The 113,592-nt window shown below is 32.2% G+C and overlaps 1 protein-coding gene and 1 long non-coding RNA gene across 3 annotated transcripts; both read right to left on the bottom strand.

Annotated features, from left to right (window-relative positions):
• Positions 1-22,477: 22,477 nt before the first annotated feature.
• On the bottom strand, positions 22,478-32,965 carry LOC126733648 (uncharacterized). The gene is made up of 2 exons (XR_007659804.1): positions 32,854-32,965; positions 22,478-22,822 (listed from the first exon to the last, which is right to left on the bottom strand). It is a non-coding gene; the product is annotated as an uncharacterized LOC126733648 (long non-coding RNA).
• Positions 32,966-54,680: 21,715 nt separating this feature from the next.
• Positions 54,681-112,670, bottom strand: LOC126750402 (kinesin-like protein Klp61F). 2 transcript variants are annotated; one of them, XR_007665716.1, is made up of 10 exons: positions 112,386-112,670; positions 111,990-112,272; positions 96,181-96,341; positions 95,755-96,107; positions 94,967-95,409; positions 88,091-88,666; positions 81,747-82,034; positions 67,453-67,894; positions 67,310-67,375; positions 54,681-55,257 (listed from the first exon to the last, which is right to left on the bottom strand). XR_007665716.1 is itself a non-coding variant. In XM_050460024.1 (10 exons), exons 1-10 carry the CDS (start codon positions 112,457-112,459, stop codon positions 55,195-55,197), a joined length of 2,745 nt encoding a protein of 914 aa, XP_050315981.1. In that variant the 5' UTR covers positions 112,460-112,670; the 3' UTR covers positions 54,681-55,194. The 2 variants fall into 2 exon arrangements, 1 of the variants encoding a protein (XP_050315981.1); XM_050460024.1 differs by having other exon boundaries at positions 67,457-67,894.
• Positions 112,671-113,592: the final 922 nt, after the last annotated feature.

Here is a 113,592-nt window from a genome sequence, read left to right as displayed (position 1 = left end):
TATTTGAACCTGGCGCGCGTGAGTGCTGGGCACTCCCCGACTACATGGTCAACGGTTTCATCCTCCTCACAGCACCATCAGTATGGAGATGGCTTCTTAAGTGCCAGTGACCGATTAAAAGACCTGTGACTAGCCGAATTTCGCGTCTTTTTAGGCGTAGTAGGTTTTTGGTGAGACAGGCAGAGGGCCCACTTATGTGCGCTTTGGCCTGTCTCATACCAGAGGACTCAGTCCATCTTCGGTGGATCCACTTATCCAGCAGACCCTTCATTGACGCGACCGCAACGCATTTGGCGATACCAACTATGGGTTCCGGCCCCATCGGCACATTCGCGGATCCCAGTCTGGCAAGAGAATCCGCTTCCTCATTGCCTGCATGGCCTGCGTGGCCAGGTATCCAGACGAGCTGGACCCTGCAGCCAACCTGCACCAGTTTTTTCAGGACTTTTATGCACTCTAGTACAAGCTTGGAGCTTACCTTTGCGGCCGTGATAGCCTTAATAGCAGCTCTGCTATCCGAGCATATTGATACGACTATATTGCGGTGTCCGCAGCTTAGGATTTTCTGTCCGCATTTTAATACAGCGAATACTTCGGCCTGGAAGTACAGTGGCGTGCTCCCCCAGCGAGTATGCCCTACTGGTATGTGGGATCCCACCACAAAGCCCTGATCCAGCTGTGTTATTTATTCTGGAGTCATCTGTGTACCAGATAGTCCCCCTATTTAGCAATGCAGGTCTGTTGGAATACTGCCACTCCTCTCTACCTGCAATGTGCGTCACGAATCCCTCGCAATCCACAGTCACTGAAGCCATGCAGTCACTGCCCATCAGAAGGAGGCGACATTCCTGTATGGCCCGTGACCAAATTTTTGCGTGAGCGGTCTCGCCAGCACGTAGTTCGCGGAGGACGTATAGCCTGTACGCAGTCCTCATTGCCTCGAATTGCACAACGAGGTCCAGAGGCGGAAAACTGGGATGCTTATATGTATATCGTGACTTTTACCCAGATAACACAGGACATACTAGAAACATACCGATCCAATATTTTGAATATTTATCGTACATTCTAGCTATGATTTTTGAAAACATTTCTGGTATGATTCTCATACGATGTTCTAGATATATTTTACTACGTCATTTTTGCAGGCATGTAAAAGTTTTAGCTGTCATAAAATAAAAATCCTAAATGTTTGACATTAACGGTTTTTGAGGCATATTTAAAAAACCGGAAAAATCTGCGAGCAGGAACAATAATTATATACCTAAATATTAAAATATTAAGTTAAAATTATTAAGTAGCGTCTACAAATTATAATTAAAAATATATTACTACCACTACACCACACACTACCAAGTATACTACCACACACAAACACTTTCGTTTAAATTTCTACAGAAATTTTGCCCTAAACTATCCCAAAATTATCTATTTAAATTAACCACCATAAAAGTGACATAGTTATGTTTTAATTATGGGTTAGAAACTAAAAAATACCAAGGTTTACGTTAGCAGCACTAGCTGCAGGGACCATTTTCACCGGCTTAATGACCACTTTTGGGCATGGCCTTGAGAGATGGGGTGATTTACGGAATACTAAAAAGCTTCTATTCCTCGAAATTTAGATGGCGCTAAGAATGCAAAATTATTTAAACTACCGCTTTTACCGACGATGCATGGACTGTCAAGCATCAAATTATATCACATAAATTGCGGCCATTTTTCATAGATTTTTTACTTGCACAGGCTTCTTTCTACTTCTGCCGGAAAACTAACATTCAATAATCAAATTTTGCGAAAAATCTTAACACATTTGATCTGCTCTCATATTTCGCACAAAACACATCACCTTCTAGTTGTAAATACACAAATTTCCAGTTGTTTAGTTCAGTGTGTTATGTGTCAGCCGTTTTCATTTGGGTCTGCTGACACGTGGGATACAGGAAAATTTCTATTAGTTATTTAGACATCGGCGACATTGCATTTGCAGAAATAGTTATTGCAATAAACTATTTTTATGAAAATGAAAAGTGCAAATGTAAACAAGAAATATGAGAAATCGATTCCAAGAAGAATTATGGAATTAGGAAGAACAAGCATGTATAACTGTTGTGAATTTTTTATCTTTTGTTTCTGTTGCTATATTGTTTACTTGTTCCTCTTTCATTGCTAATTTGGCGATAGTTATTTAATTTATAATATTTACTAAGGAATATTACAGGTGAATTGAATATGCAGTAATTTTTTTGGGATTTTATTAAATTTTCATTGACCTTTTTACATTTACTATAACCTTTTGTAACACCCTGAATAAACCCCAACTTATAAGGTTTGGTCTTCATACAAAAAGTTCAGTACATTAAAGCTTAAAGTTTATACAGAGAAAGAAATTTGGAAGAATTTTTATATTTTATTTATTATCTATTTATTAATGTGTTACATTAAAGGGCGTACAACTGTTAATTTTTATTATATAACTTGTGAATTTTTTGCTATAATCTCTTCTTATTATACTTATAGTACTACAGTTTGTAAATATTTTTTATTTAATTTCTGAAAACCAGACCTATGTATCTAGTGGGTCTTTCAGAAATTATAGTAAGCAAATAGAAAAAGGAACCAATCCAGGAATTTATTTAATATGGAGACAAAAAAAGTCTCAATTTAACACTATTTCAATCTGCCTAAAGAAGTGTTAAATTGGGACTTTTTTGTCCCCATATTAAATAATGTCCTCGATTTGTCACTTTTTCTCTTTTCATACTGATATATTTCTGAAAGGATCTCGCATTTCCCACTAATTTTAAGAGCACGGTATAGTAGAGCGGAATTCAAATTTGGCGCCATAGTCAAATTTTAAATTATCCGTTATTATGACGTCACAAACCCATTTCCACTTCCGGTTAGAACTACTCCTCGAAATTCGGAGAGCGCAACAATCATGTGTTATGTATTATAAAACTATATATAAAATACATTTAATGCTATTAACTAAATATTGATTTTGATTTTAATAAGATCTAAATCAAAAATATTGCTATAAATGTTTTAAATGAAACATTTGTGGTATATTTCCAATGAAAACCTAATTTTTTATTAAACACGGCCGAACGTATTTATAAAACCAACTTTAAAAAGATACTCTTGTTTTAGTTTTCTTATCCCTTTTATTTTTCTTAATCTATCTCTATTTTATTTTTTATTTCAATAAAAATATTCATCCTAATTAGTAATAAAACACTAACAAAATTTTAAACTAAAAATGCTATTTATTAAGATTTTTTTTTATAAATTTTATAGATCTATTTATAAACTCATCCCTATAAATATAAAATTTCACTCTTATAAAACTAAAAATTGAATTTTATAATAAAATATAAATAAAATTGTCTAAATCTTTTTTCTTTAAAAGCTAGATATACTAAAAATCGAATAACGTCTCATTTCTATTTTAATCAAGCAGTAGAAATCTATGTATAGGCTCCGGACTAAATATTATGCAAATCAAGACATTTCAAACGACCGGACGCAATCTGTTTTAGATCTCTTTTTAGCGAACCTATAAAACGGAAATTAAGAAAATCTATGAGCGACCACGATTTTTATCTTTTTTCTAATAAGCTTTGTCTCAAGTCATACTCGAGGTCATAATAAGACATGTAGTGTTATCTAATACTATATTTTTTAAAATGTTGATTAAACTCCTTTGTATAAGTAAATTATTAAATCTTATGCAAATTTATTGAATAACAAAAAGGATTAAAAAAAGGACAAAACCATTTAAAAAAGCGTCTTGTAAATAAATTTTAAACAAAATACAGGATGTTAAAAAAGTTCTGGCCGCTACTTCAGGGGATTAACATACACAGCTTTTTTGTTGTCTAAAAATTTGAGGACGATAAGTCCTGCAAAAGAGTGGCATAAACTTACCGTTTTTGAGCAACGACCATTTAAATAAAATTTTTCGAGCGTATCTAATAGTCGATAAAAAAAAATAAGTTAACCAACTGAACTGTTGGAAACTTAATTTAAATTTAAATGTATATAAGAGCCGGCGAAATTTGTTATTTGACATGTGTTGCGTTGTTAGAAGTAAAGTGTTTCGTAAGTTTTAAACAGCAATAATTAATTATTCAAATCTTAAAATGGCTGATGCATTTAATGTCCAGGCTAATAAACTGTAATCACACCGAAGCAAGACGCCGTTGGGCCGATCAACCCAACAGACGCAGACGTCTGGCGGGAAAAAATTGTTTCAAAAAACTTATTCTTGATTGTGTTAAACAGGATATTTGAACGTGCTTTAGTGGATGAAACAAATCACATAAAAATCTGGTAATTTTTAAATGTGTATCAATTTTATCCCTATTATTACTAAAGAGTTCAAGGGTTGCTTCATATAAATTATGCTCCAAGAAAAGCTCTTTGCAATTTTTTATTGACACAGAAGTGGGTAGAAAATCTGAACGTTCCATTATTTATACTATTTAGTTAATCAAATTTGACTCGAACTGATCTAATTAACTTCCACAACCTACTTCAGTGGCAATTTGAAAATCCTCATGCCATTATTCAATCAAGATATCAAAACGATTTTCTTTTAATGTTTCGGGGGGATAATTGAAGACTTTGTAAGTGGTTCGTTTTATCATCATTCTCAGCCAATTGCATCCGTTGCTAGATATAAGCCTCTCTCGTAATCGTAATCCAATCGTCAACTCATAGCTACAATTGCAAAGTCTGATGCGTTTTACATCATCGGTCCATCTTGTTGGCGGGCATCCTCTACGTTGGTAGGACTCAATTCTCGGTCTCCATTAAAAGATATGTCCTGTCCAGTTCCATTTGAATGTAGTGATAATTTTTTTTTGGAATCTGTAACACCGTACCTTACTTCCTTGTTTGGGATTCGATCCGTAAAACTGATGCCCAACATTGACCTGGTTTGATTGTCTCGGTCTTTTTTTATGGTACTGGTTTTTAACCAACTGGTCAATTTAACCAAATCTGACATTTACAAAATAACCAAATCTGACATTTACAAACGACCATGCCCAGTCTGGAACTTGAACCCAGGGCCACACGTCTGCTAGACCGGTATATACCCATCACGTTGCCGGGGGCGTCCTATACGGAGTTCATGATTAAAATATTTATATGAAGTGATTTGATCAAATTTCACAATCGGAATATTTCCACCTGCCACCAGATTCATCACAAATTGGATCTTTGAAATATTGAACTTCAATCCAGTCATTTTTAAGGTTTGTTGAAGGTTTTCCAACATTTTCATGCTTTGGCAGTGCTGTCTGACATTAAAAAACATCGTCGATAAACTTTAAATTGTTCAGATCTTCTCTTTTGGCGATATGTCACTCCGCCGGACGAGAAGGTCGAATAAGGACAAGTGAATACTTCTTATAGACTAGCAAACAATTTCAAGCAAATCAAGCAGGGTAGAGTTAAGATATTTTATGAGATAATAATTGGTTTGTAAGACTGCTTATAAGAAATATTTAACATGGTCTATGTTAAATATTAGAGCTCGTTTCTGTATCATAAATATTGAAGAAAAACTGGTGGTACTAAAACAATCCTAGAATGCTTTTAGTCATCAGAAAGCACTCTCAAGACATAACAACTAGAAGACAACTATACCGAAAGAGCTCTGATGTGTTTCTCAAATTTCAAATTATCATCAATTGTGAGAGACGGGAATTTAGCTCTTACAGCTGGAAGTATTTGATTATGGTTTAAAGAGATGCTTACTAGAGAAAATCTGGAGTTAAACATATTAGTTTTTTGTAACTTAAAGGATATCTTAATCATTTGTTCTAGTACCCCAATATTACTTCTATGTCAATTGATAGAAGTATCATCAGTAAATAGCCTAATACCTCCTCCGATCTGAATCTTTAATATAGCTGAAGATCTTTAATATAGATAAAAACCAATGATGGAGCCTTAAAGCTATTGTACAATGACGTGGAGATTTTTCCTCCATATGGTACTGACTGCCTGCAATTATCTAAGTCACACTTAAACCAATTAAAAGCACCTGTAAACCCATAAATCTTAAGATTTTGGATCAACACATAATGATCGATACAGTCGAATGCTCCCGATAAGTCACAAAAAAATTACTGCTAAAAGGAGGTTTTCATTTATACTTAAATAAATATCTTCTAGAAGAGAGAAAATAATATGAGATCTTACTTTTCCACTTTAAAAGCTTATTTTAGAACTGAAATGGTTTCATTTGCAGTAATAAATGTAAGAACTCTCTCATTGATAAGTTGCTTTATTAGCATATCTAGGAAAGGAATAGGAGAAATTGGACGATTCGATGTTGGTCTATGGTATTCAACGCTTTCTCGTAGTCTACGAATACAAGTATAGGTGGCTTGTTATATTCCACATAATTTTCTATTAGTGTTTTGATGACCTGCAAGTGATCTTTTGTACCAAAACTTCGACGAAATATAGCCTGTTCGGGTGTCAATTAACTGTCCAATTTGTTTGTAAGTCTTTTTTTTAATTCTCATAATGAGCTTGTAAAAATGGAATAAAAGGCTAATGGGTCGATAGTTTCTTAAATCGATCTTAATTCTATCTTCTTACTAATAATAATATCATATTATTATTATGGAATAATAATAATCACTGCTTTGTGCAATCGAGAGGGTTGTACTTTTTAGAAGACATGGCCATATGACGATTGCTCTCAGGATGTGTAAGAACATACCAATTCTGACATCCAGATGCACTACGGAAAGTGGCAAACTAAGGTTAAAGAAGGGGTTTCAAGTCGAAATCCCGACAAGGGAAGAATGGTCGGCGAACCAAATTAAAGAGCCAAGCGGTTTTCAGGCCTGGTACACAGATAGATCATGGATGAAAAGCACCAATTCAGCTGGAGCCGGAGTATACAGGATGGAAACGAACACAGGAAAATCCTTCCCGCTAGGAAAACACACCACAGTTTTCTAAGCGGAGGTGTTTGCTATACTCGAAGTAGCGAACGAACAAACGAGGGGCATTGGAAGGTAACGGGGGGATTTGCATCTACTCCGATAGTCAAGCTGCCCTCAAGGCGATTCAGAAACCGAGGGCCAGCTCAGCGCTTGTCCAGGAATGAGACGCATTGGAAAGGCTTGCAGCACACAAGGAAGTGAGACTGAGGTGGGTCCCAGGACATCAAGGTGTTGAGGGTTATGAGCGGGCCGACGAACTGGCAAGACAAGGTTCCGTTAAGCCCTTCGTAGGCCCCGAACCTTGTCTCGGTCTTAGCAAAAAATAAATCTCCCAGGTACTTATTAATTGAGCCTGGGAAAAAACAAGGAAGAATTGGAGAAGGACAGAAGAATATAGACAGGCCAATGAAATGATACCAGACCATGACGGCTCTAAAACAAGGCGACTGCTAACAAAGACCCGACAAAGTATCAAAGACTTGGTGGGAATCCTGACCGGGCACAACAGTCTGAACTGGGGTTGGCGAAAAGGGATTGCTCAGGCATATTTGCCGAGCTCTAGCTCCCCCACCCTTACTACTACTACTATTACTAACATACAAAACTAAGCGTGAGTCAGTGCTGAATGATTACAAACAGCATGACCGTTAGCAGCTTGGTCTCTAGATGCAGACACTTGTAAATTGGTTTAAAAAAAATTATATACAATTATAAAATTTTACCATAGAAATTGATTTTTGTAGAAACCGAGTTCTTAATTTGATACAAAAATATTCACTCTATCAAAAATCCACACAGGAAAGGTAGGTTTTCTCATCGTTCATATCATATTCGTCAAGATCATATTTCCTTTAAATGCGTGAATAAGTCTATTTTCTTCTTCTTTTCAATAAGCGTATTTTATAAATTGATTTTTACTATAACTTTGAGAATATTTCTTCATCTATTTATCCTTTTTTTGAGCAGGTAATATGTATGGGAGATTTTAATATTAATTTACTAAATGAAACAAACCCTTTGATATCCTTGTTTGATAATTTTAATCTAATCCAAATTATAAATCAACCTACTAGAATTAGTCGAAATAGTGTATCACTTCTAGATCCAATATAAGATAACGGTTAAGTCTTTGGTCGGTGATTTGGGGGTTGTGTCGTTGGAAAGGGTATCGGATCATGCCTTGGTTTATTGTTATTTAAAAATAGAAAACGTGTCTATGAAGACAACGCTTATAACTTACAAAAATTTTAATAATTTTAACGCTCATTAATTTTATAGTGAACTTCAAACAATTAACTGGCATAATATAATTTACGAGCAAAATATTGACAACAAAATCTCCTTATTTAATGAATATATTCTTTATATCTTCGATAGGCTTTCGAAGGGGGCATCCCTTTAAAACAGCAAGGATTACTAAACCATGGGCGCCCTGCCTCTCACCAAATATTAAGGTTTTTATGCAACAAAGAGACGCAGCGCTTCGAGAATTCAAGAGAACCCGGAATGTACACGACTGGGAAAACTATAAAAGGTTGCGAAATCTTACGTTCTCAGACAAAAAACTTGATGAGAGGATGAATTTTTTTCAGTGAAGGTTTCAGGGCATTCCTCCATGATATGTTTGACGATTTGATTTTTTCCGCACTCGCGGGAGGAATTTGGACTCTTGACCCATTTGTGTAAACTATATACGAATCTACCATTCTGCGATCTGATTCTATTTGGCGTGCACCAGGTTTTCCTTGCTAAGTCGAAGGCAGTTGGTAAAGCATGGCATATCACTGTTTTGCTTCAACGTTCATGCCTTAGACCAGACGGCGGTGAGCACAGTATACTACAGCTGAATAGACGACCTGTATCATAAATTAGATCTTTTGCATATCTCCATAACCAAATACAAACGAGTTGCAATATGAAGAGCCAAGCTGTCGGATCCGCTTGACCATCTATTGGGAGAAGTAAAATGTAAATAATTGTGCACTATTACCCGAAATTGAGGTGTTTCATGTTTTCACGTACGTTTTATCGGCACATTTTCTAGTAAGCCACATGTAAGTCGTTTTGTAGAATGTCTAGGTAAATGTCACCACTTAAAATTAGCCGAAAATAGAATTGAACAACTATTTCATCTATAAGCCCATAGGTTTGGACTGAACGTACTTATATGATGTCGTGTAGATTTTTGACTGCCCGAATATTATCAAAAATTGAAACCCTGTCTCGCTTAAATTAGATCCGAGAGAAGGATACGGGATAAGAAAATTAAGATTCCTCGTGCGCATGCAAAGTACCCAGTGCGAAAATTTAAAAGGCCGAAGGAAATCCTGACCAGCATCAAGCAAATCTTGGATCCGTTGGATGTGATAAGAGTACAAACTACATAACAAACATATTTGTGTAGTAATCAAGCCAGGATTGACATCAAAGGCATTCAAAGTCTGTTCCTCCTGGACCTCTGAAAGATCGATATGAAGTGCCAATGAGAATTTGTAAATGTTTGCTAATTAGAGACACGGCGATTAGGAAATCTTTTCTTTCAGCCCTTGTGCTTCCAGCTCTTTACCATCAGTAGGACCATAAGCAAATGAGTGGCAACAAGCTGTTTGAATAAACAGTTGAATTATCTTATTAAATAGAGAATTTGAACTACAAAGATAAACATAACTTTTAATAAAATAGAAGTGACAACAATTGAAAACCCAAGGTATTTACCTATTTGAGACACTGTGTATATAATAAGTTTTGCAATTAAATTTGGAATTGAAGCCTGGGATTTCATAATTCTTACATTGCTTTAAAATTAAAATAATTTATAAAAATTCTTCTTTCTTAGATATCTTAAGACATTATTAAATTCATCCAGATCCAGAATAAATTAAGCTTTTTCAGTAAATAAAATATTTGAAATACGTAAATAAGTTGATTACTAAATAAAAGAAACGAGCTTCGTAGATAAAATCACAATATACAGAGTATACGATCAGTTTAACCAAATATGTACAGGTCAAAATCCGTTTTCAAATTTTATATTACATTTGCACTTTTTTCCAATAAATACCCAAATTTCACACACAATCGTTAATACAGTGCAGTGAAAGTTTATTTTGTTGTATCTAATACTTATTTATCTGTGTTTTTTCCAAGAAAAAATAGAGATATTGAAACATGAAAAAACATTGAAACATCAAAAATAAATTGTGAGTTGAAATAAAATACTTCGTTTTATGCTTAAATAAAATTATTGTCATCATTGAAACCTTTTAAAAAATACCCTTAATTATCGTCCTTTATTTTAAGTTAATATTAAGGCCTATGTCTGGCCAATTCTCAAAATTAGAGCCTCTATTGCAGGGCAGCTAATGTATGCTAAAGTTGCATGAGTTTGAGAGTTTGCATGAGAAAGAGCTGGTAGCATCTTATGCCTGATCTGTATTCTAGGGTGAAGGATACATACTAAATAAGAAAAAAGTATTTTATTGGACATTATTATCATATGGAATTTACCAAAGAGTACGCCGACATTTTCCTCACGTATGGACAAAATGAGGGTAATGGAGCTTTAACACAGCGTTTGTAGACCGTTATCCAGATCAGAGATTACTAAACAGGATGTTTCAAGACACCTTTTATTGGCTTAGTGAATTTGGTATTGACAACACCCAGCATATCGTGTCAACCCTAGTCATGATGTATTAATTGACGAGAAAATACTTAAAGCTTCTACCGAAGATTTTACGTCAAGCCAGAAAAGAGCTCGACATCTTGGCGCTTCTTGATGAAAGATGTGAGTAACTATGCACAAAGATCGAAATTATCCCTTTTATGGGACGGTGGTGTAGGACTTACAAGAAGAGGACTCTGCAAGAAGAATCCAGTTTTGCAGCTTTTTTGTTTAACATAGACATCGAAGACCAAACTTTCGGGGGAGGGTATTATTTAAAAAAAACAATATTACTATTTACTAGCTCTTTACAGTTCTTGCAATATGATATTTCTCAATCATATGCCGGAAGCTGGATTCTTTCTTTCCTTGGCCTCCGCGATTGCCTGTACTAGCTCCCCTGGATTTTTTCATCTAGAGCTGGGCAAAGGAACTTGTACATACAATCGAAATAAGAATGAGGAAGGAGTGGGTTGATAGAATCAATCAGGCATTTGACAAATAGAAAGAAGAGTTGACAATAAGGTTTGAAATACCACCGAAGTTAGAAATAGGATCCGTGATTATATTAGATTCATTCTACTTGCAGCAGTCGTACGAGACGGTCGTGTTTTCCTTCGTTGGCTCTGTTAGTATTGAATGTTTGTTTTGTTTTGATTTGACCGCGTGTTTTAAAAACTTTTTTGTTTAAAAATTACAACGGTGTGTTTTCCGCTATACATACGTTTCCTGATAAATTCTAGTTCCTATTATACTGTTTACGTTCTGCTAGTATAAACTTTTCCGGTGTAACTTAACGTGACCTTGTATAGCTCTCTGACTTTTTTGATATTTATTGACCTTTTAATATTGAACATTATTTGCTGTGCGTGCTTTCTCGTTAAGAAATATTTCCCGCTAACTTTTTAGTTCCTGTGTAACTCTGTCTGTTGAACTATTTTTGAGTTTTTCCTGTATAAACATCTACCGTCCACTTGAGAATAATGGCTGAATTCAAGTGCGATTCATGCCAAAAAATCGTCTCGGATAAGGAGAAATACAAACTTCGTTGCAGTGGGGAATGCCACCGTAATTTCTGTATGGGCTGCACAGGTCTGGACAAGGTAACTACAAAGGTCCTTCATCAGCAGAAATACAACAACATTAGATTTTTCTGCAGTGTTTGCGATTCACCAACATTAAAATATCTTTATGATAAAGTTTTGCAGCTGCAAAACTCTCATATATCCCTAGAAAATGTCAATGCTCTGGGAACCTGTCTAAAGAAGAATAACGACCTTCTTCCAGTGTTTTCAGAGATGTACGACATTTTAAATTCTCACGACTCCAAATGGAAGAATCTCTATGACAAAACATCACATTCATCGCCTGCATACTGTCTCTGAAAATGGACAAGAATCTCTTTTCCATTCAATCAGAGATATGAAACAGGAAATTTTCAACCTGTCATCAATTCTTATGGATAACCATGGTGAGGCGGTAAAGGTACAGGTCCATGATTTTCCAATTTTTCCAATGAAGAGTTAAAAAGTGAAGTAGAGAATCTGAAGAAAGATGTTAAACAAATGGCTCGCACCATAGAACAATTAGCTAAAGAAAAATCTAATGTTAAAAGTTAACAACCTGTAACTAAAAGGACGACAGCCTGCCAGACTGATCATACAGAAAAACCAGACCCGGAGGTTCCGACGTCACCGAAGGACAACACAATAAACAAAGATGAATGGCATTACGTGGTTATATGAAATATCCCATCTCCGTTTACCGGAACTCAGCTTGCACACTTCATCAAAGAAAAACTGGGAACAACGGACTTTATCCGATGTTTCCCGATGCTAAAAACCAAGGACATTGCACATTCTGACTTCAAAATTGGTGTACAGAACTTAAATCTCTTAAAGCGGCTGAAGGATATTAGTATATGGCCACCGGGCACTCTCATAAATTCATGTTTGGAAACCTCTAAAGCGCCAGTCCAAATAAATAGTACCACCTCGCCCAAATCAAAGCCTTCCCAGTCTAAGTCTAAGCCTCACTCTCCAGACAGCCATAATCTGCCACATCGCTCAGTTCCATCAACATCTGCTATAATATCCAGAGAAGTTCAATCTTTGAAAATTTGTTCTGATAGGGAGGCCATTGCTGCCTCTAAACCATTGCAACAGAATTATTAGAGGTTGATTTTGTCATCGATAATAATTCAGTGGCGAATAAAGCAGCAAATATGGACCCGTTGACTCCACCAATAGTGCGACTATCAAGAGACTCAGATGCGACTGATGGGTCGCTATTTATTGGCAAGACTGAGAGACCCTTCCATCTTAAAACCTCTTAGGCTATTCTTTGCCTATCTGCATGATCAACCCTCCAGTGTGTATTTTGAAGGACATACCAACACCAGCATCCGATTGGCACTTGCATCAGAGGGACTTCTTGGTGACGTGGACTCTTTGCGGAGGCTCTACTTTCAGTACCATGATGCCTATGGTATAAAAATGTTTAAATGACTTGACGCGAACAGAGGATCAAGCACCCTCTGAAATACTGGACAATGGCAAGCTTAGTATTTTCTCTCCAAATATTCAGTCTTTAAGACATAAAACTAATGATTTATTTCTTTTACTAGATTGGATTTGCCAGATTGGATAAAATAAATTTAACTCATAGAGGTACTGTGATATTATCTACTAGCAACGACTTTTCAATGGTAACCAAGTTTGATAATTTAGTTTTTGAAAAAATATTTGAATTTTCCATTGTCTACAATAATAATTTTGATCTTTACGTTGTTTGTATTTACAGAACACCTGATGCTGACGTAAATGTTTTTTTCCAAAAATTACTGAGCTTGCTTGAGTCTCTGCCGTTAAAAAGCAAACTCATTTTATGTGGCGACCTAAACATTGATTTTTCCAATGTGTGTGCTGCTCAAGAATCTCTCCAGTCCATTTTCGACTCTTTTGGCTTAATCATGCACATTAAATCACCTACCAGAATCAGTAAAACCAGCTCTCCTTTCCTTTAAGACCTCTTAAAAAGAAGCAACATAACCTCTGGTCTACCCAAGGCATGTGTACATCTGCTAAGAACATGCGCTTATTATCTCATCTTAAGAAATTTTCAGACAGCGCTTTTTTTCATGAATAGGTAAGACTTTACAAAAAGATTTATCAGAGAACTTTAAAAGCCGCCAAGGATATTGACTATAATAGGAGACTGGCTAAATCTAAAAATGTGGCTAAGGAAACATGGTCGATTGTTAATGCTTTGAGAAATAAGCCTTCTTTGTCGAATACTATCTCCACTTCATCTGAGAACCTTAATGATTATTTTGTAAATGTGGCAAATAATTTAATGAGTACCATAACTCCTTCCCATGATCCACTTTCATATCTTCCCATTGCAAATGAGAATTTCCACAGTTTTTTCTTTACGCCCGTAGTGTTACCAGAGCTTTGCAGTTCAATTAGGGAAATCAAAAACAAGGGCTCTTCTGGAATCGATGGACTTACTCTCAAAATGTTTTCAAATCTGCCCAAATGTACATTATGTCATCTTATTACTCTAATTAATCAGTCTTTTCAAAAAGGTGTTTTTCCTAACTGCCTTAAGATGGCGATAATAATTCCACTACATAAAGGAGGAGACAAAGATCAGTCTTCCAACTATCGCCCTATCGCTCTTCTTCCCACACTTTCAAAAATTATTGAAAGATTGGTTAAAAAAAGACTTCTATCATTTTTGCTAAAATATAAAATACTTACTTCCCATCAATTTGGATTTTTAAATAACAAATGCACAAATGATCCTATGTTTTCTCTTTTTAATAATGTATACTCTAACTTAAACAACCACACCCTACAGCAACAATTTTCTGTGATTTTACTAAAGCCTTTGATTGTGTTAATCATGACATCTTATTAAAGAAGTTGCAATATTACGAGTTCAGAGGAGCGCCTTTTGAATGGTTTAAGTCATATCTCAATAACAGAAGTCAAGCTGTGAGAATTGATTCGACTATGTCTTCTTGCAAGCCATTACAAAGTGGAGTGCCTCAAGGTTCCGCACTTGGCCCTATTTTGTTTCTTATCTTCATCAATGACATTGCTAATTTAAATATTAACGGTAAAGTCTGTCTATTTGCTGATGACACCAGTTTTACCTGGAGTAATCCGGATATTGCTACACTTCGTAGAACCGTATCAAGTGATTTAACTACTATCAAATCATGGTGCGACTCTAATCTCCTTTGTCTCAACATTTCCAAAACTAAAATATTGTTCTATAAAAATACCTTGCAATCTTCTGTACTTGGTAACGCAACAATTGACGAAGTTGATTCTGTAAAGTTTTTAGGACTGTTGACAACTCGTTAAAATGGGACACACATATTGACTCTTTATCAAGAAAATTAAGTTCCGCTTGTTTTGCGTTAAGATCAATTTCTAAGGAGCTTAGCCTATCTACTTCTAGAACAGTTTATTTTGCCCTTTTTGAATCGCACCTTCGATACGCCCTTCCATTCTGTGGTATACGTAGTGCAACTCAATTTAACGGTATTTTTAGACTACAAAAGAGAGCTTTACGTTATACACTGAGACTTAAATACAGAAGTCATTGCCAGCATTTCTTCAAAAAAAATCAAATATTAACTCTTCCATCTTTATTCATATTTGAGTCCGTTTGTCTAATACGCAAACACCGTTCAGCATCTGATAGGCCTTCCCATAGTTATCCACTTAGAAACACGGAACATGATCTATACCTGCCTACCCCACATTCAGAGTTGGTCAAAAGTTCCATATTATATAATGCAAAAAATGCACATCATCATCTGCCATTGGAAATTAAATACATCACATCTTTTTTTGCATTTCGTAAAGCATTAAAAGCATTCTTACTGGAGAGAGCTTTTTACACAGTTAACGATTTTTTTTTGTAATCATTGATTTGTAATTTCGCACTAGCTGATTATGTATTTTTACTATCTGTACATGTTTAGGTATACTGCTTTGTGTAGCTATTTTAGGATTTTTTATAATTTTTTACTTTTTTAAACATTTTTTTATTTTTTTTTAACATAAAGAGATTTTTTAATGATTTTTTTTTGACATTGTATACATTAAATTGTATATTTTATAATAATATTTTTGACTACTTACAATTTTTAAATTGTTTTAATCTGTATATATTGTAGATATTCTATTCTATTCTATTTATTTATTTATTTTTTTTAAATTTCGTTTTGTTTTTCTTTTCTTTACTTGTGTTTTGTTTGTATTTTTGTGTCTTTTTTGTTTTACAGCTTTGTCTACAATATGTAACAATTTCTTGACAATAAAGCATTTGATTGATTGATTGATTGATAGAAATGCGGATCACATTTGGAGCATGAAAAATAAATGGTTTAATCAAAATTGTATTTTATTAAACATTGAAACTTGAAATTACCCTATAATAAGCTGCCTCATAATAGAGGCTTTCATTCTAAAAACTAACCAGACATCGGCATAAATGATAACTTAAAATAAAAAGCAGTAACTACTCGTATTTGTATTAAGATATTCTTGAACAAGGATAAAAGCAATTTTATTTAATTTTATTCAAGCATTAAACCATGTATATCAACTCTATAATTGTCTTTAAGGTTTTAACGACTCTATTTTTTATATTATTTAACACAAATTCTTGAAATTCGTGGTATTTTATTAAATAAATATTAGATAAAACAAAAAAATAAACTTCGAAACTTAGATATCAAGAGTAATTTGTGCTATATTACCGATTTTACATAGTCGATATATGTATTATACATCATAATATATGTTGATTCAGCAAATCATAAAATGTTATACGATCGCAAATAAAATTTGCAATATTCCTAAACCATTCATTAATTTAAATTCAGTTAACTGTTTGTTTTGAACGTAGGTCTTAATAACGTAGCAAAAATTTTTAGTATTCGATAACTGGGTCCTTTATGATTACTAGAACTATAACCATACTGCTACAAGGCATTCAAATGGCTTCAACATAATGCATAAGTAAAATTTTACTACTTCCCATATTCGTGATTAAAACAAAAGCACTTAAATTTTCCCAGGTGTTTGTCTTTTTATTGAATAACACCGTTGAACATTCATTATAATTGGCTCACCCTATACAGTAAAATCACACACATACGGTATGACACATACGCAATCCTAATAACGCGAGAGTGGGTGGGGACAATTTAGACAATAAAGTGAATTATATTCTATACAGGTAGAGGCAGGTAAAGCACGTGTTTCTCAGGAAGTGATTTGATGATGGTGTGATGGTACTAAAAGGCATTGGGAGTTTCAGGGCTTAGTGGATACCGCGACTCGGTGGTAGCAGGTTCTATTTTTTATTTGTTCTCTTTAATGGTTATTTATTTAATTAATTAATAAGTAGAAGTGTTTAGATACTAAGAAGTGGATCTGTTTGGATTTTTTCTTATTATATGGTAAGGTAGTTATTTTAAATTTGGGATTTTATAATTTAGAAATGAGTTTTTAAATTTAATACATCGCATGATAGAAGTCGATGATTTAACAAATTAAGTAATACAAAACTTTTAGTTACAACACTTAACAAATTACATAATAAGGCCTTATTTCATAAAATTATTTAAGAGTACATTTTGACTCTAAATTTTTTAGTCTTGTAAAACTTAAAAAGGCAATTTTTTTTTCGTAAAAAAGAAATTTAAAAATTTGTAAATGTTTTTTAATTTAATTTATATTTTTAATTTTAACTAAGGTACACTGGCCAGTTTTATTTTAGTATTAATTTTAATGTGTAATTAAAAAAAACTACGCAGTACAATATAGTCTAAATAAAATACTTACGAAAGTTATACTTTACTTAGTTGCTTTCGATGTCTAACTTTAATAACTGAAAGTTGAATATCACCATAAATGCATTATTACGTAATATTTTAAATTGAAAAGACCACTTTAAAAAAAAATTACTTTACTTACCTGCTTTCCTTACACGAAGCGAAAAATCATAATATTACCAGCAGGTCACATTTTCCCTTCAGTGGTAATGCTACTGCTAAATGATGGACTTCAACAACTAACAGTTGATAATTATTATAAATTACGTAACATATCGATGGTCTAATTCTAATATCCCGTAATTGGTAAAACCAAGATTTTACAGGAGAAGCTTTTTTTGGTTTAAGATATGTAATAGGTTAATAACACAAAAGTAACCAACGAGTTTATTATGTATTTGTTGCATACTAAAAAAAGCCAACATTTATTTACAATTTTACGGCAGCTATGCGTAAAATCTAGTAAAAAAATTATCAATACGGGAAGTTATTTGTGAATATCTCCCTTAAAACATATAAATGTTAAAAGAGCAAGTTATCTTAAAAGTCATGAAAATCTTTGAGAAGAACGGTTTTAATTTCTTGCAAATATTTCTACTTCGTTTCTTTATTCGTCAGCCGTGAATCATGAAGAGCTCTATAATTTACATCTGGATATTTAAGAGACCTCGCTGGAAGAGGCTGTAACTCTTCGTCAAAATCTATTTTTAATTCTATTGTATCTAAAAACTGTATTTTAAGTTTTTTAAATTGGATACAGTTGGATCATTTGTCTTCTTTCTAGGTTGAATCTAATATTTTGGTAATCGAAGTATTTTGGTCAGGATAATTTAGGAAAAAATCATGAGTGATGCATACTTCCAGTTGTAATGAATTATTTTTTGCCTCTTGGATAACTTTATTATAGTCACTTGGTAACTCAATTACCCGTCATTACCGTTGTATATCATTTTTCTAAATATTTTTGTTCTATTACTTTTTTCATTTTATTTGTGTAGTTTAGTAATGCATTAGACATGACAGCATTGTTGTTTTTGTAGGAACAATCATCTAAAGTATTATTGAAATCTTTTTAGTTTACTTGTCTTTATTAGAGTCAATAACGAAATTTGCAGAACTAAATTATTTCAGGAAATAAATGGTCTATACAATATTTTTGTACAGTTTGTGGAGATCCTGTTTCGTTTGAAAAATATATTCGGGTCATAACTAAATAGTACTTTTTGGTTCCTGGCTCATTTTGCAAAACTTCAAAATGGCGGCGTGACGCCGTTTTGAAAGATAAAATTAAATAGAAAGGGAGTGTCATGCGATACATCGTTTGAAAGCTTTCACTGAATTTCTACTTATAGCAAAATGGCAGCCTTTCAAAATGTTATTTTTCGCATCTTTATTCATTTTTATGTTCTTTACTACACACGTTCAGGTGTAATTTATTTGTAGGTGTTTGTAAAGTTTTTTGATTTTTTTTTGTTTTTTTTTTTTTAGTTTTTTTTTTGTTTTTTGACAAAACATACAAACTCTACAAACAACAACACACCTATAAACAAATTACACCTGAGCAGGTGTAGTAAAGAAAATAAAAATATTTTGAAAGGCTGCCATTTTGCTATGGGTAGAAGTAATGACTTAATATTCTAGGACCATAAATAATAATGGGAGCTTTTAAACGATGTATCGCATAACTCTCCTTTATATTGAATTTTCTTTTTCAAAATGGCGTCTCGTCTCTATTTTGAAGTTTTGATAAATGAGCTAAGAACCAAAAAGTAGTATTTAGGTAGGTAATGATGTGTGCCACATTTTAAACTTTTATATTAAATCCAAAAGATAAGAGGGGAGGGACAATTAACAGCCGCACTATATAACTTTTATCCTAGTTCTCTCAAAACCGTACGATATCCGTTTTTATTTCCTTCAGATTATTCTTTTAAATCTTGATGCTGGTTAAGTTTTTGTTTTTCCAGACTATGATCTATATTGGTAATTTCTTTTATTTCATCATTAGAAGAACTACTGTTAAATATTAGTGTTATTGTTAGGACTTAAGGAATTAAAGAAGGTGTTGCTATCAAATTTAGTTTGCTCATTAACGCAAGTGTAATTCGGTGATTTAATGGCTTTATTTATTTCAAGGATTTTCAAAAGATCCATCTTTAAACCCTTCTGACAAACGTAAAGCACTTTGGTATCCACTTCAGGTTCGAACCTATGTCCAGCCTGACTACTATAATTGACGAAAGGAAAAAAGTATTGGTTATAAATTGATTTATATTCTTTTCAATGAGTTTACTGTGTTTTTTGACTTCCGTCTGAATTCTCCTTCTATAAATCTGCAGTCAACACCAAGACGAAAGATCGGGTGTTAGCAGACTAAAATATTCTCACCCTGACTGTAATGTGTGCTAAGTCGGATAAAGCGAAAGAAGAGTTGAGACAAGAGTCAACAAACATAGTAAACTCATTGAAGAGAATACTAATAGATTTTTAAACAAAACCTCTGCTCCTTTCGCTGGTCATATTTATTAAGGGTGAACATAGGTTCGAACCTGAAGCGGATACCAAAGTGGTCCACGTTTGTCAGAAAGGTTTAAAGTTGGATATTTTGGAACTCCTGGAAATAAATAAAGGCATTATATCACCGGATTACACTTGCATTAATAAGAAAACTAAATTTGGGAGCAACACCGTCTTTACTTCCGTAAGTCCTAACAATAACACTAATATTTGATTTGACTCATCAACATATTTAAAACACATTTATTCTTTTATTTACACCCTGCAACACTAGAGTCTGATGGTTCACTCTCTCTTATTTTGTGAATGTGTCAAGTAACTTTCTGTAAGTTTTTTCTACAAATTTACATTTTTAATCTGTATTTTTTGGAATCATCTGTCACAAATTTTTGTTGTTGTAAATGTTACGTAACTGTTTGTAATAAATTTTAAAGTCTGATGATAGCAAGAACACTTGCCGAAATGCATCATTCCTGAAGATATGGAATAAAATATCTGCGAAAATGTTATTTTACTTTTTCTCTACCCTTGATTCGCAATCGAATGAAATGCGGTAGTTTAAAAATTTAAAATTAAATATGACTATACATGCATTATTATGTACCATAAGTTACCTAAAATATATTTAAATTAATAAAAATGTAAAGAAAAAATTTACCGGTATCAGTTGGCCGAGCTGAATGTTACTTTCGTTCTATGGAGCAAAAGATATCAATGTCGACAATTCGAAAGCAGAAAATAGAATTTTCTATGTGCTGGTTAGATACCAATAAGAGTGAAATATCAGTAAAGCAGAAACAAAGTTGGGCAATTGATCTCAATTTTAAAACTGCTTAGAAATAATAGAAAGCGATGAAATTTCGAACGCTTTTGAGAGATCCGGAAAAGTTTTACGAGGTGGAATTATTACATTTTAATATCCGCATTTCGGTTATTTGACCTCTTATTTTTTATTTTTGAGTTTGAGATAAAGTTGCACTCGCCAAGGTTAGGAACAATATTTTTAAGTCTAGCGATAAAGGGCTGAATACATGTTTGATATTACTATATTTTAGCAAAGCTTTAGACATCCTGGGGTATCATATCAGTATCATTGTGTCTACTAATAACAAAGTATTGGATTATATTACGATCAATTAGCACGTTCCACAAGGTTACTAGGTCCTTTAAACTTCTTTTTATAAATCTATGAATTTTATATTTCGATAAATAATTCAATACATTAATATGACCCCTATGGAAAGGCTCATATCAAACATAATTTAGTTTCAAATGTAAAAAAAATTACACTGATATTTGACTCAGCAAGAAATTGCATCTTGTTTGCTTTAAAAAATGTAACGCTCAGATTTAGTAATCTTACTAAAAATCTGGAGCTCATATTTGACTCTGACCTAATATGAGCTTCATATGTAAATAAGTTGGTCCAAACTTCATACTGCAAATTGAAAAATCTTTATATTTACGCAAAGCTCTGCTAAGTACTAACATAAAATTGAGATTGTATAATAATTTTATGCACTCCACTATTTTACATTGTGATGTTGTGTATTGGCCAGCAATTCTAAATAACGATGAAGAAGTCTGACAAAAAAAACAGAATGATGTTCGTTTTACTTTCAGACTTACAAAAATGGGACCATTGGTGATTGCGGTTAGCAGAGAGGTTTCACGTAAGCATGACAACAAAAACTTTTAAAGTTGTAATTGTAGAGGAGCTACTACATTTGTATTTGTCTGAGATAGTTAAGGGATCAGATGTTCATATCAGCCAAACTCGCACTAGATTTGTCTTTATTGTCGCATACCCAAACACACAACAAGCCTTTTCCAAAGATCTTTCAATAAAACTCATTAATGAAATTTTTTTGTCGATTTCCAGTTCTTTTAATATTTCATTTTTCGAAGTAAGGATCAAATGCTATGTTCTTAACATTAGGTTAGCTCGTAACACAATAGTTGATACTTGTCAATTTTCTCTGGTCTTTTTTATACAAAAGTTTTTGGTATACGTGTGTCTGTACCATTTTAATGCCTTGTTTTATGTTATTTAATAGATTTCTAGACTTCTAAGTTTCCCTTTGTATGGAAATAAAGGTTTATTGTTCCCCTATTTAAAAATAATCAAAAAGACAACATCGAAGAATATAGTACGATATATATGTAATCTGTAATACTAAGCCTTTTTTTGATTATCTCATAGCGAAGCAACGTTTTTAGCTCTACAAAGGCTTAATATCGGAATCATAAAATGGTTTTGCTAGCAAAAGATCCACGGCAACAAACTTGTTTCATATCAGTTTGGAACATTAAATCAAATGGGAGATCGTAAAAAACAGATACGGTATAAATAGACTTGTCCAAAGCTTTTGATCGGTTCAATCACCAGTTACTTCTGGACAAGTTAATTATTGTAAGATGTTATGTCACATTTCTTGAATGGATTAAAAACTCCTCCTCTGGATATCAATCATATGCTTTATTGTCAGAAAATTACAACATTTTGTAGACAAAGCTAATAAAAAAAACATAAAAACAAAACAAAACACACAAAATAAAAATAAATATACAAACAAAATAAATACATGCAAAACTGTACAAAAACAATGTACCTGGTCAATATACATCATGATGTATAAAATGTCAATAAAAATAAACACAATAGTCAATAACAGTAAATTAGTCAAAGGGTCGAAATAAGTTTTCATCTCTCTGATTTCTGGTTCTGAATTCTGATCATCTGGAGTCCCTCAGGGCGGCCATAGTTGTTTTTAGCATTTCCGTCATGATATCAGTTCCAGTTTCCTAAATAGCAAATGCTTAATATTAGCAGACGACTTCATGTTGTAAAAGACGAGAAAGTCTAAGCATTAAGGCATGATTATCTAGTCCTACTACAAAAGTGATGTGTAAAAGATAAACTTTACTTAAATGCAAGTAAATGTCGTTTTATAAGTTTTTTTCGCAAAACCGGTAGAATTGGAATAGACCATACTATTCGTTGACAACGTTTAAGGTATTTTTCTTTTATTCGAGATTTGAGCATTATTTTAAATAAGAAGCTCACACTTTTTGACCATATAAACATTGTTTCAATAAAGGCATCTAAACTTGTTGGTTTTGTTACTAGGAATTCTAATACTTACAAAGTCATAAATGAATTTATCGATTGTCCGACTCTTTTGAGGCAGGTTAAATCGTTATTGTGAAGTGTTATTTTTTAAATAAATAAATCTTATTAATTTTTTAATCTCGTTTTAGTTCTATTTTTAGTTTCCTGAGTAAAGTTGGCTTTTTCTGAACTTAGTATCTTATAGGTAGAGAGACGAAAATCAGTCTCTCATATAATCTTCGAGTGCCCTGCACTCGATCGCTGAAGGAAACAAAACCTACTGGAGGACAACTTTCCCCAGGAGGAAAGCTTATAGAGAAACTAATAACAAGGCTACTGCGCCTAGCAAAAATAAGTAACATTTTTAATTAGGACAGTTGCAACAGGGAATACAATGAGCATTCGAGTGCAGTATTAGGGATTTATTCACCTTGTTAACCTTATTTACCTTACCCTGTTGCAAGAACAAATCAATCAATCATACCTAAGAAAAAAATTTATAACGCTTTTTAGAATTCAGATAGAATTTGTGGCTTTAGAAATAATTTCCAATTAGTTAAAAAAATATAATTTAAAAACTGAGAACCAAATAATTATTAAATATAAATATTATATTTATTTCGATGTTTAAATTTATAATTTTTATTATGTTAACATTTCTGCAAATTTCCTAGAATATTTTTTTCTTTTAATTATTTATTTGTATTATTATTTATTCATTTTAACTTTTTTTCCAATCAGTTTTGGTTTTAAGTGGATCTATTGCTATGAGTTATCAATAATTGCGAAAGAATCCTATTTTGTTTATAGATCAATTATACAGGGTGTTATAAAAGTCCAGACAGCTACTTCAGGGTTACCTTTGAAGTATTTATACGTTTTTTTACAACAGTTAAGACAAGATTTAAAATATATTTTTTTAGAAACCGCACAGGTGTACAGACGGCGCTTGTAAAGTGTTTTTTTTTTGCTAATTCTTGATATAAGCGTCACAAAATTATGAAATTTGGCAAGCGGCAAAATAATTTTATTAGTTATATTTCTCATAAACAGAAATTCCAAAATTGTGCATGGAGTGTAGAAGCTTAAAAGTTATATACAAAAATAACCCCATGCTTATTTTTGTATATAACTTTTTTGTTTCTTAAAAATTTTATACGAAAAAGTTAAACACACTAATTTATAGAAAGAAACAAATTGCTCTTTTCACAATTTTTCCACGACAAGTAAATTTAAATTTATAGGTTATATTTGTTATTTGATAGTTGTTATAAGTAAATTGTGTATTGTGTCGTACTATATTGAAAGGCCTTTCAATGTTCTAAGGTGTCGTAAATTTGAAATACTTTATAAACATGAATTACTCAAATCATAAGTGGCTGGTATGCATTTGATGTACAGCCTCGCAAATTTGCATTCGCACTATAGCAACACGCCTTTATGTCTATTTTTTCCTGGAATTTGTGATCAACTTTAGTTCTATTTTCCTTTAGAATATTTATTTAAACGTTAAAAATCAACAAAATAAATAAATTATAATTGCTGATTCGGTCGCTGTGAGAGACGTGCAAGACATATTTATAAAGAATGAGATTTTTAACTTGGGAAGTGTCTAATTATTTTAGATGTACATTTCCAGAATAATCCTATTAGGATATTAAGGTATTAGGTAATACACCCCTAAAATGAATGAGATATTATTAGGATGGTTTAATTCCAAGACAAGACAATCGGAGACTTAAAAACTTAAGTAATTGGTAACATTATGTCCACGTCCTTTAAAAATTAGATCAATTTTTAAAGGACGAGTTATTAATTAACACCTTTAAAAAGGACTCAAGGTCAATTTTAAAGGTGTTAAAATAACCAAACAATAATCTCTTTTTTCAAGGCCCCATTTTAAACAATTTCCTTTTTATAGTGATGCAAGAGAAGAAAGATTCTAATATGAATGGTAAGTATAAGTTTTACATAACCAGCAGTTATTTCACAAGAGGAGACAAAGCTGCTAATTAAAACGGACGATAGTGATATCGGACGGACGAGAAGGCAAGATGTCGGCATAGCTGAATGTATTTGGTCTTCGGCTGTGTCTCATCAAGCCAACTTATTCCGGTCCTTATTCATCAAAATCGACGGCACCAGGGTACAGGGTAGTATTGTATTGATTGCTTGTTTTCTTGTAATTTTGTTTATAAATTTAAATGCTTCATCAGTGTTAAATGTTGTAGGCTTATCTAATTCATACATATTTTTCAAGTTTCATTTTTATTTAAAAATAAATGTTTTTAAAAGACGCATACTTGAAAATAAAAGTCAAAAAGAGATAAGTCACAAAACTTGGTATCTTTTAGAGCCATGGAATATCTAAAAAGGCTTCAAAAGTGTTGCCTTATTTTTACTGCTAAGGATAAATAATTTAGAGAACAAGGATACCAAATTTATTTACCATACCAATTTGATTTAAGATGTTAATTTGTCCTTTTTTTGGTCCCCTTCTGCCAATCCATTTATCCGAATATCTTCCATTTAAACACTGTCGGACCACCCAAGAAAATAATGAGAGGAAGCACTTTCCCGCTGGAATATTAACAAATCCTCCTGTAAAACTAAATTGCCCTCTCTATAAATTTGGATTTGTGACTCATATGTGATAGGTATAGATTAACTGTCAAGTTTCCTTCAATAAATAAAGGACCAGTAACGGAATTTTCAAGAATAATCAACCCAAATATTAACTTTTTGAGGATATAGTGCATGTCCTTTTCGAAAAATATGCGGATTTTCGTTTTGTAAATTGCATAGAATGGAGCTTATGTATATTCAGTGTCATTTTTAGCGATAAAATAAATTCACACAAAAAATTTGTAATTATATAGTGCTTAACCTGCCTTATTAGTAAAATTAGTGTAATATATAAATATAATAGGGTATAGGGTAATATATTATTATAGGGTGCAGGGTAATATATTATATAATGTATTTATAATACATTAGGTTGGGAAATCAATCATTACGCATAGAGAAATGCTTAAAGGCGAACTGTGAATACTCTGCTACTTGCCTGCTCCGTCGTTGTTATTCAGTACGACGTTAGTAAGCATCTGACTTTAATGCCCTTTTAAAAATATTTTTCTGAAATAGGATTTACATAAATCGGTATACAACGCACATAGAATTGTAACCTTAGAAGGTTTGTGATGCTCTGTATTGCGTAATGAAATATAAACTCCGAGAGAAGAAGAAAAATGTAAAAATTAACAAAAATAAAATTAAAACGTTTAAAAATAATCCTCACAAAAATTAATCCTTTCAATAAAAGGCTTAAACAGACCTCCCTATCATAATAGCCGATTCGAACTTTTTAAAACTACCATTTGCCATTGAAACTCCTCTAAATTTGTTGACCTACTAAATTCGTGTCCGTTCCACTAATAAGATGGTTAGGAAAAGTATTTGTTAAAGATTGTTTTACCATAACCGCATTATGAGCAGGACTGCCTATTGTTTAAAACAGACCGATCACAGGTCAAGTCAGGAAGGATTTGAATGACAGGAAGAAGTTGGTTTTGCAGCAACTCCAGGTATTTTAGGGCATTTAAAGTACGATCAATAAAAAATAACCCTATAAAATATTTTTGACGAGTACGGAATTTAAAACTTCTGTGCCCATTTTCTTGAAACCAACACAAGGATTCTGATCTTCTTCCATCATGGTTTCCTAATATTTCATCCTTTGCCACTGGTCTTCAGGAAATATCTCCTGAGTATAAGAACATTTGAAACATTTGTTTTTTCTAAATACTGATAACAGTTTTATGGTTCGAGATTCCTTTAACACTTGATCCTGCTCAATGCACTTCTAGGTTACGATAAACCATTTATTTCAAGTGCTCTTTTTCCTAGACCCTTTCGATAGAAGGGCTTTGCACTTTAGTGTGGCATTTATGATAATTTTGAAGGCAAAAGACTGTCTCAAAATTCAAAGCATATTTAAAATAGTTTTTTCGCAACAAATTGATCTGTTTTCAAATCTAATTGAAAATAAATCACTATATTATACTACCAGAATTGCCCCTCTTAAACTATTGAACAATTTGAACTCTTTTGAAAGGAGCATAAACAGCAATAATAAGTTGGAAAAAAAAATTACGGTTTAAAATTCAACAGTGCAGCGTGCAGTTATTCCGCCAAAAATTAAAAACCGCAAATACCAAGTAGTACAGTTACCACCATGAAATTGACATGATTACTAACATCGTGGAAAACGGATGACTTTTCTAGAGGAGTATTTTAGACTTTAATGCCGTATTTAAGATATAATGCCTACTGGACAGAAACGCTTGATCGAGACAGTTGATCAAATTTTTTGTAAGCCCCCAAAATGTAGAGTTGTTAAAATTGGTTTAGTCTAACATCTGTACATGTTGCTTGATAAAAAAAATTATTTAGGTATATATGATTTGCATATTGATTTATTTACTAACCGTTATGTTACGTGATGACATCAGGCTATTCTCATTTAAATATGACACAATTTGAGCGTATCGAACTTTGCCGAATATTTTCAAAAATACTAAAAAAAAACTAGTGGATTTCAATACTAAAAATCGGTATTAGTAGCTTTCTGATTTCTATAAAAATCCACTATCTTACGTTTTACAGGAGAATATATACTTAAATATTAAAAATAGAATCAACAAAAAATATTTTTCCTTTAAATACCCGTAAACCAAGGCGCTTCTGATTTTAAAACATCGGGGAGTTAACGGTAAGTTTGAAGTTTTTCATCAATAACGTAATGTATTCATATTATATTTGAAGGCTTCATTAATATATAATTTCATGTTTATTTCCTCCTTAATAAAAATTAGAGAAGTTTTTCAGTCTTTTGATCATTACGAAATTATTTTATTTCTGTTTAGATATATCTATTGATTCACTTCAATAAATTCTCATGTGGGCGATAGATTTTACATCATTATTGAGTTAATAATAAGCGAATAATATGTCGAAGTATTTCCACATCCTTTTGCTTAATTTCTAGGCTGCATAAAGCAATAATAGGGAAGCCCACCTAGTGCCATGCATGCACTAGTTCATGCTGCTTAGATCTCCCATCCCAGGTGGGAGTTCAGTATATGCAGGCGTTTGCAAGCATGCATTAACGCTAGAGGTGGAAATACACGGTATTAAAAAGTTTTCCAGTACCTATATTAAGAAAAACTATCAATTTGTCAATTTTAGTTTGTATTAAAAAACAACCCTATATTTTAAAAAATCTTAGGAGTAATATTTTTTTTGCAAGCATTTTAGTTGTTTTATGAATTAAAACTAATTAATTAATAAGTTTCTAATGCTGAACTTGCAAGACAGTAAGGAACGCAAGAGATCACACTCAGCGGTCCAGGAGCACCAACGTGCAGATTGGCAGCTGTAGGGACACTGTGGAGTGTATCACAATGGCGGTAACACAACATAGGCACCCGGAAACACTCCTAAGCCAGGAAAAAGGTAGGCTAGTTTAGGAGAAACATGGAGAGAAAATGGACTGTCTGGTATCAACCAGCCAGAATCCAGTACAGTATAGTTTCTAGGGGCGTCATTTTCCGCAGGAGTTCGATGGATGACCTACGCGACTGCGCACACTAAGGAGTGGCTGTCGGAGACAATCGGAAGGTGCAAAAATATGTCGGAAGGATGCTGGACAAATAAACAGGTATTAATTGGGAATGTCGATGGAACACTTATCTATGATAGAACCGCTATTCTTGCTAAGAAAAACTTCCAAGTACTGCACATGATTCTCCTTTGTTCTAGGGACCTAGTAGCAGTGAGAATAATAAATAAGAATATTTTGATATGTACAGGAGCAGGACTGTAATGGGATCGGTATACTTTCCTTATGATGACTTAAGGCATCCACCAACAGAGGCCATAGAGAGACTAGTGAGAAGCTACAGGCAATTAGGAACTGAGCAAACAAATAAAAATAAAAATAAAACGTTTAAAACTAATCCGCACAAAAATTAATCCTTGCATTGCTTATCCTATTCTTTGGCTAATAAATCAATTAACCTATTATAAAAGCCAATTAGGCCAGCTCTTTGCAACTCTGCTAAGTTTGTTGGCCTACTAATTTCGTGTTCGTTTCACTAATAAGACGGTTAGAAAAAGTATTTGGTAAAAATTGTTTTACTATAACCGCATTATGAGCAGAACTGTCATCTTGTTTAAAACAGACCGATCATCGGCCAAGTCAGAGAGGATTTGAGTTACAGGAAGAACTTGGTTTTGCAGCAACTCAATGTATTTTAAGGCGTTTAAAGTTCCATCAATAAAAAATAGCCCTATAAAATGTTTTTTATAGGGCTTTAAAGAAAATATTTTTTATTTAGAATACTGAGTACGGAATGTAATATGTGCGTAATATGTGCACGTCATTACTTTTGGAGGAGCACCACCACTAAGCCCAGAGTTGAGTTACTATTTCAATTTATAACGGCAAACAGCTTAGACATTGAAAACAAAGGTAATATGCCCACTTTTGTAACAAGACAAAGAAGTGAGGTAATAGATTTAAATGTATGTACTAATTATATAAATAATTTTAATAAAAACTGGCATGTATCAATGGAGGAGAGTTGCTCGGACCATAAATGCATTTGTTTTCAAATTACGAATTGACCGGGCAATAACTACTTATCGAAATTCGAATAGAACCGATTCGGGTAACTTTAAAGTAGAACTCGATCACGAGCTAGTACGGGTTGGTGTGAAGATAAGTGAAAGAAACAAACTCAATAAATAAGTGGAGAAACTGACTGGCAACAGTCCGGAAATTAAAAGGGGTTGCATCGTGCAAAAGCGTGTGGTGGAGCAAATACCTTGAAAGGGACTGTTGAAGGAAGTACTGCGAGGAACTAGGAAGTGTTCCAGACTGTTGCTAGACTCCAAAAGGTTCGATTAGCTCCCTACCCAATGGCGATGGTAGGTATACCACCACAGGGAAGGAAACACTTTTCAAGTATATTTTTCTGAGAGCGTTATAAAAGACAACATATTTGGCAGTCAGGGCAGTACAAAACGCCGTCAATACAAATGTTTTGTTTCAAAAACCCTGCAAGTAGGAGCAAGGCTTAAGTTAAGCAAAATATAAAGGCTCGCATGTCTAGGCATAATAGAAGCTATGAAATCTGAATCAACTGCAACCATTAAGCCCTTCTTAACCTCCCACCAGTAAACCTATTAATTCAATAAGAAGCAAAGCTAGGACTGGAACGAATGGGAAATCAAGCTAACTTGACAGAACATCAAAGAATATTAAGAATCTGTGAGGCAAACAAATCAGAAATGATTTCGGATCATAAGATTCCAAAGTATTGCTTCCGCACACCATTCAAGGTGGAATATCCAACAAGAAAAAAATGGAGTGACAGCAACCGCAGATCAGACGAAGATCTTATTTGGTACACAAATGGATCCAAGACCGAACGGGAACGGGAGCTGGAATTTTTGGAAAAAAATCTAAGCATAAAACGTCTCACTCGCTTGGAAAACATGCCACAATTTTTCAGATGGAAATATTGCGATACTAGAATGTTCTAGAGAAAACACTAAGCAGACCCTAATAATAACAGCTAGCCAAGCTGTCCTAAGGGCCTTATCGAACCCTAGGGATACATCAAAACTGATTTGGGAACGCCTCATAGAACTGAAAACCTTAGAAGGCCGCAACTTAGTTAGGCTCACATGAGTTCCAGGACATACAGGTATTCCAAGAAATGAAAAAACCGATGAACTAGCAAGACAAGGCTCTACGGCACCTTAAATCAGGCCGTAATCTGCACTGGGAATGCCAAGCAGCAGGGAGATTAGGGATAGGATGAAAAGAAAATATCAAGCTTACTGGACAGAAATGAGACAGCTGAGAAGAGAGAAAAAAGAGAAGACACGTTTATGAACTTTACAATAGATGAAAAAATTACTAGAGACCTCCTTATATTTGGAAGGAACAAACGAGAAACTGATAGGTAATAGAATGAGATACATGGCCTTTAAAGAACACCTGAACAGAATTAGAGTAAATAATGGAGGCCTTAATTGCCGATTGTGCGAATAGGAACCAGAAACATGCAACGATAGACATTACATATCTGATATGTAATTTGCAATTGCGACACCTTGTGCCACAAAAGGCAACCAATATTTGGGAGAAACACACTGGACCCAGAAGCACTAGGTACCACAGCAGCAAAAGACCTGTAACGGCTCGTATATTTTTGTAAAGAATACCAATGGACGCTTTAAGACATCAGCTTATCGCAAATCAACAAACACAGGACAGTACCTACAGTACAAATCCAATCATCCTGATTCCACAAAAATGGAAATCATTAAAACGCTGTAGAGGAGAGCAGCCACAATATTTAACAACAATATTAACCTCAGCAAGGAAATAGAAGACATTACCAAAGACTTATAGCAGAACGGGTATGCAAGCAAACAAGTAAAGATAAATATTAGGAAAGCAGCAGAGAATGCCTACTAGAAAACAAGAACTGCATAAATCAAATCCCGTGTGGATGTAAAGAGTCATACATGGGCAAGACCAAGCAGCCACTGGAAGTCAGGACAAAAGAATATCGAAAGTGGACTCGAAAAGAAGGGGGTTTTTAGATTAGAAATCGCTGAACACGCCTAGTCCAATGTCCATAACATACATTGAACAGAAGCAAACATTTGTGCAAGGAGCAACATTAGAAGAAAAGAAATTTACTGGAAGCAACGGACGTCACGCAAAACCATGGAATCTTCAGCCAGGCTAGGATTCATATTCCCAACATTCGAAAACCTCTACTGTCAGGAAAGTACAACGCCTTATGCGCTTCATGGTTGTCTGTCCAGTTATAAAACAAATTATTTTATGTGAAGTAACTTAGAAAACACCTTTCAAAAAAGCCCTTCAGAAACTTTCCTTTAAAAGGCTACACTACCCTTATCCATCAATTGCTAAACTATGCTTGTATAAAATTTGTATCTATGTTTAACTTAGAAACCGCTGGTAAAGCCTAATACTCTGTACTACAGTATTCCACAGTGTTTTCCGTATCATTTATGCGTTCCAAATTTTATTTAATTTATCGAGCGGTTCAAAACTTGGAGGCGACAAACTTGTTGTCCTCGAAACTGTTTTAACTCCTGTATGGAATACAAATGCGTATCCACTTATTTGTCTCACTGTGTATTAATATTCTTTTTACAATTAACCTAATAATAATATAAAATAGAATCGAGCTAACAATTAATAATTTTTGGTTTGTGTATAAATTTCATAAACAATTCTGGTGGCTAAATTATTATATAGTAATTTATATGTAAGACCTGTTAACATACCATTGTATTTGCCTACGACAGATCCCATACATCGAAAGCAATAAAAATTTAGGCAGTAACTACGAACCACGTACTTACTCGTACCTCCATTAAAATTGCTAAGTAGTTCTAAAAACTGCGGTGAAAATTAAATTAACATGCGGAGAAGGTGATAATGGAATTTTACAGGGTGATACAAGCCAATACACTGATTTATTATATTTAATGTGTCAGAAATTGCCTTGCCGTTTACTTCAGGTGGAAGCATTTTGAGGAAAAAAAAGACAAAGACGCTAAGAAAGGAGTTATATTGCTTTGTAACATTTGCATATTTGAATAAGACACTTACTCGCCCATTTTTCTGGGATTTTGTTAAATTTCTATTTCTGAATCTTGTGGGAAATTCACTTGCCGATCAAACGGTAATACAAATGACAGAAAAATTATATGAAGCTTTTTTTTAAATTTAAGGTATTTTCAGGTATTTTGAATTTAAGGTATTGTTCAATCAGAATGCTCCACTAGCAGGATCGTCCTGAAGGGTGCACGAGTGGCAATCCTAAGGCGCAATTCACACTGAACGGACGTCAGGCGAGGGCGTGGCACCGGCTTAGATTGCTTCTGCGTCTCTTCTATACAAAAAAACTGGATATCTCTAGTCTCCTTGCTTCTATATGATTTAATTGTCCGATGTTCCCAGAGGCGACGTGGCGTTAATGGCGGCCATCTTGCCCTTGTCACGTCGTTTTCCAGTATCTCGTAGCGTATACGTTGCACAGCACTTATTGTGTAGCGAAAATTTTCCAAAATGCGAGACAATATTGAATTTAACATTTAATTTTATGAGAAAATTGCAAAATACTCATGTGTGTATCATTATAATCATTCAGATTATTGTAATAGGGTTGCCCAGGACCAAGCCTGGCAGAATATCGAAATTTGGCGGAAATTTGCATTCGACTGCGTCAGTAATGGTAATTGCAAGATGGAATCACCGTTTTGTATTAAGGCTTTGAGTATGTTCCATCACATTCTTTGATGGCGTTATGTAAAACACACATTGCTTGAACTAGTATATCAACTTTATCAGGCGTACATCATACGGGTGTATTAAGAACTGCAAATTTTGCAGGCAGCATACCAAAAGAAGATTCCACAGACTTTATCGCTTGAGACAACCTGGTATTAAAAAACCTTTTATTGTTAGTAGTCAATTCTTTATGGGAAAAAGGCCTCATAATGTTTTTCTTTAACGGAAACTCTTTATCAGCTGTAAAATAAAAAGTGATTTGCTTATTAACCCCCGATAAGGAGCAATTTTATTATAATATAATAAAATCCTTTATAATTAATATAGGCAAATCGTGGTAAAGCTTGTATTCTGATGTGTTTACCGTTTATACTGTCAATGCAATTAGGCAGATTGAATGAAAACGGTCTGCAATTTGCATCCATTTCACTGTCGTCGGTATTGGCATATACTTAGGTTGCAATTTTCCCGATATCACCTTCGCAGTTTGATGCAGTACCATTCTGACTGTACAATATTCTTTTAAGAAGTAGTAGGAAAGCATCTTGAATGAACATCCAGCTGCAAAGTATCTGAAATAAAAAAGTTGTGATAATTTACTATGAATTTCACTAGTACAAGTTTTATTTGTTATAAATCATAATTGTTTATGTCATTTCATCATGTTTTTTTTCTGGTTTTAGCGAGTACAAGAAGCGTTGGGAAAATGTGAGAGGACGTTATACGAAATACAAAAATCAATTAAAACTACCCTCTGGATCAGGATCCTTAAAGAGTTGTAACAAAGTTTTCAATTTTCTGTAATTCTTTTATTTATCTATAGAATTACTCGATCCTTTTTCCAACTTAAATAAATAGTTTTCAAGATTCATATTGACAACTAAGCTTTGCCCAGTAAAGTTAGGAAAGTTTCGATTTTGTTAATAAACGCGCGATTGCGTTAATTATTAATTTATCAACGCGTTTAATACCTCAGCACCGTCCATGTCCGTACCACCAATACTGTTACCGCGTTTACTAAGTACCGCGCATGTCCGTGCTCTATATAACGCGATGCACTGACCGGAAGTCCGCAGTCCGCAGTCCGTTGAGTAGCGCTGAGAAGACCGACCGAAGCGCCAGCAGTAACCGACCGAGGTAAGCCGCACAGTACCGTACTTCGCTCCGCCGCTGCCAGCTCCTTCACTCCGTCGCTGTTTTCCAGCACATGCTGGAAAACAGCGACGGAGTCTTACCTACTTACATAAGTATAGTAGGTAAGAAGGTAGGCAAATCCCTTTTTCCTATTCCTAGTGTCCACAGGATACACGGGGTGGTTGCCTGCCGGACCGTTACAGGGTAACACTGTGTATTCCTTAAAAAGTGCTAGGAAGCTACGTGTCGGATCATTACGAGGTATCACCCTGCATTGGACAATATCTCCTTATTTCTAATATCCACAGGATACACGGGATTGCGTGCCGGACCGTTACGGGGTAACACTGTGTATTCCTTAAAAAGTGCTAGGGGGCTACGTGTCGGACCGTTACGAGGTATCACCCTGCATTGGATATTATGCCATTATTCCCAACCTGACAACATTGCCATCTAAAGTCTCCTACCTATCATTAGCTTAAAAGTTAAAAAACAAAATTATTCTGATTGGGTATCATGAGTATTAAATGAGGATATTCAAGATTTTTGTTTTTTTGAAGGCATTTTAGATTGTCAAAACTTTTTCTGTTTTCTAGAATGACCAACACTTAAAGATTGTTGTTGTGGTTTTGAAGTTCACATTTAATTTTATCCTTTAAATATTTATAAACCAACCAAAACTTTTTCTCCAAATTGACTAAATGACCACGGTTATCCATAAATGTATATAACCTAAGGTGGATTAAGTCGATTAGGGAAATCAGTTTTTGAAGGATATGTCAATCTGGATCTGTCATCATTTTCTTTAAATTGAACAAATAGGTGTTGTGTTTCTATTCCATGTGAACATCATTTCTACTTAAGAACCAGAAAAGTGTAGCAAATTTAATAATTGGTGACATTTTTAGTAGGACTTACATGACAGACAAGATTTTTGTAAGGATGGATTCAATGGAAATTAAAAAAATCTATGATTTCTCTGACTGTTCTCTGACTGTTATCTCCCGCTCTATGTCGTTGCACGATGATTCGATGTTGGCACGTTTGTAAAATAATTTATCAACCCAGGACTCAAAAAAACTACAAAAAGCTATAAATTTACTTAAAAACTTTAAATTGGGAGATAATCATGAGGCTTGGCTTGTCTTCCACCCAAAAGAAAACTTAAAAAAGACAATCGTCAAATACGACAGTTAAAATGCCATTAACGTCACTATTGTCATATTTGATGTACGTCAAAAATTAGACAATCAGAATCAGTCGGCCATCTTGGGTGGCAGACTATTCCGCCCCGCCACATTCAACCTTCATACCGGTGGTTCATACTGCATACTTATTGATTGATTTGGGGTGGAGGACGGACCGTGACGTGCGTTATTAAAACGTCACAGTTACATTATTTAAGTTCAAAGTTAGATGGCGTCACTATACAGTGAAAGCTCCCATTATGGGAGGTGTCCGCTTAAAAGAGAGTATGTGAGTATAAATAACGAGGTATATAATCATGAGGAAATATGGTAATACATAATCATGAGGAAAATGAAACAGAAACTCGCCACATTTTTAACGTATGTATTTATCCTATATGTATGTATACGCATACAAAAACATAAATGCTTCAATACATGGTACGAGAATTTAAAAAAAAAAACATTATTCTTTAGCTTTCTGAAAAAAGTTTAAAATGTTTGTCTGACGAATTTTCACATATTTTGCTGAAGGAGACAATTTTCGTAATAACTTTCTAAATTTTTTAAATGTTGAAATGCAGTGAAATCATTTTTAGCAAATTTTTTAAATATAGAAATATGATTTAGATATTCCCCATATGAATTTATAGTTTTTGAACCTCTTAGTGAGTCCACCAGTTCCACTTCTTCTTCTGGGTCGTTTGAACTACCATATTCAAGTTGGCCTGGGTTTTCTACATCCAAATTCGAAAAGTTGGCATTTTCTTCTGTTGTTATGTTATTGTCTAAGACCAGGAAATCATCTACTTTCTAAGGGTCAGCTACTCCTAAATGTTTGGCATGTCGCAGTAACTGAGCAAGTGTCGCTAAGGGCAGATCATCTTCAGCATCGCAATAATTTTGCTCAGAAAATTCTGAGCTACATCCATTTTTTCTAAATCCAGCTTTGCCTAAACAGTTCTTAATAAATGTAGAGTAATTTACTTTATCCCATGCTGTTTTTATAAAATACAAAGCTTTTTACACATTAATGGACTTTGTAAGCTCAGATAAGCTTTGGATATCGTCAATTTTTGTTAAAATATGTTTTAAAATTAAATGCCGATAATAAAATTTTAAGTTCTGTGTAATACCTTGATCCAAAGGCTGACAAACTGAAGTTGTGTTTGGCGGTAAAAATATAATTTTCACATTTTTCATTTTCAGATCACGAGGATGAGAGCATGCATTGTCTAAAAATAAAAGCACTTACCTTTCTTGGATTCCCATTTTCCGGTCGAATTCCAATAACCACTCAGACATGATTTCTCGGGTCATCCATGCCTTTGTGTTGGATTTCCAAGTCGCTGGTAGATCCTTAATAGCAACGTTTTTTTAAGCACGGGGACGAGCCGCTTTCCCGATCACAATCAAATCGCATTTTTCACCGGCCACAGAATAAAATGGTTAGTCTATCTTTAGACAACTTTCCACCCACACATGTTTCTCCTTTAAGGGATAGAGTTTTGTCGGGCAATGCGCGAAAAAAAGTCCACTTTCATCTGCATTGTATACGTCTTCTGGTTTGTAGCCAAGCAACATGGACGGAAGTTTCTCCAAAAATTGTGACACATCAACTTGATTTACTGCAGCAGCTTCGCCAGATATGCATTTGAAACTCACACTATGTCTCTTGCGCTACTTTTGCAGCCACCCGTCGGACGCACTGAAATTATTATAGCCCAAAGTAATGGCGATTTCTTTAGCTTTCATTTTCAGTTTCAATAACAGCTCTGAGATTGGAATGTTCTGACTTCTAGCTTTCACAAACCACTCAAAACATGTTTTGTCTATAGCAAAACCTTCCTTTTTAAAAAAATCCTTCTTTTGATTTATATTAGTTCCTGATTGCCATTTACTCCTGATATCTTCCTTATTTTTGGCAATTTCAGCTGCTTGCGTTTTCCTAAACCTCTTTGCCAAATATGAACTGAACGCTTTCTCTGTCTAATACCTTAACCTTATAGTTACAATAATATAATATCTCAATCAACTACGAATTTGCCTGAACTGAACATAAACTACAAGATTACATACTGGCTAGCCAACGAAATGCGTATATGGGGAATCACCTAATATAAATCGGGAAATTACAGAATTTTATGTATGTAGATATGTGCAGTGCAATAAGCGTAACTAAAAATCGTCCGGGTATTAGAGTTTCGCGTCCGCTTATGGGAGATTTTTGATCACATACAGAAAAATCTAGTGTCCGCGTCCGTTTATAAGAGCGTCCGCTTATCGGAATGCATTTAACATTGAAAATCATATGCTGAAATTCGGTTCCAGGAACTTTGTCCGGTTAAAAGAGATGTCCGCTTATAGGAGCTGTCCGCAAGAAGAGCTTTCACTGTATATGTTTTTAAGCCTTTTTCTATTTGTGTCCTTATTACTAAAGTTGTGCTGGTCACAACAAAAGGAAAATCACATACGAATGGGGTTTTTTTAATTTATTTTACATATTCACTCACCTCAAGTTTGGTCCGTTCCTCCCGACTCATCCTGTATATTCAACATAAGCTTTTGGCAGTATTGATCATTATATATCTTTTTTTAAAGTAAATTAGACTTTTAAAGAAATAGCGTGTATACTGATTTTCATACAGCTTTGAGTATGAGGGCATTAGGTTCAAATTTGGGTCTGGTTTTATTTATCAACGATTATACTAACTAGCAGCCATATTCTTTAACATAGACACTATTAATATCTACTTATTTCTTCAGAAATGTCTACATTTCTTGGAGACTTGGTATTATACAGGTTGATGTGCTGCGGCGAAGTGCAGTGTGGTCAGTTATTCAGGATCAAAGATTACTTACAACTACTCTACCAACATACCATCTTAAAGAGACTTAGCCAGATTACAGTATCACCTTCCATTTAAAATTTACCTTTATACGACATTTTAATATCAGCTATAAAGAAACTTGGGTTTAAATCAGTAGAAATCAGAGCTTTTACTGCCTACATCTTAATTGCTTTGTCTGGTCAAAATTGGAATGTGGCTGCATCATGTGGAATCCAATTTGCCAGTACCACATCGATTTGATTTCAAGTGTTTGCTCAGGTTTGCTAAGTACCTGCCGCTTTAAACCTAGTATATTTATTGCATCTGAGAAAAAATATCTTTATTGTTAAGGTTTTATATAGGCAAATTAATGGTTTAATCGATAGTTCCGTTCTTTTCTCTTGTATTTTGTAGGTTTGTACCTTCTTCTTACAAGGCAGCACTACAATATGTTGTAAAAATCATTTTTTAATATTATATACGATATATGTAATAAAGTTTTTCATTTTTGTGACATAAACAATATTCTAATAAAAGTGACTGTTGGTGTTATATCTGAGATATTATCGTCTTTTTATCTTTTGTATTATTTTTTGTTTCGGTTAAGTTCAGTTAACATTTAATGAATTGGTAAGTTTTTTATCACTGGGCAAGTTGCATGTTGGAAACAAAGTCTTAAATTAAATAAATAAAAGGTTTAAATTCTAAAAAATTATACTGGTCAATGTTTCTTTTCGTGACCTCGTAACTATATTGGCATGAAAATGTAAAAACGTAAATTCTTAAAACATTAAATACCTACAATAAGCCCAGCTGCAAACCATAGGCGAAATTGTTTGAGTTCACCATCTCAGACAATGGTGTCAAATCGACTTTCCAATTTTTCAATATCTCTCTAAAATTCTATATCTTTCTAAAATTTTAATCAATATATAATTTTCTTAATCCACTACATATTTTTTTATTTATGTGTTGTATTTTGTAACAGGTAAACAGTGTACTCTTTAAGTTTCGTTTTTCTGACTAATAATATAGACTTTGAGAGTAATCAACAAATTTTCCAGAATAAAAAAACACATTCCTGACAAAAAAGTTAATGAAAAGAAAAATATACTTGGCAATGTAGAATACTTCCATGTTTACAATGCACGTATCCGAAGTTGCCACTTTGTGTTGTTTTTCTATATATTTTTTCATCTGTGAAGCTAGCGCCCGATCTATATCCAGCAAACAAATCTAGAACGCAGCATATGTCGTTTGCCAGCGACCTATTTATAGTACGCGCCCGCTGTCATTTAATCCATATAATGCCCGTATCTCCTGAAATTCCCAAGGAATTTTAATATCATTAACTAGTGATTAACTTATCATTAACTAAATCGATTTATAGTTATTATAAACCTCTACAAACTAAAGCTTTTTTGTAAAAATTACGTAAAAAGTCGAATGTTAAAGAAATGAAAAAGGCTCCCAAAGAATTTGAATTAATCTTTTTTCTATAAAAATATCCAAACATTTGAGATGGTTACAAACCTCTACAAACAACAAAATACTCTAGAAAAAACAATAAAACAATTGTTTTGGTAAAAAATTATTGAATTGTTAGGTGTTGAAAAATATAAAGGGCTATGTAACTCCTAACGGCTATAAGGAAAAGTTTTATTTATATCCTTTGGCTTACTCAATAATTTTTAATCAAAAAACGTTCGCAACGTTTGCAACCATCTCAAAGCCGTTTAGATATTTTGTACATATTAGAGAAAAAAGTTTAATTCAAATCCTAATTTTGCGGCATTTCGGGTTCAAATAAGCAATCAATTTGCTACATTATAATAATATACTTAATTACACATTCTTATTAATATTTTGGCATCCAATACTTATAATTTTTTACTTTTACTTACTTTTAATAGATACTTCACAAATATGTCATCTTTTATAATATTATAACCTAACCCATATTTTAGCGAGTGAGCGGCTATAACTCTATAAGTGTCTTTAAGACACTGGTATGAAGGTTGAATGTGGCGGGGCGGAATAGTCTGCCACCCAAGATGGCCGATTCATTCTGATTGTCTAATTTTTGACGTACATCAAATATGACAATAGTGGCGGTAATGAAATTTTAACTGTCGTATTTGACGATTATCTTTTTTTAACATAGAGAAATGAATATATGAATATACTTTTAATTACTCTATGTTTTTTAACTTCTCTTTGGGTGGAAAACAAAACAAGCCAAGCCTCATGATTTTCTTCCAATTTAAAGTTTTTAAGTAATTTTATAACTTTTTGTAGTTTTTTTGAGTCCGGGGTTGATAAATTATTTTACAAACGTGCCAATATCGAATCATCGTGCAACTACATAGAGCAGAAAAGAGGTAAATTTCAATTATGTCCAGTGTTGCCAGGTATTACTAACTGTCACGCGCCAGTTTTGACACTAAAATGCGCCACCAAAGCGCCACCTTTTGACAGGACCAAAAACTATTAAAAAATTAGCGGGAGTTTCAAATATTGGACAAATGTGGATTTCCTTTTATTCACAGTTTCCTATACCGGGTGCTGCCTCACATTACGCACCATAGGAATTACAATGCAAAAATAAAGAAATAGAAATTCCTGCTTCCCTAATTGTTTTAGCTAAAAAGTCTATAGGACTTTTTTTGTAGCAAATTAATTTTTATAAAACAAGATATTTGAATCGTGGAGGCAAAATCGTCGAAAATATTCTTTCCCTTTTCCCTTCCCATCACCTGTTTGCTAATTAAGAAACAAACATTACCTTTTTTGAAACTTCAAAAATCTGTCATATTATGTAATAACAACAATATTTATTTGCAATAAACTACTGTACAAAGTTTAAACTAATAATTACACTATTTCATAACTATTTTATAAATAAAGCACTTATTTCCCGTGTACTAGTTCCAGAATAATAAAGTTTTATCATCTCTACTTTTTCCTGTATAGAATAAATCATTTTAGAAATTTGATACTGTAAAGTTTCAAAAACGGTAATGTTTGTTTCTTAATTAGCAAACAGGTGATGGAAAGGGAAAAGGGAAAGAACATTTTCGACAATTTTGCCTCCACGACTCAAATATCTTGTTTTATAAAAATACCTTTTTATAACAAAATTAATTTGCTACAAAAAAGGTCCTATAAACTTTTTAGCTAAAGCAATTAGGGAAGCAGGAATTTCTATTTTTTTATTTTTGCATTGTAATTCCTATGGTGAGTAAAACATACTTTTAATTACTCTATGAGACATACTTTTAATTACTCTATGATAATTATACACTAGACGACAAGACGACGCAAAATCAATCAATATAAATCAATTTCAATTCAAAACACAAACCACAACCAATAATGTTGCCGCCATGTCAACTATCAACATGACAACTGTCACGGTTTGACGGTTGATGAGCAAAATCATAAGCATCTGTAGTGCTAAAGCCCAGTTTACGCTCACGCTCATGCAAAGGCGAATGGCAGACGATCTCTTTTGGTAGTTGGATTTGTTTATGAAATTAATAGTATTAAGAACCAACCAAAACCAATGCTTCTTTTGACTAGTTTACAATCAAGGTGCACGATACAAAATACAAAAGCGGCACTTTAGGTGCCCGGCGCATGTACCAAAATTTTACACGCCATTTGAAATTTAAAAGCGCCACTTTGGCGCAAATGCGCCACACCTGGCAACCCTGATTATGACACACCTAAGTGTTTTCTAATAATGTTTAGGTGCATCTTGGATGTATTATCATTTTTCAGGATTATAATACAATAGATTTAATCCTATTTTGGACATATCTATGTCACTGTTCTCAAATTAACTTTTTTTTTACAATTCAGTTTTAATTCTTGAACTTTCATTGGGAAAATATCAACTATTTCTTTTTCCTTGTCTTCATCTAGATTAAGATGTTCATGCACATATCCTTTATGCACTAGTTTGTATATTAGGAATTGCCCAGACAGTTACAGAAATCATAGATTTTCTTAATTTCCATTGAATCCATCCTTACAAAAATCTTGTCTGTCATGTAAGTCCGACTAAAAATGTCACCAATTATCGAGTTTGCTCCAAACACTTTTCTAGTTCTTGGGTAGAAATGATATTCACATGGAGTAGAAACACCTATTTGTTCAATTTAAAGAAAATAATGACACATCCAGATTGACATATCCTTCTCAAAAACTGATTTCCCTAATAAACTTAATCCACCTTAAGCTATGCACATTTATAGATAGCCGTGGTCATTTAGTCAATTTAGAGAAAAAGTTTTGGTTGGTTTATAAATATTTATAGGATAAAATTAAAAGCCAACTTCAAAACCACAACGACAATCTTTAAGTGTTGGTCATTTTAGAAAATAGAAAGTTTTGACAATGCCTTCAAAATTTGAATTTGAATATCCTCATTTAATACTCATGATACACACTCAGAATAATTTTATTTTTTAACTTTTTAGGTAATGATACTAAGATTTTAGTATGTAATATCTTATTTTTTAAAGTACCTAAATTATCTGAGATATTTTGATAGTACAGTCTCTTTACAGTCTTATTTTATTTACTGACCCATAATTAAAATCATGTTATAAAAATCGTTTAAAGTATTATCAAGTATTATTATTAAGTTTACAGAATAGAATACAATATAATAGAATACAATAATAGTATTCTACACAATACAATATAATATTATTCTATTCTGTAAACTTTAATATTATTTAGAATCTTAATTGTAATCATAACTAATGTGATTATTAATGTGAATTAATACTTACTAATAATAAAGACTTTTTTTTGTATTTTGGATCATTATGATGAAATACTTATTAGAAGATTTAATTTTAACCCAATTAAAATATAATATTGTATACACAATACACTGTCTTAATATGTTTTCTTATGTTTCATGTTCCATACTTACTGGAGACAACCCCACTGACTTGTGACATCTTTACCCAATTGTGACTAACCAAAAATCAAAAGTCATATTTTGTTTTTATTTTCTTATACTAAAAAATTAAAATGGAAAAAAACATGCATATTAACTTGTACATGTGTATTTGTGTTATATCTAGTCATATTGATTAATTTATTTACAATGAAAAGCCAGATTTATTTCAAGAGATAGGTTCAGTTTGTGTCTTTATAAGAGAGAGTATTTTGTTTTCCATAATATGTGGATATATATTATTTTGTTAAAATTGTATAGATGGTTAAAAAATATATATGTTTAATTTTCTATTTAGGTATGTTTGTTAGATGTTTCTTATAATGTTTTATACATTTATGGAAACAAAAAAAAGCAGATAATTTTTTTGAAAATCCAGAAATTAGGATTTTCAGTTAAAATATGCTTTATACCTGCAACAATTCTATTTTTTACATAAAAAGATCTTATTAATACCATACTTACAGTTTGCAGTATTTAATTTAGAATATATTGTAGCTTTTTTATGCATTTTAAAACCCTTTGTTAAATTTATTTTATCTCATCTTAAAATAAAATATTTAAAAGACAATTTAATTTTGTTTTTTTTTTATTTAAAATTTGGTCCCATATCTATCCTGCCAATTTATAATTCTTGGTAAGTATCTATAGCTAAATATCTTAATAAGCAATGTCTTGAGAACCAAATTTAAATTAAATAATATTTTAGTTGATGTGTTAATTATTGATTAAAGTGATGAGGTATGTCTAAGATGCAATATTTTTATTTTTTTTCTCAGCAAAATTAACGATTTTAATTAAATGTGGGTATTTCTAAATTGATAAGCATATTGTTTTTTTTTAAATAAAATTCTATTTAAATATATCTCATCACTCGTCAGTTAACGCATCAACTTCTGTAAATCTGCAAATTACTTGAAATTTAAATATCAGGCTTAAATTTCCCGCCACATGCCACCCAAGATGGTTGCCCCCGTCTCTGTCAACAACGTCAATAAAGCTGTCAACAGAATTTCTGTTTGTTTATTAGGCAACACGCATTTCTCTATATTTGTGTTCTGTGCTTTAAGACATCTCATGACTCATTCGAGCGATCAAATCATGACGGTCTCCCGAGGCCGCTAATAAACTCGATATGTCAAAGTCAAAGGGAAGCTATGCAAACAATAATAAGCAATAAATTATGATATCAATTTTTTTATATTTTTTTTAGAGTTAAGAAGCATTATATTTCTTAGTATTAGTTTAAATGTATTTAATATTAATAAATATGAGACAGTTAAGACATCCAAACCAAATAAAAATGCAGAAAATAATAAATTATCAAAAGAGCGAATAGATTTGCAAAAAATACAGTGAAGAACGTAAAGGCAAGGTTGCACGGATATTTTTTAAAATTGATTTTTGACTAGTTTGTGTTTCTTTCTGTGGAAAAAAAAATATGAGTGAGGTTACGTTTACTCCAGTTACTTTTTTGTTTATTGTATTTTCTCTTGGGCAAATATCTGCCCTTTCTAAACGTTTTCCGAGCGAAATAAATTTGTATTTTGTTACAATCTAGATCTGATCCTTAAAATGTATAGCTACGTTTACAACGCGTGGATCTATTAGGTCCATGGAGCAAATGAAAGACTTTTTTTATTTAGTACAGCCAGGGCCGTTCCTAGGGTATCTGCCGCCCGGGTGCGAAAAAAATTTTGCCGCCCCTCCTTTACCCCACCGAATCCGGCCTTTCATAAACATTTGTAAATAAATAACTTGAAATAATTTAACGTTAAAAAAAACAACATTTTAGAAACATAAACACTTTATTTTATATTAAATCATAATTTTATTTACAATTTATTTGTAATGTAATGTTTTTACAAATAAGTTGTAATTAAATATATACATACATATTATTTACATACGCAACATGTACTTTGTAATATGTATATGTATACATAAAGGGGCAGGTAGCTAACATATCCTATGATTATACAAAGTTTGCTTTTCTCGCTTTTTTTAATGCAAATGTTTTAACAATGTTAGACACATCTATATTTTCTGCAATTTCTTTTTCAATACTAATTATTGATAAGTCAGAAAGCCTCTCTTGACCCATTGTAGATCGTAAATATTTTTTTATTATTTTGAGTTTAGAAAAGCTACTTTCTCCACTAGCTACTGTGACAGGTAATGTTAAGAAAATTCTAATGGAAATTACTAAATTGGGAAAAACATAGATGAGGTTATTTACAAATATGTAGGTAAGAACATTTAAGGCATTCATTTCAGGGGAAATATAGGCAACATTATCAATTTCATCAGATAAATCTTGAGCTAAAATATCTTTTTCATTTTTTGATGGATTATATAAAATTTTCTGAAGAGCTTCACATTTTGCAAACCTAATTGATTTTTCTGTTTGGAGAAAGCTATGTAGGTTGTTAAGAAAATTGAACAACGTATCATGTTGCTTCATTTCCTCGAATCTTTCTTCCAATTTTAATAATGTAGTATCTAATATAACAAAATAAAAATTAATTTTAAACTGATCAACTGGATTTTTAGGGGCCTCGTCTACACACTCATAGTCAAATAAACGCTTTTTTGTTCGGGGTCTAACAATATTATTCGGAGGAAACGAAGGGTGGCAATCAATATCTTCGGCAACTTTTTTGGCCTCCTCTAAAATATCAGTGAAACCTTCATCTGATCTAATACTAGATATATATGTTTTAGTCTGTTTTAAGAAATAATATTAGGTGGGGCAACATCGGATTCCTGCATCACTGTACTTGCAATATTAATTTTTGTTAACACATTATACCATATAATAATGGAACAAATAAATTTAAACGACCTAATTTTTAAGAGTAATGAATTAGCCATAGTTTTGGTATCGGAGTCCCTGTTATTATCAGAGTAAAGTGCAAATCAAGCGTCATATATTTTTCCTAAATTATGTCTAAGAACTTTCAGAGCATCTATTCTGCTTTCCCATCTAGTACTAGAAAGAGGTTTTAGCATTAACGTTGGGGTTTCATCTTTTAAAACTTGCCAACGTTTAGTTGATGCGTAGAAAAAAACGTAAAGTTCCTGCATAATAGCAAAGAAACTTGTAATTTCTAAAGATGCTTTTGCAGCGTCATTAACAACTAAATTTAAGCTATGGGCCGCACAAAGCACGTAAAAAGCTCTAGGGTTCAATTCAATAATTTTTTTTTGTAAACCATTATTGCGACCCTTCATATTCGCTCCATTATCATATCCCTGACCCCTTAAATCGCCTAAACAAATGTTGTGAGTCTCCAAAAAATCCAATAAAACATTAGTTAAGCCTTGTCCTGTCGAATCTGATATTGAAATGAATCCCAAAAAATGCTCTTTAATTTTGATTTGGTTTGATGTATTATTTAATAAAACAAACCTTATTACAATAGTTAGTTGGTCTTGATGACTCACGTCAGGAGTCGTATCCAAAATAATTGAAAAATATTTACTAGCATTTAACATAGATATAATGTCATGTCTTATTTGCTCTCCCAGAAGGAAAATTAATTCATTTTGAATACGAACACCTAAATAATGAGGCATATTTGATGGAGTTCTTTTAATCCTGTTAATGTAATCGCATATTGTATCATTAAAATTGGCAATTGTTTCGATTAATTTTAAAAAGTTTCCGGTTTGTTGCTCGAATATCTTGTTATTTTCACCTCTAAAACTCAAATTTTGACCGGCTAAAAACTTGACAACATAAATTATAATTTTCAAAACAGAAACCCATCTATCTTTTTCCATGTTTATTAATTTCTCGTTTAGTGAATCAGTTGTCGTTTTAGAAGAAATTGATTGTTTTAAATCAAGCCAAGATTTTGTATTACAAATATGCCCCTTTGACTTTTCATGTCTTTCTATAAGTTGGCTTAAATGTCTCCAGTCGTTATAACATAACCCTCAACCAAACCACTACCACCAGAAAAAGTTTTAAATATTTTGCAAGAAAAACAATATACACAATCTTTTGATTTAGAATATACTAGCCAAACCCTCGGAATTATTTCTCCATTACAAATTTTTTTTTTATAATGTCTTTATTTAAAGGAAACGTCATATCAGCCTCCGTTAGTTGCGTAGGCCCTAACTCTATCAGAGTTAATTTAATTTTATCCAATAAAACATTTGGCCAATAGCCAGGATCCTTATAGACATTAATATTTTCAAAGCTTACTTCAGATCCTTGTTCTGCTAATAAAACATCACCTTTCACTATAGTTTTGGTATTCGATGAGTTCTCCTTCTCTTCTCCGCTATTGACCATTATACATATAATAGTCTCCGTCACATTTTCATCTCGGGCTTGGGAACTTGATGGTTTGTCATGTGATCTTGTTGGGATTAAAAACGCTTGGAGTGAACTGCAAGCCTATTTAGTTAATTCTTCTTTTTCACGCTTTCGTTTTCTGTACTGTGCTCCAGAAAGCTTTTTTCGATTATCAGACATCTATAATAAAACAAATCCAAAATTAAAATAAATCCAAGTTATCCTATATTTTGCCTGAATTAATAAAAAGATATATTTTTAACGTTTCAAATAAAAAAAAAAAAAATATTAAGATTAAATGCTATTTTTTTATTAAGCAAATAACTAATATTTGAAAGGTGAGTAGCCAAACGGAATTAGTGCGACTACTGGCTATTCATAACGCATATCATTTTTTCATTAGGTTCAAAATTAATTATTTTTTTTTAGTTATTATATTATTTGACTCTAAATAAGTCAACATTACTTTTTAAAATAAAATTAATTGTGCTAACAAAAATTTTAAAAATCTCAAGAGTAAAAAAATTGGGAGATTTCTAATAGGAGTAATAGGTATCTAAAAAAAGGAAAAAAACTCCTTAAATTTCAGGAAAAATATTATGCATTATATTATAAATAGGCAGTAGGTTCAATCATCCACCATTTCCATTTGGCTACCCATTTTCCAAACATCCTATATATTTCAAAAATATAAAAACGATATTTAAATTTTATATGACAGCTATGAAAAAAATGTAATCAAATTAACGTATGTGTAGAGATACTTACCTTTTTAATTTTTACTATCTGTTTTACCACAATATTAAACAAAAGCTTTTAATAACGTTGCGATTTACACGACTACAGGCTACACGCTTAAAATTTAAATTGAAACAAGTGCACGCACTGCACGCATTTATATGCCTTGACCACAGGCAAGTATTTTCCTGAAAAATCTTCGTCGCGACATATTTTTTCCAACTCGTTGCGACCTGAAGCGGACTGAAGCGTATATCTAGGTATACCTATTAAATTTGAATCGGAAATATAACTAATAATACTTAGAATGTTATAAAGTAACTTTAATACATTAATTAATAATTAATAATATTTACATATGTATAATATTTTAAAATAATATGTGTATAATAGTTTTTGAAACAAATTATTAAATTTTAAAAATATTTATTAAAAAAATATTTATTTAGTTTTTTTTCTCTGACCTGCCGCCCCTGTGCCCCGCACCCCTTACAACCCCGGGTCGGAACGGCCCTGAGTACAGCCCTGTTTACAAGGATAGATTTTGAGGGTTACATTAGTGCAGGATTATCTGCAGGATCAAAATGTCAGTTGAAGTGAGTTTAGACGAAGAATTATAGGACATAACCTCTAAATCTTTAAGAGTGTTATTGTTGAACCACTGTGTTTTCTGGGAAATTGGGGTCTTAATTAAAGCCACAAGAGACAGCTCAGAACTTTTTAATTTATACCTAAAAAAGATTTCAGTTTCAAGGCACCCGACATCTTTTTTATAATGTCATATCATAGAGAAATTAATATTAAATTACTTACTTTTATTATTTATATATTATTTACATATATTATTATATGTATTTTATTAAATTACATACTTTTAATTACTCTATGTGTCATATACATATAGGATATACTCTAGGAACTTAAACTACTTAGGCCATTTCACCACAACACCTGGTTACAAATAACCGGTTTTCGGTTGCTACCGTAATAATATCATTGTTTTACAACAGTTATTGTTTAAAGATAATAAAAAATTTATTGTTTAAAGGTAATAAAAATAAACTAATAATTTCTTTTTCAAGACTTAAGCTTGTCCTCTGTGTTTTCTTCTTTATTTTTCTGTACAAAAATAAAAACCTCGTAAGCTAACATCCAATAAAATGTCAAACTTGTCATTTTGATACTTCTAAATAGGTCCTAAGTGTTTACACCGAAAAAAACTAAATTTAATCTACCCTGTTTGGGAAGCATCAAATTCGTCTGTCAAATTTTAGTCTGCCATTTACACCGAAAAAATAGTCCTCGTGACGTCATTTGATCCAAGTGTTAAATATTTGGTACCCGCGTTGTAAACGTAGCTTATGAGATCGGCTTTAGACTCAAAACGTTTTTTGAAAACTTATAGGTGTCTAGACAAATAGCTGTTCTTATATTTTAGGTCAGTATCCAAAACGAATGCAAGGCCGATGAAAGGTATAGCTTATATTTACTAATATTTTAGTAAATATTAGTAAATATATTAGACATGATGTCATTCGAGCGCAACCATATGATGATGTAACGGTTAAGATCTCTTAAGGCAACCGAGTAAGGCGCTTACTCATGTGTGTGAAGCTAGCGTCCGATCGATATCCAGCAATCAAAATCGAGAACGCAGCATATGCCGGTTGCCAGCGACCAATTTATAGTCCGCGCTCCCTGTTATTTAATCAATATAATGCCCGTATCCTGAAATTCCCAAGGGATTTTAATAATTTTTTGTCCAGATATTAACAATGAATACCTAAATCGACTGACGATGGTCTCAAGCCTCTACAAACTAAGGTTTTGTTGTGAAAATTAATTAAAAAGTCAAATGGTAAAAAAATGAAAAAAGGCTTTAACTCCCAAAATTCCCAAAGAATTTGGATAAAGCTTTTTTTTATAAAAGATAATAAATATCTAACTTGATTTTAGATGGTTGCAAACCTCTACAAACGAAAGTTTTTTGGTAAAAAATTACTGAATTTTTAGATGTACAAAAAAAATTTAAAAGCTATAACTTCCAAAACTCTCAAAGGATTCGAATAAAACTTTTTTACGCGATTACTAATAAATATCTAAATCGATTTAATATGGTTGCAAATTTCTAGAAACGAAAGTTTTTGGTAAAAAATTATTGAATTGTTAGATGTATTAAAAAAACTTAATGACTATAACTTTTTTACCAAAAAACTTTCGTTTGTAGAGATTTGCAACCATGTTAAATCGATTTAGATATTTATTAGTAATTGCGTGAAAAAGTTTCATTCAATCCTTTGGGAGTTTTGGAAGTTATAGCCATTAAGTTTTTTTAATACATCTAACAATTCAATAATTTTTTACCAAAAAACTTTCGTTTCTAGAAATTTGCAACCATATTAAATCGATTTAGATATTTATTAGTAATCGCGTAAAAAAGTTTTATTCGAATCCTTTGGGAGTTTTGGAAGTTATAGCTTTTAAATTTTTTTTGTACATCTAAAAATTCAGTAATTTTTTACCAAAAAACTTTCGTTTGTAGAGGTTTGCAACCATCTAAAATCAAGTTAGATATTTATTATCTTTTATAAAAAAAAGCTTTATCCAAATTCTTTGGGAATTTTGGGAGTTAAAGCCTTTTTCATTTTTTTACCATTTGACTTTTTAATTAATTTTCACAACAAAACCTTAGTTTGTAGAGGCTTGAGACCATCGTCAGTCGATTTAGGTATTCATTGTTAATATCTGAACAAAAAATTATTAAAATCCCTTGGGAATTTCAGGAGATACGGGCATTATATTGATTAAATAACAGGGAGCGCGGACTATAAATTGGTCGCTGGCAACCGGTATATGCTGCGTTCTCGATTTGGTTGCTGGATATCGATCGGACGCTAGCTTCACACACATCGCTTACTCGCTAAAATCTGGCTCTAGAACAGTGTTGCTAGATGTACGATAATTATCGATTTCGTACGAAAAAACCAATGCTTGTACGATGTACGATAGTAGTTATGCGATAATGCCACTTTGTACGATAATTTTGACTAAATTTTATTTTTATTTTTTTAATTCAAAAAATAATTAAACCCTACTAAATACAATAGTAATATTTTGTTACCAATAATATTTTATTTAGTCACTAACATACTATAGTATTAAGTAGAAATTTATAAGTGTTCTGTGCGTTAATAGAATGTGCGTTTGTGGTTGCCTATCTAATGGATGGCACATATTACGAAACATATGAACGGCTATGGGCGTACACAACTAGAGTACAATTATATCGAATCGCGTATCGGGGATTCCCCGTTCTTATTTTTCGTCGTAAATTACTCATACTCACAGCTTACAGTTTACCTGCATCTTTCACACGTAATTGTGGTAATTATGAGCGGTGTTTGTCGTTGATTTTATCTAAAACTAGTGTAAAAACTAGACTAAAAAAAATAAGAAGTAACCATGTCTGATTTCGAATCTGAACGTGAAGGTAGGAGTTCAACTCCTGAATATAAAAAGTTGAAACGCGGCGAATGTTCCCAAAAGTTTAAGCACCGAAAATAAAAATACCGAGTGGAGTGGGAACAAGACTCGAGGTTTAAAGGTTGGCTTATTAAAAGTAATGGTAAATTGTTATCCATAATTAAGTTTTTTCCCTTTATCTTATATATTCAAATTGCACTTTCAGATGAAAAGAGTAGGTGTCGTCCTTGTAATTTAGAGCTTACTGCAGAACTAACCGTTATTAAAAATCATGCTATACCATCAAACATGTTCAGAACGTAAAAGCTTTTCCAAAGACGACAATAACCTCTTTGTTTAATAAACCTGAGAGTTCTTTGCAAACTCAGAGCAAAGTGGCCGAAATTAAAATAACAGGATTTTTGACAGAGCACAATATGTCTTTTAATTCAGCTGATCATTTAACAAATCTAATTAAAAGTTGTTTTCCTGACTCGAAAATAGCCCAGGGAATGTCACTAGGAAGATTTAAAGCGACTCAAGTTTCTAAAAATGTTATTGGTGCCTGTGCCGAACAAGAAATAATCTCTTATTTAAAGGGCTCCAAATTCAGTCTGATTATTGATAAATCCACTGACATTTCATCAGTTAAAACTTTATGTATATGCGTAAGATTTTTCCATCCTAAAATCTGTAAAGTTGATACTCTTTTCTGAAAACTTTTGCAAATTTTCTCTGAAGATGAACCTGAGAAAGCGGATCCAGGTGCTACTAGCCAGAGGCTATATGAGGAAATAATAACACTCCTATCGCAAAATGGTATTCCTTTTAAAAATATGATTGGTTTTGCATCGGACGGCTGTAATACCATGTTTGGTAGTAAACACTCCGTGGCAAGCAAATTAGCTAACGATATCCCGGGATTAATGCTTCAGAAATGTGTATGCCATTCTTAGCATTTATGCGCAAGTGAAGCGTGTAAAAATTTACCCCGAATGTGTAAAGAACTTGGCAGAAATATTTACGGTTTTTTTAAAAACCGCGCTAAGCGACAGGCAATGTTCAGAGAATTTCAGGACTTTTGTAATACTGAACCACACAAGATACTTAGACCAGCTCAAACTCGTTGGTTGTCATTACTGCAGGTGGTTAAGCGAATCCTAGAACAGTGGAATAATGTGGGAACCTTTAAAATTGTTTTTCACTTCAAATTTCCTGGAACATCGTCTTATATCCAGCGAGGAAATAAATATTGCTCTTAATAAATTCGAGATAAAAATATTTTATATTTTTTTGGAATGGGTTCTTCCTAAATTTGTCGACCTTAACAAATATTTTCAGAGTGAAAAAGTGGTAATTTTAAATGTACACAGTAAGATGGTTATGTGTTACAAAGATTTTTTATCAGCTTTTATGAAACAAAACTATATCAATAAAACAGACATTGGTAAAATTGACGATGCACATTTCCTTCGAATAACAAATATGTATTTGGGAATTGGGGTTCTTCAGAATATAGATTCTTTAGAGGAACCTGCTAAAATTGATTTTCTTCAACGCTGTCGTAATTTTTTAATTACTGCTTGTCTAGAAATAAAAAAACGGTATAATTTCGAAGATCCTGTGCTAAGTAAGTTGCTCATCTTAACTTTAGATAGTATCAAAAAGGGCAATGAGACCACACTTTTACCGCTGATGAAATCTTTACCTCAAATTTGTGAACTTCAAAACACACATCAACTACAAAAAATTGACGACCAGTGGAGAAAATTACAAATTTACGAAGATCTACCAGAATCCAGGGAAGTTGATGAGTTTTTTTTATAAACTAAGTCAGTTAAAAGACTTTAGTGGAGAATTCATATTCCCCGATTTGTCCAAGTTTGCACTAAATGTGTTGTCACTACCGCATTCAAGTGCCAGTTGTGAAAGGCGGCCAATGTTTATTTTAGTGTATTCAATGTTCTAAGGGTAAATTATCCTCACAGTTTATGTACTGTGTTACTTGTATTTTGTAGTTTAAGTTGATTAGTTAGATTATTTACGGTTCTTACATTTAGTTTAGTATTTTCATCTATAGTGCCTATTTTTAAAGTAGTTCATCTTGTTTGACAGCCTCATTTTAGATTATATTATTGTAAATCCCTGTATTTTATATTTTCTAGAATTTTTATACTTGCTTGCTTTGACTGTCAGTTTTCTCTTAAATTTATTGATCTCTATCGCAAAAACAATGTACAAAATTCTAAAAATTTCTAAATTTTTCCATGGGTTTTTAAAAAGGATTGCGTTTCGTGAGATTTTAATCACTTTATTTAGTTTTGTTGCTTACCTTGGAAATCATTAAACGACAATCAACACGAGCCAGGTTAGAATTTTTGACGTTCTCAATAAAAGCGTGTTCCTCACATAAAAGAGTATTTCTGAATTAAGTGTGGTCCAGAAGAAGTGTGTTCCTGAATTTCGTTAAAATATTATTTGTAGGGTACCTCAAAAATTTTAAATAAAAATCCGATAAAAAAAACTTTATTCAAGTTGACAGCGTTATTGACGTTTAACAGTAACACTAGTATACAATGAAAATGTGTTAAGGTGCTAAAAACCCGGACGTTAAGAGAAAAAAACTATCTGACTGGAAGCAGTCAGATGCCTCAAAACTGCATTTTAATATCCCTCAAAAAAAATGCTTTGCTGTGGTGTTTAAATTTAAGACTAATCTCAAAAATTATTTCCAAGAGGTTGAGTAATTTTTAACTATTTTGAAATTATATAACAAACCTAATATGTTTTACTTTCTTTAGGATTTCTAAATAAAAAATTTTCAATAATTTGTACATTGTGATGTAAATATAAAATTGAATCTATTTCAGAAATATTAGCTAAGCACAAAGATAATTAAAAACCTTCTCATTTGCAAGATTATTTATCACAATACTTTATGTTAAACAAATACATTATTTAAATTATAGTTAGGTCCTATATTTACACATACTAAAACATACAAATATCCTGACAAACGGAATATTACGTGGGGGAACTCGTAAGCGGCGAAAGATCTTTTTGATTCTCTTTGTTTTCTTCAGACATCTGAAAATAAAAAAAACATAAATTCAAGTGCAGACCAGTATATTATAATAATAAAAAGTAGATAAAACTAATGAATCTCATAAAATTAACTTAATATTGGTGTAAAGGATATCTTTGTATATGTGTAATAATTTTAAGCCAGCATTTTGAAGTAAATAAGACATATTTAATTTATTGTCTTCAATTTTAATTTCGAAATTATCAGAGAGCTGAGATCCAAACAACAGTAGCCAAATTTAGAATTATTAAGAATAAGAAATTTGGATATTCCGGAAATGATTAAAAGATTTAACTCACGCCGCAGAGTCATTTACATTTAAGTTAGAAAATTAGATTTACATTTGAGTCTCATCCGCATATTAAGGAAAATTACCATTTTCTAAATAACTATAAAAGCTGCATGTATTAAAAGAAAATAGAAGTAGTCCCAGGATTGACTTCTGAGGAACGCGGTTCTTGCAAATAATTAGAAACATTTGGTCCAATACCTCTTTGGCTCCTCCTTGTTAGGTCTTGGTAAATAGGTTGAACAGTATGATGACTCAAGCCAAAATATTTAATCTTCCGCCAAAGAATAGTGTTCTAAAATATGCTTTACTATAGCCTAAAAGTATCAACGATATTGAACGACCTTAACTAATAGCTCTAAAAATGTCATCACATATAATGCAACAGAGCAGTGATAGTGCCATGTCCATATCGGAAACCTGACTGCGTAGGCGGTATTAAACACCTTTGGTCAATATCCATTTTATTTGATCAGATATTATTATTTTAAGAATCTTGGATGGAGGAACCTTAGGAATAGGAATAACTTCAGCCAATTTCCAAGGATTGGATTGGAATTTGCATTTAGAGAAGTATTAACGAAAAAGTGAATTTTGAAGTGGAGTCAATATAATATTGAAAAGTTAGTAGAGGAAGTCTTTTCTCCACAAATAAAATGCTAATTCTCTAATTTCAGGAGTGATGCATTTCGGCAAGTGTTCTTGCCGACCACACGATAATGGCAAGAACACTTGCCAAAATCCATCACTCCTGAAATTAGAGGATTAGCATTTTATTTGTGATTACTTAAGATTAACCAGGGGCGGGAGCTTTAGTGAATAGTGATGTTTTCCACGGCACGTGACAGTTAAGTAGATCAATTATTACTAAAAAGTGAAACCATTTTATCAATATTAGATATAATTCTTAATGACTTTTAAAAATTCTACAAAATTAAAATTCGAATAATCCTTATAGGCCATTAATAAAGTTTAACGCTCCGAATGTGAATCCAAAGGGTAGACAATAAGATGTACATACCTATTTCCGTTTAAAAAATGTCCAAGATATGAAAACATTATGAAGTGTTGCGCTTTAGATCTACGTTGACAAATTTAATTAATTCTGGTGTTTTTGTTAACAAAGAAATATATATTGTCATGAAAATGTAAATACATTAATAATTATCCGCATACTTTATGTACTGTTTTGCTCGTATTTTATAGTTTAGGTCGATTAGTCTAAGTTTATTTAGGATTCTCTACTTACGTTTATTATTTTCACCTATAGTGTCTAGTTTTTAATTAAGTAGTTAACCTTGCTTGAGGGCCCCAATTTATGTTATTTAGGTTATACTATTCTAAATCACTATATTTTATATTTCCTAGAATTTGTATACTTGCTTGCTTTGACTGTCACTATTCTCTTGAAATTATTGGTCTCCATTGGCAAAAACAATGTACAAAATTCTAAATTGTTCCATGGATCTGTAAAAAGGAATCGCATTGCATTTTAATCAATTTAATTAGTTTTTCCTCTATCTTGGAAATAATTAAGCGACACTCAACTCAAGTCATTACACGATTACAGTTTTTGATTTTGTCAATAAAAGTTTGTTCCTGACATAAAGGATATCTGGAAGCCCAATTTAGTGGATGCTTTTAACAAAAAGTTCAACAAAGACCAAGATGGAGGCCGAGAAAATAATGGAGCTGTTATTAAAGAAGTTTGACGAACGAGATAAGAAATAAAGAGAAGAATGAGACAAGAAACATCAAGACCTGATTACAACTTGAAGAGAAGACCTGCAGAAATAAAATGAACATGGAGATAGAAAACAAGAAAACTCGATGAAGGCCATGAAAGACTTGCTAAAATTAAAATCAGATCTTAAAATGAGTTAGAAGAAGGCGATAAGAAAAACAAGAGGAACGGGACCGAAAAGAACAAGATTCACAACTTCGAGAAGACCTTGACACGAAGCAAAGAGTTAATGACCCACTCCAGAACAACAGTTAAAGTAGAATCTGAAGTACTAAAAAAATACAAGAAGTAAAAGTAAAACGTGCCGCTATTCATCGATCTTGGAATACTAATTATTAAAGTTAAGCCACCAGAATTCGACGGCAAAGAAGCATGAGAAACCTTCTGGGATCAATTCAAGGCCGCTGCCAGGGGTCAAAATGTAATGAAAAGGAGCACCTTAAACGTCAATATCCCAAGCCGTTGACAGACCCAAAAAACCAGGAAAACCTTATGAGCTGGGTTCTACCAAGTATAAGAATATGCTTGCTGCCACGTCCTGTAGATAACGTCATAATACTGCGAAAAATATCCGGCCGTAAGTTTAATATGGTGATGGATAGGATCCAGTCATACCATGGTGAAGCCGAAAATCGTAGAAATTCAAATCACTGCAGAATTTTACCACCACCAAATTAAATCAATGAGTCAGCGAATGAAAAAGGGTACAAGTTAATGGATTACACGAAGCTCAAGTTACTATTAGCTTTGGTCCAGCAGTAAGTATTAGTAGCAAAAATTATGGATGATGTTACATTATGATTAGATGTTATGAATGCTCATGCAACCTGGATATTAGAACGTCAATTTGATCTGCCATAAGCTAAAATTGTTTCTTAAACCCATCTGCAGAAAAATTAACAACAAATACGCAGAGCAGATATCCGAAAACCAATTGGTTTTATAAATGCAGAGACATTAACCGTGACGCAGGTCTAATCGATTATGAAAAAGCATTTGATCACATTCAATATCAGACTAATTTCAAATCTGTAGTGGAATTAAATCGAACGAAACAGGTGAAATAACAACATGTTCGCTCGCCTGTAATATTTAACTTATATTGCAAAAAAATTTTCAATGAAGCCCATAACGCAGTAGAAGAAGGTATTTTTCTACTCAAATTTTCTTTTATTAACTTTTTAAGATCCTATATATTTTCTATTTTATTGTATGGCGTAAAATCCTGAACAAACACTCACCCAAGCCACCAGTAAAAAAAAAGAAATATGGATGTATAAGAGAATGCTCAGAATACCACGGATAGCTCACATTACAAACGTAGAAATGTAAAGAAAAATGAAAAAAGATCTAGAAGTCATGTACACCATTATAAAAAAACTAGTAGGGCATGTTATGAGAATTAAAGATTGATACTCCCTACTGCAAACCTTAATAGAAGAAAATGCATTGGATAAGAAGGCCCGGAATAAGAACATGACTTGGTTTGAGAAAAGCTCACTAGAACTGTTTCGAGCTGTTATAAAAAAAATTATAATTGCCAACATGCGAAACGGATAGGTACTTAATCTTCATCAAATGTTCTGTTATTATAGTAAGATTTTATTATAGTAAGATTTTATTTACTTTATAATGATAGAATTTTCTTAAAATTCTTTGGAATGTACAGTTTTCTGTGGTTCGTCTAATCGTGTCTGTAAATGGTTTACAGTTTGCCTTTGCCGTAGAACACGTCATTAAATTTTACCAGCTTTAGAGTCAGCAAAAATCGAGTTGACACCTTTGATAGATCTAATTTCTTAAGAAGGCATACATTACCCCAATTTGAGACACAATGAAATTTTGTCAACTTCATTAATTACAATAGCATATAAAAACAAAAGTTTTAAAGCCAAGAGAAATTCCACAAATACAAGGTGTTTTTTTTCCTGAAAAGGATAATACATTAATTGTAAATAGGCTTTAATATGTATAGCCTGTTATTCTTATTATCTGAAATTTATTTTGATATACTAAAATGCTATGCTATCTTTCTGGGTTATTGATATATTCAACATGAAACATCTTTTACCTAAAAAGTGAGAGACACATACAGAACACCAAAATCAAAAGTTTCACGATATATACATTTAAAAGATCCGATAAAATAAATATTTACAAGCTATTATGTAACATGCAGTCACTTATAAGCGTGTTAGAAAAATCGAAAATCTGGCGGAGTAGGAAAATCACTTAGAGATTTACGCGGAAAACAACCAAGCGCTAAAGCACTTTGTAAGCAGGTCCGGGAGTATATTCAGTCCTCCAGTACCAATAACCTACCACTCACGAAATATTTGGATAATGAGTTGATTATTTGTAAAAAGAATGCAATATTTTTAATAAAAAAATGCAAACAATTTTGTTACATTTTTTCCCAATAGCTTACTAGCAGATTCATTATTTCTTAGTCTACAGGCAACCGAAAGACGAGGCGATAAAGTTATATTTATTTTTTGTGTGGTTTTTTTAAAAGTATAATTTAAAAAATACCAGAAGGACTAATTTTTTCCATAACTAGTCGAGATAATTTGCATCTACGCTCAAGAAAATTAAAGTGGTTTAAACTCGCCAAATTATGATGAATTGAATCCAAAGAGAAGGCGTAAAGACATTTTTACGAATATTTATCGCAGACTCGGTGAAACAGAGATATGGCATATGGCTGCAAGGATTTGATTAGGAAGTTTTCAGTTTTTAAGAATTTTTCAATGCGGACACTAAAAAAACATATTTATTGATTACTAATCCTCAAACAGTCCTTTAACAATAAAAATTAATTTAACAATAATGGCTTACGTAAATTCAAAAGTACAATAAGTAAAATTAATACCATGAATAAATAATAACTAATAATAACTGGACAATTAAATTGGATACCCTATATACAGTGGTCAACAAAGGTATGGCAACATTTTATAAATATTTAATGTACATATCATTGCAATTTTATTTTATTAAATGACATTTTTGTATTGAGCAAAGGAAAGCAAAACAGCACACAGTTGCAAAACAGTACACACTGTTTAAAAGTTATTCAAGAAAGTGTTAAGCAATTACGGAAACATTCAATGATTCTTTTTTTGCCACCGCTTGGCCTGACTGCTTGGCATCGCCGTCCTATTGAGTTTCTTACAATAATCGACTGAAATTTTTATTAGTCATATTATATTAGTCATCTTCTTTGGTTTTTGATGTTTTTGTTTTAAAAGATTATCTATAGTGCTCAAATCGGGTGATTGGAAAGGTCAATCCAATACTCGATTTTTTTCCTTTGAAAACCAATTCTTTAAAACTAGTTGGGAAGTGTCTTCGGGGTCATTAATCTGTTGAAAAATTCATGACAATGACAGATTCTCTTCATAACAACAAGTTACTCTCCAATATGTAAACACACCTTTGAGCATACACAGGTCCATCAATTCTGACTAGCGAACCAGTGCCATATCGCCTAAAACATCATCAGATTTCCTCCACTATGTTTGACATTTAGAATCCAATATTTTGGGTCGAATTTTTGACAAGGAAGCCTTCTTCTGATCTTACATATGCTATAAAATATTCATCATCATCATGCAGCTCTTCCATCATGCTACTCCTAAATGATTTTCGCTCCACGCTAATTTTGATATTTCCTTTAATGAAATTCGTCTGTTCGTCTGTTTAGTTTGCAGGTTTGGTTGTCTCCGATCATTCTAATCTTATAAGATAAAAACAATTTTATTTTGTTGTTATTAATTTCTATTTGAACACCGGGAACCATGTTAGTCCCAATTTCCCAACCAATTTCTTGTACGATACTGCTGAGTTCTTAAAGCATGTCTGTGGCCTTCCCTAGATTGTTTGACAAAAGAACGATGTCATTTGCGAAGCGTACATAATTGAGTCTCTCTCCATCGATGAGTATTTCTTTTTTGTGCCATGCCATATATGTAAACAGTATACTCGACAACAGTAATAAACAGCTTTGGCGACATGGTGTCGTCTTTCCTAATTCCTCTTTCCAACTTTATCTTATTGGCTGTAGAATGTAGACTTACCGTTGTAATATTTGCATATACATTTTTAATTATGTCTCAATATGTAGTCGACTCTACAATCTTGCAAAGCGCTTAAGATGGCCGTTAGTACTACTGTATCGAAAGCATTTTTAAAGTCAAAAAATATCAATGCTATGGGGCGGTTATATTCAATGGTCTTTTTATTAAGGTTTTCAAGTATAAATAGCGTGACAAAATAATTTTTTCTATAATTTACATGATATTAAATAGCTGTGATTAACCATGGTAATGCAAAAAAAATTATTAACGTTCTGCCATTACTTAAGTATTTCATTTTGGAAAATTTTTAATGCATTATAAAAGCCAAATAGCCAATACTCGTTTAACAAATTTATTAAAACAATAACAAAAAAAACTAGAAAATATAATATAGTAAAAAACTTTAAACAAGTTTATAGCAACCTAAATTAAAAAAATCCCAAGAATTGTTTAAAATGCAGACTATTATATCTCCTACAAATTTATAAATTCTTTTAATAGCATTTTTCCAAAATAAATAATTGTCTTTGTGATTCTGCAAAAGCAGTTTTCGTTGCATGTTTAATTGTGGCATATTGCTTTAAATACATTGCATTTTATTGTACATCCGGTGATCGTGGTGGCCATCGAACAAGTCAAACTGTCCGAATCTATCTCCTGGGAAAATGTTCATTTAGCCAGTTTTATACTGTATGTATATGCATTATTCTAATATTGTGGGCTGCAGGTCGATCTTCCAAAATTATCCTAGTATTTTCTTGTTGTAAGTTGTACGCACCCATTACAGTTTAGATTTTCTTCACAAATCTTGTAAACTATTTTTCGGTTAAAAATAAAGGAGACCTTATATCTGAACCTGTCGTGATGCTCTCTAGAAAAAATTACGTGACTGACTCCAAAGCCGCATGTTGTGTCTTTTGAGAATTCGCAAAATATGCCTCGTCTGACTTTTCATATTTATAAACCTATTGCAGAACTCCAATCTACGTTCAGCATCATCAGAATGCAGATAATAAACAAGTTTATACTTGTAAGATTTAAATTTATGTTTTTTATAATGTTTTTCATTTGTCTTTTAGAAACACGAGCCTCTTGATCTATTTTCATGCACGAGGTTGCGGGAGTAGCTTGAACAATTGCTAAATTGTTGATCTTTGATTCCTCGTTAACTTTGTTGTAAATTCGTGGATAAGATTTCTGAAAACAACCATGTTGATGAAGATTAAATTTTTAATTTTTGAAATATTTTTTTCTCGGGTTTTCGTTTTTTCGGGATTATAAAGCCCAAGGTAAAGATTAACTGACCTGTTTAGATAGAGTTTTGAGGCTTGGTCTGCGTTTCCATTAAACAATGTGAAGCAGGTATTCACATCATATTTCTCAAAGTTTTAAAAATTTTGGTTTCGAGCTGTATTAAAAAAAATTGAACAACAACAAGAACGATAACAATAAACAAAAACAACAAATAACAATATACACGATGTCCTATTTGCCATGTGTGACTATTGCTATTTCCGAAACTATAGGAGATGAGGGCGGTTAAATTAGAAAAAAGTTGCCAATTTTTATGGTTATTCTAAATCCTTTTATAGCGTTGTAATATATTTTTTAGTTCGAGAGTTACAGGGTGATTTATAAAAAATGCCAAATATTGATTTTCGGAAATTACTTTTAATTACAAAGTTTTATAATTTTTTGTTCTCTACAAAACTTTACCTTTCATTTTTTTTATGACGTTTGGTATCTTGGCAATAGCTATCAACTTTTTTTTTACAGACCTGTATTTTTTATAACTTATCAAAGCATTTTTTATTCCCTTTAAAATGATGTATCTCATTCATACGTTTTCAAACGTTCGACGTATTAATAACCATCATCAGGAATTTTTCCTTAATGCGGGCCTGATTTTTTTAATTCTAAATTAATTACTTATTAATACAGTAAAAAGTTTCTTTTTTTGGTTATTATTTAAAAATATGTATAAACGCTAAAATAATATAAAAGTGGCAATATTATTATAAATGTACAATATCAATATTAAAAGGTCGTAATTAAAAAAAAATATTACAACAATGATCTGACTTACCTACTTTATAATAAATTTATTTTTAATAAACAATATAATGATGAACAAAAATAAGTCCAAAACTTAATTAAAATAAATAAAGGCTATTAAATAATATGTACATAATTATGATATAAATTGTTATTAATCTCTAATTGCTATAAATCTATTGTTATTAAGTATTCGAAATGACCACCATTATTTTGTAAACATTTGCGCAGATTGGTTACAATTTTTCTTTGAATGTTGTTAAATGAATTGAAGTTTTATTGCACGCTTCTCTTATTTTTAAACTTAGGTCCTCTAAATTTGGAGGCGTAGTTTGATAAACCTGGTTCTTAATAAAACCCCATATGGAAAAATGGGTGTTATGTCAGGCGATCTTGCGGGCCAATTTATACCGTTATTACCAATCCCACAAATATTAACATGAATAAAAACTGGCGCGAAAGCTTGATGAGTTCTGTCAAAAATATTATTTTTGTTTGGTAACCATGAAAATGCAACTAAAGTCACAGCCAACTAAATTGAACGGATAATATCAATAAGTGTCATAATTTAAAACTACATTTTTTAAAATTTAGAGTAGGGTTCATCCAGTTTAACACAAATAACCACTATTTAAGCTTAAGCTTTTAATTAACTAAATGTTAAATCATGAGGAAAAGAATAAACATTTAAAAGTATTAAGTTTTTAGCAATTAAAAAATTCAGATCCGCACTGAGGAAAAATTCCTGAAGATGATTATTAATACGTTGAAACGTTGGGAAACATATTAATGAGGTACATCATTTTAAAGGGAATGAATGAAAAAATGCTTTCAAAATAAGTAATAAAAAATGCAGGTCCGTATTTAAAAAGAAAGAAGTTGATAGCCAAGATACCAAATGTCATAAAAAAAATTAAAGATAAAATTTTGTTAGAGCACAAAAAATTATAAAACTTTGTAATTAAAAGTAAGTTTCTAAAATCAATAGTTTTGGAAATTATAATAATAATAATAATAATAAAATAAAATTTGGCGTTTTTTTATAAATCACCCTATAATTATTTTGTTGCTGTCGACTATATTGTTTTTAGCGCGGCTTGTCACCTTGGTGCCAAAAAACTGACATTTGTTACAGAATGAACAAGGCTAAATAAAAGTGTGGCGCCATCTATTAGGAATTACCTTAAACTCTTAACTTGTTATGAATAATACAATAATCTACATTAGAGAAATGCGAAAGTCGCCATTTGGTATATTATGTGGCTTATATCCTTGTTGCCCCAAGGTCTTCAATTGTGATGAAGCGGAATTCCGGGTTTTTTTACTCTTCTAATGAAGAATCTTTTAAAGATTTCGGTTCCGACGACAGTGTTAAAGATAAAGATTATGTAGAAAGTCAGGACGAAAGCAGTTCTTCATCTGATGACTTTGAAACGGTAAGTTCAAAATATTTGTGGCTTGTACCCTTCTTAAACAAAAAAATGTGGCATAAAATTTGCAAACTTATAGTCGTATTTATATTTGCTTGTATCGTTATTGTACAAAAAATATTAGCGTTATTATCTTCTTGTTTTAGGAAACCAATGGAGGCATGGCAAGGGTTAAAACTGTTTCTAAAATAACAGAACATCCAATTAAAGCATATTATGAGAATCTTTCACTTCAAGAAGACCTTTACCTACTCCGGAGAAGAATACTCCCGAAAGATGGAGACAGAAAAATGTGGATAGACGACAAAAAAATAAAAGAAAAATTAAAAGAAACCTAGGTCACAGCTACAACTCCTCGTGAGGACAAGAAATAAAGGCTCGGGAAATTGGAAAACCATGTACGTGCAAAAATGGTTGTCGCCAACTATTGGAAAGAAAGGAAAATTTTATATTCAATTCGTTTTGGGACCTCGGCAACTATAATAAGCAAAATATTTACCTATTTTCGTTAATGAAATCTGTGCCCAAAAAGAGAACATATAAGAAGAAGTGTAAAAAGGAAGTATCTTCAAGAAAATTTAACATACATTATTTTGTTAAAGTTAACGGGATTGACGTAAAAATTTGCAGAGAATAATTTATTGGAATTCATGATCTCCAAAATTCTAAAAAAAGGATACAACTTCTCTCTAAACAAATCGCAACTTCTGACAAAAGAGGCACTTATTCTAATATAGGCGAAACAAAGTAAGTTTGGAAACTTATCAATCGGTTAAAAATCACATTAATTCTATCCCTAAATACACATCACATTACAGTAGAAAAAAAATCCACAAAAAGTTTATTTGGATCATGATCTAAGTATTTCTGCTTTATATAAAGACTACTATATTACGTGGTGCCAGCAAAGAAATATTAAGCCAGTCTCTGAAGATAAGTACAGACGTATTTTTTCAACAGAATACAATATAGGATTTAAGCTTCCAAAAAGCGACACATGTAAAACATGCGATCGGTATATGGTTGAACTTCTGAACGAAACTCTTTCTGAAGAAAAAAAGAAAGAAATTTGTGTCCAAAAAGAATTACACCTAAGAAAAGCTGCTGCTCTTCAAAGATAATTTAAAAAAAGGAACTGAAATTGCAAAAGAATCTAAAGATACTTGTGTAATATTGTTTGATCTTCAACAGGCTTTACCAGTACCAAATCTGACTGTAGGGCCAGCATTCTATTTAAGAAAAGCATGGGTGTACAACCTGGGGATTCATGACTGCGGAACTGGAAAAGGGTATATGTATATGTGGTCAGAAAACACTGCTAAACGTGGAAGTGATGCATTGCAAGCATTGTCTACAAGTACTTTAAAGAAAATAAAAGTGAAGCAAAAAAACTCATAGTATTTTCAGATAATTGAACCGACCAAAATAAAAATTGGTCCATAATGTGTCTTTGGCAAAATTTGGTAAAAGATGGAATATTCGAAAGTATTGAGCATAGGTATCTCATAGTTGGGCATACCCAGTTGCCAAGTGATCGCGACTTTGCTATTATTGAGAAGTACAAAAGGCATTACATGAAGTGTGCTTGAGCAAAAAAAAAGGGTACAAGCCACCCTTTCATCATATTTTTATTTTTTTTTTGCAAAAATTTAAAGGTCTATGTGAACCTTCTTTATTTCATACGCTAATAAACATAATATTATTTTTTAAACTAAACATCTTTTTTATTTAACATAATTAATTTCAGGATTTAAAAAATGTTTTAAAAATTGATTTTCTCAAAACTAACGTTTTGTGGCTTAGATCCTTGTTACCCCAAGGTCTTCAATTCACAAACTAATAAACATTTTGCATGACATATTGCTGTAAAAGGATTTATATTTATTAGAATTTATTTATTTATTAAAATAGGCATCAAAATTGGCACTTTTTTCTAATTTAACTGCCCTCGTATCTCCTATAGTTTCGGAAATAGCAATAGTCACACACAGCAGATAGGACACCCTGTATATAAGCCCTAAATTTAGGAAAATATAACTAGGAATATGTTTAGAAAAGGAGAAACTTTACAAATCAAATACTGTAAGTAATAACAGAACGTTTGTCTATTTGTTTTTTGCGTTACCATTGTTACCCACGGATATCCACTAATATCATTGTAAAAAATTTAAAAAAAATTATGACCGAAAATGCAATTTTTTTAAAATCACCCTGAAGCACAAAAGCTAAGATACATATGGCAAATTTGATTAGTGCATTTTGGTTTCATTAAAAAGTATCATGGCGTCGTGAAAACTGCATCTCTTTATCTCTTTTCATAAGCGAGAAACCCCATAAAACATACAAGAATGGGGCTCTGAATAGTAGTGCCTGATAAAAAGTATAGTGTCATCTTATGTGTGTCACCCTGTACACAAACACATATAAAGTAAATATAAAACCAAAAATATTACTTACGTCTAATGACTGGACCGAATCCATTACTGTCGAATCGTTGAGTTGAAATGATTCATTTCCATAATCCTAAAAGAAAATATTACACTGAGTAAGTAAATACTTCGATATATTATTTTTGCTACATATTTCCTTGCAAAACCTACCTACCTCAAGACACTCCTCCCTAAATCTTTTAATCAAAACATCTCTTGACAAAGCCCCCTCACCGATTCTTTTTGGAAAATTTAGTTGATTCTGCTTCGGGGTATCCCCGGATCTTCTCACCGTAATTATCGATTGAAATTTCTCCTTCTGGGCTTCTTCTGTTATATTTAAAATATTTTTTACTCTAGTAATACTGCTTTCCGCATTTGACCTTAACTTATCAATCTTTTCCTGAATGGAATGAAGTTCAGCTATGTTTTTACTAGTAAAATTTGTGGTTAAGTTCTGCCTGTTAGCAATAACTTCTTTTATCAAATGACTTTGATTTTGTTGCGTTGATTTCAATGTTTTTTCGGATTCTATGCAGTGCGTTTTGTATTGGTTTAATTCGGTGGTTGTTTTGTTTAAGCATTGAGTTAGTTGAATGTTGGTTTCTTTTATCTGAAAAGACAAAAATAAATTAAGTTACTTCACGATAGAAGACTTCTACAAGTACGAAAGATTTTGGTGCATAGAGCTGACTAAAAGTGAAACTGACGCACAAAATTGTTGAATTAAATAATATTTTAGTACTAGGGCTTAATATTTATCAGTCACTATTTATAAATATACAAATTGAGAATGGGACTAATTCATATTTATTCCTTAGTATCATATTTAATAAAATTAAAGCGCATACTTTAACAACAATGTTGATTTCTAAAATTGTGGGATTATCAAATAATTACTTTTGACTGATTATGACAAATGAATTTCTTCAAATAATAGGTTACTAAGTAATTATATGATAGTGAATTGCATAGGAATGGTTCATTTGGGAGACTTTTCATTTTTTAGGAGTTTCATCATGCAGCGGATTAGTATCGTCTTACTTAATAAGATTATAATAATGTACACAAAATTGTGTTTATTTTTTTCTTGAACTTTTCCGGATAATCTATAACTGCAAATGTACAAAATATAGTAAGGAGAAAAAATTGATTCATAATACGTATTTTAAGTCACGTTACTTTAACAATAACCTGATACAATGCACTACTAGCACTGGTTATTACGTTGCACCCTGGCTATGTGGTATAGCTGGCTATCGAATAGGCTAGTTCGATAGCCAGTCGAAGTCGACGTCACTGGAATGTTTACCAAATTAACAAACTCAGTTTTGTACCCACACAACGAGGAGTCAGATATCGAGAAAGATTGAGCGATTATGTTGAAAAATAATTACATATTATATAAAATGTAATTATTCTACTATGATATTATTCTTTTTTTTGAAACCTACAGAATTTGAGTACACTTAATTTCCGGACGTGTCTTGTATTAAAAAAATAAAACCTAAAATGACATAAAAAAAATTTTTTTTTCGTTAGTCGGAATGTATCAATTAAATTGAGGATCTAGGCGCCAAATACGAAATTTTACTAAGTTGTCATATTGTTAGGGTGGAAAGGACCTTTCTCTTGTAACATGTGGATATGAAAACAGTAGGATATTAAAATATCTAACAAATTAAATGTTTCACCAACCATATATAGATTGTAAGGTGTGTACTTAACTGGTTACTAATGTTTATTTTATTAAGGTAACTATGTATGTATTTTGTTATGTTGTATTAGTGTCCTATTATGTATCATCTTGATTGTATGATTTTCTTTGTATATTATTACATTCTGTTTACAGCACTTATAATTATGTTATTTTAATTTTAAATATTATTTTTCGCATTCGCGCGAACGACTTTTCGCTTCATGCTTCGGAAATATCTGAGTAAATGTCTCTATTAATTTTAGTATGGAAGTGCAATATTTAATAAGGCACCCATTGCTGGGGACTTTATTATTATTATTTATTACCAGAGGGCCTCAGCTAACTTGAGTATTATTATATATGGTTTAGCCAAAGGTTACTTTAAAAAATGTATTATAAGATGCTTCTTTCAAAAGACAAATAAATTAGCTATTGTATTTCATTTTTTGTTTGTATTTCGGCAGGAACTGACCAATTCATGATCTTTGAGTATTATAGGAACAGCCATTTAAAAGCATAATTATATTGAAAAATCAAATAATTGCTTATGTAGCGTGTTGATGTGACAACTGCTGAGAAATTTGTTAACTTAAATTCATTTGACTTTCTGAGACTTGTGAGACATATGACAACAGTCTTTCCGACTGTTAACAGTCCTACAAAATCTAGATCAAAGTAATGATACAGTGTTTAATCTGTTAAGTTTCACTCGTAGTCATGAGGAACTTAAACGCTGACATCGACGGTTCGAAAAATACGCATCAGCCATCTTCAACCTAATAGGATTCTATAAAATATTTCGGTAAGTGCCTGAATGATGAAGATTTAATTCATTTACAAACTTTTGACTGTGATAGAATATCTTTACATACGATACGATCGACTATTGCATGCCGTACATTCTGCCACAATTCAGTCATATAGTAAATTTCTGTATCATTTCTAGATAGTTGGAAGGTCGCTAATGGTCACACAAAAAAAATTTAAAAAAAAACTTTTTTAGGGCTTTGGGCCACATCATCACCAACGCAAAAGGGCAACACGTGGAAGTGTCAGCAGGAGCTAACTGGAAGCCTCTACCCGACGTCACAGCTTATGAAGGATCGATACCATTAACATACAGTATCACCTGGACAGAAGAAATACCAAGAGATTCTCCACCAGAAGTAAATTGCTTTTAAAATGAAACACTCTATAGCATCATGAATGCATCTGTAGCAATCGATAAGGAACTCGACTTACACAAACCTTAACTCCAGAAGACCTAAAAAATCCAACGGATAGGATAAAGCGAGCCATATCTCTATAATTCATAGCTGATGGACTTAACTACTGCTGCGGAGTAGCCACTCAGGGAAAATTCGACTCACTAGCAATGGGCGCCACAGACTTAAGGAATCGTCTACGAGTCATTAATAAGGGACTTTAAGGAACAATACAGGCACAGCCGACTTTACTCAAGCCGCGAAATAACAGTTGGCAACGTTGCACCGCGTGGGAGATTCGAATCCGTTTTGGTAGATCCGTTTACGCTTTGAAAGCGCGGCTCTGCCGAGATGGACGTTCAATTTTGATTTTGCTTTATTTACAAATGAGAATATTTTTTTTATGTGATTGATTTATTGTTTCAAATATGTATAGGCGCCGTCAATAATTAGATAAATGCATTATTAGACTTTTTCCCCTATAGTCTAGTCTTTTAGTTATATAAATTTCATCAATTAGTAATTATTACAACTTTCTCAGTCGATGCTAAAGAAGTGGATACAGTGTTTAAATAATTAGTGGTGTCGTTAGTTTTATTTAAGTCAGAATTTGGTGACAATCAAAGCTAGAGGAAAGATACTGTAGGTACCTCCTCGTGGGTAGATTAAAATAATCTCTAAGCAATTCATATGCGCAAGGGAATATAAGTAAAAATGTAAACACGTAAAGTCGGGGCATGACGGGTCCATCAGGAGACCTATATGCACAACTGCCTTGGCAGCCCACTGTTTCGTCAATTCAATTCGTCAATTCAAGGGAATATAATATATAACATAAAAGACATTACTATAGTTCATGGGCAATAACGTTTTTGCTTTAAAATAAGTAGTTATTTGGTCTATTAAAAGTATTACTCGACTACAAATGTCACTATCTTTTTCATCCTGTAAGTTGTCTGAATCAGAACTTTCCAATAAATTTAAGGCCTGTTTTAAGAAATCTGAATTTTGGTTAATAAAGTCATGAAACTTCTCTAGAGATGGAGAGTATGGTTTATTAAGCTCACAATAATCAGAAGACCTACCTAGTTAATAGATTTTCGAGTCGAGTTGAGACCACCTACTTAATTTCAATTCGAAAGGTAAAATCCATTTTAGGTCATTTTGGGACAACTCATTATTTTTTAAAAAGACTTTAACATGTAGGTCGCTATCTATTGATATTTGATTATTAATATTTATACAATCATTCAAGTTTAAGGTATAGAAATATGGTTTTGTATCCCCAACAATTTTTATATTCCACAGTTGCTCAAAGGCTTTATTATCATGTTCATTACGTTTTTGTTATTCACTATTTCTTTCGTCTGGACTTTTTCTAGGAAGAGGCACTGTTTTTGTTAAATATGCAAGTAAATTTGGAAAAATTTGAGGCACTGCTGAGCAAACTAATGTTGCTTTAACTCTAATCTTAGTGAGTGTGCCATCAGGTAAAAGATAATCATCTTCACGGATAATATCATTCGAGTCAAAATGCTTGGCACAAACCACAGAATATTGAGTAGGAGCCCAATTATCTGTAGGTATGGCTTTTAGCAATTTAATTTTAAGTTGTTCATCTTTGGGGAAGCCAAAAACAGAAATACTCGCCTCTTTTCGTTTTGATTTTTTCCTCATTGATTTCCTCCAAATATGTTTATAAATAAAACAAAACCTACATTTTTTGATGTGAATAAAGCATTAACCTTGGCTCTTAGGCATAAGTTTCTAGTTTTAGTGGAACACAAGATATTCACAAAAAATCCCAAATTACACAGATAAGAGCACAACACAAAAATCTTAAAAGTGATATGTAAAATAAACTTGAAAATCGATAAATAGCACAATGACCAACTTAAGAAGCCGGCCGGCTCCACCTGTTTCTGTTTACAAACAAGGTGTTTATCTTTATAACCATTTATCACTATTTTTATAATATATAACACACCGACACTGGCTGGAAGATGTTACTAAGACTTAGTAAGTTCTTAATAATAACTACATTCACTTTCCTTTCCGAAATTTCACTTAAAAACTCAAATTTAAAAGAGGAATTCAAACAATCCCCATTAAGTCCCTTGAAAACTGAAATGAAAACGGATCTGAAAGCCATGTTGCCAATGTTATCATTTCGCGGCTTGAGTAAAGTCGGCTGTGCTACAGGCTATAAGTCAACATTCAGACCAGATGATGAAAGCAGAACGAGAAACCGGGCAAGCATTAAGGGATAAAATCTGCAAATAAAAAATATAGCAAACTACACTGAACGTCTGGCTAACAAACTAGTGATGGATGAAAAGGATGACTTTAAAATGTACTTAACAATCTTACAAAGCTATATGGACATGGCACAAAACTTCATCAGGCTCACGAGAAGTATAAAAAATCAAGTCCTCCAGTCCTGCCGGCATCATCACATACCAATACTAGGCTATAGGCCTGTAGGCTATACTAAAACCTACAATCCTAAAAGCAGACCTGAAAAAATTGCTCTCTGAATTACAAAATCATGGACAAGAACTGGCCTTAATAAGAGAAGAAATTTCCAGATACTCTACCAGCTACCGATCTGTGACTGTAGCGTCACACAGGACGGCAGACTACAACTCCACGTAAAAATCCCCACAAAAACAGAAAATGCCCACTGGAGACTATATGAACCACCATAGCATTCACTTGGAAAGAGTAGACATGCATAATAGACCACAATACATTATATTTAGCTAAAGATTACAAATCGGGACAGATACAGTAATACCCTTTACCGCTAATCATCCCTTTAGCCAAAAATTTGCCGCTTTTAATTATTTTTTTCATAGATTGTTCAATATTCTACTAAACGATATTAATTTTAAAAAAGAATATAATATAATTTTACAAATCGGTCGAAACAATGGATATCCTATAAATGTTATTAAGAAGCTATACAACAAACATTTTTTCAAAAAACTTAATAAACCATTACTCAGTAAACCCAACACTGCACATGCGTTAATGAGCAAACTAAGTTTGACAGTTTACGCTTTTTTGATTCAATTAGCCCTAGAAAATAACTTTTACCTTTATTGTTTTTTACTCTTTTGTCTAATAACATTTGTATTAATCAAAATTTAAAATCTTTTCTTTAACGCAACGCTAATATACAATAGTTCCTTATAGTACCTTCTTTTAATATGTAGAAATCTGTATCGTCCTAAGTATAAATTTTATATTTTGAATCGTAGAAGTCCTTATTGTACTATGTTTTTAATTTTAATTCTTTTATTTATTGTTTTTATTCCCGATAACGGGTAATTTTTGTTTTATTTGGTGAACGTATATGTTTTTTGTAATGTTCTGGTAAGTTCTAAATCTTTATTGTTATAGCGAATAAGCTCTTTTTTAAAACTGTCTTGAATTACCTGTATTTTATTTTAGTATTTGATGATGTCTGTTTACACAGCCGAAATTCATAATACATTTACCTAAGTGACCTACATGCATTTTTCTTGGAGATCAAGACTCCCATTTTGTAATCTTTATATACACATTCTCCTACAAAATATGTACTTCTATTCAACTATTATATTTAGCTGTCTCAAAACAAACGAGTGACAGTTCGCAACAAATTAGGCAAATAACAGGCGCAGTTCTAGACTTATGCAAACCATATCGGAACAAACTCTGTTACCTACCAAGATTCGCCGGATTTATTATTACAAGGCCCAGAAAGCACAGTCAAATGGGGCACAACATTCGAAGACTTAGCCACACACTGCCCAATGCGATGCCATCACTCTAACCTAAAATCAATATCCGAAATAAGCGAAGATGTCTACATGGTGACGCACTCCAAACCAGAAATGACCATCACTTGCAGAAATACATTCACCCACATCCAGAAGAACCTTATAAACTCTCCAGGAGCACTAAAACTGCATATACCGTGCGGATGTAAGTTAACACATGACGACACAATCTGGATGCCACACCGATCTCCATGACCTAAGGAACTAAACTACATAAAAATTACAAGAATTTTACCTGCACCCTGGACAACATTACAGTCTTTTGTTCTCAACCCTACCACAGATCAAGCCCCACCAAGGTTCGACAATTTACAAAAGTGCATCAACAATAACTGGTCAATAACGATTTCACACCTAAATCTCACTTCAAGCAAAAGAAAATTGAAGCACCTTATGGAAAAAATCAAAGCAGAAGAAATAAGGCCCAGTGCCATATTACCTCAGATCTGGCACAATGAAACAAACTGCATAATGATGTTATGCAATTTAATACTATCTGTCTGCATATTGTATCTACTATTCCACAGACCCCAAGGCGTCATACCAGCCCTGCTGACAACTACCCAGCCCAAGAAAATAAACAAGAAAAATGTCCGAACGCAACTCTAGGTTATATAATCATCAAATTATATTCTACTAGTTGAATAGAAGTCCATATTTTGTAGGAGAATGCGTATATAAAGATAACAAATAGGCTTGCTATTTAAATTTTCTTCGTAAAAGTGTAGTTTAATTAAAAAGTGTATATTTCTGTTATAATCCATTATCTTACTGCCGCTTCTAGCGGTTACTATGACAACCGTCATGCCCAACTAATCAACAATCCTTGAGCCGTATTACTATACGGCTTTTTAATATTAGGCCAAATTTAAATATCATTTTTTGGACTAGATAACCTTATACAAAGTTAACCTTATTTTTAATTATCTTTATGAAAAAATTATAAAAATAGGGGGTTTCCATTTAAAAAAATTGACTTTTAATGATTTTTTCATTTTAATATTTAATGCTAGTTTTTAACCCCCCTGTATCTTTTTTTTTGCCAAATATTAAAATAGTCTTTTAAAGTGGTCCTTCCTCTAAAATAAAACCAAAACTAACCAATAAATAAAGGCTACTAAAAGGGAGTAATCGGTAATTATATTAGGGCTTATAAACATAGTTTTTCACATGAAATTAAAAATATGTCAAAAACGGTTACACTTAGGTATAGGACATTATACACAAAATATACTTCAAATTTCACGTAAAAGCCAAAAATGTAAAAATATACAGGGTGTTCCATTTAAAATAACGAAGTTGACACCTACTTCCGGTATAACCGGAAATGTCACAACTGTCAAAATATTTTAGTTGTGTAGCCCTCATCGACTGTGCCGTGTTGTCAAATTTTCAAAAAAATTAGTTTCCGAGATATCGATCGCGTCTATTCGTCGTGAGACACCCTGTATATATATATATATATATATAATAGTATATATATACATAGTATATGTATATATATATATAGTATATATATATATATATTATATATATACTATATACACACAAATTTATACTATACCTCATATACAAAATAACTGATTTTTTTTTAAAGAAAAATAAATAATAATAAATAAAAAAAGGGTCAATTAGTTTAAAAATATTAAAATTAATTTATAACCAGTGGCATACGATAGGAACGAAATACTTTGTTCTTATTTCAGCAAAAAGCCCAGGGAGAGGAAACAACTCTAAAATAAGAAAGCGCCACTGGGACATCTACCTTGCAAGGCAAAAAAAACCTGTCTGACAAGAAGATATCTTATTACAGTAAAAAACATTGTAAGTTAGTATAATTTTTGTAAAGGTACACGGTGCAACATGAGCGTTGGGGACCAACGCTTGCATATGTCAACCAAATTAATTACACTGAGTATAAAACAAATAATTAATAATTACTAATCAATTTCACAACTGAATTTGCGAAGCACAAAATGCAACCTTAGCAATTGTGCGTATTTCATCTTTATTTTACTATGGGTCATTGACATAATTTTTAGGTATAAATACAACCTCGAAATCTAGGGAAAACATCAGTTATTCGATAACCACTTCGTGCTGATCCTTTACCCTCCAGGTAGGAACCGGTTTGACTATAAACCACCAAAAGGTGGAATACCCTTGTAAGGGGGTAACTCTGCCCTTTGGGGGAACTGACACATTACTTGCAGTTACCCAGTCGGTCTCCTTACCTAAGGGAAGATTTGGCTCGAATAGCTAGGTTCCGGCGAATCCCGGGGCATAGTTATCTCAAGGGTTGGATTTAAAACTATTTCTTAATTTAGGTATTTTTATTGTTGATAACGCCCCCTCAGCTAAAAACCGATGGTCAAAGTTACATCCTGTACTACCCTTAGCGTTTTGTGGTAAGGCCCTTTGTACCGCCTAAGGTGACACAATACATTTGTCAAATAAACTAAGTCATTTTCCTTGAGCTATCTGTCCCCCATCCCCGTACGCCGCGCATAATCAAGGAGCCAGAAAGGTCTGCTGCCCTTTAATCAACGCAGCTGCGCAGGAACTACTTTATCTGAGAGGAGTTGAAGTCGACTGGACGGCGCGACAATATAATACAGACGTATTCGGTTGATCATAAATTAATCTTGAATTCTAAGAAGTCTCAGTTTTTGTTATTTGGTAGTAACAAAACTACACTGAAATGCAAGTGGAAAATAATTAATAAATACTAAATCACGTTGTACTTGTAGTGGAAACTGTCGATTTGTTCAACCTAGACTGTCTTTAAAGCGAATAAATATTTTGCTACAGATGCTCCCACCATTTTCTACCACGCAAGTTGGAGTTGGATCCCCGTACTGCAGTCTGCTCTGTTGCAGTCCTATTGTGATTCATAGGTTTATTCCCACATATTTAGTTCTGTTGCCTTTAAAGAAATCCAGTATTTGGCCCAGTTGTGCGTTTCTTATCCTCCCTGATGAGGGTTGAGCTTCGCTTAGACCTGTCAAAATGGTCTGGTTGAATGTAAAGAGTAGTTTCTTCCTCTCCCTCACAACCTCTACATAATGGTGTGTCTACTGTTCCGAGTCTGTGTGGGTGTTTCCTACAGGGTGCGTGTCCTATGAGCAGCCGTCTACTTTTCGCAGTTGTTGCATGGAAGGGCCCAGTATGTTCTCTACCTTTCTGAAAGGTGGGCTGCCCAAAAGTTGTTTGAAGAGTTCCACCTTTGGCAGTTCATTTTCGGTATTTATGCTTAAGTCCCAACCAGTGTCTGATGTCCCTCTCGAGGTTTTATCGCTGATACAACATGTTTGTTCTTGGCCTAGGAGTCTGTTCCTCGCCTCCTTGATTGCAAGTTGGATTGCCCTTCTTACAGCACTTTGGTTGTCCATATTCTATAACAGAATTATCCCTGGCCTGTGTTTTGATCTTTGGCTAAGTCCGCGCGAACCTCCCAGCAGTTTTGTATAGCCTTTAACCTAGTCTCAAACTGTCCTAAAGTTTTTGTTGCCGCCTGGTTACCTACAATGATTGCGAAGGTTCGGCTCCTTGGCACCCCTTCTCTTATCACTTGGACCAATTAAGACATTGGTCTGAATTCCTATTATGTCTACCGCTGTAAGTCTATTGCTTTCAGGCCCAAATTTAGCGAGAGTTCCCTGCCCAGTTGTCCACCTACCCAGTAGCTGCCTTAATTTTTTAAGGCAGACATTTTTTAACGCTTTAATAATTACCTTTAAAATATTTGCAAACAACTAGTTTTAAAGTACTGATATACTTAGGATAATTTTTTTATAACTTGGCCGCCTTAGAATATAAAATCTACGTCAGATCATAAGAACTTTTTCCAGTCGTTTGTGCTTTAACAGATATGCTAACTTTAATCTGTGTTGACGATTTTGTGTTGTCTAAAAAAAAGATATAAGGCTTTATAGAAATTCTATTAAACTAAACTAAGCAAATATTAGTATGTATATTACTAAGCAAGTCATAGGACTACCAACTGTTTCTCTCCAGTTGAGGTAAAGTAAAAATTCCATTTAATTCCGTCCTAATTTTGACGTTTCACATTTTTCATTGCAGAACAACCAATATCACCTATTCTAAAATAGTAAAAGTTATAACCTGATTCCCAGGTTTTCTAGTTGATTTAATATTCACATCCCCAAAAATCTACTAGTACTATTAAAAAACAACTCCGTTGAATTCCTAAAATTTAAGATGTCCCTTAGCGAGCTTTAAGTGAATTTGTAAATCACTGAGAAGAATGTAAAACAATAAGCAGTAAGTTACTCGAAAACAAAGATAGAACAAAAGGCATATTTAATTTTAAGAGTAAAATTACGCATAAATGACACTAAAAAATATGAACTAGATGATTTATATAGGGGTAATTCTAACAAAAAGTCCATTATTACCCTAGAGTTATAGTAAAGATATAGTCGAAAATTAAGCCAGACTTCTTATCCTATTAAAACTTAAAACAAAAGTTAAAAAATAAACAAAACTAAAAACATTTAAATTTACGAGTATAATATGAAGAGTTACACAGACACATTATCAAAACAAAACGTTAATTTTGTAATGTATTTTAATAGTTGAAATTTATAGAGTTCTCTATCGTTGCTTTATTACTTTTTTAAAAGATAATGATATGATAATCAAAACCAAAAACTGCGATTGGTCAGAACTCCTTTTCTTAACAGGTGTCAATAGTTGCCTTAAACTATTCTATGATCTTGTGTATGAGTCTCTCGATAACGCTATTCCCTAATGCCAAGCTAAAACTTCATTTAGCAAATGTAGATACCCGTTAAAATACTTAGTATTTATAAACAAAGCAAATTCGAAAAAGTTAACTTGTTTGAATGAACTAAGAAAGTATATTAAACATCACAATAAGTGTAAATACAAGCAACACAAAAGTGCCATCGAAACTAGTTTAAATTCTGATCCTAAAGTTGGCGGAAGAGGTAATACTGAATAAAAGTCAATTAAATGTAACATACAGATCGTGTTATCGTGAGCTACGTATTACCCAAAATAATGGCAACACCGCTTGGTTGCGGCTTGCAGGCGGCGAAATTTTTCGTTTTTATTTTTTGAACCGGGAGTCAGCAGACCTCACTTTGCTGTGTTACTGCACGTTGCATTAATAATTTTTGAGCGTTATTTTCGTGTTTTTTTCACTATGGCTGTTTATACCCCTTCCGAAAGAGTTCAACTAATTAAATGGTTTTATGGAGACAATTCGGCAGTTCAATGTAGAGATTTGTTTACAGTGACATTTGAGAATAGACCGATTCCTTGTGCAAAAACGGTTTTAAATATGGTTACAAATTTTGAGACATCTTTTTGTCTTCAAGATTGTAAAAAATGCCACACAAAACGTCAAGAACCACCTGTTGAAGTGGTTCAGGATATAGAACGGCGGGAAGAAATGGTTTGCAGTGCCCTAGAACTTGATTCGACACGGTCCACTAGAAGTGTTGGAGAGGAACTGGGAATGAGCAATAAAACTTTTGCTCGTATCTGGAAAAAATATGGGTACAAATGTTTCAAGTATTCAAAAACTCAGGAAATATTTCCTGAAGACCAGTGGCGAAGAATGGAATTTTGTGAAACCATGATGGAAAAGGCAAATGAAAACGAATATTTTTTAAAAAATATTTTGTTTTCTGATGAATCTTCTTTTCCATTACATGGCAAACACAATCCTTCCATTGTTCGTTATTGGTCTCAGGAAAACGAGCTTAGAAGTTTTCAGTTTCGTACCCAGCATCCTCAGAAATTGAATGTTTGGGCAGGTATTTTGGGCGACAATGTTATAGGGCCATTTTTTATTGATGGCACTTTAAACGCCCAAAAGTACCTTGAGTTGCTGCAAAACCAAGTTCTTCCTGCCATTCAAATCCTACCTGATGTAGACCTGGGATCGGTTTATTTTCAGCAAGATGGCTGTCCTGCTCATAACGCGGCTAGGGTAAAAGAATTTTTAACAACTACTTACTTATTTACTTTTTAACAAATACTTTTCCTAACCGCCTTATTAGTGGGACTGGCGATATTAAATGGCTTCCTAGATCTCCAGACTTTTATCTGTGGGGTTACCTTAAGCAGACCATTTACAAGTATGAATTTAGTAGGCCAACAAATTTAGAGGAGTTGCGAAATAAAATTGTCGAAGGTGCCAATTCCATTTTACCTGAAACTCTTTTGGAGGTGCGAAATAGCTTTTACGATAGGTTAAGTTTTTGTTTAGCGAAAGAAGGCGGTTTATTTGAGCCTTTTATTTAAAAAATGATATGTTGTTAAGTTTGTTTATTTATTTGAGTTTGTTTTATTTCTGATTTTTTATTATATTTTTATCAGAGTTGATATTTTATTTTTTATTGATTAACGCTTTAATTTTCATTATGCAAAACACAGCATATTAAACATTTTAAGATTAAAATTCTATGCGGGTTTTACACATTGTCATGTCTGTAAAACCCGCATTAGAATAAATATTTTAAAAATGCCTGGATTTTCGCGTAATATTTTGGGACATTTTGTCGCCAAACGACGCAGCTCCCACGAAAGTCAGATGTTTACTAATCCCGTCCTCGGGCCGGCCGGGGCGGAGCTCTGTCGCAGGCACTCGTACACGCGCGACGTTGCAAAACTTCGCCTCTATGCGGTTTCCTATAAGTAACGAACGAAAACACGATCTGTATACTAACTGCGCGAATGCTTTTAATAAGGTTAATCATGAACTGCTGCTTGATGAATTTGTGTAGCTTGATGTTACCGGATGATTTCAAGGCAATAAAATGTGTTAATAGACAATTGCTAGAAAAACAAACCCATTGTAAACACATTTACAATTGATCACTGTGTTGAGGTGAAAACCTAAAGTAAAGGAAATGGAGGTATGTTTCCAATCAAATGTAAAATTTAATAAGCCCTTTACACATATTACAAATAAAACAGCAAATGTCTTGGTTTTTGTTTTATTAATTTGTAAGAAATAGTAAATTTTTCCAATTTACTAGTAGAATAAAGTTGGTAAGAGCATTATCTTGACTACAAATACGAAAGCCTATGGACACATTGAACAAAGAGAAAAAGTCCCAAAAAGATTTTTCTAATATTTTTCAACTGTTTCAGACACACCAAGATGGTTTCTAATTGAGTCACATCCCGCAATTATCTAATTTCTCAATTTGTTCTAATTCTCTACTGGAGTACCATAAACTAATAACCTCAGGAGCTCTCTAAGGTACTATAACATCATCCAGGGGATTTAAGACTGAGGATATAGATAATTTTTTGTAGTTGATAAACTTATTGGACACCATGCGTTTTTTTCTATATAGAAATAAAAGAATTTTGAAAAATCATCATATGACAAAATATTTTTATAATAGGCTGAAAAGTAACACCCATCTGTATTTTTGGATTGTATTCTGTCATATATTGTTATCTGCTTTGACGTTTGTGAAGTTTTAAATAATAAAATAAATAAACAGGCATTAAAAATATGCAATTTGTTTTTTCTATTGAGTATTATTTTTAAATCAATTAGGCTTATAATTTTTAAAAACTTAATGGTTTTATCTTGATTGAATATTGAAAGTGAAATTTCAAAAATTATAAAATTTGACTGATCATAAGCCTCCTACATTTATTTTTTTAATAATTAGAGGTAATAAAATACTAGTGTGTTAAAAATTAGTAAATAAAAAATCTTACTCTATCACAGCTGTTTTGATATTCTTCTTTCAGTTTTTCCTGTTCGGCTCGTTCATCATTAAACCAGGATAATCTTGATTCATCATAAACGTCAGCGAATTTCAATGCATCATCCAAACAATTAATTTGCTCCTCCTCCATTTCGCAGCGCATTTTTAGCTTAACCAAATTCTCTTCACATTTTTTTCGCATATTTAAAAGACGAATTTTCATTTCTTTCTGCATGGACATCAGTAAATCCTCCCTACATTTAATTTTTAAAGATGCTGACTCGTCGAATTTTGTAAACTAAAAACATAAAATGTTTCAAACATCTAAAGATTTTAAAAAGTCATAAATTTTGTTTTTTAAATTAATTATTAATCAACAAGGAGGAATCTACCTGATTATAATTTACACGGACCGTAAAGCATTTATAAAATACAACATCTTACAAGGTATATCTTACTGGATCATTAAGATATACCTTGAAATACATGATTTTGAAGGATCATTGTTGCATTCAGTTTTATTTAATATACAGTGCTCTCATTTCAAAAAGTCTTAACTTAAGACTACAATAGATCAGCACTGGGGTGCAGCCCAAAAACTACTGTAGCCTTTTATGGAACCTCAAGTTAAATTATATATAGATTTTGTTCCTGTAATCTGTGCATTCGCCACGAAAAGGCGACTGAATAAAATTAATATGATTCAGCAAAATTGAAAGCACTTCGCTCAATAACTGAGGAATTTCATTTCAATTCAAGCCCTATGTAATTAATGTTGTGAAATATAATTTGCAGATCCTTCTTAGCACAGAAAAGTGTGACAAAGGTTAGAGGAAACGAATGCCTGTTGCATAAAATTAACAATTTGACTATACATGGTCAAAATCATATTATAACCTCCAAAAAAACACCCATTTTAAACTCAAACTGTAGAAGTTGCTTGGCTAAATTAAGTGTGCATTCCCCAAACACACACGGGTTTTCTTAGACAGGGTGTCCCAACTCTATTTATAGATGATTTTTTTCGCCCCTGTATATGATATGAGAAAAAGTTAAGATAAAAAGTGTTTGTTTGGAAATACTAATTTTATTGACAGTATTAGTAAATGTATAGAGTGTCTGAAAAACAAAGTTTTCATTGTTAAGTAAGTTTTTTTTAATGGAACCTATTTAATTCTTTATCAAAAATGTATAATACAAATTATTGTAGTTAATTTTCTCCAAATTTTCAAGTGATCTTGCCAGCTTACTGCCACCTCTTTGCGCCTCAAGAAAAAATAAACCATTTCTAGTAGAAGTGGAGTATGTCAGTATTTTTAACAATATTGCCTGACATACTCCACTTCTACTTAAAATATCTCCTGGATTCTAAGGACCTGGTAGCGCAATAGTTTACATTGCTTAACTGACGTGTTTTTTGAGAGTAGCAGTAGGTTCGAATCTCGCTTAGGACAATAAATTTATATTTTTGTGTTTTATCAATTTTAATTTAGTTGTTTTGGCTTTTTACAAACTTGTGGCGTATCATATTCCTAAGAATTTATTTTATTTAGTGTGTGTGTATAATGTGACCGTAAAGCATGTACTGTTTGTAGTCGATTTTTAAGGTACCAATTTTATCTAACTTTAAGGTTGTTATTGTATTAAGTTTCTTTGTTTTTAATTTTTAGGTCTGATGATGCTCTTAATATGAGCGAAACACGTGTAACTGTTAGAATTAATAAATACTCTTGAGACCGAGACTTTGTGTAGTTCCCTTTAGATATTGAACCTAGGTCTCTTTGAGAAAACGGCTTCTTTCATTTTATCGATCTTTGTTCACATCCATAATGAAGTTTATGAAATAGCAACTTTTGGTTTAACGTGTCAAATGCCTTGGAATATTCCAACAGAATTAGTGTACTGTTCTACAAAATGCGCTCAAAATTTTTTAATAATTGGTAGGAGGATGCTTATAAGGCAGATATCATTATATAGATTTAGCGGATTTTGTTTTTTAGCTAAAGGAATATCTACAGGGTGTTATAAATAAAATTTGGTGCAAATATTTTAAGAGCGTATTGTTGGAGTCAAAATAAGACTTTTTTTCTATAAACATGTGTCCTAAAATGTACCCCCTACAGAGCTAGAGCTCGCGCAAATTGCTTGAAGAAAATCGATTATTTGGAACCGTGACTACAGATATGCGTCAAATGTCCTGAAAATTTCAAGTTCCCGTTTTTTAGTGCTCTCTTCATTTTCCGTGACAAAAATGGTGTAAATCTAATTTTAGGGAGGGAATCAGGGGGCTTGTTAGCTATGAAAAAGTCATAAATTTTTGCCCTTTGCATTTTTTAGATACAATTAACCGTTTTCCATAAAGTCGCTGGTAAACGATTAGGGGAACATTATTAAAACCGATTAAATTATTAAATTAGAAAAAACGAAGTAGCCCGTGACTGCTAATTTTTGTCAAGTCAAATTAATTGTATTGAAAAATGCAAGAAACGATAATTTTATACTTTTTTAGAAACATAAGATATAGCCCCTTTAAATGAATAATTTTTTTAGCCATAACATAAGATATAAGGATAAGCTCCAAGGAGTTTTGACCATCTTTACAAAAAAATTAATATTTTGAGACTTGCAAATTTCCAAAAGATTTAATTCATAACTATAGTGAGTGTGTTATTTTATTCAAGCAATTTGCGCGGGCTGTAGCTCTGAGAGGATGCATTTTAGGACACATGTTTATAGAAAAAAGTCTTATTTTTACTCCAGCAATATGCTCTTAAAATATTTACACCCAATTTTGAAACAGCTTGATTTTGAAATTTTTATTTTTTTTTCATTGGAGCACATATGAAAATAAACTTAAAACAAAATCATTAAATACAGCTATTTTCCTGTCAATATTCAGCTCATAGATAATATTATGTTATGATGGCTTATGAAAGTCATTTAAAAATAAATTATAATAAAAAATTTTAAAACATCGACAATGTATAATTCTGGAAATGGTAGTCTGTTTTTGATTATTTAACTCACAAAACACTAATTTATGGTCTGATATACGATGGTATTCCACAGTACCTGATTGTATGATCTCCAACCCTTTAGTAGCAAAAATCGGATTTAGCAATGTAGTCCTATCCGATAATCTGGTAGGCTGTGTAATTAGTTGACAAAAAATTAAAATGTAAAAAACAATCAGTTAAAGGATTATTTAAATTAAATAAGTTTACATTAAAGTCCCCCACAAAAACAAGCTCATTCAAAGTTGGATAAACAAAAGAGAGCACCTTGTTAACCTCTTCGAGAAAAGCACTCAGATTGGAGAAGTCTATAAAAAAATCCCAAAATTTAGATCATCATCAGTACAATTTGTAAGCCAAGTTTCAGTTTAAAAAATATATCCAAATATTGTTCATCAAACAACTCTTTTTATGTTATTGAACCCAGTAAAAATCGACCTTACAATAAGGTTACCTACCCTAATCAAGGCTGATTAGAACATATAACAAAAAGTAACTTGAAAACTACTAAATATTACAGTTATATAAGAAAACTAGAAAACAAAAAAAATACTCTTGGTCACAATTCCACAGTTAGAGCTAAATATACCTACATAAATAAACTACCTATCTTCAATACGATTGTTAAGATTTGTTATTGTTACAAAAAAAAGTATGTAAAAATATTCTCAATTTCCACAAAAAAATGTGTGATTAAAGATATAAATTTAAGACACGAAGTTAAGTGATTTATGATAAATTTTCTTGAAAAATGAATAGAAAAAAAATTAATTATTAATAAAAAAAAAACAATTGCCCCTTACTTTTAGCGCAGGCTCCGAATACTTTCGAGCTGCGCAAGTGACATAGTCCTGTTAGTGTTTGAACCACCTTTTCGCATAAGAACCATTAAAACACCAGCGAGCGAACTCTCCAACTCGATAGAAAGAAAATTTCTTTCTATTATAGAAAAAAGTCTAAACTCTACTCTCAATCTCAACTGGCTTCGATCGGGTAGAGTTCGGGTTAGAAATATAGAAAGAGGTTGAATGGTGTTGCTATTAATTTCGTCTCTTTTCAGTACATTGAAAAAAAAATTACTTATCTTTGTTGTGGGGATGTTTTTGTAGCAGATTTGAAAATCAACGAATTTTCATATTCTCATATTATAGACCATTAAGCCCCATTGTGCAAGGACCAACGTTTTTAAGAAGTGATAAAGGGAATAGGGTCGGCTTGAAAGTGATTCTAAATGAAACTTACTAATTAAATAACAAATAGTATTTTATTAGAAAATGTTAAACCATAAAAGTCCACAAAAAAATAACTTACTTAAATCACTCGGTTACAACAGATAATTATGGTTTTATTGCGGTCAAAAGATCAACGGTATATCTTTGAGTGAACTATAATTTGTTAACTACTTTTTTCAGACGATCATTAAGTTTATAAGGTCATATAGTTTATCCACGCTTAATTCCCAGTGATTCCACAGAAGGGAATAAAATGTGTTTTATTACTCTTCACAAATTTTGAAAATACTATATACAGTATCGGACAAAATTAGAGAGACATTATTCCATAGACCTAAAAGAAAAAATTATAGAAGCCTATAACTCAGGTCGCTCACAAAAATTAATAAAAAAGCAATTCAACGTCAGTAAACAAATGGTTTCCAGAACAATAAAAAATTATCAGCTCCGTGAAAGAGTGACAAACCTTAAAAGAGGTGGCCGCAAGAGAAAAACCTCAGTACTGCTGGACAGGAGAATTAAACGACTAAGTCAGAATAATCCGCGTCTATCTTCAACACAGATTTTGGCTGAATTGGAGGCGCCTGGGGTTTCATCCAGGACTGTGCAGCGGCGATTAGTGGAGGCGGGGCTTCCTGGAAGGAGACCAGCAAAAAAACCCCATCTATCAAAAAAAAATGTAGCTGCTAGAATGTTATTTGCAACACGTCACCGTTACTGGACAGCTAAGGACTGGAATAAGGTTTTGTTTAGTGACGAGTCTAAATATAATATTTTTGGAAGTGATGGAGCGCAGTTCGTACATCGCCCAGCAAACAAAAGGCTTGATCCAAAATATGTTTCTGGTACTGTGAAGTACGGAGGTGGCAATTTAATGGTTTGGGGTTGTTTTTCGGGTTATGGAATGGGTCCTATCCACAAAATTGAGGGCACTATGGATAGATTTATGTATCGGACTATACTGGAAGATGTAATGTTGCCTTACGCCGAATGGGAAATGCCGCTAAGATTCACGTTCCAACACGATAACGACCCCAAACATACGGCCAAACTTGTGAAGGAATGGTTTTTGGCTAACAAAATTCAAGTTTTAAAATGGCCACCGCAATCGCCGGACTTGAACCCAATTGAAAATCTTTGGGAGATTATAGAGAAAAAGATTCGCACTAAAAACATCGGGAATCGTGCTCAATTATTTGAAGAAATCGAGAATGCTGGAAATCAATGGATCCGGCTGTAATTTCGAATCTCATTGGATCGATGCCGAATAGATGTGAAAAAGTTATCCAGAATAAAGGGTACTGGACAAAGTATTAGGTTAGTTTCATTAGTATAGGGTACAAATGTACTTTAAGGATAAGTCTCTCTAATTTTGTCGCACAGAATTTTTTGCATTTTTTTATTTTTCCTAATAAATCTTGAGAAATGTTTTTTTTTTTAATTTATTTTAGTGCCTTTTTAAACTACTTCAAAACATAACATCCTTCAGCACAAAAAGAGGAATTTAATCATTTTTATCTTACATAAAAGACGTAAGTAGTCGAGTCTCTCTAATTTTGTCCGATACTGTATATATAATCCTATTTTATCCTTAATTCAATCGTTTGTTCTTTCTCTTCCATTTCTAAGGCGAAATTAATAATATGATCATCTTAAATCTATATTTTAAGACAAATATTAAAAGATAAATTAAATAGTAAATATATTTAAATAAAAAAAAGAATATATATTTAGCTATTATAAATACACACTAGGATATAGGATGAAAACAGAAACAATAACAAAACATACTTATTACTTAAAAGATCGATAATGTCGAATGACATTTCAGTAATTGACATTGTGGGCTGTGAAAAATCCCATTAGCTATAAAAATAGGCTAATGTTTGTAGATTGGGTAGTATAAGAATGTCTAAAGCCGAACGATGCCGAGTGACATAGAAAAAAGGTTAGCGAGTGCTAATCACGCATAGAAAGATATTATCTTTCTATATTTTTTCTTGTCTATTTCTATGTTTATCGAGTTAGACAGTACCGCTGCAGGCACTTTTATTAGAGAATATCTTAACCGCGCTTTCTAATAAAATAAAAAAATTGCCCAAACTTACCATTTCCTGAACCTCTTCCATATAATGTTCATTTTCCTTAACCAACTGCTTTCCCGACTCATTTTCCTTTCTTAACCTATCAATTGTTTCCAATCCAATTCTGTTGCTGTCCTCAATACTCCGGTCACTACTCGCAAACTGTTGCTCCAGCGCAAAGCGGCTCTGTTCCATAAAATTATTACAATCCTCAGAATAACTTTGACATAGTTCTTTGGCTGACTGTACAGAAGCACCTTGACCCTCCAAATGTACAGTTAAAGAGAAATTAAAGTTTTCTATATCAGTCATAGCGTGCGAAATGTTACTGCTGAGAAAGGCGCCAGCTTCTTGGATGATTTTTTCATTAGTTGAGTTGTTGTAATATTGGCTTTCGAGCTTTCGCTGTAAAATGTCTTGGTTTTTTGAGAGTTTTTTGGTAGCTTCTAAGAGTTGGTCGGCGTTCAGCTTGTGTTCCGTGGCTGTTTCATAGTAACACTTCGCTAAGTACTGTTCTTGTTTAAGAGACATCTTAAAATTTTTTAAGAGCGTCTTTGCTTTTTCAATTTTCTTCGTTTGGTGATTACATACATCCATAACCTTAAATAACGAAATAATATATCAACTAAAAAACTTTTCAAATCGTAAAAAAATTAATAGTTTGTAATAGAAAAATTAAAACAGGTCGCAGTTTTGTCTTAAATTGATAACATGCAAGGGTATAGAAAAGTGTGCATCCGTGCACTTTGGTTACCTTGAAGTACATCATTTAGAAGTACTTGAGATGGTTTATGATGTTTATATTATTTATTTATGAAAGTCGCAACCAGTAGGCTAGGAGTTGTACATAAAAAAAAACTTTCTAGGCTAATTAAAGGAGACATTCTTGCAAACTAATATGCTTAACCAAAAGATAAATTTAAACATATTTATATATTAAATTTTTGCTCCTGTAAAACAATAAATAATTTTTTTGCAATCTACTGCTTAAGGAAGTAAAGGCTAGGAAACGAATCTTAAACAATCGATTTAACTATTTCGTTCCAAAGTCTCACTGACACTCAGAAACAATAAAAACATATGTTAGATCTATACTTAGGTAGATCAATTTTCAACTGATAATTTCGCCTATCTGTGAAAAATTTTATAGATTAAAAAGCCTGCAAACTTAAATCGCACTTTAAAAACCATTTCAAATTTTCTAAAATCTCTCAGTAGTTTTTGTGACCTTAGATTACTCTCACACAATTAATGTTCACGACAGGTTAAAACGGTATACATACAAAACATAGCATACTCCTTGAATGTTTCTATATTTGTTTATGTTTTTTTTTTATATTATTTATCAACGCAGGCAACTTAATTATCTTATCCTGAAAGAGTTGACATAATAAAAAGAAATGGTCGTCTACGAATTATTTTTGGCCTGGATCCAACAGACATTAGTTATGTTAAAAATATATTAGAAAATGTGTTTAGGAATAATATTATTAGGTCCTCTATTATGACAATTCAAATCGTGAGGATTAAGTGTTAATCTTTCTATTCCTACAGGTGCAATCTGAGATGTTCCTTAAGATGCCCATCTTGGTCAGTATTTTTATGAATGACTCCAATATTATAAATGTCTAATGTATGCCGCCATAATGACATCAAAATTTTCTTAATGCGCTTACAAAATGAGAGAGCGAAGTCAATTGCGATTGAGTAGAATTATTTCGAATCTGATCTGCGTTTAATAAGAACTTTGCATGTACATACGACGAACGAGTTCATTTGTAGTCGTTTGTTTATTTATGGTAGTATTTTATTTTATTTATTTATTTAGAAAATGTACAGTACAAACATGTGTATAATCCTATCTCTAGATCTGAGTTTCACAAATTTGTTTCAAGCACCTAGGTGTTTACCTGTATGTGCAGAAGTTTATTATACATCATTCCTAATATTAAATTATGACGCAAGTGAAATAATGTATTCCTGTAGCCTTAACTTACTAACAATATTGTGTATGATTATTATTAATAATAAAATTTATATTAAATGATCATTGAGATAGTTTTACATTAACAATCCCCAAGAAACTTAACAGATTATTCATGTTTTTGTAAATAAATATTTTGTTTACCTGTTTAATATATTGATAATAATTTTTTAGTTCTCTTATACTATTAGGTAGCAAATTATATATTTTTGGTGCAACTACAGATGCAAATCTCTGATTACCAGCAAACCTTCTAAAAGGGACAATCAACATATTATAATTATTCCTGGTAGGATAATCATGATCTACATGCTGTTTATTTTTATTTCTAAAACAATAAATATAATTGCTTAAAAAATATCTCGTAATATTTAAAATACTTTCATTGTATAGTTGATTTGTTGGATATACTATTGGATAAGTATTTAATATGTGACACCTCATATATTATTGTATTGGCTTGTTGAAGAGTAATTGAATTGTATAAAGGTCTATTTGAATCAGTAAGAGAAAAAGCAACATAAATTGTTTTAGCAAGATTAAGTGATTTACGAGAATTTAGCCATGTTTTTACTTTACTTAGACCAATATCAATTTTGTCTCTTAATGAATCCCATGATGAACTAGTAAAATACAGTATCATCTTCAAAGGAAATTTGCTTGAGTTTCGACTTATCTCAGTATTTTTAGTTTATTTTGGTGTAAAGAAAAGCATTTATAAACAGTAGAAACACAATAGGCTCTAGAACCGAATCTTGACATACATGCTATCAGATTGCAAGAAACGTCGTCATATCAACCCTTACAAGCTGACTTCTGTTATTAAAATATTATTTAAACCATTAAAGAGGTCTTACTCTGAACACATAGTGTTGCGACTTATTAATTAATTAGGATAATATGATTTAAACAGCCGATAAATTTGGAATCGTAGAAAATTGTTGCGGTCGGGTAATCCTTATTTAGATAAGAATATACTTTACTAAAAAGAATATACTCTACTAAGCAGCAAAGATAGACCCCTTTTTTAACTAGTCCTTCAATGATCTTGGGTAACTTGGGAAGGACTGCATTTAGAAATTAAAGTTGTACGAGTTGAGCAGTAAAATGGGCCCTTAGATATGGGTAGACCTCTACATTATTAGTCTGCATATGAACAAACAAATATTTACGTTTATTAAACATAAAATCGAGTTATTATTTAAATATGTAGTAATGGGGTTTCTAAAAGATATTTTAAATGAAAAACGCATGTATGGATTTTGACTTTTTTTGAGATTTCCATGAACTAATTTATTTTTCTGAAATGTAAGTATGATATATCAAAAAATATTCTTAAATTTTTCGCTTCAGTAACTACTGGCAAAGGGGTGTGATTTATTAAAATATGTGATTTATTTAATTGCATATTAATGGATCAGATTATTCTGTTACTTAATTTTTATTGTAACCAAAAAGAATAATAGATGATTTGCTTGCATTAACTCTTAAGTTATGATTTTGTGCATACTCATTAATCTCATTAATTTCCTCATTAAAAGGGATATTTGCGACCGCTATTTTACTGTAATTAATAGTTATCAAGATAAATATATAAATAACTTTTCAATTCTGCAACATAAAACAGCCAATTTCCAAAAATCATTTAGTTATGTAGCTGTTAAATTATGGAATGAAATACTGCACGAACTAAAAACACTAACAATCCAAACAACTCTGACGAATGCTAAATGTGGCTTACTGTCCAACCAAAGACATGTCTAGTAATTAATTTACTAAATCTATTTATTTCTTTGTTTTTTTTCTTTCTTTAATCTTTACTGCCATATTAAAAGTAATAATTCTCATATAATACTTGGAACTTATATCCGTCCATGATTCTTTATTATATTTAACATGTTTAATTCATCTAACCCCAAAAACGTTTATTTAGGGTTTTTTGTTTTCTGTTTTTTTAAGTAAAATAATGCAAAAAATGAATATTTCATTAGTGTATACAAGGTGTCTACTATAAAAACCGCAAAACTTAAGAGGTGATTATACAAGTCATTTGCAACAAAAAAGTCATATAACATTTTTTCGAAAAGTTGTTAGTTCTTATGGTATTTAACATTTTTTGATTTTATAAAATTTCTTTGTTTTTTTTTCATATAAACAAGAATATCTCCGTTATTCTTACCACCACATAAAATTTAGATATACCATCTGAAAGAGAATTAAAAGTGCTTTAAGATGGGTATATTTAAGTTTTTGAGTAATTTTTTGTACCAGGTGTTATCAGAAGTTAAATGTAACATTTGGGAAATGTGCAAAATTAGTGATATTTTCTTCGTTGTCGTTTTTCTAAAATTTGGTAAATACGGACATGTTTTTTTTTCAGCAAAAACTACTGTATTTAATATGCTCCAATGATATACTTACTTTTGTAATAGCTATTTGTTTTCACAGCAATATCATGGGCAAAAGAAAGAAAACCACAAAAATTGAAAATTTTCAAATTTTATATTTCTTGATCGTTTGAGCACCAATGCGGTAAGTACTTGTAGATCTATCTTCCCTAACATAACAACTCCACAAATTTCCATTAGAGAAGCCGTAAACAAATAACATATCGCGATATTCATTCTTTAAGAAAAAAGGCAGGTTTTCCTTCTCTTGTAAATGGCAATGAATCCGCAAAAGAAGGAAATTCACAAACCATGTATTACTTGATTTTAAAACAAAAACATAGATATTTACAATTTGACAAGAACTGTCATTCAAGTTTTCACTTCGACTTAAATTAGTTAAATAAGTTTAAATAAGTAATTTCATTTAAAAATGCTTAAAAAAATAATGCCTAGTTTCACAAACATTGAATATCGGACATCTTATTTATTTACGGTGTCGCAAATGGAAACTCGCGGGAGACAGCAAGGAAGTATGCGCTTCGTTTTCCTAATAGACGGTCAACCCCATAGAAGTACATTTGCATAAGTGTTCAGACGCTGTGGGGAAACTGGTTCCTTTCGAGGTTTGCGGATTAGAGAAGGTGGTCAAAATGGTCAACGCTGGAGACAAGAACCTGCGATTATGAGAGCTGTTACAGAACATAGATCTAGAAGTACTCGCCGCATTGGTGCTGCATTAGGGATTCACTATTCCACTGTACATAGAGTTCTTAAAAAAAATAATTTGCACCCGTTTCATTTGAAAAAAGTCCAGGATTTATTGCCAGTGGATGGTGAGGTGAGGCTTTAATTCTGTAGGTGGTACTTGAATAAGTGCAAGATTGGGGAACAGATCAAATGTTTTGGACAGATGAAGCAACATTTACAAAAGCCGGAATAATGAATTTAAGAAATAATCATATATGGCATACAGAAAAACCTCATACGACTGTTGTACATTTTCAGCATGAGATAAGAGTCAACGTATGGATAGGATTAATGAGAGGTCGCCTTTTCGGGCCCGTAATACTTCCTGATCAGCTCAATTCCAATGAGTTTTCATATTTATTAAATAATGACCTTGTTGACTTTCTGGAAGAAATCCCCTTAGCCGCTAGACAGGCACTTTGGTTTCAAATGGACGGATGCCCAGCCCATAATGGCAGAATTGTGCAAAATTCCTTGAATCAATGCTTTGGGGAGAAATGGATCGGAAGATACGGTCCAGTAAGATTACCGCCCAGAAGCCCTGACCTTACGCCCCTTGACTTTTATGTCACTGGGGCACATAAAATTTATTGTTTATAGTATTAACATTAATATTCGAGACGAACTAATTAATCGAATTAATGTGTGTTGCAATGAAATGCGACAAAAACGCGTTGCGTCAAATGTATTAAGCAAGAGGGAAGACATTTTGAACAATTGTTATAATTTTAGGTTTGTTTAATGAAATTTTGATTTTTTAATTTTGGTCAATTAAGAAATATAAAATTTGAAAATGTTCAATTTTTGTGGTTTTCTTTCTTTTGCCCATGATATTGCTGTGAAAACAAATAGCTATCACAAAAGTAAGTATATCATTGGAAAGCATATTAAATGCAATACTTTTTGCTGAAAAAAAACATGTCCCTATTTACCAAATTTTAGAAAAACGACAACGAAGAAGATACCACTAATTTTGCACATTTCCCAAATGTTACATTTATCTTCTGATAACACCCGGTATAAAAAATTACTCAAAAACTCAAATATACCCATCTTATAGCAAATTTAATTATCTTTCAGATGGTATATCTAAATTTTATGTGGTGGTAAGAATAACGGAGATATTCTTGTTTATATGAAAAAAAACAAAGTAATTTGATAAAATCAAAAAATGTTAAATACCAGAAGAACTAACAACTTTTCGCAAAACTTTTATACGACTTTTTTGTTGCAAATGACTTGTTTAATCACCTCTTAAAGTTTGGCGGTTTTTATAGTAGACACCTTGTATAGTTTATGTTTTTAGGATTTTACTTTATTATAACTTGTTTGTATTATATTAAATATTAAAAAAAGGCTAGCATTCCCCAGATACATTGGCATCTTTGTAGTGTTGTATGTGTATCGGTTTTTTTATAATCGCGATACTCTCCTTATTTGTCCTTTGAAAAATAGTTCATAAGATTATCTCTGGATTCACCCACTACATTTTTGAATAAAGGATAAATAAAAAGGCATTTGATTTATTTTAGACATCAACGTATAAATTAAAAATGATCCTTAAAAATTGCCCTAATAATTAATAATTCCAATTACGTTACATTTGATGTTAATTGTTACCTACCTTACTTTATTTTATGTTGTTTACTTTTTTTTTTGTTTAGTTATTATTTAGTTGCTTCGTTAAGCAATTAATTAGATTACTATGAATTCGTGTAACTGATTGGAGTATCCCGTTAAATTAAATAAATAAAATTGAGTAAAACAAATAAAACTTACGTCTTCATAATCTTTAGTTCTAATCTGCAAAATAGTCTCCCTTTCTGTAATTTTCTTTTTCAGTTCTTCAATCGCGTTATTTTTTAGTGTCAACGCGTTTGAACTGCTCTGTAATTGAGTATTTAACTCATCCCAATTAGTTTTATCAATAAAAAAGCCTTCGCCCGATCTTGCTGCATCCAAGTCCTTTTGTAACTTCTCAATTTCCTGGGTCAAGTCTTTTATCATTTGTGTCTTGGTAACTTTTTCGTTCACCATCGGGGTATTTCGAATATCTCTAGCTCGGCACGCATACTCGAGAGTGCTAAGGGTTTCTTCGATCGATTCATGGGACGGTGATATTGTTGCTATGATACAGGTTTTGGTGTGTCCTCCCAAACTGTCTTGTAAGATTCTCGTTAACTTGGAGTCACGGTAGGGGACATGTTTGTTCGTTTTTTCAGCTGAAATGTTAATTTTATCTTCACATTTTGGCATACATTACAAGCAATGTATTTAAATTTATTATTAATTTAGCACAGAACATCCTTAAATTACAAAAATCAGAAATTATCTATTTCCAGAGCTCAACAAACACTTATTAGTAGAAGACACAATATTCGTATAACTTAAATATGAATATTTATAGAATAAAATGGGTATTCAGGAATACCCTTTTTATATATCGATAGGTAGATATATATATATATATATATATAATATATATATATATATATATATATATATATATATATATATATATATATATATATATATATATATCAATATATCAGGGAATAAATACTGACCTAAAATATGGATAACTCTGCCCAAAGTCAGTAGTGACTTATTAATGTTGGCCAACTCTTGCGCCCGTTTATCTTTTGCTCCAGACCTGAATATATTTTCGCTACCGGCCAAATCCACCAAATTAATCTTCCCAGTTTTAAGCACTTCTTCCCCCGATATATCGATTTCTCTAGTGTGAACCGTTATTGTAAAAACAGTATGCGATCTCGAGCTGCAATTGTTCATAAGGGTGGCGGCTGTTTGTCTTTTATGCGTGCCCTGTTGCAGCAACGCAAAAATATCGTTGCTACTGAATACTGTTATTTCATTTAGGTTCTGAATACAAACTGAGCCTTTATTATCGCTAAACATGCTAAAATCAAAAAAGTGTTCAATCATTCCAAATGGGTTAAAGATCAAAATTTCTGTAAAAAACTACTACTTACTTGAGTGGTGGCGGACGTTCGTCTTGACTAAGTAAATCCCTAGCCTCCTCATTATACAGTTCTAAAAATGATACCCTCACATGGTAGTCTGTAACTTTCATCATTCCGATTTCATCGAAAATGTTGGCGGCTGCTCTAGGAATACAACCTGCGAGATCATCCTAAAAATATTAATAGTTTGATAGCCTGGAGCAACAAGAAAAACAGTGTAGATTATTTGTTATAATAAAAATAGGTATCCTGTCATGCTTTATAGCTATTATTAGCTATAAAGCATGAAACAGAGCACTATTAAAGGAAAACTTTTTTAAATAAAAGTAAATGTACTATTTGTTATAAATATGCAGGCTAGCGAAGTCTAGCATATGAATGCTATTCTACTTAACCAGCCATACATATATCTTGTATGTGGATTTTTTAAGTGAAAAGACCTATACTAAACGTTTCATACTTCTGGTCAACTTTTCTTGTGTTTGTTGTTAAAAGTTCTGTAATTATGTAACTGTTGCTTTGCGTGTTTGTTTGTATCCTAGGTTCGTGTTTTGTTGTAATTTTCAAAAAGTTTTAATTCTATCATTTGTATTTTTGAAGACGTCTCAATCACAGACAAATCCCAACAAGACAGTGGTACGTTACTTTGGCAAAAACAAGTCTGACATAAATCAGAAAATGAAATGAACGATTCAGGGAAGAAATCTACTGCCAATCTGGGCAAAGAATCTGGGTCTTATGGTCGACACAGAGTTAAGATTTAAGGAGAACGTAAATCTTTCCATTAAAAAGGCCTACGCATCATTGAAAGTTCTTTACCCACATCGACAAATTTTAACTATTAAACAAAGGATTGACTTTACAGAAAGTTTAGTTCTTAGTCATTTTAATTATTGTGACATAGTTTGTGCTCCATGTCTAACCCAATACGAACAAACCAGAATTCAAAAAGTACAAAAGTCGTGTACTAGATTTATCTTTGGGATAAGAAAATATCAACCTACATAAAAAAGCGCAAAGAATTACACTTAAATTTTTGACATGGGGTATTAACTAAAACTAACAATAACTAAAACTCCACTATACCTATACAATAAAATTGGATATCTATCAGACGTTCACAACCTAAACCTCAGGCATGGGGGGAATAATAATTGAACCTCGTCATAACACCTTAATGTTTGAAAGCAGCTTTTCTTATAATGTTTAACGCATGTACAATGATGTTCCCAACTCCTTAAAACATTTATCAATAAATAGCTTTAAATCCAAAATAAAACTCTTATCTTTTAAATCAAACTACTTAATATGATTTATTATATTTTGTACGCTTATATTTTTGTTGGTTTGTTGTTGATAATGTACGTATATTGCACCATAAAATTTTGGTAGTGAGGTTAAATCCCAATTGTGGTGTATTTGTGAACAGAACAATCAAAATAATTAAGAGTCGTTGCTTGGTTTTTTTTTCCTCAGTTTTCTTTCTTTTTCTTTTCTTTGTAATTGTCATATTATGCATATTAATTATTTTAAAAAAATTTTGTAAAATTAACTAGGCACTACAAATAATATTTATTTCGCATACTTTAAAAAACCTTTGAAAAATTAATCAATATTCTTTTATAGCTTTAAATTATTAATAGTTTGGATAAAACTAAAATTTGGACATTCGTAACTGCGTCAGTTTGATGTTGTCAAATTTATAGTGACCTCAATATATCAATACCATAGGCATTAGGCCTACTGTATATTTTCTATTCTTTGTGTTGTATTATGTATAGGTGTGGGTCTACTGTTGGGTATTGGAAATTTTAAAATTGCTTTCCAGCTCCTTTTGTATAAGGACTGTATTCTGTATGATAATCATGAATCACTAAATCTATGTAATGAATATTTACTGATGCAAATAAAAGTTACTATTATTATTATATTATTATCTAAATTCATCCGGATATGACTTGAGTAAGTTTATTGCGCTACAGGCAAAGGACCTAGTTTAAAATGTACGAAAACGAGGCCTAGAATGCTTTGTCTTATGTCCAATGTTTACAGAATTTATGGAACGACGTGTTTTAAAGACATTGCGCAAGATATTAAAATTGCGATCATCCAAAATTTTATGGGTGAAATTGTATAAATGATCTTTCCATTAGTTTTCCATACAAAGCCATTTTGAGTCAATAATTTGATGAGATATATAATCATGTTTTTTTAAGTCAATAATTAAATGAGAATTCTGGATGACCTGTATCATATTTCTATCAAGCACATCAAGGCTAGGATAGTATACAAAATGACAGTAGTTAAAGACTGAAAGGACAAGCGATTCTGTTAATATTTTTCTATTTTTTTTAATATAAATTAAATATATTAAAATTGAAGTGCCTACTAGTGGAAAGGATTTTCAACATAGAAAATGTCCTCCTCCTTAACTGCTCTACATGCTCGCTAAATCATAAATGTGAATCAACACAAACACCCAGATTGCGAGCGAGATAGACACATTGCAGCTTAGTATTCTGTATGTAGATGTGCATCTTTTATTTCACCAGCTTAACTCAGGTGAATCAGGTTTATAGGATATATATACAGTTAAGTGTCATCAGCATAAGCCATGTCATCGCATTTATTTAAAGACGTTAGAATATCGGAAGTGTAAATTATAAATAGTAATGGCCCCAATTTCTAATACTAAAATACAGTGGTTGATTGTAACGAAGGCCTTTGAGTATTCAAGCAGTGCGAGTACTGTAACGTTGACCTAATATGTGCTTTCAAAAATATCATTGGCTACTTTAGCAAGAGTTCTAGCTGTACTATGCCCACCTCTAAATCCACACTGAGTATTAAATAATTTATTATTCAAAAATAATCCTAAATTTGTTTATATAGAACTTGTTCATATGTTATACGCTGCTGGCAAAATTTTTATGATACGCATTTCAGAGAAATTATTATGATCAACAATTTTAGCAAGTGGAATTCCACTATCATCATCACTCATACAATCTTTTTTTAGCTTGTGCAAAACTGTTTTAACTTCCTTAGTATCTATTAACTTAAAGGAGAATTTTTTAGTTGCCTTAAAAAGACTAGAATTATAAAAATGTATCGTATTATTTATTATATAGAACTTTTATCGCATCATATAAGTTTTGTGCTTGGCGATAACTTGTACGTTCGTGTATGTATATCTTTCTTCTTTTTAATCTTTAATTATTTATTTTTATCATTTTAGTCCAATTTTACTTTTGAATATATGTGTTATTTATTGAATTTACTTAATTGCAATATTCTATGGTTTTATATAATACTATAATTTTAATAAGTCTTGGATTTTAATAAATGGAAATTGCACCACAGCACCAAAAGTAATTTGTAAATTGCTTTCTTATTATGAAATCACTTTGCTGGCAATAAAGATTATATTATTATTATATTTATTTGATTTTGATGAATATAAAATGCAATTAATTTTGCTAAATAATCTAGTTTTGCTGTTTGGTGGATGGATCCCATATGCAAACTCGTCGTTACTTAATATTGGCGTTAAAAAACTCAATTTTGAAGTTTAAATTGAATATATTGAATATACTGTCTAAGATAGGGTCCATAAACAGTATCTAAGTAGTTGGAGAGTTCTCTTTAGAAGATAAGAATGTTCTTTTATTTTATAGGTTTACTGACAAAGAATTCTGATCTACCAAAACTAGAAGGTAGTTCGAATCCTTATTAATCATTTCGATAGTACCAACAATGTCAGTCAAAGTGGCAGGTCAGGCAGTCTTCAACATTCAACATTCAGCTAACAAATAATGTACACCCAGTTTTAGCATCCTTGCTTATATAGTGTTACTTTTAACCACATTCAGGTTAAGAAATAATAAATTCAAAAGGGTCACTCTCAAAGGTTGACAAACACTGAGCAGTAAGTCATTACAGCCTTGAGAGGAACTCCTTATTTATAAAATCAGAATTAACTAGTATTTGTCAGCTTTAAAGATGGTTTCTTAACTATATGAAATTGTTGTACTTTAGTTCAAAATTCCTTGCTATTTATAGCAATTATAAATATTGTATTTATACCACTAAAGAGTAAATTATAAATTGTGAGCACTAGACGTAATTTGTGAAGAGTGTTTTTTTTCTTTTTATTGCAGTTGAAATTGTTTTATTATGCACGAAATGTTCTTTTCATGCTCCATACAATATTTAACGGCTTCAGTCCTAAGTTATTTCTTACACTAAATCATATGCTCAAGCCTTTTCATGTGCAACCAGTTCAATGAAGAACTAGATTGGCGATTACCTTAAATCCCTTTGAAGAATGAAATAATGACTTGATCAAGGCCACAAAAACGCTAAAGAAAATTGAAAAGAAAAATAATAGAGTTAAACTTATCATTAGCAAAATAGTGAATAATCTGATGTAAATGGAACAGAAGGAAAGAGAAAATAATTGTATTTGCTTTAAAATGGCAGAATCTCTCAGATCTTTCTGAAACATTTAGAACACCTAGGTCGCCATTAGATCACTTTCTTTTTCTTTTCAGGGACTTAATTAAAAAACGGTTCTTCTTAGAGCCATAGGCCATATCATAAAAAGAATTTAGTACACTAACTATAATATATCCTCGATTATACCTCGATCAAGTTCAGGATGCATTTAATCCTTTTGGACCAGCATAAATGTTCTGGTGATATAAATTGTTTAATTATTTATATTTTTTAAACTAACACTTGCCTCTTTAACATCTTATTCATTTTAAACCTAAAATTTTAATAGTTTTAGAAAATCTTCGCATTCAAAGATCCATTAATCTCATTTTCTCAATATTTGCGGTTAGGAACGAGATTTTAAAAAGCGGTTTTCACTGGCTTCTTTGGATGGTACTTGGCTACATTTTTATAAAGAAAAAGTCATATCATTCGATTTGGTTTTTTTGTTTTTTTTTAGGATTTTGTGTCATGATGTAAAAACTAGCCCCTGGAGAAGGATTATTGCCCAAGATATGCTCTTTTCAACGATACCAAATTTGTTTACATCGGTCAAACCGTTAAGAAGTTAAAGCAGGTTATTGCAGAAACAATTGAACGCCCACCACTATCTTTATTTTTGAAATAACTTATTTTTTTTTACAAAAATGATACATAAACTGGTTTCCTTTAAAAATGTGAAAAAAAATGTTTACCGTTATGCCCTCTGGTGGAAGTTGAAAATATTTACCAGCGATTCTTCATGAACGATTTATATATTTTTTACCCCGAAGTCATACCATGGACGATTCCCGAGATATGTCCTAGGAACACTCTTATTAGGTCACCTGGTATATAAGGGACTGGCAGAACCTCTAGCGATTCTATTTAATATCTCAATTAAACAACAAGCTTTTCCATATATTTTAAAGGAGGCGACTATTTCTCCCATACACAAAAAAGATTTTTGAAAGCATTCTTTATAATGATATAGATAATCGTATTCAGATAAAATTAGCAAATATCAGCACAGTTTTGTGAGAGACAAATCAAGAGTAACAAATTTCTGTATTTTATCTCTACATATTTCTCGGGTTATTGAGGCGAGGGAGCAGTTGGACGTCTTCTATACTCATTGTGAAAAGGCATTTGATAACATCAATCACTGTGTTCTTTTAAATAAACTGGTGCAGGTTTATTGTCTATGGTTTAAAAAAAAAAGGTTTAATTTATTGAAATCTTATTTATCAGACAGAAAGAATCAAGTGAAAGTAGGTAACTGTTGAACTCACCAATATGTGTTATCCTCTGGAGTTCCACAAGGGAGCAAACTTAGACCATTGCTCTTTATTTTATTTATTAACGACTTGCTAGCCTGTATTGAACTTTGTAACCGTTTAATGTATAATGACAATTTTAAACTTTTTAAAACAATCTCTAATAGGGAAGATACAGCTAAATTGCAAGATAAAATAAAAAATAAAAATACAATAAAATATCTTTCATTAACAAAAATGTCAAAAGGTAATAGATTCGCAGAGCGGTTTTTAACAATTACCAATAAAGATTTAGCCATTAGGCAATAACAAATAAAATATCCACTTTCAAATATACTGACAAATTTTAAAATACATGACATTATTTAAAAGCTTTGAGCACAGTATAAAAATTAAAAAAAAAATTACATATCACAAAATTACTACAGACTGCATCAACACATCTTACCACTCCTGATCAAATCTTTTAGTTTCTTTTTAAAACAGGGACAGCTTAATGTTTTAAGATTCTCAGGTATTTTGTTATATCAACTAGCTGCCTGATATATGAAACACGACTTGAAAAACTCTGTATTATGCCTGGGAATATTTTTCCCCTGATATTTACTTCATGGCATTCACCATGGCTCTCAGTTAAATCAAATAATTTGGTTTAATTGAGATAGTGATTTTATGCACTATGGAACCCATATGCACTCATTGCCGTTGCTTTATGTTGGTTTTGAAAAGCTCCACAACATGCCGACTGACATGCTCTCTAAGAGGTACACATCTGATATATCTGGCGCTGTTTTGAATTTTTTGTAATTTAAATTGATTATATTCTGCGAGATATGGTCCATAGACAGTGTCTAGGTAATTAGGAATTGAAAGAATTAGAGATTCTGTAAGTCTTTTTTTGGTTTCTTCAGGGAGGATATATTTCTATTCATGAATTGATGATCTCAGGTCAGTGTTTCAATGGTTCAAAAATGGTTACCCTTAATGTTAAAAAGTTATTGAAGATTATTATATCAGTTGGGAGGAAGTTGAGAGAGGGAGTGTTATAAAGGATCTTGAAGTCATATTTCAAACTAACATGAGGTTTAATATACACTTCTATGAAATAACTAACAAAGCTTATCTTGGACTGAGGTTTGTTATCAGAAATAACAATAACTTTAGAATAAGCACAATTATTAAACTCTATAATGCCCTGGCGAGACCACATATGGAATATGCTTGAAACATCTGGCCTCCTGTTGCATTTCAAACTTGCAGATATGATTTAGATGGATCAAAAACAATTTTTAAGATTTCTTTTTGTGAGAAAAATTAAGGAATATCCATAAATGGTCTCATACAGGGTGATATTAAATTCGCTTCAATTGTGGACCATTGCCACTAGAAAGAACAGTCAGTTCAGTCAGTCATGTTCATATACTTTATTTTTAATAATATTAAGTATGCAGGTTATGATTTAATTGAGTTCATCTACTTTACAGTACCATGACCAACTAAGATTTGTTTTTTACAAATCCCTGTAAAAATATTCCACTAGTAAACAATATGCTAACCATTTGTAATAGAGTATTTAATAGGCTGACCCTTGTGGATATATTTAATATAAGGGGCAGTGAGAAGATTGCTTTAAGCATATATATAACTTAAGAGATTGCTTTCTCATCAGCACCAGTTTTAAGGGGGTAAATGAGAAACATACATATACATATAGTAGTGTGATTGTAATGTAGCTCTTCTTTATTTATGTTTAAACTTTATCTTTAGAGTATATAATGCTGTTGTGCTTATAGTTGTAAGTTTATTTTCTATTAGTTAACACTTTACATGTAATTACTATTAGTTTATAGTATTTGTACAGTTTCTAAATAAATAAATATCAATATTCAGTTCTAAGGCTGGAGGTTTCTGATCATATTTTAAAAAGGTTACAGGTATACCTGTAATTATGTAATATGTATCAAATGCTAAAGACCAAATTAAGAATATTAGCACATGATTATTATGTTGACACAGTTCATAAAACAGAAAAATCAGGAATGCAAGATTTATATTTGCTTTGGTTGGTTGTTTAACCAAATGCTTTAAAGAAAAAAAAAATATACATCTTATATCAACCAAATTTTCTACCTGCTTATAATACGGTTTTTTCCGTTATAGCAGGTAAAGTTTGATAAACCGGAATATTTAATAGGTTATACGATCATGTTACGATCAACTTATGATTCAACGAATTTTTACTGTGATAGAAATAAATCGGCATAATCGTTACATCTGCTATGCCAATATTTGTAATGTAAGCATTAAATTATAATTAACCAATAAATAAAGGCTACTAAAAGGGAGTAATCAGTAATTATGTTAGGGCTTATAAACATAGTTTTTCATATGAAATTAAAAATATGTCAAAAACGGTTACACTTAGGTATAGGACATTATACACAAAATATACTTAGAATTTCACGTAAAAGTCAAAAATGTAAAAATATACAGGGTGTTCCATTTAAAATAACGAAGTTGACACCTACTTCCGGTATAACCGGAAACGTCACAACTGTCAAAATATTTTAGTTGTGTGGCCCTTATCTACTGCGACATGTTTTGCCAAAATTTTCAAAATTTTTGAAAAATTAATTTCTGAGATATCGATCACATCTATTCGTCCTGAGACACCCTGTATAGTCAACAGATAAAAAGAAATAAATGTTAAATTACATTAGAATTATAAGTGAAAATGACATAAGTGAAAAATTTTTTTAAGTAAAATTGTAAAAATGATAAATTACTGATTCACCCAGCAAAGGTATTTGATAAAAAACTAATTTATATTATCAATTATTTAATTATGTTTGGAGGTACAAAGTCATCTTGCCGGCGTCTTTATTTGTATAGAATAAAAACGGAGGCAAATAACATAATTAGGAGCGTGGCAAGGATTGTCGTAACGGTTTTAATACTGCGATGAGGAAGCCAACAAGAACCCACCTCATTATTTTCCTAGGATCAGGAAATCATCAGCTTGACTGGAAAATCAAAAGCTCCGACTCTCAGTCCCTGGCAGGACTTAAGTGACCAAAAGGTAAAGATTGCAACATGGAATGTAAAGAGTAAATAATGTCATCTAAGAAATGAAAAGGTTAGACATATTGATTTTAGGAGTCAGCGAAGTAAGATGGCCTAACTCAGAAAAATTGCCAGATAGACGACTATCAATTTATTATGTAGGTAATAATGCCCAAAATCACTATAATGACAGCATTTATTCTTAACAAAGAAATACAAAAATCTGTAAAATCTTTTGTGCCAGTTTTCGATCGAGTCATATTCCTTCAGCTCGACTCTAAAACGTTTAACGTCGATGTCATTCAAGTTTACGTTTATTTATTATTTAGCATTCGGTATTGGTTCAATGGTCTAGAGATGTATTGGTGCCAGTATATGCATGTTTCATTGATTGTGAGAAAGCTTTTAGTCGTGTTCAACACGAGAAGCTCACAGATTCTCTTAAAGAAGTTTACTGCTAATCTATACTGGAATCAGATGGCTCAAAAAAGAGTTGATGACCTTATCGGAAGAGGTTTCAATACGAAGGGGTGTCCGCCAGGGTTGCATCATATCTCTTTTCTTATTTAATATCTAGAGTAATAAAATAATAGAAACTGCGCTTCAAACCCGCGACGAGGGTCTTTCTATTAACGGTATAGAAATCAAAACCTTAAATATCCTGATGACACTGCACCATCTTCAGACTTGCTGGAAGGTCTTCAAGAGATAATAAATCAAGCTGCACTAAAAAAGTTCGAAATTTGGGCTTAATCTGAATATTGGCAAGACTAAATTTATGATTATAACCAAAGAGAAAAACATTAGAGTTAAGATGGAATGCCTCAGGAAAAGATTCCAATAAGAAGTGTGAAAAGGGACACGGCACATATACCGAATTACCTTCTTCTGCATAACAAATAAAGAATTAAACAGATACCGGGAACAAACTCCCCAGAAGACAATTCTATACCTAAGATGGGATTCAATGAGAGCATGGTAAGCATTTTTGGCTACAAAGTTAAGGAAATTAGCAATTACTATAAAAGCATAACAGCTAGATGACATTTTTTTGCAAGTAAGAGATGTGGTTTTCAAATTTTAAAAGCTTATCGATCGTCACAACCAAAAATTTGCTTGCGACAGATGGACTAATTGAATTACTATGCAAAGTAACTGCCTCTAAATCACACCTAAAGGATAGAATTTTAGTTTTAGAGATGTTAAAAGCTAACTGAATAGCATCACACCACAGCTTAAGAGAGTCGATCCCTATTTTTTTTATTTCAAGGTTGGTATCATGCCAAAGTATAGCAGCAAAAAGTATAAACTCTCCAGAAACAGGGACTAGAGGTAGATCATTGACGTATAATAAGAACAAAATGGGGCCGAGGATAGAACCCTGGGGCACACTAGCATAAATGAGCACTCTTTTAAATTCTACCCGAAAAATAAAAGCAAAACCAGTTAAGAGCAACTCCCCTGAAACCATAGATCTCGAGTTTCCGCAGCAGAAATCGGTGAGTCACACAATCAAAAGCCTTGGATAAGTCACAGAAAACCGCTGCCGCACATTCACCAGAATTCAACCCCAAGTAGAGGCTCTCCAAAAGGTTGAATATAGCATCGCCTGTGCCGACTCTCTCCCGAAAACCAAACTGATGCTAAGAAGTCCATGCTTTTTAAGAAAGAAAGTATTGGCCTAAAATTTGATAGACTGTTGTAGTCACCTCCCTTGTACAATGGAATCACCAAAGACTCTTTAAGGGAATAAGGAAAAGATCCAGATGAAAAAGAAATATTGATTACTTCAGAAAATGTAGAAAGTGAGGTTTGTGGCAATACAGCAAATACTCTTGCAAAAACTCCATCCCACCCACCAGAATTTTTACTCTTTATGTCATGCAGGACAGTTTCAATCTCATTTGGACAGTTTCAATCTCATCTGTAGGTCCAAGGAAAAATGTTTCAGGGACTTAAATGCTAGTAAGATAAAATACTGGATCAACATTATACTGAGGTAAATTCTCAGAGATATACAAGGAAATATTCTGATAATAAGTGTTAAGGGACTCAGCTGTTAAAGCCTCAGAAACAGAATCACATTGTTCACCACCCCTCATGTTGTTAAAAATTTTATAAGTCTCCTTAGATTTGTTGGATGATTGTTCAATTGCCAGCTGAATAGAGTTTCGGTAAATCCTGTGGTACTTAAGACCCAAAATTAACATGAGACCCAAAATGTACATTACAAATCTTATATCTTTTTACCTTTCTTCCAAAGCTTATCTACTTCAATTATATATTTTTGCTTTGATTTTATCTTGCTATCTTTCTAGGAAATTTGTTACCATGACAATTAACCTGTTGTATAATTAATGGTATTTTTCAGTTTTTTTATATTAGTTTTTTGCTTCTTTTAAACCCAATCTTTTTTTTTAGGTTGTGTTGGGGATTTATAAAATTCCTTTCTTTACTTTAATATAAATTTTTTTTTTCCTACTTTCTCCCTCCTGTTTTCTTGATCTATTTTACATTGCTTGTACTTTTTGTTAGTTTTAATCCCAAATTAACTAATATGAATAAGTATTCTCTTAATTTTTTCCTTAGTCTCAGATGGTATAACTCTATAAAGAATGTATTGTAGTATTGATGTTTTTATTGTCACCATCATATTCTTTTGCTATTCTCTTTCAATACTATCGATTTTTTTTTAAACGCATTAACTCTTTAATTGACATTTTATCACTATATTGTCTATTATAGTGATATATCTCTCTACAGGGTGTTACAAAATTTGATGCAAATATTTTAAGAGCATATTGTTGGAATGAAAATAAGACTTTTTTTCCTATAAACACCTGTTCTAAAATGTACACCCTCATAGCTACAGACCATGCAAATTGCTTAAAGAAAATCGATTATTTGGAACCATAACTACATTTTTATGTCAATCTTACTGAAAATTTGCATGTCCCTGTTTTTTGGGACCTCTTTTTATTTTTCATCCCAAAAATGACGTAAATCCAATTTTAGGGGAGGATTCAGGGTAACTTATCATTCTGATGGCCCGGCCTGTATCTATAAGAAATTTAAAAATCTAGCAACACCATCTAGTTAGACATGAAAAAATGTAAAATTTTTGTCACTTGTAATGTAATTTTTTCAATTATGTAATATGTGTTATTATTTCTTTGTCTTGGTAATTTTGTCTTTATAAAAAAAATCTATTTTTATATTTATTTTATTATTGCTATTATTACTACTTTTTTACAGCTTTGTAAATGAGGTTGTAATACACTCCTTGTAAAATAAAGCATTTTTGAATTTGGATACTGATTTGACATCACTCGACTATGAAAAAAAAACAATAATCTGTACCTGAATTAATTAGAATACTAGAATGATGACTACATGACCTAATTATATTAAATCTTGACATTATTTTGCAATAGCAGTTTCTGTTAAATAGAATAAATAATTATATACAGCATTGGCCATAAAAGTTGGAACTTTTAAAAATTTAAAATGTTTCCAATGTTTTAAATTTATATTTTATTTTTGTACATCCAATCAATAAACATATTTATAAGTAAACAAAAAAGCATACCAGAATTTCAACCTTATCTTGTTTTAGACAATAAGAAATACTTTAAATTTTTGTGCTGGACAAAATGCTTGGAACTTTTTATAAAAGATATATTTTACAGGCAGTCTTTGACACACCAGTGTGCAAGCGGGTTATTTTTATTTATTTTATTTTGTGTTTCCATGGAAAAAGGCAAGGCCTATTCCAGCGACATTCGCCAAAGAATTTTAGATTTTTACAATCAGGGTGTAAGCCAGCATAATATTGCTCAAAGACTTAAATGTTCCTAAGAACACCGTGTCACGGATAATTAAGAAATATCGTATATTTGGAAATGTGGCACCAGGTAAAAGCACTGGAAGAGCTAAAGCCATGACTGCCTGTATAGATAGGCGAATTTTAAATATTTCCCAGAATGACCCATTTTTGTCATCCTCCAAAATTTTACAAAAATTAAATGAAGGTGAGCCTTCCAATATCTCTGCAAGAACGGTAAGAAGGCGATTGTGTTCTGGTGGACTTAACAGCTACATATCTGCTATAAAAACCTTTGCTGTGGAAGAAAAATGTCAAGTTACTCCTACAATTTGCAATGGATCATCTTAACTGGACTGTACAAGATTGGAAAAAAGTGCTATTCAGTGACAAATCTAAGTTCAATCTGTTTTCCAGTGATGGAATACTTCATGTGAGACGACCGAAAGGTGAAAGACTCAAGAAAAAGTTTATCCGACCTACAGTTAAACATGGAGGTGGTAATGTAATAGTATGGAGATGCTTTTCTTGGTATGATACTGGGCCAATACATAAAATTGTGAGGAAAATGGATCAATTTATGTATCGGGATATTTTGAGAAATACAGTGGAGCCTTACACATTTGAGTCTATGCCAGTAAATTTTGTATTCCAGCATGGTAACGATCCAAAACATTCGTCAAAATTGGTAAAACAATGGTTGGACCAAGAAAGAAAGAAAGAAAGAAAGAAAATGTGCTATATTATTTAAGACAACAAAATCTTGTGTAAAAGCACCCTAAAAACTAAAAAATTCCAAATTCACTTTAAATTTCAAATTTCAAACAAACATAACATCTAAAACACTTTACCATAAAATTTACACACATTACCAAAATTAAGCATAACAAAACAGATTGAGAAAAAAAAAAAGCATCTTTTTGATAAATTTCATTAAAAAATAAGTAAAGCTGTCAATAAAACAGAATTTAGAGGAAGTAAATTAAATTATTTAATAGGAAACAAGACTAAAACACTAAAATGATGTCAGAGCACAGGTTAAAAGGTATCATTAAAAAAATCGTAAAGGCTATAATATGCCCTGGATAATAATAGTGATTTTAATCCCTTTTTGAATTTCTTAACTTCTAAAATTTGTCTGATACATAGAGAAACATGGTTGTAAATTTTTTTGCTAAGGTATATAAGTGAGTTCTTGGTGAGAGAGGATGTAGGGATTGGTAAGGGAAAATCGTTAACCTGGCGAGTCATATGACCAGTGTTAGAGGGAGGTTTAGGACATTTATGAATAAGAATAGCTGTTTCTAAGATAAAAAGAGAAAAAAGAGTTAGGATTTTTTGAGATATAAAGAGAAGTTTACAAGAATCTCTTAACCCAGCGGAACATAGGTATCTAACTGACTTTTTTTGAATCACAAAAATTAGTTAATAATCCCTCGTTGCTTAAACCCCAAAAAGGCAAGCCATAACGAAGATGGGACTCAATAAGAGAAAAGTACACTAAATATGCAACTACCCCTCCCAGCTCATGCCCCGCCATTCTTACTGCAAAGCATCCAGAGGATAATTTTGATGCAAGATTTAGGATATGATCTTCGAAGCAAAGGCAACCATCACAGAAAAGATCACAGTTTTAAAACGGTGACAACTGAAACACTTTAAAGTGGCCGGCCCAGAGTCCAGACTTAAACCCGATTGAAAATTTATGGGAACATCTGGATCGCAAAATTCAGGCATCTGGAACAGTCAAAAATGCTGATGAACTATTTCATAAGCTTGTTGAAGCCTGGACTCACATTGACAGACAAATAATTTAAAATTTGATTGAATCAATGCCCAGAAGAATGCAGGCAGTAATTAATGCTAAGGGTTACCATACCAAATATTAATTATAATATTATGGTTTCAATAAGTTATGTTTTATGTCGTTTTTTAATTAAAAATCATTTAGTTCCAAGTATTTTGTCCAGGTTTTTTTAAATTTTTATTCCGAACTGCTACTGGTGCTGAATTTTTGTCAACATTTAAATTAATTAACAATAGTTTTTCATGTACAACAACTTTATAAAAGAAAATAAAATGCTAATTAAAAGGCACACAAAATATAATAAATTTTCAAAAGTTCCAACTATTATGGCCAATACTGTATATGAGTGGGTTTTCCTTTATTTGTTTTTTTTTCACATAAGACATGTTAAAGCTATTTTTAATAATAATAAAAATAAATTTATTAGCCAAAATAATACATGTCTTTGAATATAGATTTTTCAAGACTAATAAATTTAATTTAAGAACTATTCTAATGATGCCTAAATGTAACAAGACATTTGTATGCACCCTCAGAATCTTGCATAATTATTTAATTACATTCTAAATTATAGATAAATAAAATGCAAAAAAAATAGGTGCTAAAATTTGTGTCTAAATCTGTTATCAATTCTATTCTCCTGTTTAATATTATCAATCAAAAAATCAAAAAATTATCAATCTACAATTTGGATAGACATCACAAGTTTTAGGAAGATTAGGAAAATAATACCTATACATTTGTATAATTTTTGCCATTATACTGATTTTAGTTCTGTTTGTTTAATGACCTTAGTTTAATTTATTACATTTTAAATTTTTGTATATTTTTTGTATTCCCATATTTGTTTATTACATATATATGGAATATTTACTTTTATTGTTTTGTCTTGTGGTTTTCTAAGTGAATAAATGTAATAAATATAAGTTATCAATAAATAATAAAGTAAGTAATAATTAATATAATAATAATAATGGATGTTTTAAAGATAATACTTTTTTGAATATACACAAAATTGTTTGTGCATATGCCAATGCTGTCCCAAGACATAAGCTGAAGCTAGTTTAGAAGAGGCGGAATGAGTATCTTGAACTTTATGTACTTTTGTGGTTTCTTTGATCTTTGGACATATAACTTGTAATAAACTATTCCAGATTTTTAAGATTAAACATGCTTCTTCTTTAGTACTTGTTTTGTCTCCATATCATGTGTGAAATTAGGAAGACTATATGTACCAATATTTATTTCAAAAGTGTATTTATTATTGAGAATTTATTTTAAAAGTTCTCCTAAATATTGAACCCATGTGTTAAAAGAATAAAAAACAGAAAAGCAAGTGATGCTTAAGTGATTTTTTGTCACACCAATTTACCTCTTTCCAATTAACATTTGTAGTTAAACCATTTTCCATTCCAGTCATAGTATGTGTTTTGCCAGTACCTGTTTGCCCATAAGCAAATACTGTGCAGTTATACCCAGCAAGCACATCAGAAATCATTGGGGCTACAACATACTGATAAATATCCATCTGGGTACTCTCTGAATCAAACACTCTATCAAAATTATACTTTTTTTCTCTTGTTTGTATTTCGCGGGCTGATACGCATTGCACAGTAGTCCTGACTCTCCTAGCTCGTTCATCTTCATTTAAAGGTCTAAAATATGAATTATAGATTTATAGCCTTAAATATAATTAAGTCTGTTGTCATTATGATTAGGATAATATAGGAATAGCTTATATTAACCGACGAAATCGTTAAAACCTTACCTAACTCTCACAGCTACTTTTATGTTTTGCCCTGAAGAGTGTTTCTTCTTCCCTTGGTTGGCAATTTGGGACATCTCTGGGACCTCTTTCTCAAAAATAATGTGAACAAATAAATTAGAAAAGTTGAATCACTGTTCACAAAACGTATATAGTTGTAAAATAAATGCTACGCAAGTCAATTAAATACACATATTATAAATATAAACTTTAAAAATTTAATAAACACCAGCTCGGGGAGAACCGTTGGACGTTTGTTGAAAACAACTTTCAAATTTCCATTTTGAACAAAACGTCAATGTCAAATGAAACGTCATAAAAGTCACGCTGTTGCCGTCAAACTAAACAAGATTGTATCTGTTTTCTTTTAAGGTCACTGTATCATTAAAGGTGTAATTGTATAATAAGTAGGAATCTTAGAACATTGAATATACTAGAATAAGCATTGGCTGCTTTGGATTGACTGCAACAGGGAGCAGAGGGAATATTTTGTTGATGTTGATTAACATGCTTAGTATTCCATCTTGCAAGTGATTACTCAATTTTAACAGAAGAAAATAAAATGATATAATAAATTATTATAATTAGCAGAAACTTAATTGCATTTTTTATTATAAAGCAATAGAAAAAGTGAAATTCGTTTAATAACCCAAACTATTTTGTACTATATTTACACTCATCTTTTATAATAATTATATCTTAAATTTTGATTCTTTGAATCGCCAAATTTCCACACCGAACGGCAATGCTCTAAATTTTGCTCAGAAATATTCTCGCGATAAAGGTATTTGGCAACTGCGCTCATTGTTTACTTTTGGATGGTGCACATTTCGTAAATACAGTATTAGTAAGTAGCACATCACAGAATAAACGATCTCAAGATGATTTATTCTGTGACTGGACTTTATGAAACTTGTATGGTGAAAATCGAAATCGTATGTCGGCCATCTTGCTTGGCAAAATTGACAGGGAGCTGACAGACAGACAGTTGTTGGCATTGACTGATCTGAACATCATTTGTCATTGTCATACCATTTGAGTTTGTCTTTCATTTCCACAGAATAGCCCCGAATTTCCCCGGGAGCAGACGTTAAAAGACAAAAATGCCCAGCCAATAAGAATTGAAGATGGGACCAAAAACCGATTGATCCGTAAAGTTTCGCGTACAATTGGCATTGGCAGTATTGGCACATCAATTTTGTTTTGTTTT

This window comes from Anthonomus grandis, chromosome 2 (assembly GCF_022605725.1).
Source record: "Anthonomus grandis grandis chromosome 2, icAntGran1.3, whole genome shotgun sequence".
Taxonomy (NCBI): domain Eukaryota; kingdom Metazoa; phylum Arthropoda; class Insecta; order Coleoptera; family Curculionidae; genus Anthonomus; species Anthonomus grandis.
This window is presented reverse-complemented; position numbering and strand designations above follow the sequence as displayed.

What these genes read in the sequence shown, in the direction of transcription:
- LOC126750402 (XM_050460024.1), bottom strand. Translation starts at nt 112,459, where the DNA reads ATGTCCCAAATTGCCAACCAAGGGAAGAAGAAACACTCTTCAGGGCAA. An exon ending in AAAGTAGCTGTGAGAGTTAG is followed by an intron (nt 112,273 to 112,385) that starts GTAAGGTTTTAA and finishes TTCATATTTTAG; the next exon opens with ACCTTTAAATGAAGATGAAC. An exon ending in TGGAAGAGGTTCAGGAAATG is followed by an intron (nt 82,035 to 88,090) that starts GTAAGTTTGGGC and finishes TTATGTTTTTAG; the next exon opens with TTTACAAAATTCGACGAGTC.